This window comes from Falco rusticolus, chromosome 11, assembly GCF_015220075.1.
Source record: "Falco rusticolus isolate bFalRus1 chromosome 11, bFalRus1.pri, whole genome shotgun sequence".
In the NCBI taxonomy this organism is placed as follows: domain Eukaryota; kingdom Metazoa; phylum Chordata; class Aves; order Falconiformes; family Falconidae; genus Falco; species Falco rusticolus.
The window spans coordinates 18019896-18162510 of NC_051197.1; the positions used below are offsets into that span (position 1 = coordinate 18019896).

General features: G+C 43.9%; 2 protein-coding genes and 2 long non-coding RNA genes across 10 annotated transcripts; all 4 read left to right on the forward strand.

Moving 5' to 3' along the window:
* Positions 1-12043: 12043 nt before the first annotated feature.
* On the forward strand, positions 12044-26553 carry LOC119155807. The gene is made up of 5 exons (XR_005106843.1): positions 12044-12325; positions 19505-19613; positions 19991-21126; positions 22189-22216; positions 25460-26553. It is a non-coding gene; the product is annotated as an uncharacterized LOC119155807 (long non-coding RNA).
* A 2380-nt stretch (positions 26554-28933) lies between these two features.
* LOC119155579 lies at positions 28934-30789 on the forward strand. Its single transcript, XR_005106764.1, has 3 exons — positions 28934-29249; positions 30076-30245; positions 30700-30789. It is a non-coding gene; the product is annotated as an uncharacterized LOC119155579 (long non-coding RNA).
* Positions 30790-36025: 5236 nt separating this feature from the next.
* LRRC8D (leucine rich repeat containing 8 VRAC subunit D) lies at positions 36026-89853 on the forward strand. Of its 6 annotated transcripts, none has more exons than XM_037403764.1 (3): positions 36026-36267; positions 47934-48073; positions 84645-89853. In XM_037403764.1, exon 3 carries the CDS (start codon positions 84647-84649, stop codon positions 87215-87217), a length of 2571 nt encoding a protein of 856 aa, XP_037259661.1. In that variant the 5' UTR covers positions 36026-36267; positions 47934-48073; positions 84645-84646; the 3' UTR covers positions 87218-89853. The 6 variants fall into 6 exon arrangements, with proteins under 6 accessions (XP_037259661.1, XP_037259664.1, XP_037259663.1 ...); XM_037403767.1 differs by lacking the exon at positions 36026-36267 and adding an exon at positions 37005-37088; XM_037403766.1 differs by lacking the exon at positions 36026-36267 and adding an exon at positions 38214-38238.
* Positions 89854-110270: 20417 nt separating this feature from the next.
* On the forward strand, positions 110271-137725 carry ZNF326 (zinc finger protein 326). Of its 2 annotated transcripts, XM_037403575.1 has the most exons (13): positions 110271-110388; positions 110892-110966; positions 117214-117340; positions 119419-119824; positions 122517-122715; positions 124482-124516; positions 125414-125501; positions 127699-127813; positions 128810-128957; positions 129290-129389; positions 130313-130443; positions 131330-131425; positions 136998-137725. In XM_037403575.1, the coding sequence occupies exons 1-13, from the start codon at positions 110373-110375 to the stop codon at positions 137160-137162; spliced, it is 1701 nt and encodes a 566-aa protein (XP_037259472.1). In that variant the 5' UTR covers positions 110271-110372; the 3' UTR covers positions 137163-137725. The 2 variants fall into 2 exon arrangements, with proteins under 2 accessions (XP_037259472.1, XP_037259474.1); XM_037403577.1 differs by lacking the exon at positions 110892-110966.
* Positions 137726-142615: the final 4890 nt, after the last annotated feature.

Genomic DNA, 142615 nt, shown 5'->3' on the forward strand with positions numbered 1-142615 from the left:
GGGGTTTGATTTAGTTCTATTAAAGACTTGTGACTGATGTAGCTATTGCGAGAGCTACGCTTACTCATGTACAGAATGCACTTATTGGAAGAGCTTGGCAGTGTATATCTTCTAAATGTATTTCACTTTGATGTAACGTGAGGGAGAGAAAAGTTTCATTGCTCATATTAGCCTAATTATGTAAACCAAAGTGCTGTTGTCCCTGATGAATGTAAACTGTTTAAAATGTCCAAGTAATCGGTGGAGCTGTATAGTTCTCTTATTTAGATTTGAAATATGGGATTACATTTAAAGTTTTTTAAAAAGATCTTTATATTCCTAGATGTAGCATTTTAAATCCCTAATTTATTTTGTGTCTGATGTTGTTAAATGTATAGTATGTCGTCTATTTTCTGAATGGAAGTTATGCACACCTCATAACTGAAGGTTGGAGACTTGTTCTACACCATTTTTGTAAATACGTCACTTAGGGGATGTGGGGGGATTGTTTGTTACCAATTATACTTACACCAGTGCAACCCCTCATGTGGACACAGTTACATGAGTATAAAGTGCCTTGTGCTGGCATATCTTTATTCACTTTGATAGGAATAAACTATACCGGTCTAAGCACTTTCACACTAACAACTGTATCTTTTCCAAGGATTTGATCTGCTGAGACAGCTTCCTCAATCTGACAGCTCACTGCCACCAGAAAGGGACAGTTCCCTCCTCCTCCCGTGCTCCCTATCCCTGCCAACACGTGCCAGCTGCTTCTCTTGTACCTTTACTGGTCTGATCCCTCCACAGGACAAATCAACTTTTTAAGCCAGCAGAAAACTAAGCCAGTTTAAAAAAAGGACAAATTTTCTGCTGGATCAGTTCTCCAAAGGATCGGATGCACAGTAGGGTGGAAGTAGCGAGGGGACAGGACTCCGCAGCCCGATCCCCGCAAGGAAAAGGAGGGACAAGTCACTCTGGAGGTGCTGAGCTGCTAGGTCAGTTCAGCATCTTGCCGAGCCACGTGCTTGGAGAGCTGTGCTGTTTTATCTGTAGCGGGGTTGGGTGGCATGGATTTTGTGGGTACACAACCCTCAGGCTCGCAGTGAATGGTAAATTATCACATTACTGTTAATTGCTTAAATTTAATGAAACAAACTCAGGTAGCTGCACTGTTGACTTTTGTAAACTTCTTACTGTCTAGTCTGTGGGATGTATTTTCCAAAACCATATTACAGTATTTTAGAAATGCGTCAGCTCAAAGAAGATTGTTTCCTAATTCTGTATGACATCCAGGAAAAAATGTAAAAGTGCCATATTTACTCAGTGATTCATGTACTGCTCATATGTATATTCACATGCAATGCGTACTAGACTTTTCTGTGACCTATAGTATTTGACTTAGAATGGATGGACATTTTGTGGATAATACTTCAGGCATGGTTTATATATATACACACACACACACACAAAGAGTTTATATAACTACTTACATTAATCAGGTGCCTAACAAGTATGACAATTCCAGAACATAAGCAAGGCATTTTACATTATTGCTCAAAAATAATACAAATCTTCCTTGGTAACAGAAGCAGAGATGACAAGGAGTGCACCAAAAATAAGATGACAACCTTAGTAGTACATTAAACCTGACAAGCAAATCTACTTTGTGATCAAAATCTGGAGATGTGCATCTCCCTCTTTGTCAAGATGAGGATGGATATATGTGCTGACCTCTTGCATTTAGCCAGCCCAACAACTTTTGTAAATTCTGATTGCAAAGCGCCTGCCTAAAGTCTCCTATCATGTTTCTGGCACTTCTAATAATACATGTGCTTAAGTGGTGACAAGTCCTGTAAGAATGCCAAGGAAAAACTCTGAAATTTGACCAAATGGACAAACTTCTTAATTCTGTAGCAAGAATCTTAATATGGTAATAGACCTGTGTAGTGTTACATTGCAATATAGTACACCCAGAAAAAATGGAAATAAAATGCTCTTTTGTAATAATGAACATTGTCAGACTGGAATGTGATTTTTTGTTTGGGAAATATTTTGTTTCTGGGTTACCTAAAGATCAAACATAACCATCTTTTGGGTTTGATCCCTTGGGAGGGAAGTCAGGAAAATATGCTTGAAAAAACATCGTTAGGCTTGACGGGATTTATAGCCGCATGGTCTCGCTTCCTGTGCACCTCCTTCCATCTCCTCCTTCTGGCAGCCTGCTCAGTGGCCAGCAAAGAAGCCATCCCTGCGGGAGCAGCTCCCCCGCTCCGGTCCCTGTGCTCTGCCAGGGCCGGGGGGATGCCGGGGCCCTGCCAGCCTGGGCTACCACACGGCCCCGTGCAGCCGGTGGCCAGGGGCACGGAGGCTCCTGCCTCCCCCATCATGTGCCTGTGCCACTAAGGGAAACGATGCTCTTGGTGCTTGCATCTGACGTAACCCCCTATAAATCTGACCAAAGGCGATGGGTTTGTGCTGCCTGCATTTGGCGTGGGATGTTTTCTTCGTTTCTCCATACCTTTTAAGTTGGAAGCAATAATGTGTTTCAGTTTTGGTTTTTGATACTGAGGCAACGCTGTCCTGCTGAGATGGAGCAAGAAATGCTCCTCTCTGGTTCTCATGGTCCCAGGGAGAGGAGGGGAGCGGTAAGCACGGGCAGTCAGCCTGAGTCGGCTTTGCCCCTGGATAAACCCTGGCAGGGAGCTGGCAGCAGGGACATGCTGCCCCTGGGGCACGGCGAGCCTCGCGGAGGAGTAGAGGATGGAGATGCCTTGCTGACAGCACCTGCTCCTAACCTCCGGGCTGTTCCCTGCGAAGATGTGGAGGGCTGGTGGAGGGCTGGAAAAGCTGGTATGCTCCTTGCAGCCCTGCTCCTTCCCACCGGCCCCGCCGCAGATACCATCTCTGGGCCGCACCCGGCGGGATGGGAACGCTCAGGCGAAACCACGGCGGGGATCCCTGGGGCGATGAGATCGCGCTGCTGGAGCAGATGTCGCCCCGTTTGTTGAGTGTGCTGGTGGCAGGAGGCGTTCACGGCCCAAGTTAGCTGAGCCCCAACAAACCTCTTCTTTTGGTTTCCTGAATATGCGTGCTGGGGAGCAGGAGTTAACCGGGGCAGATACCATGCCATGAGAAACCCCCAAGCAGCAGCCCGGGGGGCTCCCAGGGCACAGCCCCCTGCAGCTATGTCATCTGCTTGCCAGCAAGCAGCAGCGCTCGGGCCAGTTTGTCCTTCACCTCACACCAAATAGGTACTGGGAATTCCCAACGGTTGTGAGAGTTTGCTTGTATGTCCTCATATTGCATTTGATAGTGTGGGCAATGGTAAGAAAATTGCATGTCTGCCGTCTTTTCTCTGTAGGAGCATTCATGAAGCCCTGAAGACTGAGGTGAAGAAGCCGTTTCTGTTTCTGCTTTTTTTTATCCGTGATTGCCTCAGAAATACCCCTCGTGCCAAGGGTGCAGGTCTTCCCCGCTGCCGCCTCTGTCCCCACGTGCAGCGAGCACACAGGAGCGATGGCCCACGGGGGCTGGGGCCAGGAGGCAGGAGCGGGTCTGCCAGGAGGGCGAGGACGAGCCCCTCAGCCTCCCCCCGCTGGGGGGGCACCCGGGCAGGGCCGGGCAGGCGGTGCACCGCCGGTGGGGCGGCTCAGTGAGGCAGGTCTCTGCAGGTCCACCTCCACCCATGGGTGCTCGTGCCACCCAGGCTCAGCTCCCAGTTTCCCATCACGCATCCTGCCCTTCATCATGCTCTTGTCTGTATTGCTGGGTGCAGAAGACCCGACAGACAAAACCAGGCTGGACCTGCCCCATCCCCACGGGGATCAGAGATGGCTGGCGTGCCACGGGGCAATGTGAGGTTTGGCAGATGCGCAGTGGATGGCAATGGCCCCAGAGCTTCCATGCAGGGAAGCCCAGACCAGCGTGAGGATCTTGCTTCAGTCCTCTGGCTCCAGACACACATTTGAAGCAGCTTGTGCTGGCAGAGGAGTGTTTTGATTGCTGTCTCGATATGGAATAGGCTGTGTTGCGACTGGGCTGCAGCTGACAGCTTTGGCTCAGGCAAGTAAACCATGAGGTTGCTCATGGTCCTGGCTTCCAGAGCAGGGCCCAGGCCAGGGAGGGACTGGATGTGCCTAGAGGTGTGCTTCCAATGAGAAAGCAAATACAATAACCTCAAGGAGTGCAACCACCATGGCCAGTGGGGTTTGGTGGCTTTTGACCCGGGCCAGATTCCCAGGAACTACCATGGGCAGCACTGGCAAGGTGTGCAATCCCAGGGCGTGGAGTAAAACACCTACATTGCAGGCAAGCTTGAACCGTTCTGCTATCAAACATGATTTTATCAGCCCATACTCTCCTCTGCTGCCAAGGCTTATGATGTTACACCTAAACTGGGTAGCACATCCAGCAGCATCCTTGATGTGGCAAGGTGGCAGTGGCATGGTCATTGGGAACAGTAATGACAAGATGGTGCTTCCTTCAAAACCAGCATCAATGGGCCAAATGGGACATAGGTGCCTATGTCCCTTTACAGTGCTGCTATGTATAGATTATACTAAAGGTGGACCCTTAGCTACTTCAGACAACTGGAAGGTCCCTTGGGAACAAGACAGAGGTGGCAAGGGATTTTAGGACTGCCAGATGCACTGAGCCCCGAAGACCACGCAGAGATTTCAGCAAGGAGTCACTTGCTAGGGCATGAGTTGCTGCCAGCCTGATGTGATGCTGCAGTACGCGGGCTGACTTCATTTGCTGTGCTTTTACATTGCTGGAGTAAGAGGGCTACTAAGCTGGTTGTTGGAGGTATTTTGACACATGAATTTTATGGACTGTGGTAAATAAGTGTTGATATTTTGCTGAATATGATTTAAATGTAACCCTTGTTTCTTGCCAGTTGGGGTCATGTGACACTGTTAGCCTGGCTTGTGGAGACTGCCTGCAGTTCTATTTATTCAGTAAAATATTTTGGCAAAGCTGTGGCATCCTGTTTCCTTGCTGTGAGCAGAGAGAAGAAAGTAGTTAAAGAAGCACAGAACTTCAGTAAAGCCACAAGGTTACCCTCAGGAGCAAGTTGCCGGCTACAGCTAGAAGCTAAATGAGATTTTTACAAGTCTAGAACAAGCTGCAGACAAAACCACAGAGCAAAGTAATCCCCTCTGCAAAGAGTAACTTTAGGAAGCTGAAGTGCCAGGAGTGAATGCAAGCAGGATCAGTGCTGGTGAGACCCGCAGCCTGAGGCACACAATGCTCTGCAGTGCAGGGGTGGAGGGTGGGGGGGACAGGCTCGTCGTGGTGGGGTGCAAGATGGCTGGAAGGAGCAGAGCTGCACCTCCCTCCTGTGTTTTGAAGGTGATGCTACCCATGAGGCAGTTTCTTTGCCCACGTGACTGCAGCATCTCCGAGTGTGGGTGTGCTGAGTAGCAGACTGCCTGGCTCAAAGGGACAGAATTTAGTATTTTCTTTAAATTTAAGAAATCTATTGCTACATCTCACTGCAAGGTCTCAGGGTGCAATCTGTGGCATTTTAGGAACACTGTCCCTTATCGCTGTCACCACCAGTGTGTCAGAACCCCTATGTGGCCTCTTGAGCAGGGTGAGACATAGTAAATAAATACCATTACAGCTGTGCTCCCAGCTGGTGGCTACAATGCTCCTTGAAGACACAGCCTAACCTTTGGGGGATTTTACCGGCCTCGCTTCAATGAGCAGAAAAGCTTCTACAAAGCCAAGGACCCAGGCACTTGTTTCAAACCTGACAGCTTATCAGGGGCACAAATTGGTTGAATAGAAGGGAAAAGTAACTTTCTGAGCTGGTGGAAATGGCTTTGCAAAGCCTAGCGCTTGCCCAGTGGAAGGGCAATCAAGTGGTCCTGCTGGTTCAGGGCAGGATCAGCCGAGCAGGTGGTACCGGCTCCTCCTGCCCCAGCAGCCCTTCCTGGGAGCTCAGCATGGACAACCCGATAAGGTGCCGGAGGAACTGCCGCACACGCTTTGCCTTCACCAGCAATTATTTCTGCAGAAGCTGTGAAAGCGGAGAGGAACCGCCTCCAAACTTCTGACTGAGCCCAGTGTCAGAAGCCAGTTGCACCAGGGGCTCGCCCCAGGCCGTGCTGGCATCCAGGCACCTCAGGCATCAGTGGTCCAGCTCTGCTGCAGGAACCATGCAGTTCACCACGCCGCCAGAGCTGTGGGACCCCTTTCTTAACACCATAACCCACGCTGTCCTGTGAGTGCCCAAGTAGGTGTTTTCTTCAAGGAGGTGAGGCTGGGACTTCAAGGAGGTGAGTGAGCAACTGTGCTTCACCAGGAGCTTGAGCTTGCTCCTACTCATCAGTGGAGGTTTGCCTTGAATCTCCCAGAGCAGAAGATCTTTAACAGGAAGCCTGTGAAAAGGACCTGAAAGGAAAACTCTGCACTCATCAGGCCTCTGAGGGAAGCAAATGCAAGTCTGCAAGCCTGGAAAAAAGTGAGGTGATGAGGCAGGGGGCTGCTGCATCCCGTGGGCTGTGGCAATACCCACGGCAGGAAGGGTGCTGCTGGCCCCAAGGCTGCAAGGGCAGCTGAGTGCTCAGGGCTCGTGTGGCTTTTTCATGAACAGGGCAGCAGCAGCAAGGCAAACTCTTTACAAGAGAGTAAAGGTTTTTGCAGTCGTTCAAGAGAGAGCTGTGGCCTGGGGAGTGAGGGACCAGTGAAAAGGTGTTTTGTTGGGACTTCTCCTGGGCTTGTGTTGACGCCGGCAGGGCTGGAGCTCTCCCTTGGCAGGGAGAGGGGAAATGGAGGAAGCAGATGTGTTTCCATGGCAATGCAGGGAGCAGCCCTCATCGGCACAAGTCTCCTTTTTCAACCCATGTTAGGAGCCAGCGTCAGCCATGGTCTGCCTCAGCTGCCCTGAAGGGCCTACAGCCACCCATGGCCAGGTGGGCACCACTCACCCTGGGTGAAGTAGTGGGACACATACCAACGCCAGCACCCATACCAATGGCCAGACTGTGGCATGGGGCTCCCACTGCCACTCTCCAGCATCAGGTTTGCCACTAGGACACTTGAGGCTTTCAATTAAAAAAAGAAAACCAACCAAAAACTAAAAAGCCTGTGTTTACTTAAGCTTCATTTTTTCCCAGCTTTGCAGCTCTGATTCCCATTAGATAGGTTTCAAGAGTCCTCATTCATTAGGGCGCAGAAAGCTAAGTCACACTCTCTGAGGGAAGTTACACGTAAATATGAAAAATGTGGCTGCCTAAAACTTGCAGATTTCAGACCTGATTGTTTCTGTGTCCCAGTTCTTGTGAAATATTTATTGATAATTTTTTGGTTTCGCCCAGAAAAAAATCAGTTTCCTGTAGTGGGCCAGCGGACAAAGTATTGAGCTTCCCAAAGCTGGTCTCCCCTTTGTGCTCCCAGCACCCCAAGGCCGGAGCACAGGGCACCAAGGGTTCCCATGCATCATCTCACCAAAGAGGGCAGCAAGCCTTGGGGTGCCGGGAATGAGGGCTGTGTGGCAAGGGGCAGGTGAGGGCAGCCTGAGATGTTCCCAGTGTCACTGATAGCTCTCCTCTCCACTGCTTCAGGTGTGCTCAGTCCTGCCAGGAACCAGTCCTGTCTTAGTCTTTGGCCCTGGATATTTTAAACAGGGGTTAGAGGATGAGGAATAATTGCTGGCTGAACTAATCATGTAGGCTCCAGGGGTAGGATGTTCAGTAGCAGCCTCTGCCTCAGACCCCTTGCGTGGCGCAGGATGCTTCCTCCTCCTTTGGCTCCTTCCTGTGTCCTTTGGCTGGAGGTGGAAGGTGAACAGTAACAATGATGTGATGCTCAACCCCAAGCAGCCAAAAGGAGGTGAGAAGATCCCTACCCAAATGACGTACAGTCGGATAGTGCCGTGCCCGGGTGTTCAAGGGTGCTTGATCCCAGCGTTTGGGTGTAACCCTCTATGCAGCACAGGCCAGCTGAAAGATTGTAGCCAGGATTTTGGTATGGGCTGAGACACTATCCAAACAAAAGTGAGCAATGTCCCCCCCAGGTCAATCATTAATAATGTGTGTGTGGATGTTCTCCCTTGACAACAGCACAGTTGAGCCTTAGCCTTATTTAAATCTCACTTAACCAGCTTTCCAAGAAAGTTTTTAAAAGTGACTGGGAACTACACTGAAATCCTTCCATTTGAGCTGTAATTTCATCCAGTACTTGTTTAGAAGTTACGCCCGAGAGATCTGCCTAATGTATGAGTGTGTTTTCCTTACACATTGCCTGCCTTGATATTTTTCCATGGGAGATCACTCAGCTGTTGGGGATCTGTGATAATGATGATTTAGAAACAGGGCCAGCAAAGAATTCAGACAGAGTACAAACAAATGGCCCAAAGCTGCCTCCACCCCAAGCATATTTCCATTTTTCACACCCTTTTTCTCTACAGTGTAGAAAGCTCCTAACACTCCGTGAAGTACATGTGTGTAGTTGCTGCAGACCTCTGAGGGCATCCCGCATTAAACTGTCTCTCATTATGTAAGAAATGTTTCCAGTTCTAGGAGCCTTTAAAGTGAATTCCATTAATGTCACACTTCTACTAGTCCTGCAGCTCTCTCACTGGATTTTGATCCCATCTTTACATATGCCTTGGATGCTTTGGTTGCCTTCCAGGACAGCAAGACCGATTCCCTGGTTTTTAATAATGTGGTATCCCCGAGCACTTTATTTTCAGGTCTTTAATGTATTATTTGCCATGGATGCACAGACAATACACAAGATGCCACATTTATTACGCCTCATGGAGGTTCTGTGAATTTTTTCCCTATTGCAGTCCACACGAAGAAGTTTGTTTATTCTGCAAAACTTCAAAGCAGTCAAATTTAAACATTTTGCTTTCCCTTTTATGGCTGTGGAAAAGAGAGGTGAGACCTCAGGGTGTAGACCTCTTCCATAGTGTCACTGACAGGCAGCAGATATTACAGAGGCTGGGGGAAACCAGGGACACACCAAGTGACATCTTATGAGGGTAAAGTGCAGGGGCTGCGGTGAGAAGCAGCTAAGCAGTGCTTCTGTTGTAGCAGGAGCCAAGGGGCCTCAGTCCTCACACGGCGCTGCCATGTGTGGCTGGGGAGGGGTGATGGTCCCTCTCCAGATTATGACCCTTTCTGGGGTGAAAACAGCAGAATTCACCAAAGGTGCTGCCAGGGGAAGTGTTGGAGAAGCCTCCCTCCTTCCCTTGCTAATTAACTCACCAGGCACACGTTGAGCGTGATGCTGGCCATTGCCCCAGGAGGGGGTTGTGTCTGGGCCCATGTGTGGGACACCCGTGCCAGCAGGGCTCCCCAGGACAGCCCCTGCCATGGCTCCAGCTGCACGTGGGAGTCAGAGCCCGGTACCAGCAGCTCACTCGCTGCCCTGAGAACAGCCACCCTGTGACTCTCTGCCACGTCCATCCCTGCCTTTGGCGTGGGGGAACATTTAAAGGAGTTTGTCAAGCTGACAAGAGGTGATATAAAGTACTCCGAGGCCCTCAGGTGAAATCCACTGATAAAATAGCCCGTTATAGCTCTGCGCCTCAGCAGACTTCCCTGAAAATCTCTCTCACAACTCCATGCGCAGTAGCGCAGGACGCTCGCAGCCAGCGGTGGTGGTAAGGGGGCCTTGCCGCTCTCGGCGTGTAACAGACCCGCATCGGATCCAGGTGACAGCTGCATATACACCAGATGGTAATGAATCAGACGTGCCACGGTAGGAAATGTAGTTCCATCCCTGGTGTAAAGATAATCTCTGCTCTTTCCCTACTGCTTTGTCCATGAGCACCAGCACACATCCCCAGGTGTGCCCACACTGCGGTGGCCCATCTCAGTGATGTGAGACAGGCTCCCCCAGGCTGGAAGGCTGGGCCGGGGCTGGGTTCACCTGCCAAGTCCCCCCAGGGGGTCTGCAGCTGAGCGAAGCTCCTGGGCAGCCGGGCTGCAGAAGGGGCTGGCAGAGGCCGAGCGAAGCCACGAGGTGACACAGCACCGCAGCATGTAGATGCACGCTCTGTCTGCAACACCGGTTCGGTTTGCTCGCTTTTGGGATTGCCTCCTCTTCCCTCGGCTTCTGCTGCTGAAATCCCAGCTGTGCCCGTGCCCCCGAGTCGCTGTGCCTGGCTTTGGCAGCGCCCCACGGGGCTGGGGGGCCGTGGCCAGGTCCCGCGAGGTGGGAGGGCAGCAGCCAGCAGGGTCGTGGAAAGCAGAGCAGGGCACTGAACGGGTTCCAAGGCAGCAGAGCTGTGTGGTGTTCTGGGGACAGGGAGCCTGGGCTCCCAACCCTTAGGGTGTCCCTGGCTGGCTGCAGGGAGCCCAGCACCCCCAGCCCCAGGGTGGGCGCCGGGGAGGGCTGCAGGGGGCCAGCTGCAAATGGCACTGCTGAAAGCCTCGGGAAGGGGAAGGAGGGTTTCCTGCTGTTCTTGGTTTCTGTTCTTGATAATTAAAATCCGATGGGTATATCTAGGGGAAGCTCTTATCCTCAGTATCATTCCTCTTAAATCCTTCTCTTTTTCCCTTCTGTTTGCTTTGAAAGGTTTTTTTTTAATTTCCTTGCCTGTTTCCCAAAGCTTCTCCCTTTCCTTGTTCCCCTGTCATTGAGGAGAAAAAAAAAGGTCCCTAAAGCAAAAACAACAACAGCAAATTAAATAAATAACACAGGCTTACAGGAAAAGCTCTGCTATTTTTGAACTTCCTCTCCCTAACTTTATTTCTGGCTCCTTCTTTGCCCAGTGTCTTCTGCCACCCACCTCCGCGCTCAGAGGCGAGGCCAGAGGGGTGGGGGACGGGGGTGGCCGGGACCCTCCTGGGGCACGCTAACCTCGCTGCCTCCTCGAGGGGTCACGGTACTTCCTCCAGGGAGGGGGGAAAGGGAGATTTTTGCTGCTGTTAAAAAGCAAAGGAAGCACCTTAGCTAGCCAGGAAATTCTCACACAAGCAGGGTACGGCAGCAGCAGCTCAAATGCTCACCAGATCAGAGCACCCCAAAAACTATGCCATAAAAACAGCCCTATAGCACATCACCTCATGGGCATGCTGAATGCACAGGCTGATAGCATAAAAATGAGCAACTATTGGGTCAGATGAGGAAATACTGTACTTCTCTGAGCGCTTCTCGGTACTTGCCTACATGGTTCTTTTCCTGGCTTTTGGCTTCTTTTTCCTGCAAAACCAGTTTTTTAGGCAGGATTATCATGGCTTATTCAGTGAATGCCTCACTCTGATTTGCTTTCTGCAGCTCTTATGCATTTAGATCCTCTGTTAATAAACAGTCGCTTCCTTTTACCTCCCTGTGGGACTATGAGAGAGCCTGCGGGCAAAGGGGATTGAAAGCATCATCTTTCCAGCCTCATCTTTCCTCTACCGCTGAACTGGAAAGAAAAGCCTCCTGCAAAGCCTGTGGGACACAATGCTTGTTGGAAACTTGGCTCAGATGAGGCTGGGGATAGCACAGGGATTAAATGATGCACAGAGGGACCAGGGACACAGGTGGCTGCCAGAAGAGATGGGTTGGGCGGGGGGGGGACACCTTCTCCTCCAAAAGATGCTGGAGACTTCTCATGCAACTCTCCCCCTTTGTGCACAAAGAGGAAAAAATCTTGTATCAGCTGCCAGAAGTGACCTGTGTAGAAGGAAAAAGGTGGATCTAAAAAGCAAACTACAAATCAGGACTAAAGGGTTGTCCCTTCCTCCCCCTTTACTGTGTAGGAAGAACATCAGAGTTTAAAGGCAGCTTATTTTTCATGAAACAAATTGCAAATAACTGGAGGGCCTCAAGTGCCTGATCTATTTATAATAAAACCAGTAGGAGGTTTAATTTGCTTATTTTCCTAGCACTTAATAAAATATCTGGCAAACAGAACTGATAAAACCACTTACGTTAAAAAAACTTGTATTTTCGCTTCTTCAACAAGCCTTTAACTGTAGGCTCTGCTCACCCCGGGAGACCATCAAGGGAAACTGGAAATTTGGAGAGTTGAAAAATAAGCACACAAACAAAACCTCTGTGAACAAATCTTTCATGCCTTATTTCTTGTCATTAAAAGGCCATACCCCCAGTTCTTCCAAGATAATTTCACATCACTTTAACAAAAATTCAACGAACTGATGAAAGGAAGAGGTCTTTAAAAAGTGCCAATCTGCTTCCACTTCAGTCAGCTGAGCTGCTGCCAGCAGAGCCATTCATGGGGGAGTTTCTGTGAGGAAGCCCTGAAATAAGCTGGAACTCTGCTTGGGGAAGGAGACATTTTTGATGAACATCCACGTTCACAGAAGCCTGCGAACCCTTTCACAGGGTCTTTGAACAAGGCTGGGAAGAGGAGGATGCAGAGAACGGGTTGGTGGTATGTTCCTCCTGACATTTTTTCTCTGAGGGCTTCTGTAATAATTTCAAATGGCAGTTTGGACTATCTGAGAGGTTCAGCCAGGCTGGTGGCCTGGCAGTGCCAGACCCAAAGGGCAGGGGCTTGGTTCGCAGGCAGCAGGCGGGCAGCGGGACGGCTGCCACCACTTGGCTGTCCTTCAGCAGCGCCAGGTCCCCCTCTGGGCAGCATAAGGGCAACACTAAGGGAGCTGTGCCCACCTGAGCACTTGCTGCAGCACATGGCTCAGGGAAAGCAGCACCTGGGAGAAAAAGACATGCATTTATTTATTTGCTTATTGACATACATTTCAAAAGTATGCAGGACGTTGAGCTTTAGAAGCAAGAAAGAGGATGAGAAGGGTTTGAATAGCCGTGTTTCTACCACACACATGAGTTGTGCGCACATTTTCCTTCCCAGATACTCTACGATACAGCTTATAAAGAACAAGTAACTTCACACCAAGGGTGCTGAGGGCCATAGCGTTGCTTTACTCTGCATGGGAGGGAGCTGTAGGACCAGCTGGCGCAGGTTAAATCAGAAAGCCAAAGTGGCAGGTGTAGGGCATTGGCCTAGGATCGGTGCTGTGCTCAAATGGCTTCGCTGCAGCTGGGTACCAAGTTTTCTGTCCTGCTCTGCCCCGTGTGGTGTAGTCCGTGCAAATGGAACTCTCTGTGCCCGGTAAGTGTTTTTGTGGAGGAGGTAGCTGAGCCCTGGGTCTCCATCCTGCTCTGGAGTAGGGTGTCCTGTGTTCCTGTTGCTGGACGTTCTCTTCCCCTCTCTGTGGATTCCCATCTCCCACTCGCATGTTCCTTCCCACAGCCTTGCATTGCTCCCTGCAGGTCTTGAGTCTCTGCCACTGGTTGCCTTGAATTTAAGGGCTTTGTCCTTTGTTTGATTTCCTATAGGAAGCTAGAGCAGAACGTGGAGGATACAGTTATAAGCTTGTGGTAATGTTGGTAGGGAAAGTTAACATCTCCTGAGTAGCGAATGCTTTGTGTGTGTATGTGTGGCAGTGCTGACAGGCATTAATTAATGAAGGTGCATATCACTGAAAATGAGCAGTCTCAAGGATGGGCAGAGTATCCTACTGAGGAGGTGAAGGGAGACTTTTTGTGGGGGTTATTTGGCTGGTTTTGTTGTTGTTGTTCATATACTGTGCTCCCCTAGGATGGTCTTTTTTGCTGGTCTTCTTTCAACCGTTGGTTCTCACACTGTTCAACGTCTTTCTAATGCAAATGAGCTCCTTTTCAATGTCTTCCTTCAACTGCACAATACTTGGGAAGCTCAGAGAAATGTTGATGCCCTGAGGGCAGGAAATTTTCAAAGCCCCTATGTAAGCAGCTGATGATCAAATCCTGGCAAGTTGTTTGTCTATGTCCTGGTTTTTCTTGCTCACCTGACGTTTACCCGCGCTCTCTGTTGGTGTTGCAGTAGCTGAAAGAGGCATCTGGTCTGTGTCAGCTTTTATCTGCCTCTTTTTCTTTCTACTATGCTTTCTTATGTATGCTTGCTAATTCAATTCAGATTTGGAGGAAATATATGATAAATTAACTGGCAAGGCATCGGCAGCTGCAGGAACTCCATGGTAGAAGAAATCCGTGAACTAATGCAGTTAGTGGCAATGCAAAACCTAGACATGACTGCAAATTACTTCAGCACATATGAGTCTGAAAGCAGAGAGAGAATCCAAGAAACTGGAAAGGAGTCAGGAGAAAAAGATCTTGACCATCAAGTGGCATTTTCCTTGCTCTTCTCGAGTTTGTAGGTGGACTCTGAGCAGAAGAGGGCATCTTGCAGAGCAGACGCCAGCAGGAAGACACGGTGGTTGCAATACTCGGTAATGCAATGGCAAAGCATGTCAGACTCATTCATGGTAACACTGAAGCTGCTACCAGGACCCAGGGCATGGTGCCACCAGTGTCCCTGATCCCTGGGAGTGCCAGGAGCTGTGTCCCAGGTGCCTGCATTCCCCCGGACCATCTGCCTGTGCCAAGGAGTCGGGATATAGTTATGAGGCATTTGCTATGGCCATCTTGTGCTTGGCTCCTGCAGGATTGTCGTGTCTGAGTAATTACACACTTTGAGCAGCCTTACTACAGATATAGAGACAGCTCCCAAAGAGCGCTCTGCCTAATTGCACATTTGCGTTGTTGATGTCAGAATTAAAACCATAGCTGCTTCCCCTGGAAGATCTGTGATGTGGCTGTGATGCCTCCCACAGTTTGTAAGACCCCGGCACAGGGCTGCTGGGGGCACTGCACACACTGTGTTGTAGCTGAGGGTTCCCACTGCCTTTCTTCTTCTGTTCTGGTTTTGTTTGGGTTTTTGTTTGTTTGTTTTTTGGTTTTGAGACAAGTGACATAAATATTCCCTAGCACTGGGGAGCTACATTTATTTTATTTTATTTTTTAATGACTAAACATCTCTTACCTAAATGTTTAGGACAGTTTCCTAAGAGACCTATGCTTACACAGAGCTCTTGCTGGTAGCCAGTGCCACCAGGTGGGACTCCCAGGCTGCTCTCAAGCCAGGGAACAGGCTGGGGACATCCCACAAAGGGGTGCCAGGGAGGGGGATGCCAGGCACAGCCCAGGTGACAACAGCCAGCACACAGAAAGCCTGTGCCTTTATTCAGCTGCTCGAGGTTACAGCTCCTGTGCAGCAGCTCCGCACAAAACGGGGAGAGTGCTTCAGCTGCTCTCTTCAGCTGAGGCTTGTGTTTGGCCAGAATGGAGAAACCTGGTACCTGCAGGCTACTGGGATATGGTTATGCCACGCAGAAACAGCGTAAGAAATGCTGGTAAAGAAATGAGGTAAAGAGACTTTTTAAATAATTTGGCTGAAAATTAGCTGTAGATTCTTGGTGTGTTGTGTTAGTATTTTTCTTAGAAATAAAAAAGACCGGTGCTCTGCAGGCACTGTGGAGATAAATGGATGTCCTTGACCATAAAATGAAAATTTCTTCTGTTTCCTTTCTGGTCCCTTTTCCCAGGGCGCTTGCCCAGCTCAGCCAGTAACGCTCAGTGCGATAAGCTCTGGTGCTACATGTCAGACTTGCTGGGAGGCAAGGCGGTGAGGGCTGAGCATAGGGAAACCTCTTTCATCCTGACTGATGGACTGAAACAGGGGTGCTGACGTGGAAGCTATCGTGGTGTGAGGATTACAGTTCCTGGAAACCCCCTGGCCTCCACAGCTGGGGTGTAAAGCCACCAGCTCTACAGCCCACAGGGCATACTCCGGTGTAAGTGTGGTCACTGACGGCCCTGCAGATTTGTGGTGAAGCCAGGAGACAGCCAGGGCTCAGGCAGGGGCTGTTCTGTTGACCCAAGTGTCCTGGGCAATCCCAGATGGTACTAGCTGCTGTCTCACACTGGGAAGTTACAGAGTTGGGGGTTTTTAGACCCACATTGCCATCCTCACCCTTCCCTTCATCCCATGCACTGGATTTGCTCATGGCACAGCGAAGGGTGCCCAGGAACCCCCTCACCAGAGCCCTGCAGTGGCTGGGTGCTGTAGCATCAGGGTTGGCTTGGGGACGTGCAACTCCCAGAGCCAGGGGCCAGCCTGTTGCTCTGAAAGGAACCTTTGGAATGAGAAAGTCATGGGACATCATGGGCTTTGGGCAACCATTGGGGAAGCAAAGGTTATCAGGAATGACCTGGCTCAAGGGGCTGGACTCCTGCAGGAGCAAAATAGGTTTGGTGACAGGAGCCAGATCAAGTTATTTCAGTCAGTTGCCCCATTTACAGGATCATTTAGCTTTATGAATGTCAGTTGTGGGTTTGGGTTTTTTCCTTTGCCCTGTTGCTGTTGGATATTGCCTCTGGGAATTACTTTGTTCAGACTTGTTGAGATACCCAGCTGTAAGAAGAGCAAGCACAGAAAAGTTTTCCAGGATACTGAAAGATTAAATTATTTTTGCTTGCATAAAATGACCAAGCAGAAGCATGCTCTCACATAAGAGGAAAAAAGAGGCTAATAGGAATTGTCCATAAATGCCAGGGAACAAGGCCTAGTGGAGAGTGTTCTTTTTCAGGTGCACTGCTGCAAATCTTTAGTAGACAAAGCAAAGGAAAAAGGGGTTACTATGATTGTCAGCACTGTGCAGTTATCTACATCTATATAAAAAGGTCAAATACCTTCAATGTGATTGAAGAACAGAGGTCAGACCTGTTTTGTAGTGACTTTGGACTACCCAGAGAGAGAGAGAGATGGACTCCAGGCAACAATAAGGCGATACAGATAACACAGAAGGAGCAAAAGAGAGATGTCCAAGAGTCTTTTAAAAAATAAAAAAATAAATTTAAAATAGACTCCTTGGAATGTAACTTGAAAAACAGGCAAGTAGGAAAAGAAGGAAACAGAAATGCAAATACTTCCATATTTCCAGGTCTTCAAAAGTGATGGTTTAGGTATGTAATAAGTAGCTACTTTCTCTGAAAAGCAGGCAAAATATTAAATCAAAGAAAAAAGAAAATGTATGTACATATGTATGCACTTTGAAAGCCTCCTGCTGAATTATAAATACCTTTGAATCATAAAATATAAAGCCTGACGGTGATTTCTATCAAAGTTTGAACATGCAGTTTCACTTGTTCACAGCACAGCCTGTGTGTGCTATCATGTTAAAACCAGAGAGAAGACAGACACAGAAACATCCTGTAGGTAAAAAAATAAAAAACAACAAACAACCACCAAACACAAACCTGACTGACAGATTGAGCAATTATTAATGGAAATCTCAACATGGATAGGCACACAGAGCAGACTCCTCTAGGAACTGGCTTTTTTCACACCAGTCAATAAATGAATCATAAGAGGTGAGGTTCTTCCTTCCCCTGGAGATGGGGGGAGGTTAAAAATGCGAAGGCACCTCTGTAACAGCCAGCAGCTGTGCTGGTGCAGTACAGATGCTGCGATGGGACACTGCTGCTGCGCTGGCAGAAGCGGTGGCTTGCAAGACTCCCGTGGGCACCACCCAAAAAACTACTAGAAAAATACTTGAAGTTGTTGTGGAGTGGAGGGCACGTAACCCTGAGGAACAGCATGTTGGGGACTGGCAAAGCACCCGAAAGCTGCAGTTCTGGAAGCAGGCAGCCTCTCTAGTGCTCCCTCCATGCCACGCACCCAGGTTATTGCCTGTAGCTGGACAAAGGATGCGCCAGGATGGGCTGTCACAGCTGTGGAGTCAGGGAGGTCTATGGGGCTGAAAGACGTGAGCCTTGTGAGAAGCGGGGGAGCCACAGCAGGAGCGGGAGTGGGGCTGTGAGTGTCATGACGCTGGCAAGGTAGGGCCAGGCTGGCTTGTGGCAGCGGCAAGCTCTGCCCACCCTGGGCAGTCAGTCCTTGCTCCAAGCCAGCAACTGGTCTACAAAGCCTCCGCTTATGGTCACAGTGATATTTCACCCCTGGGTTGATGTCCTGGCCCAGCCCCAGCCCCAGGAAGGAGCCTGATGCCCAGGGGCTGCCCCTTGTGCCTCCTGGCCTGCCCTGCTCCCTGGCTGGGGTGGTAGGATGGGTCCTGCTGGCTGCGTCCTGCCCTGCTGAACCTCCCAGGCAGCCCCTGGCCACAGTGACCTGGAGGGCTGGGTAACCATGGGCAAGGCAGTCCCATGAACTGCAAGCAGCAAAGAAAAATTTCTGGCGGGAATTGTACGACTGAACCTCAGGTCATCATTGTTATCTGTAATTCAGGGAGGAAAACTGTGACGGGAGCTGGAGACAGAGCGTACAGAGCAGGAGGGAGGTACCGCATCTGCAGGCGCAGTCCAAGGAGCGTGGAGGTCTGCCCAGGAAGGAAGAGCTGCGAGCAGCTCAGCAGAGATGGAGGAGGAAGCAGCTCTGACGGAAACGATGACCTGGATTCTCAGATCACTGAATTGCAGGAAGACTTAGTGTCTAATTGAGCAGCCAGCAAAAAAAACAGTAGAAAAGCAAATTAGAGCCTGATGAGAAACTGTAAGTCCTTCACCCAGCAGCAAAGCTTTCTGGAAGGAGAAAAAGGATGGCACTGTCTGAGAAAACAGTTTTGAGGTCAAGCTGGACAACAGCAGAGTCTTTCCAAAGCACTGGGAAAGGAATCTAGTTGAGCCAGCAGAAAGTTCCTCAGCTGAACAATGTATAGGAGCAGGTCCAGGAGGCAAATCTCAACATGTGGTGAAGGCAGTCACATTGCCCTGGAAATGCAAAGGACAAAGCAATTGTCCCCTAACTCTGTGGACATTCCTCCTACGTTACCAAGGCTACGCAGCTTCAGTAAGTAGGAATTGGGTCATTCAGTAATTGTATATCATTATGACAGGTAATCATATCATATGGGCATCTTTTATTGATTTTCATTGCAGCTAAAAAGGATTTAGTGTGACATGAAGCCATTAATACAGGGAGATGCATGGATTTCCAGCAGCAACATGCAGAAATCTGAATAGAGCTCTACAAAGGAAAAAAACCCTTCCTGCTCTGGAGGGTGTGTATGTTTGTGATGCCCAGAAAGGCCTTGCAACAGGGTGTCCAAATGACTGCAAGGTCCACAGGAGAGGCTCACGTGGCAGCACACCTTCGGATCACTACAGTTTACTGGTGCAAGCCCTCACATGGATGCACTTGCATTGACTAGAGATACTTCCAACAGTTTAGCTTGTCTTCGTGGGTGTCAAGAGCAAGTTAAACCCAGTTAATATTATCTGGATTTGATACACATCAGGTACAGGGTCAGCTGCTTTAAAGCTGTAACTTGAGGCCAGATCTCTTGCCTCTCCTGCTAGCAGGATGTGCTGCTCAGAGCACAGGCCTTCGACATAGCTGTGCTGCCACCGGCCCCTTGGTGGGTTAACCTGCAAGCTGCCACCTTTGTACACCCACATTTCTCACAGGGGGGTAATTCCTGGTGCCCCATCCTGTGCCCAGGGCAGGCTGCGCTTTCAAACCACTGCAGCCTGCCTGGCACTCGCTGTGTGTGGTGGGCACCTTCTGCCCCATCCCTGATCAGCATGGTACCTTCTGCACCTGCCTGTGCGCAGGTGACAGGAATTTAGGGAGATCTGGGGTTGGTTTTCCCAGGCTGGGCACCAGAGCAGCAGGCGGCAGTGCTGGGGGAAGGTGAAGGGGCTCCTGGTTATGCATGTCCAGTGAAGGCTGTTTATGTTGTTCCCTTTACAGAAAGCATCTGGAGATACTAAAGCTGGAGCCCTGTGCAACCCCAAGGAAGATGTCCAGAAGTACTGAGTGATCCACTAGCTGTCATCAAGAGACAGACAGACATAGCGAGGTGGGTAACCAGCACAGGCAGAGTAATGTGCCTGGGGACACCTGGCCAGCAGCAGAGCGTGCTATCAATAAAAAAACAGGTAGGTAGCACTTCATCATGGAGTGCTCTTGCTAAGCATGTGAACGCTGCCTCTCAGATCCCTCACGCAGCACCAGAGGGGGTAATGCTGCTCTGTTCACTCACAGCAAACCTGCCTTTGATAGCATGAAGTAACACCCAGTTTTCACCTGCCACTTTTAAAGACAGAAAACAAGATCTAGGAGCTGTAGCTCACTAGGAGAGCATCACAGCACTTGGTCATGCTTTTTCATTCTCCTCCCTGGTGGCTCTCCAAATTAACCATGTCTTTTTCTCCACTCCCATCTCCATGACTGCAGGTCTCCAGTGCATCCTTGGGTACCCTCTCTGCTCTTCAGCTGCTGCTCCTGCATGGCCCAGTCTCCTGAGGTCCTACACTGTGTCTGGCAGCTCTGTGCAGTTTCAGAAACCTTGGGGTGTCTAAAGTGGAGGGTAGGCAAACTGGGCCCTGCTTACCTGCAGCCATACTGCCAGCCTGTCCTCCACTTTCTATGAGCCCTTCCTTGTCTTCTTCTTTGGCTTCCATCCGGGCCTTGGTAGCATACCAAGAAGTTGCAAATGATCTCCAAAACCTCAAGCATTTCAGTAGAGTTGTAGCTGTCGGCAAGAGTCCATGCTAAAGCTGCAGCTACCGCAGCAGTGAAGCAAGTGGAGAGGGCTGATGGTGCTGGGTCTGAGTGCTGCACAGCTTGCTGTGACACTGGGAGAGCATCTCCTCCCTCTGCTCCAGAGGAAAGAGCTGGAAGGAAAATGATCATGTGTGATCATTGTGTTCATCTGAGAGAGAATTTAATTTGTTTGTGGATTCAGCTGCCCAGTGCAAGCAATATTTGTAAGCACTGGCAGGTAAGGGCAGGACACGGTGTCTCTTTGCTTCTACTGGTTATCCAGCGTCCCCAGGTGAGTGAGGGCAGGGGTCTAAATGGGATAGTCCAGTGGAGCGTGGCCCATGAGGGAAGGCCTTTCATGAGCCGAGAAGTCCTTGTAACTTCCTTCATCCCTAATTTTAGGATAAATCCATTAGCAGGTTTGGCTTTTTCCCTGTGCCTTTCCTTCTCCCCTCTCTCCCTGCTAGTCTCTTTACACAGTCAGGTGGGTAACGCTTTCCTGACTACAGAAGTCAACCAGAAAGAAAACAGACATTGGAAACCCACTGTCACTTGGAAGGTTGTTCATGGTGCGGGTATAAACCAGACGCAGCTTTAACAACAAAGCACATTTTTTTTTCTCCTGTGGCTGCTTCTCCTATCAGTAATGGAAACAAGAAAGTGGTGCCCTCTCCGAGCACGTTATCCTGACTCCCCGGAGTGGCAGCGACGGTCCTGGAGCGCAGCGCGTGGGTGACCCTTAGCGGGTCTAACGCCTTGCCTGCCGGCCATGGAACCGGCACGCAGCTGTGACCGGTGCCTGTGGCAGCAGCCGGGGCTGACCCCAGGTAGCCCCTGCGATGGGGCGGGGGGCGGAGGGGCACGGGGAGGGGTCCGCGGGGGCCGGGCCGTGAGCAGGGCACGCTGCGCAAATACCGCGGCGGCGCGATCGTGCCGAGCGCCAGCCCCTTCCCCCGGGCTGCTCGCCTCGCTCACCGCCCGGCTGCTGCCCACCGCCGCACCGCTCCGGCCCCCTTCACCGAACGCTTCCGCGGGTCCCTCCCCACGCGTGAGCCGGCGGCCCCCGGCTGCCCGCCCGTCCCCAGGCCGCGCTCGGCTCCGCGGGCCGGCAACGACCGGCGCCTGTGCCCCCGGGGGTGCGCAGGCGGGGGGCGCGCCGCCAGGGGGCGCCGGGGAGCGGCCGGGACGCGGCCCGCAGTGGCACCTGCTGTCGGGGCCGGGCAGCGCCGCAGCCCCGGCGCTTCAGGAGCGGCCGCGGGTTTTTAACTCCGTTTGCCAGCCACCAGTTTATTTCACTCGACCCAGGAAACGCTGGTAGGATTTAGGCGGGATTGCGAACCAGACCCCTTCGTTCCAGCGGGAGTCGTGCCCGGTAAGGATCTGCCCGTTAACTGAAGGGACAGATCACCGCAGGGATCCCTTCCCACACCGGCCGTGCAAGGGCTCATCGGGATGGCTTGCGTGGAGCCCTCGCCCAGATCAGAGATCAGCTGTAGCTTGAGAAGAGTTTGCTTCCAAAGCCTGATCGTCTTTGAAGCGTCTTCACAGTAACAGATCAATGTTTCTCCTTTGCAACTTTTCCTTATTCCAATTGTGCTGCAGAACTGGGCTCGTGAACAAAGAACCCTTTCTTAGGGCTGAGATAAACTCCTTTTATAACAATTATTGGAATATCCCAGTCAAAGGCTGCAGCCATCTCTGATCCATTTCAGAGCCCAACAGCAAGGCTGTTACTGGTTCCCTTTATTTGTCCACATACGTTTTTTTTTAACCAGGGTGCCCACTGTGGCCACGCTGCTCCCTGTGACAGTGGCCAGCCCTAGCTGTCGTGTTACCATGTGGCCGTGACTGGGTGGTGTAATAATTTTTGCTTTTGTCTTCCTTTGCAGGGCTGTTAAAACCAGCAGCCGGCATCAGGTGAGCAGAACGAGGCTGGGAACGCTAGGCGTGGAGCACGCGAAACCAAATGAGCAAAGCCCTGCCCCTGGGAGCAGCCTGCTGACAGGGGTGGCGGGTGGAGAGGAGGGGGTGCCGGGCCTGGAGCTCGGTAGGGGGGAGCCTGGGAAGGGCCGAGGGTCCCTGGCTAGATGAGCTTGCTGCATCTGAAGTGCCGCAGGGGGTGGCCTGCGTGGGAAGGTGGGATGCTGGTTAGGGATGTAAGAGGGAGGAAAGAACATGTTAGTGGGCGTCATCCAAAGACAGATTTCATTTGCTTTGAAGATCTGTTCTGTCTTTTCTGTTAGGGCATATGGAGTTGGCTGCATTGTGTCCTGAAGCCATGTGGATGTTGGTTTGCCTGATGTAACGAAGGATTCAATGGTGCATAGCTTCCTGTAATGTGGTCTGATAGGACATCTTCAATTTGCCACTGTAGACAAGTTTCTTTGATTGCTTTGTGACTAGTGCAATTGGAAACATATTCCAAACACAATGATGGGAAGAAAGGGAGGCCTACATTTCCCTTCAGTGCTCCCCATGTGATCTATCTGGATCGTGTGCCCATGCAGTTTTCTGTGGTTCTTGTGCATACAGCTACCCACTGAGTGAAGTAGGAGTCTCCCTGCTTTCTTGACATTAAAGGAGCTATTCTTTCAAAGCATGGGGTTTTCCAGGTTAGTAATAAAAGTATCATTGTGCTTCTTAAAGGTAGAGTTCTGCAAGTGCAGTTCATAAACAAGTGTCATGGGATGTCTTCAGAGCAACTCGGGGTCTGCTCCACTTCCACAGAGATCATGAAAGTCTTGCTGTTGACTTAGATCTTGCTATTGACAATATTGTGCTTCACCTCCAGTTGTTATTCCAGCAGAAGAGAGGTCTCGCAAGGACCTACATCACATCTGCAGGCCCTTCTGGCTGTCAGCCCATGTCCCTTGTGAAGCTGTGCCAGGCACTGATTTACCAGAGGCACAGTAAAATGCTGCACCTTACCTTAAAATTCCTGAAGACAGAAACAAATTCACAAGCTTTGGTCTGCAGGTGTCAACACACAAACCTGCCTGTCCAGGTGGGAGAGCTCAGTCCTCTCCATCAGCTACATTCAGGGTTTTCAAAGTCCTGCATCAGCATTTTTCAAGCCTGTACACGTTTGAACAGGAAAAAAACATCTGTAAAACTCAAGTGAATGGACTGGAGGGAAAATCTCGAAAAAGCAAGTGGAGATCCAGCAAATGTGTGAGTCTGATCCATTCTGGCTTTTTCTGCCATCTTGGAGGAGTTCTAGAAATGCTTGCACCACATCAAGCAAGGACACAGCTGTAGTGTCCAAAGCAGGTGAGATCTTGCAGGTTGGCATCCCAGAGGTCCATGTACCACTCCACTGTGACACACGCTGCACTTCATTTGCAAGTTTTGGATTAGCTTTGAGACAAACTACAAACTATCATCCAGCCACAGATTTACTCCTAAGAGCAAAACGAGCTTGTCCATGGGTATGGTGACTTGCAGCTCTTATCCAAACGATCCAGCTCTGGGAAAGGAAAACGTAAGGGTCTCACACTGATGTGAGCTCAGTGATTTGAGGATTTTGCTGTACTTAATGGCTCTGATAACTGAGTTGGGTGGAAAGACCATCTCCTCTCTGTTTCTGCTCCTCCTGTTCTCTGCAGGCCCAAAAGGAGGACGTGAGGGCACAGCCCACCTCCTATGTGAAGGCAAGTGAAAAGGGGAGGAAAGCACTCTCTCTTGCTTGTCTCCTACAGCCCTGGCACCAGCAGTGTGGAGCTCACCTTGTCCTTCTCCCTCCCCAAACTTAGCAAGCCAGGCAATATTTTTAGGACAGATTCTGCTCACCTAGATTTTAGAACTTCACACAAGAATAGATAACTCATAGTGCAACAGGGCTGAACTTCAGGGATCTTCACCTTCCCCCACCCTCAGTTTCTCTGGTTGGGACTTCATCCCAGACCATTATATGCTTAGCCAGGCACAGCAGAGATCAGCTCTTCCTTCCTGTTCATGCAGTCCTGAGCAAACTGGTTGTACTTTGTTAGAAGAGTAAACGGCAACCAGCATCGCAGTCAGCTCTACCATCATCACTGATCTTGAGCTGTCAACTGCTTTTGCTGTTTCTTATTTGCTGGCAAAGACACTCAAGCCAAAGGTCCTTTGGGAGATGCAAAGACAATAGAAGGAAACATTTGCCTGATGTCTGATGTTACCGCAAAAGGCTGGCCAATGCACATAAAAATATTGGACTTATGGAAAACTCCATGGGAAAATTACGGGATTAAGACCTCTGCTTCTAAGGACCTACCTGCTCCCTGACGCATGCTCCAGTTCTGGCTGGAATATCAGGCTTTCTCAGCAGACTCCCACCCCTAAAGCTGAAGGGCTTTTGGGCTTAGGTAGGGCACGGTACACAGCAGTCACAGCAGCTCCCTAAGTAATTCCCTGTTTTCTATTCCAAATCCCATCATGTTATCCACATTTTCTAAAAGGGACAGCTGCTCCCGTCTGACTAGTCCTGATGTAGAGCACAATTTAAACTCAAGACACTGACTGCCCAATCCTTCCTGGAGTTCTTCCTTTGGTGCATTTTGACTCTTCCCTTTTGCACCAGAAACACCCTAGTTCAGACACAAGTTGTGACTGTTCTGTGCAGCTGCTGCTTGTTATCATGTCAGATTCTTTTGTATCAAAAGAGATCCTGTCTGTGTATGAAGTGAATCCAAGTTATAAAAGAAGAGAAAAATGTGGATGCCCTGGGGTTAGGGATGAGCTGTGGGACTGTCTTAAACCCGGGGAGATTAATTTCTGATTCTGCGAACAAGCTCTGAGTGGGAAATGTTGCCTGCTACAACTAATGTGTTGAGACTAAGTGTATGTGAGGGTTGCATCTCTGGAAAGTGTTGTGAAGGACCACTGTCAGCACAGGAAACCTAGAACATGTTGCATGGTCAGCAGGCATAAATTGGACAAGGTAGACGCTTTTCAGTGGATTTACTGTAGATTTAGTAACATTTCATTATTATTTCGTGTATATTCAGATTTACATCCAAGCAAAGTGGTTTGCAATGGAAGCAGCTGCAGATCAGGAGGACAATGTATGTGAGTACCAGCAGAACTCGCATCACAGCAGCACCAAGTATAGGGTTATGTAATTTGGAAGCGTGGGTACCTGTCTCTTACCTTTTGTTGCACTAACTTGAATTTGTTTTGCAGAGGAACACATACAGGAAAGGTCTGTGTGGCTATTTTTGAAGAGGAAAGACAGAAGAACTTGTTGATAGCAAGGAGAGTTTGAAGATGAGTTCAACAACAGATATTCAGATGTGAAGAAGAAATTCTGTAGTAGGCACCAGTAAGACAAGCTGTTCTATATAGGAAACATCTAAATAAAAATGGGAGTTGATAGTAACAGCAAAGAGAGAGACAGTTGTGTTTTGGTTTTTTTTTTCCAGAGGTTTGGAACGAAAGCAGAGAAAATTGATATAGAGAAAACCAGGAATATAGACCTGCCAGTATCCTCCAGGCCAGCAATGCCACAAAATGGCATTTGGAAACTAGACATGTACCAGAAGCTTTCTCAAACACTGGGAATCAAGAAAGAGGTGGTCACAAATCTAACTTCAAAATATATTCAGGATACTGTTTCAGTGGACAGTGAGGATAAAGAGCTGGAAATCTGGAGTCCAAATACATGGATAACAGGACAATACCACGTGCAAAAAGCTCCTAAAAAACCCACTGCAAACAGGCTTAAAAAATACTTGGTAATGTACTGATCTCGGGGTCCAGAGGTGTCACTTGAAAATAATGAAGTGCTGTCTCACTTTTGCTGACTCGAGAACACACTTGCAAATTATTCCAGGCTGTATTAACAAGCATGTGTGGACCTGAGATTACAGCAATGCCAATTACAACGCATGCCAAACTAGCAGCCAAACGTGGGCTCAGGAGTCACAGGGGGTAGGGGAAGAGTATAGGGCACGTTAAGCTATGAGACCGCTTTGTTGTAAAAATATGAGCAAAATTTGGAAGCACATGAGAACTGCTAGCATTTTGCTGAGTCCTCAGATCTGAGCCTGCTAAATTAATGTTTAAAGTAAAATAACAAGATTTTATAATATGTTTCTAGCTAGTCATTTGACAGCTTTCCACAGATGGTCTGAAGTATGTATGAAAATATAATACAAGTAGAAAATTTCTTGTCTAACTTTACAGAATTCTTATGTGCTCTCTCTCGTGCACACCTTCTACATGTCCTGCAGCAACAGTCTAAATGTAATGATTTCATGACCACTGGTGGTTTTGGGGTGGTGATACAAGGCTGGAAAAGTGGAAGCAGAAGAAACCTAGCAAGAAAGAGTGATGTTCCTGGTAAGAAAAAAAGGAGTGTGGAAATGCAAGGGACTTGCGAAGCAAAGCAAGAGAATCAGTGAAGGTGGCGTTAGCAGCACTCAGTTAATCTAGGAAAGTGTAGAGGTTGGCTGAGGTGCAAGATGGAGAGACGCTCATCAGGAGCAGGGACCAGCACAGGTGTAGATGCTAGCTGAAGCCCTCTAAGCAGATGAGGTGGTCTCCAGAAGGTGCCCCAGGAGGCATCTGTGTCCTTCACATGGGAGAAAGGAGAGGGCATGTGTGCTGGAGACTCCCAGGGGGAGGGCAGGGCACAGATGGTAGCAAGGAAGAATGGCTAGTGTGCTGGGGTGGGGATGGAGGGAAGACACTGGGGTTCTGGTCCAAGGGGCTGTGTGGAAATGGAGAAGGTGGCAGAGAAGAAAAGCAATTCCAAGAAACAGGAGGGAATATGGCTTCAAAAGGAATTTGCATTCAATGGCATCAAAAGCAACAGTACAGCCAGCGGAATGGGAATGGAGGAGTGAGAGGCTGTGAAACATGGTGGTGCAACCACTGGAATAAAGGTTTAGACCAGGGTTGTTAGGCTGGAGTTGGCTGTGGTGCTGGCTGGAATCTCCCATTCAAAGGACAAGGAAGAAGAAAGGTGGGTCAGGATGGGATCTGGGGACAGTGAGAGATTAGAACATGATTACATTGGAGGGCTTGATGAAGGAGCCTGGAGGAAAATGAATTCAGAGAGGTGAAGAATGGAGTAAGGGTCCATTGGTACAGGCTATTGGGAGGTGGGAGGAGATGCAGTTTCTGGGGTATTTGGATAGACAAGAGCAGAGAATGAGAAATGCTGTTGACTGTGTAAGAGCCATGGAGAGTGCAGGAGAGGACCAAGCCTGGCTCAGACCCAGGAGAAGCTGGCAGTGCCCTGCACAGGGATATAAGAAAGAGAAGGACTGTGTGAAGGAGTAGCCTGAGGTGGTGGGCAGGTGGGCTAAGGGGAAGGAAACTAGAGGAGAAAGACTGGGAGAGAGGGTGGAACAAGAGGCGCTAGGGAAGAGCATGGATGTGAGTAATGGGGAAGTAAAGAGGAAGGAAAGCGTACAGCAATGCAGCCAGGCTTTGTGTGGCTGAGGAGTGCAAGAGAAAAGGCGATGGGAGTCAGAGAGCAGAGCTAGCGTGAAGGTGGAAAGGATGGAGAGATGAAAGTGTTCTGGGGTGGGAGGGAGGGGGAGAGACAAATGAATAGGCAAATTATAACTAATGCAATAATTAGGTGCTACAGGAGTAATCTGATTGTCACCCAAAAAAGGAGGGTGTTTGTGAGTGAGGGGGAGGCATGATCAGGCTGGCAGAGCAGGCAGGCAGAGGAACAGAGGTGGGCTGAGCCCTCCTGGGCACAGAGGCAGCGCAGCGGGAGCAGCAGGCAGCAGATGCTGGGGCTGCAGTTCCTATGGCAACATATGCAGGCGAATGCAACAAGTGTGCAAACGTGGCAGCATTAGCAGGGGACAGCTTGGCACGTTTCCATGTCACGCTGCTCGGGGTGGTAGCAGAGCCATGTACTGTCCCTGGGTACCAGGGCTGCAGGGTGCTGCCCCTGTGGAAACCGGCACAAGCTACTGGCACGTTTTGAGGCCAGGCCCCCTCACTGCTGGGAGATGCATTTCTTGTGCTTTTGCTCTTCCATCCTGGGCATCCCAAAGCCCAGCAGAACGAGGGCCTGCTGAGCATCTTGTCAGCAGTGAGCTGTGTGTTGTGTGCCACATGGCGAGGAGGTAGCTCTACAGCACAGACCTCTGGAGCAGGCAATGGGAGAGCGAGCATCCCTCCCTCTGGTCCCTCACACCCATGTACCATAAGGCTGGGGTCTTAAATCTCCGGTGCCCTGCCTCGGAGTGGCCTGCTGCAGCTGGCACATGCCTCCAGGCACCTACAGCGTGCAGCTGCCTTCCAACCAGGCTATCACAGCCCAGGGCCAGCCTGCTTAGGGCAGGCAGAAATAGCACACGCTTTTCACAGGCTGGGCCCTTATTCTCCATTCCTCAGTAATTTTTGGCAGAATTTTCCCTTCCTCTCCTATTTTGTCTCCTGTAATTAACCAGCACTTTGAGCATGCAGCTATTCCACAGCATTATGCTAATGTCCTATGCTAGACAGCTGGAGACAGAGCACAAAGGCCGATTTTTCTGCCCAAAGAAGCAGCGTTCCCTAAAGCACTGCCATCAGACAGACAGACCCCATCCCTGCGGGGTGCTGAGCAAGGGTACTGCTCCTTTCGCCTTCAGGAGGCGCCCTGGCAGAGGAGGCAGCCGGCAGGGGGCCCATGGGGGCCAGGCTGCCCCCCCAGCGCAGCCTTGCTCCCGGTGAGGTGCATCAGCCCCCCAGAGCAGCGCGGGGGGTGCCGGCGGTCTGCAGCCGCGGCTGGGCGTGCAGCTGCGCCGAACGGCAGGGGGAGCTCTGGGCGAGGAAGAGCAGCAGGACGGCGGCAGCAGCCCTGGGCAGGGGGCAGGCGGGTGCGCGGGCGGCGGCTGCCGGCACGCTGCGCCGGGTGCGGGGCTCAAACTGCAGAAAGGGGATGAGGAAGAAAGGGGCCTGAGAGAGGGAGAAGTGGTTGAAAAGCAGCCACCATGGAAACGCAACGCCGGGAGAACTTTAGGTATGAAAAGACATGAAAGAGGCGAGCAGGAGAAGTGTCTGGGTGCTCTTTCCCTTGTAAGATTTAAGGCTTGGGCTAACCAGGGTGCCTGGTGCTAAACGGCTCTGAGGGGGAGGCGGGTATCTTAGCTACTCGGGAGTCTCTTCTGTGTATTTAAACGTTTAAAAGGGCTGGCTACATTATTTTTTTTTTCTCCTGTGGAGAATGCTCTGTGTTGAGAACTATTCTCAAGTCAAATTCATTTCACAAAGTTTCAGTGACATTTTGAGAGATTCTAGTGGCATGAATTCTCACCAGGATCAAAGCGAAGCGGTGAATATGCTTTTGTGGCTGTGTAAACGCATCCACTGGAAGATGATGGCCATTTCTGCCACACGTGGGATGACAGCAGTAACAACAGCCACATCACAGCACCTACAAAGCCAAAGCATGGATGTGACTCTCCAGCCACAGACATCTGAGCAGGAAAATAAATATCCTGGTCTTTTCACCCCTCATTCCCGTGGTGCCCGGTGCAGCGCAAGAGTGGGCATGATTCATTCTACAGTCTCTGGGCAACCCAAGGGAAAACCATCTGCTAATTTCAGTTCCTGATGTCAGAATGTATAATTACCCTGACAGAGCAAAACGTTATTTTGGGTTAAGGCATGATCAGACCTTCCTTCTCCCACTACCTGTTTCCGTATGGTGATAACCTAAGTTGGAGGGCTGGGGGAAGGTATATGTTTAGTTGTTTTGTGGTGGCTATACAGTGTAGGCAGGGAATTAATTGCTGCGTAATACATAAAATATTGCCAGTGCTTTCTCCAATTAATTTACATTCAAGATAAACACAGAGAAGATAATGATTTGGAGATTACAGTAACCTGCTTCCCTGCCGCTGCACACATGTGCAATACTCCTCCGCAGAAGATGAAGCATGTTTCAAATGAGCGTGCTGATGGCCACCATGGATGGCTGTGGCTAGGAATCGCAGGAATACCTGGGATCTTTAAGGTGTGTTGTGTTAGAGTGGATAGCCTGCTGCTAAACTGACAGTGGATATCTAATTATAGAAGCTCTAGGAACTGGAATACTTTGGTTTATTGTCATTGCATTTGAAAAAGTATTGGTAAGAAGACCTCAGAGGTGGAGTTATATCATGTTGTTGCTATGTTTTCCCTTGGGTAGAGTGTCTAGAATGGAATGACTAATTTTGTTTGATCTAGTATATGTACATGTTAAGTAGCAGAAGGTGCTGCAGTTAAAGTGAAAAGATTAATCTAGCCTTTTCAAGCAAAATCAACTTCTCTTAGTGCTGTGTTGGCAAGCCTGGGTTCTGTAGGCTCCCAGGCACAAACATAGCAGCCCTGCTGCAGTTGTAGAGGTGGGAAAAGATCTCCAAGTGCCTCTAGGTCCCTGATTAAGAATCACCATTGTTAAATAATCTTTCTCTGTTCTCCTTCTACAGAATGACTGGTGGTTTCTTTGCTCCATGGGAAAATAGGAAGACAGAGAGAAGATTCAGCATGTAAGAAATAAATGATATATTATTCTCTTACCCCTTTTTTCTGCTGTTTTTGCCTGGTCTTCCCCAACTTTATTTTTTTAATGGTCCAGCTGGCAAAGTCCTTAATCTTCAGCCATGTGAATGACTGGCGAGCAGTCATTTGCAGGCTCTGAGCATTTTGGTCCTGCATATGTTCTTTCTTTTTCCTCCTGCTGCTCAGAAAGCTTTGCCCAGCTGTGCACCTCATTATGCCCTTGTGGCTAGGCTATTTTAAGAAAACTTCTTCTAAAGGAATAACAAAATCAGCAAGCTTTAACTGTTGTAACTGTGGTATTGGGGAAGTAAAGGTTAAGTGCTAGCACAGGTATAGCTAAGCACTCCGCAGATAACTGGCTTGTGATTTCTTTAAAGACCACCATTTTCCTAGATCCAGGTGGGGCACTTAGGTTTTGTGTCAGCCATTTGCACACAGAGCTACAGCCATTTCACTGAGAAAGCCAATCAAGATCTGAAGAGGGAAGAGGGTTTTTAGGCATGACTTGAAGAAAGAAGTCTAAAATGTCCCAGGAGGAGGTAGGGAAATCATTCCAGCAAGCTGGGCTGGACAAGCTGTGACAGCTGAAAGTTTCTTTTGGTCTTACCTTGCTAATTCTGGTTATGACAGGGCTTTAATTTTTATTTCCTATTCAGCTTCCATGTTTAGCGTTTAGTATTTGTGGAAACCAGGGTGAGCAGAAAAGCTAGCAATCACACAAGTAATAAAGCGCAAAATCAAGAAAATAGGAAGAGCTAAGTAGATGAAACGGACTACTTCAGTCACAGACTAAGGCCCCCACCCCAGCCCTCTGGCTCTGAAGATCTGAAGGTACCCGATACCTCCATGGTGGCACCTGGCATGCTGCTGAGCTGGCATCTGAGTATGAAGCTGCCCTGTTACCAGGCATTACATGTGACTGGCACAGGCTCTACCTTGGGCTGACCAAGCAATGCACAACCTTCTTCCTGCTTCTGCCAAAAGCAAGCCCTGGTCGGGTGAACAGTCAGGGTGAGGGGTGGGTGATGATGGTGTTTGCCCACAGCACAGGTTACTGCCTTCCTGCCGCGCCTCCCTTCCGTCTTAGATGATGCTGTGTGTTTCGTGAATACATAGTCCTTTATTGATAAGTACAGAATGCAGCAGATGGGCCATTAGTTCATATAACCACCGGATGAAAAGTGAAAACTAGATCTGCTATGTTAATCAAGCGCTGCTTAACATGCGCACCGACACGGCTGCTCGTCTTGTTTCAAAATACAAAGGTACTTGCTGAGAATGAGGCCTCGTCCCCCAAATCTCTATTCCATTTTTAGATGGCCGCATTGCACATTGAGTGAGTGGCTTTTTACTGTCACAAATGAAATAGAGACAGTAGAGCACGTTGTGGGGTTCTGGATGCAATTACAAGGGGGAAGAAACTGCTTTTAATCTAAACAGTCGTTCTCATGTTGTAAGATAGAGGGAGTCCTCCTTTTTTCAGCACAAAGCAAAGGTAAGGAGAGAGTGACTTTTTTCAACCAGGAAGGGAAAGAGATGCAGCTCAGTGTCAGACTAGGCTGGCTTGCAAGGCCTCCAAAGGTCACCATGCTTTTAACATGGAGACCGCTGTTGGTGGCATTTGAAGACAAGCATAATAAAGTGTCTTCAGAAAAAGTGGTAACATGGGTCTGGATAATTATTTAAGATGGTCTTATAAAGTAGCAAAGAAAGTTGGTTGGCAGGTTAAAAAAACAATTACAAATTCATGGAATTATAAATGAACCTAGCATGGTAGGGACAAAGTTTTGCGATGCTTTTTATAGTGGAAAAACATGCTGCTCTGGTTTTCTTACATATCTTTGGGATTGTCAATAAAACTGTAGTAAAGATTTTCTGACTTAATTTAGTTAAGACTTTCTGAAAGCTTTGACATTGTGTCCTGGTCACGGTGTACCATGAGCTGCAGCAGCCTTGCAGTGCAGAAGCACAGCCCTGGGGTGACAGGTTTCTCTCTCTTCTCTGGAGGAGTGGAGCCCGCCCCACCCCCTGGGCTGGCTCTCCATGCAAGAGCCTCTCCGCAGCCAGCTGCAGGCACAAGGAAAGCAGGCCCTTGCCAACATCATCTGACTGCAGGGCAACAAACCAGCTGCCAACACATTGCCTAATTTTGCCTGGAAAGTCAGCCTGCCACTGCGGGAGGCTGTGAGGCACAGAGATGGCACTAAGGGGTGAGTGGGTTGCAAGTGGCAGGATTGGGACTGATAAGCGTGAGTGCATCCCCAACCCCATCTTCCTGCCCATGTGTCCTGGATGAGGACCATGGGATGAACTGTTCAGCACTTAGAAACACTTTTTCTTGGGACAAGGTGGCCAGTATCCAAGTGACTCATATGCATCCTCCTCCTTATTTAAACTGGAGTCTTCTCCTTCAAGCTTTGCCCATTCCATGAAGCCTAACCACCGTGTTTCTGGAGAGGGGAAAGCCATTTCCCTGCCCATATCTCTCTTCTATGTTGCCATCTGCACTCCTTCCCAAGTAACTACCTCATCTACCTTGGAATATTCCCCCTCATCTTAAATTTGCTTGGGAGAAAAATTTGTCAGACCACTCAAAGCCAGGACTGAAGCATTTTGCAGTATGGATTTTCCTTGCAGTTTCTGAGGAACCGCTGGCACTCGCTATTTTTGGCACCATCTCTTCCTTATGTTCACCTTCTGCTGCTGTCCCTCCTGCACCTGGCTCCCTTGGACTGAGCTTGGACACCTGCTGGACAATGTCAAGCAGGCATATCTGAGATGCACAGGATGGTTCGTTGAGAGCAAGAAAGAACTGGAAACTATCTCAGAGTAAATTGTCAGCTTTTCAACCTGGGCAAAACCATAACTCTATTGAAACTGATATTTTCTGAAGTGTTTTAATGATACGAGAATGGGAATAATGCTAAGGTGGAAAAATCTGACACCTTTTGGCTAGTCAGGGTTAGGGAATTTGAAAAATTTAAACTAAAGCACAGCTGTAAAAACAAACAGCACCAATTTATCCTGTGAGGCATATGGCTGCATTGCAATTGCTTGTTAATGTAATCACTAATTCAGTCCTCTGAGCCATAGATCAAAATAACAATATTAGTTTATTTTAATTGTAAAGGGCCAACGTCAAAACTGTGCAAGTGGAAAGAAGCCATTTTTCCTCTGTTGACTCTGTTTTTCTGGCATCTCTTTTATCACATGGAGCTGGCTGACTTGTACTTCTGCTAAAATAACCCTATAGACTATAGGAGGATAGCAGAACATCTGGGACATATGTTTGCCTGAAACTGAGCTCTTTCAGGTTTTTAACCCTCCTCCTCTCTCTTCTATCCCACCTCAGCATGTCCTAGGCAGCCAGAGCCAGAAACAGCAATCTAGAAAGAGCTGCCCAAAAGCACTTAGGCTTGAGCCCAGAGAAGACCAAACCTGAGACAGTGGGAGAGGTCTCTGCTAGGGAAGCTTGAAAGAAAGGAATGTAAAGAGTTTAAAATAAATAAATAAAGAGTTACGTTTAAATACATATCACGACAAGGGGAAACAAAAACAACAAAGCAAGCAGCCCAGCATACGTTCTGTAGGAGGTAAGTCCTTCACACTTGTGTTTGCCCTGTCAGAAAGCGACTCTAATTGGATCTGGATCTACCCAGTTCCAGGTGTCTTCTGCCTCGGGTCCCCTGAACTATTCATTTGTTTTGCTGGTGTGCCTCGGCTTGGCAAGGTGTCTTGATTGCCAAGTGAATGTGGATTCAGCTAGCTCTGACCAGCTCTGGCATTTGAAAAAATCCTTTTTCTTCCGCTTGAATTTCTCTGCCAGCTGCCTGCGAGTCAGGGTTTCCCAGCCAGCAGCTCTTGTTATTATCTGTTTTCACTCGCCTTGATGTTAACCAGATTGGACTGCTTTTATCTCTATTAACCCTACATCACTGTGGAGCCCCAGTGTTATACACCCTGCGTGACTTGGCCACCGGGTCAGAGCAGAAATACATAAATAGAGAATAAATTCACCTTATTGAGGAAACAGTGAGGTCTAAAAAGCTGGCCAAAAATAACACGAGTGCTGATGATCTCAGGGAAGAAAATAGCTAAAAGGCCAGATGAAGGTACTAAAAATCAAAGCTTAAAATAATTGACAGCTCATCAGACTAAATCTGAACTCTGCTAAAATTCTCCACCAGATGAAAACTCTTGTTATGAAAATAGTGCTGAACAGCTGAGAGCAGGACAAGCTGGCCTGATTTTCTCTGGTCTCAGAAGCTAAATTGCTGCTAAGAAGTGCTTTTGTTTGTAACCTTAGATACATCTTACAGTCATTTAGACCAGAGAGTCTGATTAAAAATGCATCTGCAAATACAGAGGGGAGATTCTCAGTCTTTAAAGAGCCATAAAGCTGTTTTGAACAAGCACCTAAGGATCATTTCCCATCTCCTCCAGTTCCTAGAAACCATGGGAATGAAGCAAACTGGGAAGAAGACGAGCCAGTATTTTTTTTTTTAATTCCATTCTTGATGAAGTTCAATATAGTTTCAGAAGTAACAGGTTACTCAGTGCTAGTTAACCCCGCACACACAACCCAGATCTGGTCACTCGTCTGGTCAGCGTTCAACCAAGGCTTCAGGATATTGGTGCCCTTTCAGTTACAGGAGAAAAAACAAGTTTCCCGTGGATTTTGGAGTGAGGACGGGGTTCAGTTCGGCCCCTTCCCCCGCCTGCGGGGCGGCGGCGGCGGGATGGCCCCGTGCGCTCCCCCCCGGCCGCCGCTGCAGCCGCCTGGAGCTGCCCGCTCCCCCCAGCGGCTCGGGCACACGCAACAGAACTGACTTTTCCTCCCAACACTTTATATCGTTAGAACGCATCACTGGAACGTGTCGCTGTTTTGTTTACCTCACGCACCACACTTCGTTCACCTGCACCAGGAGAAGCGGCCATCGATGGCTTTGCTAGCCTGAGCGCGCCCTGCAGCCTCGGCTGCGCCCTGCAGACACGGCCCGATGCCCCAGGCAACCCCCGCGCGGGGCTTCGCTCGGGCCGCGCAGGCCGCCGTGCCCCGCAGTACCGGGCCGAGCCCCGGTCCAGGCAGCGGCCAGCGGGGCGCGGCGGCCCGCAGGCACCTGAGCGCGGCGGCTGCGCGGGGGGCGAGCGGGCGGGGCCGGCCCGGCCCGGCCCTCACATGCGCGGCGCCGCGGGAGCCATTGGCCGCCGCCGGGCCGCGGGGCCGGCCCTCGCCGGCAGCCGGTGCTGTCCGTGCGCCGAGCCATGCGGATGCGCGCCGCATACGGAGAGCGCGCTGCAGGGCGCTGCTAGGAGCCGAGCCCGCCCGGCCCGGCCTCCCCCTCCCCTCCGAGCCCGCCGCCGCCCGCATGGCAGCGCCGCGGGAGTGACCGCCCCGGAGAAGGTCTGCGTCCCCGCGGCACGGCACGGCCCGGCCCGGCGTGGCGCGGCCGGGCGGCTTTCGGGGTCCCTCAGCCCGCGGGGCCGTCCCTGAGGTGAGCCGCGCGCGGGGCCGGCGGGGAGGGGGCGGCATCGACACCGGCCCCGGCCCCCCCGCCTCTCCCCGCGCTCTCCCCGCGCCCTCCGTGGCCCTCGCCTACTGGTTTTTTTTTTCCGCCTTCAAACCGGCCTGGGTCGGTTCGCTCGCTGGCTGCCGGCGCCGGTGTGCCCGGGGCGCCTCCGAGCCTGGGCGCCGCCGCCGGGACCCCCCGCCGTGCTTTCGCCTCGGGGCGCGCACCCCGCGGGCCGTGCCGCCGTGCCCCGTGCCGGGCCGTGCCGGGCGGCGGGGCTGGGAGCACGGCGTGCCGGTGGGAACGCGGCGGAGAAAAGCGAGCCCCGTCCCGGGGCCGGCGGTGCGAGCTCCGGGCGGGTGGCGCCAGCCGGGTGCCCTTTGTGTGGGGCCAACCGTGCCGGGGGCTGCAACGCGCGGGTTCAAGGGGCCTAAACCTGTCAATAGAACCCATCCCGGGGGCAACGCCAGCCCCTGCCGGAGGATCGCCCCTGGCTTCCCGAGGCACGTATCCTCCCAGCTCCCCAGTACGTGGCCATATCGACTCCTGCTCCTTGAGGATCCCCGAGCCTGGCACGGCAGCTCCTCTGCCTTTCAACCTCCGTTCCCCCCCGCCCCGTCCCCGTTACAAGTGCCGCCACTGCTGTTAAACAAACACCAATTCAGGCACAGAAAGCTTGTGACTTGCCCAGCATCCTTCAGGGAAGCTGGTCTGCGGTCGGGGGGATGCAGGCTGTGGGTTTCCAGCACGCCAGCAGCCCGTGGCAGTTTCTTCTCTGGATGCTCCCAGTGTGTAAGAGCCATGAGGTAGGTTACTCAGACTTGAAAATGGAGGACGGTAGTGGTAACCACCCTGTTGTTTGGTGGAATAAGTCTCAGCAGTACTTCCTGTAATGGTGGTGCTGAAAGTGATGTTTTACTTGGTTTAGCTGCTGGTGCAGAGAGCAAAACATCTCCGGTACTAGCTTTGGGGTACCTGCTACTCATAAGCATTGTCAGTTACAGCTTTTTTTCTAATAGCCTAGAGAAGTATTTTGATTTTTTTCAGCATTATGTCTGTCAGCCATGGTAGGGAAGGATCATCTTTTCTCCTCTAAAACTGAAGGTGGAGAATGGCTATGCCCTCTTGTTTGGAAGAGCGGGCTTTAGGATGTGAGAAATTTGCAGGAACAGCACTGAGATTTTGATCCCGCAGCTCTGAGCTATTAAAAAAGCACTCTCATCCCAGATGGGGTGGCTAAATTCCTTTCTCTGTGCCTTTTTTTTAAATTTTTTTCCCCCTTTCTTCCTCCTCAGTCTTCCTGGTGGCAGAGGAAACCCTTTTTCTTCAAACTTAGGGTAAGGATTGGTGGTATAGAAGGTTAGTGTTACGTTATTTGCTCTTGATTGCCATCTTAAATTAATTCACCAAGGCTTGCTCAGAGGTCAGGATCCTACTCATTCTTTGTGATTTACAAATCCCCTATAAACCTTTTATTGTTAGCTGAAACTGATTTATAAGGTCCTGACCTAGGAATATGCTACTCTGGCTATGTTTTTTTGTGCTGTACACCATTTTCTTCCGTGTTTCTGAGCAAGCATTGCCTTTATAATAAACTCATTTGTTGCTTTGCCTGTGTCTTGCTCGACGTGGAAAACACTAGTCTGTTATGTCTGCTGTATCTGTTTTGCACATAATAAGCAGGGAATATTTAAATATAGATACTGTTATTTGCAGTCAAGATGACTTTGATAAAGATCCAAAGTTTACAAAGGCTATGTGAGGTGACAGGGGGAAGGGAGCAGCATTAAGCAGTAATTTATTTTGTAAGATCCAGGTGTGCGCAATAGACATCTGCTCCAGTCCTGACACCTTTGAGGGGACAGTAGTCTGTCCAGTGTGTTCAGACCTGGAGGAGGCATTGTAAAGCAGCAGCACCAACAACGGGGAAAGTCTGCGTGCAGCCGTCACGGGAAGGTAATTATTAATAGGAACAAACCAGTACAATAATGATGCGAAGAGAGCGAAAGCATTTAGGTGCTTGCTGTGGAAAGATTAACTAGTGTATGTTGTGCTAACACATAACTGCACATGTAAAATACAGTTCTTGTATTCTGGTTCTATAGCCCAGTATTCCTGTTGCCTCAGACGAGCCCCTTTCTCTTCTGTAGCCGTAGGTAGGTGGTGGTATGGAGATGTCACAACTGTATGTTGTGTGTGGACAGCTTTCTTGATTGCGTGTGCCTGGAGAGTGAGAAAAAAGCGAATGTTGTGGGTGATATGGCTGCAATAGGTCCTGCCAGTGACAGGAGGGTTATAAAATAAAGGCTAGTGAAGAAAAGGTTATGTATGTCCCTGTGGTCAAAAGCACTTGTGACCATGTGTGTTGTGGCTTGGTGCAGTTTTATAAGAAGTAACTGTACTGAAATTTCCTGCCTTGAAGTTAGTTCTTCTAATTTCTCCAAGTCTTCCTGTTCCTTTTGTGTATTGAGGTCCCATTCAAAATCTGTTGAAGCCAGTCAGTGGGAGTAAGTGGGTTTTGAACTGGGGGTCCTGTACCACTGGCTGAGTTTCTTTTCCTCCTTGTGTTCTCGATGCCACTGGCCACTGTGTCGGTTCCTCCTTTTGCTGCATACCAGTGGGTTGGCTTGGGACATCTGGCGGGCAGAGCACTGACTCAGTCCTCAGCCCAAGGTCTCCTTTGCTTTCTTCTCCACCTCTAAGAGCCAGAGGGGAGTTTTGATGCCGTGACATGGACGCTGTGATCACTGAGGATGAATTAGTCGTGAGGCTTAAAGCATTTAATCGGTGTGGGGCAGCTTTACTGAGAAGTAGCTTGAGTCACAAATGGTGTCATGGGGGAATGCAGTGAACTAGCTTGTCAACTAGATGTAAACAAAAGGGAGTTCCGGTGTTAGTATTTTACCAAATAATGAACTCTGAAGGTTTTTCATTTCTTTTCAAAAAAACAATCCGTATCTTCCAGTTAATTCATAATTGTTGTAGATCCCTAAATATTTATAAAACACAACTAGCAGTATTTATGTTATACCCAAATGTTAACATATAAAGTGGAACGAACCAAACGTGCTATTTCAGTTTCTGCTGTTTAAATGTCCCCATTTCTTGCTTAGCACTGAAACAAGACTACACAATTCTCCTTTTGTTTTTTTTCTCTCTTTTCTTTCTGTTTTATTTATTCATTTATTGTCTCTTGTGGTGGGAAGATTATATCGTAGAAAAAAAAGCTATTGATGTATTAAGGAAAATGGCAATAATTTTCCCCAGAAACCTTACATTTAGATAAAGGCTTGTCTGTGCTTTTGCATAACTGACATTTTAAACATCTTTTTATAACAAGCAGTGAAAAGTCTGTGGACTTCACCATGCAAAGACTTGTGCACATGACTAATTTTCCACACATGTATAGGCTCATGAGGACAACGCATGCATGCATGAGGCTCTCTGGGGTCATGGTAAAAGTGCTTGAACTTGAAAGTTTATTCTTGGCTGTGATACTGAGGTTCTGTGGGCCTACGCTTGTAAGTATTTGCCAGACAAGGGCTGAAATACAGAGAAGGATGTTTGTCAAATGCAGTTTTCTAGCAGGTACCAGCGTTATATTTGTAAAACTGATTGTAATTAGTGTTTCAAAGCTACTCTGTACCTCTTGCCTTGAGAACACTTTGAGCTATGTGTTTTCAAAGTCTGACTTGCTTGTGTTGGGGATGGGTTTGGCTCAAGATCTTTTGGTCTAAGCAAATTGAGTGCAATTTTCTTTTAACCATATAACAAAGAATAGGTATTGATTGCTTGCCAAACAATTTTTCCCCTCAGAGATTCCAAAAAAAATTTAGGGAAGAACAAAGCCAGTATTTCTAGTGTTTAACTTCTTGAGAATCATCTTGAGTTTTGGCATGTTAAAAGGGAAAGTGCGTCACAAGTCAAGTTGGCATTTTCTAATACCATCAGTAATACTCATTTCCACATCATTAATTTTAACTGACACTGCTTCAGCCTTTCTCTTGCCACAAATTTCTTTTTAATTAAAAGAATTGAAGCTCTTTTCACTTATTTCTATATCCTGCTCAGCTTTATTCTTCCAGTCTTGCCAGAACTGGTTCCTGTCTCCCTTCAGGAAATGAGATAGGAAGAGAAGCTCAAAGAAATACCTTCCCTTTTCTTCTTCCTCTTCTGCAAGTATAAATCAGGATATGAAAACACAGTTGTTTGTGTAGTCTCAAAACTGTTGCTACCTGTAATTTTCCTTCTTTCCACTTGAGCTTTTTCCTCAGAAGTGATTTATTCTAAGACTGAAGTAGTTGTGATATTCCAGACTTCAGAAACAATCATGATGTAACATACAGCTACTCTTAGGGGAGGAGGAAAGTTATTTGTTCCTTAATTTTTTTTTTTCTTTCAGAGACCCTTTTCTTGGTGAAGGTAACTGATGAAGCAGCAGTAAAACCAACCAGGTTGAAAGCATGTGGCAGCCAGCAGTGGGTGAGGGTAGCCATTACCTTATTCACAGTGGTCCTGCATTTTGTATTATGTATGCAAAATATATATATATCTAAATAGAAAAAGAAATGCTCTGATTTTTGTGATCTGCCTTGCTCCTTGTTAGTGTTAAAAAAAGAATCTTCTCTGTATGTGGTCTTTTAATTAAAAGTTAGGCATCTCAGGTGTTCTGTCTTATGAAGCTCTCCTTTGAAGACTAGGAAAATGCCATCAATGGAAGATTTCTCAGACCCAAGGGGTAGGCATGACTGCTGCTGTTGCTACCTTTTCCTATCAAACATCTCTTCAAACTGTTTGCTGTGCATTTAAATGTGAAAAAATGGCACTATTCCAAAAACTGGAGTTTTAAAATCCCTTTCTATTCACTTGCTCAGGATTTTTCTGTCTTGAGTCACATCTCCTGATGTTTTCCCCTGTATATTGAGACCATAGGTGGGGCCACCTAAATACAGGTGTCTATTGCAGGATGTCTTATCTGCAGTACTTGCATGGAGCTGGTAAATGGAATCATAGAATCATATTGGTTGGAAAAGGCCTTTAAGATCATCAAGTCCAACCATAAATGGAGACCTACAACAAATGTCCTGAAGCATCTGCTGGAGACCCGCGATGCTCCAGATGGACCCCTTCCCTAGATCCATTATGTAAAGATATACACACAGAAAGGAAAAAATCAGACACAAAGGCTCTTTATAGCCCTCGCAGTGAAGCAGCGAGGCAGGCTGCTACCCGCCCCCGTGCAACCTAATGGCTGCAGAGCCACAGCCAAGATACAGGGTGGTGGTTTCCCGCTACCCCCCCACTCCCTCCTTGGACTTCATTCTTTACAAGTCAGCACTGGGATAAGTTTCTCTAAAAAAGGTGTTCTTGATCGCCCTTGGGTTCTACAGAAGCCAAGGCTGCTGCACCTCTAGTGTTTTTAAGTGTGGCCAATGCCACAGATACCAACATGCCCGCTAAAAGCAGCATTGTTTTTTTTTTTTTTTTTGGGTGGACTTTGTTTGAAGCACTTTTCTTGCTGCAGTGATCTTCCAACTTGGGATTATAGTTTTAAGGAGAAAACAAGTGCATAGGATGTGTGTATGAATATGATGTCTGAATAGCTATCTGTTCTTCAGCCATTGTTAGGTACTTTCAGCTGGTGTGAGAACTTGTACAAAGAACACCCATGCCTGGAATAACCCTAGTGCAGGCGTGCTGAAGCTGTGTGTGCTAGAGATGGAGGCAGTTCTGTAATTTTGCAGTACCTTAAGGTCAAAAGAAAAGCTGGTAAACGCAGGGAGATCTTTCATCTAGCTTGATATGTGCACACGCAAAGTTGATTTTGTTTTATTTTGTGAGCAAAAACTATAGTTTATCAGTCTTAAATGCAGTGATTAAAAAACCCCAAGCTTATACAACGCTAATTTGCTAATCATTGAAAATAGCCTTTCGGTTGAAAAGCTGCTTCTGCGAATATTAATATTTTAGACAGAAGTATTATGTAATAGACATTTTGTCGCCTTTGCAGTCCTGCACAGAGGAACACATTGTTAAGCTGATGTCATTTGGATTGTTCAATATAAATTTGTCCACTAAACCAATGCAAATGTCAGTGAATGATTAAAAAAAAAAGTCCATCTTGCATATTTGCACATAGTGGTTTGTGTACAGATTGTGGAAAGGGAGGATAGGAATTATTTTGGTCTGATAGTCTCTGTATTAAAATTTGAGTGAGAAGTGTGCAAGGTAGTGAACTAGCTTGCTTTGTTTTCAAGTACTGCTATGGTCACAAATGCTTTCCACATGCATTAGCAATTGCCTTCATCAAAAATGCACGGAGGAACCAGACTTCACGCTTAATCTGACTGGTGTTTAAAAATACAAACTGAGAAGCCTATATGCAGGGTTCCTCTCAATGGCTGCCATCCAGAAACTTTAATGTACTTGCTTTCTGTCTAATTAAATTAAGAAATAAAGCCTAAACTACCTAGCTTAGAGGAGGAACTGACAAAAGAGGAATGAAACTTTTTATGCACTTGAGTTTTTTTAAAGTAACATTTGCTGGTTTATAACCCATACTAAATTTCTTCACTGTTTTACCTCCTTAGCATTGCTAGCAGGCAGAAGGGGAAGACTGTGCTTGATAGTTTGGGTCCTCTCCTTTTCTGTCCTTCTGACAAAAAATCTGTTGACTCTTGAAATGAGGAAGTGGAGGAATGCAGATACACAAATGCTTGTTGGTGCAGCAGGAATTGTGACCTTGGTCAGTGCTAGTGCCCCCATGGAACGCGGGTAGGAAAGTGTCTAACAGGAGAACGATGGGAGAAGAGTGGTTCTTGGAAAAAAAGAGTGGACCAAGAATGAGACAGAATTGTACTAATAATAAATCGGGAAAATGAAAAATGCAGTGGTTTGGACAAGACTCTTATTTCCAGTGGTTAAAATTTGTGGTTACGCTTTGTTTATTTTTACTGTAATTTGATTTAGGATGTACCTAGATTGAAAGGTGAATTTAAGAGTGTCCTTGTTAGCATCAATCAGTCTAATCAAAACAGATTTTAAAGAAAGAAACTGCTGGGGCCAGAGTTACAGGAGAACAAAAGTAGTAAAGCAGGTAGGAAAGCCAGAAAATAAAAACGAGAGGCATGCGAAAATACAAAAGAAAATAGTAACACTGTGGCAAAGAAAAGGAGTTAACAAAACCATTGAGATAAGTGTGAATGTGTATAAAATAAAATCTTAAAACTCGAAGTTGTATGTGCTCTGCATGTGGAAAGTGTATGAAACTTGTTAGTTTGATGGAGGGAGTCTCATCTCCAGAAACAAGATTTTCATGCTCACAGCGGAATGGCAAGGTTCTCCCAGTTTGCAATCAGCTTGAAAGCATGTTGCAGAGGAATACGCATGTCCACGCAGGGATCTGTATTAATTACAGTAAATTTAATGAGCACCTATAAACTTACTTGTTGCATTGGTGCAGGCCTGGTTTTGGTCGAATAGTTTTGCACCTGTCTGATTTGTGTTGTAAAATCGTGGTCTGTCCACGTGCACAGTGGCCCAGAGCACCCGGTCACAACCAGTGTGCAGCTGGTCAGTGTGAGGGGCACGCGGTGCTCCTCCTCTGCTGTTCCTTTTGTGAATGAAGAGAGGATGGCAGCCCTCCGTGCTCTGATTGCTGCTGATTTGTCACCTCATCTTCAGTGTCTGGTCATTTACCCGCTTGCTGCCTGAACTGGTAAGATCTTGGACCTGGCTTGCTGTTTGCTAAAGAGCGTAATACCAGAGCTACCACCAGCAGCCCCCTCTCTTGTTGCCTGCAGATCAGACAGTGGATTACCTGTAGCGCTGGGGGATTTTGCCTGCTTGCCCAGCAAGGTTTGATTCGTTAATGTCTTGGTTATATTCCTGCCTTCTGCAACAGAAGACAGAAAGCAGGGAGAAGACTGCATGCAGCCCCTGGCTCATGGAGAGGGCAAGAGGAGGTGGCCACGAAGAGAAAGAAAGAATCACAGGGGGCCCCTGAAATAAAAGGGGTGTTGAGTGACATGTGGAAAGCTGCAGCAAGGCCCCAGTATGGACAATGAACTCTGCAGGGAGCAGCAGTGGGATCCTGTAGGCGCCCATAGTGTAGGAGCAATGCCTAAGGTGCTTTCCAAAGGGAGTGTGGTTTCAAGACCAGCTGGAGCAAATCTGAGCTTGCACTACTGTTGAAAGTGGAGGTCCTGCCCACCTGCCTCTACCTTGGTCAGGCAGGATGCTTCCCCCAGGCACACACCAGGGGAGAGAGTTGGAGTGTTTAGCAGCAGGGTGGCTATAAAGCAGCTTAAGCAGGTTGCAAAACCTCACTCGGAGATAGCAACAAAATCTGGTATTTATCTGGTTAGGTTACATGCTGCTTTGGACAATACTTTTACAGTAGGTTTCTGTGCTGGTTTTGGTGTTTCTTTTTTCTTTTGATGGCATGACTTTTTTGCTGTGTGGTGGTTTGTTGTTTTTCTTATGCAGCAGCAAGGGAGGAAGATGGCACTTCAAAGTGATTGTCAAATGTCTGCTGTTGGCTGGGTACTTGGAGATACGTTTAGAACCCAAATTACTCAGTTGTGCTGAAATTAAACCTCTAATGTCTGGAACTGCTTCACTTATTTTATTAGCTGAAGGTTTTTCCCCCAGGTTCTCTACTTCCCCAAAATACTGTCATTTCCCTCCTCTTTCTTTACAGAATTCATAATAATTTGCTCTATAAGTGCATCATCTGATTTTTTCACTCTGTTAGGAACATTTGTTTCTGTTAAATGCAACCTCTGTTAAGTGCAACAGAAGTGGTGTTTTCCGTAGTGGAAAAGATGTTTGATCAAGTGACTGTACAAATGAAGGCTGCCACATGTAGGTCTACAGTATATAGGACGTGGCATTTGGAGGTTGCACGTGTTATGCCTGAAGTGCCAAGTGCCTGGCTGTGATTCAGGTAAAATTGGCAGTGGGTGATGCCAATACCCTGGTGTAAATGGGGTGTAAGTCTTTCCCTATGCTGAAAGGACCTGGAAGAAAAAAAGAGAGGATTAAAGGGAATGAGTGCCAGAGGGGAACTAGGTTATAAGAGAAGTGGTACATGTCTAACCTTCATACTCACTGTTCCACATACTGACTCTGTAACAATGGGTGCGTATTCTTGTATCAGAGCAGATGTTTCTGTAAGTAAGACATTGCTTTGTTTTAATAAATTGATGTTGTCACTTCAAAATGGGAGAGGGAGTTGAAGGAGGAAGCATAAAGTGAGAATTTTTCAAATGAGATTTGGAATAACATCCAGGAGGATTTCTGTGGCAATAACTGTGGGGAAGATTCCTTCACTGGTCTTGGCTCTGCCCAAGCATGTACTTATGCGCTGATATGATTTATATGAGAATTTCTGCCTTAGGTAGTTGTTAGGTTTGTTGGGTTTTGTATTTTGTTTTGGTTGTTTTTTTAACCAAAGTCTTATGAGTGTGCTTTGTCATTTGTTCCTTCCACCTCTCCTCCAGGTATGATCCAACTCATGCTCAGTCTGTTCTGGTAAGGGGAGGGTGGTGGTGATGGATGTCAGCAGTCTTTCAGATTGTGATACAACTCGTTGAAGACAAGCTGTCCTGTTCTTCCATGCCTTCCCAAGTGTGGTGGTGGTGCTTTTCCTTAAGCACTGATGCATTTTCAAAAAATGCAGCCCTCCTACTTTGGAGATGGATGCTGCCTTTGCCTTCTGTTTTCAAAAACTGTTCGTTGCCTTTGGCGTGGCTGCTGAGAAGGGGTTGGAGGGCATGGCAAGCTTTGCTTAGGCCGTTCTTATGTGGGTCTCTGACCTTGTGAAAAAAGGTTACAGAAACAGCCAAGGTGAATGGCCCTGTGGCTGTGAGAGCACATTCAGTCAGAGCTCAAAGTATGATCCAAAGGTCTGTTCTGAAACCTGCTTGCAATAGACCTTTGTAAAGTATCTAGTCAGAGATTTTTTTTTTTTTTCCCTCTGCGTGTTTAAAAACCAACAGTCTCTGAAAACTCCAGTTCTGGTGATGTATGCTGCAAAAAGGGATTTAGTTCTCCCAAGACCACTTGACCACCCTGACCCCTTTGAAGGAGGAAATTATTTAAGATGCATATTTTATCTGTGTATTTGGCAGTGCCTTCCCCATCTCCTTTATCCTGGATCTTTACTGCTAAGAAGAAACCTGGAACAGCAGGTTCCTGCTGACCTTTAAAATGCTCTCAGTGGAAAGCATGACACAGGGCTTGTTCCTGTGGGTTTCTGAGTGCCAGTGGGTGCCAACCCTGAAAAGGCTTTGGAAAATAAGTTAAGAGGGACGTATGTGCTGGTGGTGGGGTGCTGGTGCTTGATTGATATTTTTTTTATTATTATTATTTTTATTTTTTATTTTGCTGTGGTGGTTTGGGAGCAGCTCAGGTGAGTGAGTGCACTGTGCTTGGTGCTGTGCACAGACCTTTTGGCAGAGCAGCTCAGTGCTGCAGCCACTGCTGGTGTGGAGGCAAGGGGCTGGGGGCTGATGGCTGAAGCAGGGGATGCAGCTCGTTGTCCCTGCCTTTGAGCCCTGGCTGTGGAGTGTCCCCCACACTGAAGGGCAGCCCTGGTTCCTGGTGAGGTGCTGCTGCCAGCCAGGCTGGGGCTTGCCAGCCTTATAGCGAGTGCCCTGCTGTGCTGGCGTTTGCAGCCTGGCAGCAGTGTGCGGTGGCTGGCGGTGCTAGGAAGGGCTTGGGCACACAGCAGCGGTGCTTGGGGCGCAGCCAGGGCAGGAGAGGCATGAAAAGGGCAGCAAGGCAATGGTGGCCAGCCTGCTGCACACGGAGAGTCGTGCAGAGTTGTGCCTGTTGCTAGGGGACTTGTTTCAGTTAGGAAACAGCATCAGTCTACGTAGCAACTTTCTTGGTGTTTGTTGATTGGAGGCAATTACTGTAAAATGCTTGATTTATAACGAGGCATACTTAATAAGCAGCAAACTAAAATAAATACTCATGAACTACCTGCTGGAGTCTGGCTGTTCATTTTGCTGAGTTGTTGCTTTCCATCTGCAGGCTCTGCTCTGCCCTGGAGCCTCTGCGTCACTTAAGTTGAAGGTAGCGGTGCTGGGATCTTGGCTGGTGGAACTGTTGAGCTGAAGGAGGAGGGAGGAGAGTCCTGGTTCTTCTCCATTTTGTTCATGCCAGCAATAGAGGTGTTTTTTTCCGGGCAGCTCATTGATTCAGAGTGGGCTGCTTGCCTGGCATACTGCTGTAATGCAGCAGTTCGAGTGTGATCAAAGCGGTTGCATGGAGCATACACAGTGTGCAGCTACCACATCATTGGGGTCTTGTCTGGCTTTTGTGGTGGTGTAGAGAAGTGGCAGTGTAGAAATAGCAGTGCTATTGGTTAAGTTTGGATGAGCCGATGTATTTAAGAATATATGTGGGAAATAGCAAATGGCTAGTTTGAGGGATCTCCACCCTTCAAGAATAGGACAACTCAGAGTATTTCTGAAATTACAAATCTAAGGGTACACTCGGCCTTCCCCAGAGATAAGGTGCTGGTGGCAAAAGAATGACTAACGTTCTGCTTCCGTGTTGCAGACTGCCGTTTCTCTTGACGCCCCACTAGCATCAACGCTATTTTTGGCCACTTTGATTCACAGAAGTTTGTTTTTATGCAGGAAGAGTCCGTGGTGCTTGTCAAAATGAGAAAGTGACTGTCAGCGCCTGGCTTGGTATTCCTGTCACTGGAGCCTCCTGGAACCAGCGCTCAGCCCAGGTGAAGCCAGAGGAGGAAGGAGGAAAAGCACAGCCTGATCAGGTACTGAGCCAGGAATGGGAAAAGCTGTCTGATGCTGAGTTGAAGTTGTGAATGATCCTTAGTTATAAAAATAGAGTTCCGTTCCTTAAAAAATTTTGTTAAACATGCGTGATACGGTGGTGGCCCAGTAATGACAACCATGTAACCTGTGGACCTGGCATTGGGTGTGTGTTATATCACAGAGTGGCTGGGGTTGGAAAGGACCTCTGGAGATAATATAGTCCACCCCCCCTGCTAAAGCTGGTTCACCTGGAGCAGGTTGCACAAGCTTGAGTTCTGTAACAGATCTGAGGTAAACATAAACAAATACAACTTTATGTTTTCAGAGGTATTTTGATTTACACATCTAACGTGCAGTACAGCTCAGTATGTGTTTGCCAATACCTGTAGCCAGGCTCCATGTGAGTTGGAAAGAAGGGACTAGGAATACTCTTAACACATTTGAATGCTGAAGAGCAGTTTGGTGTCTGGAGGTTAAACTCTTCCGTCAGCCTCATTCTTTGTTCTAACAGGCAGATATAAGCACCCGCTTTCGAGGAGCCCAATGTTCTGTGGCAACCATAGAGCACAGAAAGGTAGCAGTCTGATGGGTTTTAAGACATAACCAACTATCAGCTTGCTAGTTGTGTTTTTATTTCCTTGGATTCCCATAACTGTTCCCGGAAACTGGTATTTGTTCTTGCGTTCAAGTCTTTCAGGTTGTCATACTTAAGAAGACTTACTTAGGTTCATCTTGTTGTATGAAGACAGTCAGAGTAGTTCAAGGCTTTGGTTTATTGTATTCAATTTATTTTTTTCTTACCTAACTGTACTTCGCAGTTTATGTGGAGCTTCTGCTCTGAGGACCATGTTTTGAAACAACTTTACTTTTTTTTTATGCACCTTCAGAGATTCCTTAAGAACAGGGCTGCTACATATGTATGCTCATATAATGCTGGGATGGTAGTGGCCTGCAATTCACTTCTAGAGGGAAGAGTTTTTTGAAGAGGCATGATGTTTTTCACCTTGAGTGATGCTTTTTCTCCAGAAATAGCAGCATCTGTCCCTTAGACTGTCTGAATTCATTTGTCACATTTGTATGTTATTTATTCACCCAGGTGGGAACAGTGGGGGTTTGTTTAGATGAACTGTTAAGAAAATTATTCTTAATGTTCTAGGGGTAATTTCCAGCTCTGTCTGATTTTATCTTCTCTTGTGTGGTGGAAAAATGGAAGTATTTTTCTAGCATGCATTGGGAATCCTTCACTTCTTTGTCTTGGGAAATAAGGATCAGCATTTATTTGATTCAACAACCAGCTTCCTGCTTCCCAAGGAAGAGATAGTGGCTCATTTGCCTGCAAACATCCCTCCTGTGGAGAGTCTTTGTTGGGGAGTTAGAGGAAAGCTAACAGCTACTAGTGAGATAGCTGCATAGCAGGATGAAGAGGGATTATTGAAGCATTACTAGGAAATTCATGGCTGTGTGCAAGACCTTACATACTCCCCAGACAAGCTGACCTAAATTCTGCAGCCAGGCCTTACTGGTTTCTGCATTGATGTGATGTGGCAGGCTAGATAACCTGCAGCAGATCTGATTTAAAAAAAGAAAAACAAAGAAAAAAAAGGAAAAGAAGAGGTCAGAGAAGATTTATATTTGAGTAGAAACACGAACAGGGCAGTCTGTATTAACTGTACTGAATCTATCTTAAACTTTTTTGTTTTCTAAGTCACACTTCTCTATTCTTGAGTACTTTCCATGTAGTCAGGATGAGTCTGCATTATAAGGATGCTCATTAGGAAGAGTAGAGAGGTTGTTTACTCCTAGATGGGGAAATACCTGGATGGTTTTGTTCATTAAGAGGCTTTTACAGATGGTTTGGGGTTGAGATAGGTTTTAGCAAATGGTGATACGTATCTTATCAATAGTGAAGCAGTTAACCCAACTGACACTTAGTCACCTCTTGAGGGGAAATAGGATTAGCATCTACTTGACATAAATGGAACGGCTTGCACTTATGCTTTCAGGCAGTCTGTTTCTCAAGATTGTGCATGACACACAAAACATGACACAAAAATCCAAACAGAAAATGAAATGCAACGTCTATCAAAATAAATTGGTCGGTCTGACCTGTGTGCAGGATTTTACTGCTGTTACTTCTTGTAGCAGGATTGTGACTTTGCAGTTTAGTTTCTGCTGGCACAGACCTGGTGTGATGGCAGTTACTGCTTCCTCCCTTTTTCTGTAGACGTAAGCTAGACTGATGCAACCTCTCCTTTGCCTTCACCCCTCCCGCGTGCATGCTGTCGTTACCCGGTCTCACCACTTCCTCCTGAGGTGCCCCTACAGCTACGAGAGGAATTTTTCTGCTGGTGCTGCTTAAACTGGGTCCTATGAAAGGAGCGGTTTGTGCAGGCAGAAGAATTTTGCAGCCACTGGAAGGGCTTCTGCAGTAAGGTTTTTGCTGGCATGAGAGTAATCTTGGCTGATACAGCTAAATCAGCAAAATGTTAAAGTGTGGCTAGGGGCTTTTCTGTGCAAGTGTTCTGGTCTGGTTACTGTGATGGAGTGCATATGTGTGTGTATATATATAAAATATATTTGTGTCTGGAAACCTCTTTTGTGGGAGCATAAGCTTTCAGGTCTTTTGAATTTTCTTAGAGGAATTTCTGCAGCTGCAGAATCCTGTAGCACCAGGGGAAATAGCGATATCCTCAAACATAGCTGGTTTGTTTTGGATCACATTTCACTGATGTGCTTTAGATTTGTTTTAAGAACAACTTGTCTATATAAGCTGTTTGTTTACTCTATGCACATAATAAGCAGCAATACCGACCTTCTTCTAGAAGTAATGAAGGGACCCAAGGAAGGTGGATTTGCTTGATTATTTTCTTTAAATTTCTTGTGCCCTGCTTTATCGGCATTTCAGCATGTAGTTCCTCTGTGTGGTATAAGGCAGCGTTCATTCTCCAGAGGCAGGTGAGTCTGACAGATTCACTTGCTATGCATCAGCTCCCTCTGTGAGTTAATTACAAAAATGTATCAATACCAGACTTAATGTTGGGAGGTAACCTGTCGGCTTGTTCTGATCTGTTAATGGAGTGAGTGCCACGTGTAGCTTGTGCCAATGGTCCTTTGTATTTTATGTGTTTGAGCTGTGTGAGCTTGTGGCAGAGGTGGAGGATGAGGCCAGGAGTAGCTCACTTAAGAAAATAAAATCGTCTTTTAACAAAATCAATTTTTGACCAATGGCTACCAAAGGGCAGACAAAAGATGGATGTCCTGAAGTGCTGTGTGTTTCCAAGCATCCTTCAGCCTCTGGGGGAGGGGGTGCCCTTCCCAGATGTGTTGCAAACGGCAGGCTTTCCTGGACATTCGCCTACAGGTTGACTTCTAACCCAACACTGAGGTACGCCCCCCGCAGGTCTGGGTGTGCACGTAGTGAGTTGTGTTGGTGTTGGTGCGGCCGTGGTTGGCACAGTGTTGGCAGCAAGGGCTGGCAGGGAGGGCAGCACTGCCCTGCGCTGGTCCAGCTCCCCAGCCCACCTGAGGGACCTGCCGTGTGCCATAGGGAGCAGTGGGACCCTGCAGGGACTGGGACCAGTGGGGGAAGCACCACAGGCCAGCCCCGTTGCTGCCCCGCTGGGACTGGGTACAGCGAGGGGATTGGAGAGCAAGGGCTGTTTCCCCTGTGGGTGTGTTTCTGTGCCAGAAACAGCAGTTAGAAGTTTATTAATTGGCAAGTTAACTTTATTTAAATTCCCCACGAAACTGATAAACTGTTTTTTGCTTGCAACAATGTTATTGCCAAAGCTGCCTCAAGGAAAAAGTAAATTTTTCCTTAGGTTTTAGGTAAATACATAAATAATATATACATATATAAAGTAGGTAGATACAGATGTCATTTTGATGACTTCTGTGCAATGAAAAGGATGTCTACGTACCTCACCCCAACATTACAGCTTCCACGTCAGGTTGTCTTTTCTTTCTGTCCTCCCAGCAGAATTTTCACTGTTAATGTTAGACGCAGAAACTGGAAAACAGCCCTACTTCAGTGGTTTTTCCACTGTTTTTGCTCCCGCCCTTCTTTGCCTAGTGGGAGGCTTGCCCGTTACCGATAGCAGAGGGCAGTGCCCCTGGGCAGACGTCTGCAAGCAGAGCTGTGGGCAGCCAGCATCTCCTGCCAGCCTGAGCCTGGCCACGGGCACCGATACCGGCTGCTGCGGGCGGGAGGGGGGAGCTGGCATTCATCAGTGATCGGCAGGGAATTTACCATAGCAGAGAAAAATCTAAGCAGGGTCAAAATGCAGCAGTGCTCTCTTGGAACCTTTAGCGGAGTAATGTCATGTTGTGGATTTTCATATGTATTTCATTCTGTTTCCTACTGGATGTGTACCAGATTCAGTAGGCTGCAGTAATGTTAGCTGTGTGTTTTGACACAGCGTGATGCTGTTTTGAAATGTTTACCTGCTTTCAGTTCTCGTGTTTTGGATAGATGGGAAGAGATTCTCAACATATGGTTGCTCCCCCAAGCTTCATCCTTTGTCTTTGGGAGGTGATGCTCTCTCGAATAAGGGAACACCATTGCAGTGTGCTTGTTCTCTTGTTCTCTTAAGAGGCTGGCTGTGAATACTGGAGCACCAAATCAGCATAGTGAGGTTCAGCATCAAAGGGTAAGGTATGCCCATCCTTGTCTGCACCTGATTTCATTTCACAGGGAGGTGAAACACTTCCAACAATGGAGAAACCACGGAAGGGCTTGGGTTGGGATGGGGGAAAGTTGGCCTTGCCAAAACCTGGTGGTTCTTGCGTAGATGGGCCTAACATGTTGTCTAGTAACCTTGATATTGAAAAGGACACACCATAAGAAGTCTGTGACATTGTTGCCTGGCACCTCAGACAGTGAAGATGGGAGGAGAAAGGAAGATTTGTGAGGGGAAAAATGAGCAAACAGCTCTTTACCTAATTATTTTAGTGCTGTTGTGGTTTAGCTTTAGTGCTGTTACTCTGTCCACAGCTTTTTATGGGCCTCTTTTAGAAAAATTTTAAATTTAAATAAATAATACATTTCTCTAGTTTTATTTATTATTTCAAGTGCTATTGCTTGCTTGCAATTATAACATTCTACTGCCTCCGGTGACTGGATATATGAAATCCTGGCCTTTGTTGGGGAGCAATAAACTCCCAAACTTTGCACTCATCTGACTTGGCATTTCATGAAATAGCTCTTGCTCACTTCATTATTGGAAACTATGGAAAAGTTTTCTATGCATAATTGGAATTGATTTGATCAATAAGGCATTAGCCTCTTTCCTATTCCTTCAACTCTTACGTTCTGCATGAGCTGGGCAAAAAAATGTGGTTTTTCTGCTCATAAACTGCATCTGCTGCCTTTTGAAGTAAAATGTTTTTTTCCAGGCAGTCTGCAAAACAAGTTCAAGTAATTACGTAAGGAACTTAGTGATAACATTACCGACGTTTGAAACATTGGGGGTGGGGTGGGGAATCCGTGAAAATAAATTCTGTACAAAAGGAAAACCCCAGACAGCCCCTGTCCCCCTCCCATGTGTTGTTTTGAAGTCCTGCAGTAGTTAAGAACGCTGCACAGGGTTTTGTTTTAAATCTCCTCTGCAGAGGAACTATGGTGGTTTTGGGCTTTTGAGGCAAAGCTCAACCATCCCACCCCACCCAAAAACCCAACAACTGCACCAGAGCTGCGGTCTGGGGTCTGGCCGTAGCTTGCAACTGGATCTGGCGGTCCCGCACGCCTTGCCTTTTTGTCACATCCTGCCACCTGGTGACTTGCTGCCTCCCATGACGCCGGGCTGGGATCTTGGTAATGCTGCTGGAGGCTGGGGGCAGTGCACATTCCTGTGGCTTGGGGGAAATGAGGAGGGCTGTGGAAATAGTGGTGTTGAATGGGATTTTCTTTAGATGCAAGAAGCAATGGGCTGTGATAGAGCTAGACAGTCCCATGTCAACTTACCACCTTTTGTTTGATGAGTAATGGCTGTTTTTTCCCCAAGTCTGTGTACTTCCTAGTTCTGGACAACACCTGACTGGTGGTAACTTGCAGTCGAGATCCACAGCAATGCCAGTATTTCCTTTCCAGGTGAGGGAACAGGATGGGGAGCAGCAGAGAAGCTCTGCAGGCTGTGGATGAGTGTTTGGGAAGGCAGAGGTGGGTGGTGGTGGAGCAGGGAGGTATCAAAAGACACAGCATGGAGCAAAAAAGCATGGGTAATGTTATGGGAGTGTATCGGTTCGTTTCTCCTTTGGATTGTGCCGTCCTGGTATGTGTATTTAGACTGGGACAATCTGGGATAACAGGCTTGGTAAAATAATCAGGTTGCCAAGAACTCCATCACCTTGTTAAGCATCATTTCAGATTTTTGATGTGTTTGTCCATCTTCAATGCAGCTAATTTAAGATATGTGTTTAAGATAAGGGGGTTTTAGCACTTTGTCTGTAGCTTCTCTCCTTACAGCTCACGTAAATTCTTCTGTTTGTTTTGGTTTTGCACCCCTGCTCTGTCTTAATTGGGGTTCAGTCTGAGGGCAACAACTGAGAAACTCCTTCTTTCACTAGAAGGGTATGTCTAGGTTGTAGGGGATGGGAAAATGAGAATTGGAGCTCTCATCTATAAACATTTATCAAAGCTTATTTCAACAGCCATTTTTGTCTTTGTTATAGTAGCTGGAGCTATGCCAACCAAAAAAGCCCCAAACCTGCTTTGCTTTGACATTTAGCTAGATCCTTATATATAATATCCTAATGAGGGGTAGAGTTACTTTCTGTTTTCTTTGTGTGTTGGATAGCACTTACATACATCGTCGGTAGAACTTGGGTGGTTTTTTTGCAGCGTCATTGAGTTACTTTTGCTTGCGTGGGTTACTCACATAGCTGTGCTAGTGGGAAGACAGATGCTTGAAATAGAAAAATATGATGAGGCAAGGGCTGTCAAGTATTATGCATATATTCTGTACCTTACATACTGAAGCCCTGACCTACTTGAGGCCTCTAGGTGCTTCTGCAATGTTTAGCAATGATAAACTGCAACGTCTGGCAGAGGGATTCAGTGTGCAAGAATGACACCTAAAGAAACAACCTTTAATCCTATCCCTGAAATGAGCCAGTTTCAAGGTTTCTTATTTTGGGAGGGGTTGGATGGGGTGCTTTCATTCATGTGTATGCTGGCATGATGTTCAGTGGCCAGCACCTTGTGTTAATAATTGTTGGAAAAGTAATATTGTTAGAGCTGACTTATTTGACCTATTTTTCCTTGCATGTGTGCTGCAGTAATTCTTTGTGTGTGCATATATATATATATATATATAAATATCCCCCCCCGAGATATTCAACATACCAGGAAAAGCCCCAGTCACCAATAATATCTGAAAACAGCAAAGTAAGTCAGAAGACCAGAAAGCCCCCAGATTGTCCCTTAAGAGCAACAAAATGAGCTATAATGTGGTCAAGGAGAGAGCTGTTTGCAGCCAAGGGCACTTGCTAAGGGGGAGATGGGATATGAAAACCCAAAAGCTATCTTTTTTTTTGAATGAGGACAAATGTAGTTGTGTTCTCCAAATAAATACTCGAAGTAGCTATGTTCCTTAGTGTTCCTTATAATATTAAATGGCTGTGTTTCACAGCTTGTCACAAAAGGCCTTGGGGCTTATTCTTGGCTTTCTGGATAGTCTGATCACAGATGATAGAACTAGGCAGGCTAAAGGGTCATGGCATTTTAGAAAGATTTTCTTAAAAATAACTCGCTGACCTTTTAGAGTTGGAGGTATCCCCAAGATAAGCTGTTTCTGATTGATCTGAGGCCAGAGATATGTTTCTTGCTTATTAAATACACCAAGCATGGATAGATTTGTATAGTCTTGACAGGCTGTGTGGATCAGCAGTGGTTGAAAATGTTTTCTGAAGTTTGAATGGGTTAAACAGTGTTACTGGTGTTTCCTCACACCTTTCTTGTAATGTCATCTACCATGTTAAAGGTATATGTAGAGGATGGACTTGTTTTCGTTCTGTATGTCTGTAGGGCGCATAAGGAATGCGCACCTTGTTTTCAGAGCAGCCACAGACTAGTCCTCAGGAGCTGAGTCACTGCTATTTTGTAAGCCGGGTTTGCCTTCCTTTCGCGCTGTTCTGCGTTTTTCTGTTCCCTAGTCCATGATAATGTAGATTTTTTTTAAGTAAGTGTGCTGGTGTCAGGAAGCCTGCTTCCTAGAGTAGTTAGTGTCTTATCCCCATGTGCGTGGTGTGTACTTGGCCTGATTTGATACTAGCAAATGTAATTTTTGAGTGTTCGTTTCTTTCTAGTTGGGTCTTCATCAAATTATGATACAAAGGCACTTTCCTTGCAGCTGTCTTAACATGATCATTAATAAACAATTATTATTAAATGTGGGGACTATTGTATTTAGTCTGTTGTTATACCGTCTTACTTGTATGATCTTGTTTTCAATTTTCCCTACACAATGTTTGAGACTTCCCTGAGCCTCAGATTAATTGACATGTTCTACTTGCATTTTAACCGAGCTTCACTATAGGGATGCCGTGGTAGGGTGGGACTGGGAGAAATGGGCTGCTGGAAGGAATCGGAGGGAGAGTCATGGCTCTATAACTTGAGCATCCAAGTTACAATGTGTAGTATGTGTAACACCTTGAATTATGACGCTGGATTCCACTATTTACTTTGAAAATCACTTAAACTTACTCTTATACCTTAGTAATACTTTATTTATGGGAGGTAAGGTATTTTCCTATGATTGATAGTAACTTCTTATTACTTCCTTTTAGTTGGATCATTTTTTTTTCCATTGGGAGCTTATAGGAGGAGGTAAGGTGCCAGAAATTTTCAGCAGTGTCATCTTTTTTATTTTTTAACAAAAAGCTTTTCTGAAAATAACTGCGTATCAATGTGTCTATCAAACTCTTCCAAGGGGCCTGCTACCTGTAATTTTTTTACAGCTTTGCTAGGTTAAAGTTTGAAGGTCTGATTGTTTTAATTGATGCTTTTGCAAAACTTCCGTAGCTGGAAAACAGACAAGTCACGTGTGTTTCATGTTACTTCTGCATGGTTAAAATCAAGGGCAGCAGTGTGGGCTACCACTAGAAGTATTCCCAGGAAAACCATATGGGAGAGACTAGGGGAGAGAGAACCCAGCAGAGGCTTTTTTTCCTGTTTCTACTGTAGCTCCAAGGCTGAACATAATAAAAGGGAAAAATGGAAACCATCCTCATGGAAAAAGGGTGGTGTGGTATCACTGTTCCTGATAGTGGCCAGGAGTGCTGTGGAGAGGGGAGAAACAATAGGAAGCTTTTGGTTTCCTGGGTGGAGTTTCACATGTGACATTGACAATTGGGAGCCTGATACGAAGGCAAAGGGATACGAAGGCAAAGGCGTCGGGGCTGGTAGAAGCAGCACCTTCCCTGAGAACTGCTGGACTTCAGTCTGGGTGTTCCTACAGGAAACTCCACCCTCTCCTTCTATCTCTGTCTGGTACGTTTTCTAAGCTTTGATGTCCTCGTCTCGTTAACTGCTGGCAAAAAGTTACATGTGTGGGAGATATGCAAATGTGTTGTAATGTTCTGATACAATTTTAGCGCAGGAAAAGAGCAAGCTCTGTACATGCATATCACCAACTGAGCTCCGGTCTTGCAGCTTAGTTTATTTAATAGAGCTGTTACCTCTGAAAAGGGGTTTACATGGGTGTGAGGTATAGGAGCAAGTTCTTAATTTTGTAAGCTTAAAAAGCAACTCCTATCAAGCCATGCTTCCATAAAACTAAATTCCTTTATAGGCGGTAGAAACTGTCTGTATGAGTGTAGGGAATTGGATTGTTTAATGGCATGTTTATTGAGGATTTCTGATGATGTGAATTCTCTCATTGCTTGCAGTGCATACCGTCATTGGAAGAATACTGGCTTTGCTATGAATAACTGAGGTGGACTTCATCTTAATGTAAAAATTACAAATACTGTTTTGCTTTATGGGTTGGGGGTTTTTTTGTGATTTTTCAGGTTCAATGAGAACATGATCTTTTTGTGGGAGACAGGAATGAACGTACTAAAATCCTTTCTCATATGTAGGGTTAAGTATTGCACTCAGGAGGGTAATGTTCCAGTGGAATTGTAGTCTTTTCATAACAATTTAGACTTTGGTAAAGAAAGTGGATGAGTCATTGCAGGGGTTTGATAGCTGGAAAGATTGATTAATAATTAATTTAAAGCCAAGAATCCCCTTTCCTCTGTGTCCCTGCTTTCAGCCATTCAAAAGATCATCAGATTCCCATATGTAGTTTAGCATTTGAGTACTATGGACATGTTTGTTTTGATGTCTTTCCCTGAACTGCAAATGTTGGGTTTTCTTTTCTTACTTACACGTTATTTATAGAGAGATAAATGTCATACTTGGTTTGAGTGTTTTGATGAGGTTACAGCACTTGGAAAGAGCCAAATGTTCCCATTATTTTGGTGTGAGTGTTAGGGTTAATTATACTTGCTTCATAACAGTTTTGAGTTCCACTGGTATACTAGGTGCCTCATGGGCAAAGGTATTTTTTCAGTGTTTGTATGCTCTTGCGTACAGGTTCGTTTGCTTTACCTCAATAGGTTTGTCTCAGTCAAGGCATTACATTTCTACAGATTTGTGTTTGAGCTGGGTGTCTTAACGGGAAGCCCTAGATCCATGGTGCCTTTTTGCCTTTATGCTGGGATAATAGTAAAAGTGGAGAATGCTCCAGAATGAATGCAATGTGACCCTGAAGGGATGACTCTAAATTGGCCTTTTGAATTCAGTTAAATTAGCATAAATAATCTCTGTTTGAGGAGTTTTCCAAGTGCAGTAGGCCAAAGTCAAGGGGTCAATCAAAACCCATTCGTGAAGGGCATGGAAACTTCAGCAAGTTTTTGAAATCCTGGAAGATGTAAATTGATACCCTCTGAGTGCTCCTGTCTGGGGCAGATCTTTGATACAAGGTACATCTTTTGGCTCTGATCCTAGAAGAGGCAATAAATTGGGTTTTGTAATTTTATTAATTAAAACCATGCTATGTGCAGTCCTGAGCATTTTTGGTACTGAATCTTGAGTGTTTAGTGCATGGTGCATGTACATTGAGGTCTTTGTTGCTGGCAGTGTGCAAAAAGCCACTCTCCAACCTTTTGTTAATTTTTATTCATTTTTAAGCATGAAAGGTGAATGAAAATGTGTAGTAATTTTACCTGGAGCTGTTGCTGTCATTCATAATTTAAAGCTGAAATGCTTCACATTTCAGTTCATTGGGCTCCTTGATCAGTAAATCCTGAGCTGTGGCTCAGCGATAGTCTTCTGATCAGGCTCCTCTGAAAGGGCAATGGCTGTCAGACACTTGGCACTGAGATGTAGCTGCAACCTTCTGTTGTTGGTGTTTGTGACATTGTATTTTGTTAGATATGTGGGGTGCAGCAGCTGAACCTTGTACTTTTCAAGGCCTGAGTCTGTGAAGAGTTGTCTGTGTTTTCCAGCTTGCAGATAGCGATACACTTTGGCCTACTTTAACCGTGAACTTTAATTTGCCTTAGTCAGAATTTAAGATTCAGTTGCACTGCTGTATAAATTCTTTGTAACATTTATCCTGTGGCGCAGAGGTACCTTGAGTAGTGTTTTTTGAGTGGAAAAAGAGTGTGCAGGACTGCTTTGCAAGGATAACATTGGAGTTAGACTCCAGTTAGTTTTGTAAAAAGAGGTGGTTTGACCTGTGTAATAAAACAACCATTTGCCTTGGTACAAAATATGGAAGGGGAAGGCTGTTTGGTTTTTTTTCTTTCTCTCTCTTAATTTGTGTTAAAAGGATTGAAAGTGAGAAATGTGGGGATGATGAAGAAACTGTAGGTACACGGAAGGATATGTGATTTTATTTATAAAACTAGACCTCCTTGAATGCTTGTTTTACGCCAGTAAAACCTCCTTGGGTAAATGTTGTGCAGGATTGAGTGAGTGTTCACCTGCTGGGTCATAGAGAGTAAGATGGGAAAGCAGTTTGCTCTGGAGTGGTGCTGCGAAGAAGTGGATAATTTCATGGCTTCAAGTAGATAAAACTTGCTTGGTGGCAGTATGGGTAAGTTGAATTTGACAAGAAGTGGGAAGGGAGAAGGATATGTGTGACTAGGGCAATACTTTACATCGTGGAAGGAAGAAGCAGGATCTGGAATTCATAGTCTGACATTTCTGGATGTGTGAAGTAAGCCAAAGGAAGCTAGTGGGTGTTGGGACATGACTTATTTGCTCCAGTTTGTAGAGTAGGTGTGGACAGAAGGACAGTGAGAAATCATTGGGCTTTTTTAACCTAAGAGGCAAAAATTTGTGCATCAGGCACTGGTCAGAAGGGTATGTGGCAAGGTACTCTGACCTGCCCTACGTCCTAGGGTTTGAGCCTGGCGGTGCAGCTGTGTGCAGTTCACTGCTCCAGAGCCGCTTCGCTCTGGATTCCTGCCATTGGAGATGTCTTAACACGGAGAAAGCCCTAAACAGAAGTACTTGCAGTTACATTTGCTTTTCCTGTGGGATCACTGCAGCACCCCTGGACGGATGAGATAGGGGTCAGAGATGACCTGTGTTTCCTCCTCAGAGACTTGCCTGCAGAGATGTGTGGGCAGAGCGGTGGTGCTGTAAGGGGGTTCCAGGGCAGGGCGGGTGGGTCTGGCTGTTGAAACTTGCCCCCAGGAGCAGGGTTCACCAGGGCAGCTTGCCTCCTATGCTTGGTCCAGAGCCTGTAAAGCAAGAGTTAACCTACACAAAATAAGTGGCTAGGCAATGCTTCTGCATTAAACATTGTTACCTTTTGTAACGGTGTATCTCCTGCTAATTACCTCACTTCTGAATAGTTGAGATGTGAGATTGATTATTTTATTTTTTTTTTTTTTTAAGCTGAACTTGAAATAGTCCCTGTAGGGTTTTCAGGCTTGGCCACAAGAACATTACTTGTCATGTGGTGTCACATCAGCTGAGAAATCCTCAGACAGTAAGCCTGCATGGATTTTCTGATACTTGCCTTTGTCCTAGCCTTGCTAGCAATTCTTCTATCATTCAGGCTGGCTTCTCTTGTATGTTTGGGTTATGGGGGGTGGTGGTAACAAAGCCTGTGAAACATGACTATTTCATGAAAAATATTACTCTGCAATATTCTTTCAGCTTTCCTAATGGGATCATTTTTTGTTGGCTTCTAGTTAATAAATACAGTGCCCTGTGAAAATAATGGGTTATTGGGATTGTATGGATTCCTATGGTGCTCTTAGTGCTGTAGCTTTCACTAGCTAGCTGTGACTTTGCTTGTGTGCACAGCAGAGTTGTTTACATGTTGGGAATATGCTAGAGGCAAGGAGAAAGGAACAGCTTTAATGTGATGCAGCTTAGATGCTCAGTGGGGGAGGCCTTGGAATTGTTCATAACAGGATCAAATGTCGATCAATGTTTCAGGAAGAATAAAGTTACTGTTTATAAGAAAACTGAAGAATAGTATATTACATGCTTTCCAGCCATCTTAAAGCCGTCTCTTTTTGATCCTGCCTAGGAAAATGCCCCTCTCCTGTGGTTCGTTTGAGCCCTGTAGGGTATCAGTGGTGCCTGGTAGAAGCATCTATCCAGACCACTCCTGTTTGGCTCTAGCTGCTTCTCTGGGCAGCCTTCGGTAAGGAAACAAGCTGCCAGCAGCTTTCTGCTCTTCCATGAAATGCCTGGCGTTCGTGATGTTGAAGGTGCTGCCGGAACGTTGTGGCTACTATTAGATTTGTTTTAAAGGCAGATCTGGTATTTACTGACTCCACAGAGTAAGAAAGGAGTTATTCTGCGTCAAGTCATGAACATGAGAAAATGGCTTCTCCCTTATTGCAAGGTATAAAAGCTGGAAGGAGAGGACAAAGACAGAGGAAACAGCTAGAGGACTGGAAGAAGAAAACAGCTGAAAACCTCCTCCTCTCCTCCAGAGCTATTTTTTGTCAGTGACAGAGAACTGTGGGATGAGCAAAGCTGATCTGTATCTGCAGCAGGCAGTGGCTCTGATCTGAAAGTGTATCCCCAGGAAAAAACAATGAGAGCCTAGCTGCGGGGGAGGGAGCATCTGAAGTCGAGGCACCTCTGCTGGATCTGAACCTGCAATTCCTGTTCCAGGCTGCTTTGCGGTGTATTCAGGTGATGCTTGAAATCGTAGAACAAGGGATTGTCACTTTTTGTGTTAGGTTGTGCCCGGTGTGTTTGCTGTCGGGGTGGCAGGCTGGGGTTTGGGAAAGAACAGCTGGGGGATGCAGCTTGCAGAGAAGGGGTAGGGATGGGGGGGAGGGAGGGAGGGAATGGAGCGGAGTCTTGGAAAACTGTGTCATAAGAGGCTTTTCAAACTAAGGCTAGGTGCTTGTTGGAAATGCTTTTCTAAAACAAACCTGGAAAATACCTAGTCATGAATTTATTTACAAGAATTCCAGCTTTTCTGATTGTGTGGTTTCTTGCATTCTTCTTAGAATGGTTTGGTGTTGAACCAGCATCCTGATGTGTTGTGTTGTCTGGGCCTGTCTCCCAAGGGAGATATTTTGGACAGTTACTCCCAAGTAAATCCTGTGTGTGGTTCTGGAGTTAAGGGCTTGTCTTCACATGCCATTGAGAAATAAATAATACTTGAGTCAGCTGAAGGTGTGAATTTAAAGTTAATGGCTTCAACTGCCCTACGTCTCTGAGACTTAATAATTGAAAGTCACTCAGATTCTGGAAAAGAGCATCTGTAGAGAGTCTCAAACAGTTTAATCAATTTTTTAATTTGTATGGTTTTTATCTCGAAGTAATCCAAAGTGCCTTCTGCAGAGAAAGCCTCAAAGTGGATTATGTTATATAGGAAGGCTGTTCTTAAGGATTTGGAGGGTTTACGTGGATGCAGATGTATTACTAGTCGGAATAGCACTTGTATTTTAAAGGCATTCTGTACTTTCATCTGCATTTAATAATCAAGCAACTTCTTCAGACTCTGCTAACCTTAACCAGAAATTATGAGAGGAATGTGAATTGACTTCGGTCTCTGCAATAGACCTTTGAAACACTGTTACAGCATCTCAAATTTGTCATTAACTGTGTCATGACTGAGATTTTCAGGAGAAATTTGTAGTTCATGTATTTAATCTTTCATAGGGAATGGAATGCACTTCTTAGGTGGGTAAAGCTGCTGATGTCTTGTGAGATTTTTTTTTAAGCTGATGGGGAAGAGGAGGAAGTAAGTTAGAGGAGTGAGTCCTCCTAGTAAATCTTGGACTTCCAAGCCAAACCGAGATTCTTCCCATCCCATACAAAGCTTTTTAAAATATGTGTATGAAGCAGAGCACTTTGGCAAAATCTGAGTAGTAGAAAAAGGCTGAATGTTTCAGTATCTGAGGCTTTTTGCAACCTGGATAGCTGTGTTTACCTCAAGTGTGAGAGGAGAGGACAGAGGAATCCAGCACAGGGAGCGTACACTTCAGACTGAACTGTCTGCAGACTGGTCGTTTTGAATATCTGCTGCCTAATTTAGGGGGAATTTGTTGCAGAAGGTGTGGGTAGGGCTCTGTGTTTTGCTTTTTAATGTACTGCTACAGACTCTTCCCCCCTCCTTCATTTTCCCTCCCATTTTGCTGTTTTAATAAGAGGAATGACTGAGCCACTGTATGTGTTTTTCCTTAGTCGTTTTTGGTTGTACCAATACCCTGCAAGAACCCAACCCAGGTTATTTCCTTTTCAGCTACTGAATTTAGATTCTTGTTAAACATCATACGGAATTTTTACTCTAACTAAATGCATGCAAGTATGTGCTTCAGGAACTGTGTAGGACTCCTGATATGTAAAGTCCATCGTGTGTGTTGAACTGCAGAATTACATCTGCATACTGCTACTGCCACCTTCTAGGATACCTAACAGATCCCTGTGTATGAACAGTTAGCATATTTATTTAAAGTTGTGAAACTGGAAGGTTCTGAATGTTTTTCCTGCTATCGTGGCAATTACAAAACCAAATGTTGTGGGTTTTTGCTGAATACGTTTAAGTTTTATTGCCCTGTGAAACGCTTGGTCCTAGAGGCTATGGACTGATTCCATACTGAAGTTTAATCAACTGCATGTGCAAATCCAGGTACAGCATAGATGCTTTTACCTTAGGTAGACAAGGAATGTTGTCTCTGCACTCAGAGTGTGTGTGCTTTGCGCTGCCTTTCTTCTCTGCTGAGGCTGCAGAGGAGCACTGCAGTTTCTGTGGTAGTGACATACTGGGATAGGACTGAAGTCAGTTCATTTTTGCCTTGTTCATCAAACAAGCAGCAGATGGCTGGTCATATGCAGAAGCTATTAACCTGGGTGAGAGTCAGGCTGATGAGGAGGAGCCTGAATATGTTTGTTATCCAGTCTGATTGACTCACCAGGTTGGTGGCTTGGTAAATGCCTTACCTTTACAGTCAAGGAATACAAGGAATTAATATAGATCTTTTTAAAAAATATTCTTTGGAGATGTCCAGAATAGCTAATCGGCAAACATACAGGTTTGTTTGCCTTTATTGCTTCGAAGGTGCTTAATGTCCTGTTGGCATCATGAGAAGGTGTTAAGTGCCTTGGAAATTCAGCCCCTTGCAAGTCAGCTCATGTTTCAGCTCTTCAGCCCAGATAGCTACTGTGGACTTCTGTATCACACAACTGGCCGTTGGTGTTTGCCATGGGACCATGAGTGTGACCCGGTTGCAAACAGGATGTGCAAATAGAGAGCAGCCCCAAAGAAATTATATTTAATGCTTCAGAAGAGCGTATTTGTCATCATGGGGAACTTGACGTTATGTAGGAAGAAAAATATGAGTGGAAAGCAGAGATCTCTAGAAGAAGATACTAAATAGCTGAAAAGCTAAAATTTTGGTTTTAAAAAAAAAGTGAACCGCTACACTAACAGCCCTCTGACTTCAGGACACATTTAGAAATTTCAAAGTGAAATACAGTAATTAAGGGGATAATGACTACATGAGAATTAGCGCACATTAGGAACTAGGAAGTAAGTTAGAGAATTAACTTTGCATATTTTCTACAGCTGAATTATGTTAGGAAACGAATAATTCCAGTTACTAGATGGAGATAATAAATTAACTCATGCAAGAAAAGTAGAAATATTTGTTAATACTGTTCTGTATTGGGGAAGGTGCAGAATGTGATACCATCAATACCATTCCAACACAGAATTACATCCATCTTAATGAATAAAGATTTATTACCTTCTAGGGACAGACATATGTAAATCAGCAGTGCTGTGACTACGTTGTTCAAAAGAGCTTGCTGAAAAGTCTGCAGGCCTGCGGACAGTTTTTAATAAATGTTGGTATTGAGGGTCTTAACTGTGCCAAAGTAAAAAACAGAACGGTGGGTGACTGACTTAACCATATTCCAGCTAGATTGACATTAATCCTCATAAAAATATTGGAAAAGTTAATGGAATACTCAATTAATAAAACATCAGGCAGACTAATACTAGTCTGCATCACTTCAAGGGAAATGTCTGATCATATGTGGTGGCATGCTAGAAAATTAAGATTTACTTGAGAGAGAGACCTGTATGAGGTGTAGTAAAGCCGTATCTTCAAAAAGCATCTGATACAGGGGCAGGGAGACAGTCCAACCCTTGTGGTCCCCTACTACTTCCTAACTCCTTCCATGTGCTACCTATAGTTCCCTTGCTTGGCAGCAGCAAAGGCAGTCAGTTAGGACTTTGACATACCCCTTTGGGACTCCTGTCCTGACACGTTTAGGGCTATGTGGTATTGCAAAAGTAAACGAATTAAGAACTGACTAACTGATGTTTAAAAGTTAGTCATTGGTGGTGAATCATTATCAAATGGGAATGCTTCTAGAAATCTGTTTTAATGATTGAGGTGAGGCCAGATTCCATTGAACCTTTTCATCAAGTACTTGGAGACAAGGACAGGATCTGGACGGATGCAGTTTGCAGGCTGGATCATGCTAGGCAATGTGGTAAACGGGGACAAGGCAGCTTGTAGGGAGTAATCTGGGGATCCTGGTGAGTTGTATCAATCAAAAATGCATTTTAGTGTAGCCTGATGCAAGATCATGGGGCATGCAGATGTTGTACTTCAAAGTAGTGACAGAATAGGAGCTTGGGGGGAAGACTACTTGAGGGTACAGTGAGCAAACAACTGGACATTACTGCCTTCTTGCAGGGCAGCAAAGCTGTGGAAGTTTGGGTGTACAAATAGGGCTGGTGGGCAAAAGGAGGTGAATTGTGTGTGGTTCTGGGGTACTGAGCAGCATGTTGAAAACGCGAGTTCAGAGAACAGTCAGAGGAGATATTTGGAGGCTGGGTGGTGTTCAGGTACCACAAGGAGAGCCCGAAAAGCTCATTCTGTTGCTGAACATGTTGCTTCTTGGTAGATAAATGGGGTGACTTGATAATTGGTGGGAAGCACCTTGTGATGGAGGGCGTACTGCAGGCTAAAAGACAGCAAAACCAGGTGTAACACAGAACTAATGACTGGGAGCTGAAATCGGGCAATGGGAAATTAGACAAGCATTTGTAATGGTGAGAGAGCACAAGCACTGGAACAAATACATGACAAAGGAAAGTAGTGGATTCCACCCAAAATGTTCCCAGGGCTGAAAGCATTTCTGGAAGTGTTATGTTAGGCAAGCAAAGATTTGGCTTAATTACATGTAGTCCACTGGGCTAAAAACAAGAATAATTGAGTCTGGTGGTCTGTGGTGTCCCTCTGGCTGCAGTACTTCATACATGGGACTATACAAACCTGCAAAATGAAATGTTCCTCATATGCTGAATAATTGAGCACCAGCTGGTGCCTCTGATGGGAAGTACATATATATATATAGTGTGTATATGTATATATATACATACATGTGAGTCATATACATGGATGGTGCTTCTTGGCCTGAGATATGTAGTTCCTCTGTTAATATATTTCAAGAGCAACAGAAGAAGTTGGAATCCGCACATGATTGCTGAGAGCTTCCTAACCATGCATACAGTTCCTCACAGACAACTTGGGTGCATTTCCACTCAGCTTATACTAGGAAGAAATTCCTCACTGCAGGGTGGATTAGCTTGGGGATAGCGCTGTCTGACTCTGCTCTCCTCTCTCTGAAACTGATCTTTCTTGCATGTAACCAGTTTTGGAATCTTGGTGCTGCTCTTCTCTTGCAAAGTAGTAGCTCAGATCTTACTGTTCCCCTTCTTGGAAGGTGTAGCTGAGGAAGTGACAAGAAAAAGCAGAGTAGAATGGAGTAAGTGCAAGTGGGAGGCTCACAAGCAATGAGTTTATAAGCAACATTTTTGAGGGAGTTTTGGTGGTGGTATTTTTTTTCCTTTTTATAATGGACACCTAACCTCTGGAACTTGCTGCTGCATGACACCATTGTGGGTAAGAATATGATTGTAGGAAGGATTAGGCACCCAGGAATAAAATTTAGTTTCATGTAAATCTATAAACCCTCTTGTTCTAGGGTTTTAAAACATTTTGTAATGATGGGGTCTAACGTAGTGGGCAGATTATTCTATAATTGTTTACTAGGAAACTTCTTTTGCTGTAACATCTGCTTCTAGCTACTTTCAACAACAGGAACTGGTGATTCAGAGGTCTGTTTCTAAATTTAATATAAGAAGGAGCATAGTGCCGGCTGAAGGAACACAGAGGGTGTGTGTACGAAGGGGTGGTGGTGATAAAGAGAGAAAACACCCTGCATGCTAAAATGTGTTATTGAGCCTCTGATTGCAGGGCCTACATGCTGATCTACAAACAGAATGCGCGTGGATCAAAGTAACAAACTGCTTTTGAGCATTCAGCTTTTCAGTGATCATGCTTGCACAGTGTCCCTCCATTGTATTTAAAGTAAGTGATCTGCAGAGAAAATGCACGGTCTTTATTTGAGGATTGAGCTCTTCAGAAGCTGAGAGGGGAATGGAATGGAGCAAGGAGATCTAAGATGTGGAGAGAAAAAAAGCCATAATTGTGGGGTTTTTTGTCAAGCAAAAGTCTCCAATTTCCTTTATTAACTACCTCCTGACACTTGTTTTGGAGAAAGCTTTTTTCTATTCTTAAATTGAGAGTTAAAAATGTTTGTCTTTTTTTTTTTTTTCTTCCTTTTTCCCCTCCCAGTGTTATGGGGAGGTGCACACAGGCACACTCATAACTCTGTGTGTGACAATTGCATCTAGTAGATACTAATGGACATAAATTGTTGACGGGGACATATGGGTACAGGCATAATGACTGTGAAGGCTGTTGTTCTACTTCCCTTTCATGGTCTCCAAGCACTGGGATAGCTGCTCAGCGTTGTTGGTAGTGTCTACCTCGGTGTGCTCCTGAGATGTCACCTGAAGAGCAGAGGGCTCTTCTGTGTTTGTCACTGTATCCACACAGAAACACATGTACATGCTCAGAGAAAACCAGTCAGCTCCTGGATGTGTCTTGTGACCCACAGCTTTGCACTATCCAAAAGTCTTGGGTAGTCTTGGTGGAAAGTGCAGCAGGGAGGGAAGTCTTAAAACAAGAACACGAGAAAAATGGTATTGCAGTAAAAGTTTTATAACTTGAGAAAATGTAAAAGATGAGCATTTTAGCATCTCTGTCCTTGTAGGTGGGAATGGTTATTTTGTGGTCATGCCATTCGTGGTCCAAAGATGGGACCAGTGAGTGGACTTCAAGTTAAGTGCAAGGATAAAAGTAACAGCTCAGTCCTGCCTTCCTGGGCTGTCTAACTTGATATAGCACTAATCTGGAAAAGCATCAAGTAGGGATACTGGACCTTTGAACAGAGAAAAATACAATGTTAAAGTCATAGATGCTATGAATTAGCTCTTAGAGAGCTGCATCAAGAAGCACAATTTATAAGTGTGATATTTTGTGGTTCTTGTATGAATGCTATGTATTTCCCTGCATGCAATCATTCCAACACAAGTTAAATTCTTTGTTGTAGAAAAAGCTAAATATTTTGGTATGCTGAGTCTGAAACACAGATGATATACTGTGGCAAAAGACTCTCATGGGATTTTTTTACGAGAAGGATTTTATTTGTTAAATGAGTTTTCAGTAGTTCTTCAGTACATGCTATTGTGTTGCTTGTGTGATGTCTTACAGTGTCACTGGTCTGATCTGGACTGTGATGACTGAATAAATTGCATCATTTGCTAACTGTGGAAAGACTGCTTGATCTGTAAGACACATTTGTGTATATGTGTGTTTTGTAATATAATTGTAAATCATAAATTAAACACATTTGGTTAATGCCAAATATGAGCTGTATTCATAGTTCTTGGTGTTCTTTTCTGCCCACAGGAGTTTCAAGAGTCACAGGGGATCATAGAGGAAACTGAAGCTGCTTTTGTACTTTGTTTGCGGGGGGGAAAGTAATGAAATAAGTTATGTAGTCTAAGACATCTTGAAAATGTAGACTTTAAGTGGTCTTTGGGCTTCTACCAAGGAACATGCTGCTGGCATGGACACATGCTTTTGCTCATTGCTAATAAACTTTCATTCTGAGTCTGTATTACAGTGAGGAGGTGGAAGGATCTTTATTCAGATCTCTGTTCAAATTGCAGCTATTCACAAACAGCAACTCAGAAGCAAAAAATCACTTTATGTAACTGGATAATTTCAAGTGTGCCATCATCACACAAGTTTGGGGTTTTTTGTTAACTAAAAGCAGTAGATTCCATAATAAATGAGTCACAATAGCATTATTGCTCTTATTTGTGGAACTTAAGATCTTTTGGTCTAAGCCTTTTGGCCTTTACTTCTATGAGTGTTTTAATTTTTGACGGGGGCTTTGTTTTTGTTTCAAAGCTACTTCATGATTACTCATTTTGTTTTTCTTGTATATATACAGCCAGTTGTATCTTCTGCCTTTGAGGTGGAAGTAAAGCTTTATTACAACTTGCTTTTCTTAATTTGACAAAGCAAGTATCAGTGAAGTATGTCTATACAGAGCAGTAAGAAGCATTATCCCCAGATTAACTCTATGTGGAAACCTCAGCTACGCTCCCTGAGGAAGAGTTCCAGAGAGAAATAGTTTGTGAACTGTACATCCACATGGAAATAGCAAAATTGCCTGCTTAGGTCCTTCAATGATATCTTTGTTAAATCACTTTTTAGAATGAAGTCATGTATTAAGGAATAATTCCAACACACTGATAATACTTGCGAACTTTTTTAGGATATTTTTACTTTGTGACTTTTCCTGTGGTCTAAGCGTTGCTAATGTAGCAGACTAAAGGTGTTTTATTCCCATTTCTAGCCCACAGCACGGACTTAAAGGTTCTTCCTTTTATAACTGGTCAAGCTTGAAACTTTGCCTTCCTCAAACACTCTGTCATGTTATACAGCGTGAAGTCCTGTGCAATTCAGCTGAATTCTCGGGCTGTAATCTTTTTGAGGCAGGTTTACACAATGCATAATGCAGTAAGGCTTTAATAGAGAGTGGGAAATTGAGCCTTTTAAGCCATGCAAATATCAAGTGCTAGAAGAGTCTAGCTCTTTGTCCAGGAATCACTTTTTTTTTGTTAGTTTGAATACAAAGGAACTCTGAAAGACCCTAGGAGCTGAGCACTGCAGAAGGAGCATACAGCATATGATGCAAGTATTGTGAAAGGTAGTGGCAACTGATGCATGGCATGATGAGGCAGAGAGAGGATGCCCCTAATGAGTCAGGAGCAGGACTGCTATAATGGTCTGTCTTCTAAAGCATGTTTTAACCTGGCAGTAGCTTTGCCAGTCGTACAGAGCGAGCAGCACAAGCCATTAGCCCCATTTTGGGACAAGGCTGCAACTTTCAATCAAGCCTAAAGACCACTGTCTGATTGCCAGCCAGCTGTTGTGCTGGCTCTTCCCTTTCTTGGCTTCAAACCCGAAATAACAGTCATCTCATGCCTGCTTACGTGTGGTGAGCAGCGATCCAACTTTGATGTATCTGCAAAGGCCTTGTGATCTGGGGCCACTTCACAGTGAACATGGATGTGGCTGTGTCCACGTGCAAGAACTTGGAGCTTGCAGCAGTAGCATGTCACCTGCCTGCTCAAAGTCACCGTTTTGAGTCTGTTACGATGTCAATGGGTGCTGTGCGTGGGTGTCCCAAGCTCTGCGATGAGGGTAGAGAACAGACCTTCGTCTTTGGTTTCCTAAAGCAAGTCTGTTCTTGGGAAACTGAAACCAGTGAAGGCTTAAAGGAATCATTTAATTAGTTGTTAATCCAAAGTTGCTCGGTGGTTTTATATCTTAAGAGAAGGGGGTTTATTGTTAGTCTTTAAGGAACTTGAAACTGAGATTAGAATTGCCGTTTAGCCTAAAAGGGAACAAAAACTATCATGGAGTTCTGGGCCTTGATGACATTTTTCTTAATTTTAGAAAAGATACTTGAGGCATAATTTGGCAGGCAGAGTTCTTGGTCAAAGACAGGCTGTTACAAAACTTTATAATAAATGAATAAATGAAATGGATGGTTTTGTTCATGTTTTGGTCTGGACATGACAAATCCTAAACTCTTAACTGACGGTTTATGGGAATGTAGTCATATGTATATTATTGTTGTACACCCACATGCACAGGCAGTAGTCCAAGTGTGCAGATGAGATAACAGGAACATATAAATAAAGCAGTTGGCTAGTTGTCCTAATGTTCTTGACTAGATCCTTGTTAAAATAGTGCCAGTCAAACTTATGAATAAATCTGGTATATGGGAGATTACTTGCATTCAGCTATGACGGGATGCAGGTCACTGTGTGGGCAATTTGTGGCCATTTTGTGGTTTTGTTTTGTGTTGAATCAACAATTTGAAATGCAAACCAAGAGCTCAAGTAATCCCTGCTGTCCCCTGATAGTTGCAGGTTGCCTCCAGGCTACCCTGTTCCAAGAAGGGGTGTTTGTCAGGCCCATAGGGCCATATCACCTGATTGCTCAGGAGTATGAGGAGGTCTGCATGGCTGAGGGAGAGGAACACTGTAGTTGTCCTATCTCCCACCACCACTGCACCAGGGCTGGTGTTTTCTGGTGTTGTTACAAGATGGAAGCAAATGTTGCTTATATCTTGTAACTTGTTCCTGCTTCATCTATGTGAGTAGGTGATGCCCTGTCCATCACACGTGCCTATAGAAATACAGCTGGAGATGATGTTAAAGAGCAATTTGCCTTAGGACAAGTCCTGATTCTCCACCTTGTTCTGTACAGGACACCAAGGCAGCAAGGAGGGCTGGATTGCACCTCTTTCTGAAAGCCTTGCGTTATGCTCAGTGGAAGGCACATGAGAGCCAGGACTCTGAAATCACAAGCTCAAACTTCCCATTTCCCCTGGTTTTGAAATCTTGGCATGCTGGTGGAAGGGCTATAAGATTAGTTAGAAGGAAAGGACCCTTCTTCAGGGTCAGTATGATGCTAGTGGTGGGTTCTGAACTCGCTTTGCTGGTTACCTGCACTTGCACAGAACCTCGTGGGGACCTGATTGGGGTCTGCCTGAGGGTGTGAAAATTACTTGGTTTGGCTGTGTATGGAAGCAGTGGCAAACAACAAAACCTGACTGTTTTGTTTTCCTCCAGTTAGAGGGCAACTCTCCTTTTATTTCTGTAGCAGCTGGGGAGTGGTTGTTGTGCTGCGTTTAGTGATGAGTAACTTGCCAAAACAAGTTCAAATCACAAGCATCTGGGGTAAGGGAAGCTGCCTGCAGAATAAGAAAAGTTGCCTCTGGACAAATTTCCCCATTTGGCCATCCAAGCAGATAGCACATCGGCTGTAAAAGTCAGACAGACAGTGACATGGTACATGACTGCATGTCTGTGAGGGTGGCTGCCAAAAACATTATTGCAAGTGCGTGGGGAAGGCTGTAGTAGTTGTGGCAAGGTGATAAGTGCCGGAGCAGGAGTGGCATCTGTCCGTAGATGAGACTGAATAAAATGTCTCCTTTCTATATTTTTATTTTGTTTATTTGAGTTGAAGTGAAGTATGTACCCAGAAAGCTTCCTTGTCTGTTCTAAACCAGATTTGACTGGAAAAGAAAGCTTTGTTTTCTGTTTTACTGGAAAGGTGGATTTCAAGATCTGTTTGTTATGTTTAGTGCCTTATTTTTGGGATAAGAGTCATCCTTGAACCAGGTGGAAGGCATATGGCTAAGTATATAGGAATGCGGTAACTGGATTTATCTGGACATAATGTTAAGCCTTTTGAAAGGTAGCAGTGTAAGTTTGAGTATACTTTTAATCGTGCTGCTGTCCCATTTTTTTTTCTTTTTCTGGGAGCCTGATGGGGTTTGGTTTTTTGCTTTGAATTTTACAGCCACAAACATGCTTGTCATTGCCTAACAAATAATCACTTCTAGATTGTAAGCCTTCAAGGGCAAGGGTTGTTTGCCCGCTCACTGCTGGAGAGCTCTCAGTGCAGAGGTTACAATTCCAGCTGGGTCAAATCATAATATAAATTTAGCAATAGTAAATATTTAAATTGGAGGATGTATGGATGAGTTGGTGCTGGTGAATGGCAGCAAGCAACACAGGTAACTGAGCCTTACTGAACCTTTTTGCAGAGCTGGAAGCTTGCTTGTTAGAGCAGGAATGCTGCAGTCTCGGGGAAGACAGCAAGTCTTTTGGAACATTCTTTCTTAAGGCAACTTTGAATGGGGTTTTTAGAAATTAAAGCATAAAAAGGAAGGAGGTGATCTGAACTCATCAGCAAAATTTCAGAACAACAGCTTCCAAAATATGTGTTGTAGCGTAATGCCTTTTTTGTTCTTAAGTACACACACTGAACCAAACAATTATGGGACTAGATGGGCTAAGTAAATAGCTTACCTCTTACAGAAAGCAGCTTAAGTTTAGAAGAGGAAAAAGAAATAAACCTAAATAAAGCCCTTTGAGGATAAATGCTTCAGCTGCAGGCATTTTTCCTGGCATGAACCCACTGGAGATTCAGCTATTGGAAGCTTGGCAGGAATGCGGTAGCATTAATAAGTCATCCTTCATCTGTTGATCAGAGTTTTACATGAGAAGTCATCGTTATTACCCATCTGGCAGGATGTCCGAAGCATAGAAGATCTCTCTGCTTGATAGCAGTGGTTTAATCTTTGCAGGTAGAGCCGGGAGCAGGTTATCTGTGGTGCGGTGTCTGCCCAGAGTGGGGGGAGACGGGATGGTGGGAGGGGTGTCGGAGGCTGCTTAGCAGTTGTCTCGAGCAGTTTGTGACATGGCTTTACAGCTATTCCTCAGCTTGAGTGAGGAAGTCTCCCCTTCTCCCTGGGGAGAAAAGAAGCTGTGTGACATTTAAGTAGGAACGTACTTTGACTATTGTCCCATAAAGAGTCAGAGACTCTTATTTGAAAACTGAGGGTGCAGTCTATTTATTGAGCTGTAAACTTGCTTTTCTCTCTCTCTTTTTTTTTTTTTTTTTTTAATCAAGGCAGCTCTATGTTGGCATAATGGGTAAAAAGGAAGGTGGAATTAAAGTGTGCTTTTTTCATGTCCTGATTTTCAGTTGCACTTGATGCATCTTCCTACTGCTCTTGCCATGGAAAAGATCTTGGCAGAAATAGAGGTAGTCTGATGTGCAAGTAGGAGGCTGGTTACATGTGGCCTCTTGTGTCCCTGGGTGTTTTTTGGTTTTGTTTTGCACGCATGCATGTAATTTGCTTTTGTTGTTTTAATTTCTTACTTTAAGTGTGACCTTTCCTAGGTCATTTTTAACTAATGAATGTAATGGAAGCGTCACTGCAGGTACTTGAAAATACAGTAGCTCATAGGTGTGCAAATCTTATATATGAAACTTAGATTTAACATGTCTGTGTGTGTGTGCTGTTCTGTGTGAAGAGATGAACCAGCTCAGGTAGGCAGCAATGGAGCCTGTTCTTTAGTTAAAGGAACTTTCTGTCTGCTCTTGGCTCAGTATCTCCATGAGGATGTCGCAAATGTTCCAGTGCAAGGTTGTTGGCATGTCCATTAAAAATAAAAAGAAGGAAAGTATTCATTGAAAATAACTTCAGTTACTCAGTAAACCTGCTTCCATTCTGTTGAGAATACAGTTTAGAAATTAAGTAAAGCTAGACTTTAGTACCATGAGTTAGGGTGGAGAGGTCATTTTGCCCTTAAGAGGGGCTGTAAAAACCTACAGCAACATGAACTTCAGGGACGTGTTTTTCTTTGGTAGATGCTCCTTCCTGTTCTTTATGTACGTTTAGGGTGTGTAGCTAAAAGTACTAATATGTCCTGTAATAAGATTTGTATCTTTACATTCTGTGGCTTAAAATCATCAAGCCAGCAACTCTATGCCAGGTTCAATTTCTTGCCATTTTTGAAGTTGCCCCAGTTCCAAGTGAATCCAGAACAAGATGAGTCAGACCAGCAGTGTGTGTGGCTGTGGATCAGAAAGGAGTATTTCTCAGAGGAATTGCATGCATTGCTGAGTGCCACCTCTACCTGAGATCAAGCTACTTTGTATAACAAACTCTGTAGCCATGTGGATTTATTTATGTAAAAGCAAATTTAAGTAACATCTTAGGGTCAACCATTTTTAACCATTCTGTGTTCAGATTTCTAAACTGAAAAGGAAATATAATTTTGTTACATTTTCTTCCTTTTTCTCTTTCAATTCTTTTATTACCTTTTTTTAAAAAATTGTATCACTGGGGGGTTTTTTTTAGTGATGAAAAGCAGCCTCTAGAGACTAGAGTTACCAGATGTGCTTTTATTTTGGTGCAGCTTGCTTTTGCATCTTGATAAATTCCCAAAGTGCTTTGGTCAGTAGAAGCACCAGATGTTTACTGTGTATTCCTGTACTTCTGATAGTGGTCATGAAAACACTGCAGAAACATCGCTGGCTAAAAGATAGGGCAACAGCAAATTTTGAAACGGCAAAGGAATTCAATGTGTAACACTTGAGCACAAGCAGCTGATAGAGTTTATTGGATGGTGTAACTTTTAATCGCACTGTACATGCATGTCAGCGAAGGTTGAATCAACTACAGTAACTTTCAGTTGTGTCTGTGTTTGAGTAAAAGTGCTTACTGTTGAACTGGGGGTCTTGCACATACAAATTAGGCTGTCTTTTCAATATTACTGGTTTGGGTATGTTTTGGGAATTTGGTGGAATGAGATACAAAGTGTCCACTCACTGTTTTTCGCTCTAGTCTGGCTAGGTAAAACAAAATGTTTTCAGAAATCTGATCACTCAGCCTTAGCATTGTTACTGCTATCGCTGGTACTGTCAATAAAAGAAGGGTGAATCCGTATTGCATTAATGCTGGCGGTTGTAACAGCAATGTAACGTACAACACTGTAACAGCAATGCATGTGCCAGGGTACGCCGAGGCATGTTCTTTGCCTTCTTCTGCAAGGTCCCTCTTACTCTGCTGTAGGATTTCTGTTCAGTTGTGCAATGCAAGATTTGTGTTCTTCCCAAAAGAAATTGCCTGTCAAATGCCCGTGTGTTTGCGGACTGTTAATTACAGATATGAAAAGCGTAAATTCAGTATTTGCCTCTGCTGGGGTCTAGCCTCATTAGTCACCCCTCTTGGTTTCTTGCATATTGCCTTGCTAGGTGGTTTGGTTTATAACTGTAAAATCACGTGGATAACTGACTTGAACTGTAACACATACGGTTATAATACTGAGCTCTGTACCCGCTACAGAAGGATGCTCAAGGACCACTCTCCTCTCCACCCTTGTTTCCTTCTCCCATCTCTCACGCCCTGTATGGTCTGCCATGCTACTAACTTGTGCAAAGTGAGGATGGGGCAGTGTTGCAGAACGTTCAGCTTAGGATCTCTGAACTTTTCAAGGTCAAAAAACTGACAAGCTGTATTCTGAAAGATACTAGGCACCTACCCTGCGCTCTGTGGTCTGGGGATAAGTATGAATAAAACCCGAAGCTTGTACTTCTTGTCAAAGCAGCCCTCTTGTAAGAGCATTCTCAGGTGTACTGCAGTCCTGGCGGGAAGTTGCTCACTTTGTGCTCTGTGGACACAGAACTCTCGTGTAGCAAACACAGAGTTAATTGTGTTAATAATCTTTGGTTGCTTTGGGGAGCTAGTCAGAAGTACAACGCTGGGCTCCTGTTTTGGAGAAGTCATCCTTAAACAGACCTCTCCCGTCATTTACGGCAAGGCAAGAATGAGGTATGATTTGAGAGTTTATTGTTATGGAAATTATAGCCACTAACAGTGCTTTTTAAATATCACATTGATTACAAAACCATCTGTGTAGGAGTGGTGTATAGCACTAGACCTTCAAAGAGCTGATAAACAAGGAAGATTCAGTGTAAACACTTAAATAGCAGCATCTAAAAGTAGGTTAGAGTGTTACACAACCTGAAAAAGCCCAGCTTAGAAGGGCAGAATTTTTGAAGGTTTAAAAAAAGAAAAAAGTTTTATATAGATTTAATTTTTTTAAATGGGTACTGATTTGACATTGGTTACAAAGCAAGAATCTTATTTTTGTCTCCAGTTTACTGAAGCCTAATATTTCTGTGTGCAGTCTGAGAGAAATCAGATTTTGATAATTCTTCATTTACTGAGTTACTGTCAGGTTGATGTTGTTCATAAAGATGATGATTCCTTGGTGGGGGATTTATTTACAGTCTATATCAGAGATTATATATTCCCTTTAAGGGAAAGTTCAAAATTAGCTGTGCAATTTGGGCAGTGGGATGGGGGAATTGGGGAGATGGGTTAGTTGTGGGGATTTTGGTGAGGGTTTTTTTGTTTGTCTGTTTCTCAAATAATGTGTCTGTGAGTGGTCCTAATTAATCCTCCTTAATCATGTTAAGTATGTTATTTAATAACAGCATCACCATTTTCCACATATATTTATATGGTGAGACTTGGTTATAATTAAAAGCTTTTGTGGAACTCCTGTTCCTTAGTTGGGATGTTTTTCTCTATAGAAATCTCCTTCAGCTTTGTTTTCTTTGTTTTCTCCTTATGTAGTTATCATCCATTACACCCACAGAGCATCTTGTGGTATGCTGTCTCTGAAATACTACCTTCAGGGTGACAGGCAATTAATTTTAAGAAAGTCTTATCATACAGATAAATGTCCCATCTCATAGAAGTTTGCTTAGACTGGAATATCAGAGAGGCCAAACAAAATAACAATTTGTTCAGTCAAGGGGTAGCCAAACAAAAATAAACCAACCCAGATCTTACGGATTGATCTAAAACTGGTAGATTTGGTTGATGTCAGATGTTTAGGGAAGAAATAGTGAGTGTGAATTCTTGTCATTCTAATTTGGTGGAAGAAAATAAGGGAGATCTTTTTCTGTGCAGGTTCTTATCTTAAATCTCTTTCTGATCTTCCTGAGACAAAAGCACTGATCAGAAAGTGTCTAATGCTGTAAGCTGCAGCGTAGTCCTTGTGTGCTGGTGTTAATGTTCTGCAATTCCTTCTGTCGCTGAAGAAGCAGCAAAGCGTTTCATACAGTAGAGAAACACTATAGAAATACAGTGTTGTATTTGATCATTAAATGATTCCTGGGCTTTTCAGACAATAGGGGCACTCAACACACAAATCCATGCTTAGCTGAATTTGGGGGTTTGATTTGCAGGATGCTTGAGAAGAGAAGCTCTAATCGCAGCTGTACCTAAAACTGGTTTTGTAACTTGAGTTGGGTCAGGTAGAGCAAAGCACACTAATCCCCTGTGGAATAAAGCAGCAGAGTTAATTCCTCTTTTTCAAATGGGCTGCAGCTTCTCTACAGCTATCCAGAGGCAGTGCCTCAGCCAGCTGTTCCTAGCCAGGACCTGCAAACCGGGCTAGGAATAGCTGTAATATTCCCAGCTACAGTAGCGGGGACAATTTCCCTCCATTACTAGATTCCAACCTTCTTCAGTTTGTTGTAGATTTCTCTTAATATCAGAAACTGAATAACCAGTGCAGGTGATGAATGTGTCTGTGTGCTCGGCATGCATAAATCCATTCATAGGCTCTTTTCTGAATGTCTTTATGCATTATTTTACAAGGGCTTTGGGGCTTCTTACACTTGGTTCTGTGGGGAAGGATTAAAAAAAGGCTGGTGCCATCTTTTTGGTCTTTGCAGACTGTGGAACAATTGATATTCGCAGCATCCTTGGCTAAAAGGAATCTCATAATCCATTCTTATCACATTAAGTTCTAATTGCTTTAATAGGATACTGCAGAAGTAGAAAAACAAAGGAAGTAGAAATGGGTGGTGGAAAGAGTAAAATATACAGCGGAAATAAATTTAAACCTATGGTCATTTGATCAAAAGCAAGCTAGCAAAGCCTTTTAGTTATGGGAAAACTTTTCTTCTCCCTAATTTCCTGTGGGAAGGAAGAAAACAATTTTGTTCATGGTAGCACTTTTTCTTTTCAACTAGAAATATTTTGTTGGTTTTTGTTCTGGTTTTTTTTTGTTGTTGTTGTTGTTTTGTTGTTTGTTTTTTTTTTTAAAAAAAGAAATTCTTGACCAGTTGCGGTGACAAGGCTAATTCAAGAATCTTTTTGTTTCCTGTAACAAAATGGGCTTGTTTGGAGTCTTGGGAACCTGAAAGTAAAATGAGAGGTTCATGTGCTACAGTTCTGGTTTTATTTGTTTGTTCTAACTTTGGATTTGCTTTAAGTTTAAATACGCTTTTAAAACAGGAGGGCCAGTGAATTACAGGGGCAGACAGATGAAGTTTTTATTAGTAAGTACAGGAAGAAGTAGGATGTAAATGAACATTAGTGACATACCAATCTGCTGCTTCCTTTTCCTCTAACTTCTGTATTTAAGCTAGAACAGTTTCTTATGAAATAACCCAAATATGTCCACTTTGTATTTCAGCATTTTTAGTCTGAAATATGTCAGAAAAATTCACCAGGTTGATCACATTCTGAGTTCTTTCTATTACAACTTTTCTTTAAGACTAATGAAAGGATCATAATTGGGGAAGAAATATGATTTATGAAATTAGTTGTTATCCTTGCTGATTTAACATAGGCCTGTAACTTAGAGCAACTATATTGTCGTTGTCAATTTTTTATTTTTGTATTCCGCTTTCACTGTAACTTATGGAACTGCAAAATAAATAAACTGGTTTTAGTTCTAGAGCTCCATATCACATAAGCAATGAAAAGAAAGGTAGTACTATGCTGCTTTCAGAAGTTTTTCCACCTAAAATCTTAGAAGGTAGCAAGAAACAGTTGTGCTTGGAACAGTTGTGTTTCTTTAGTTTAAAGATTCTATCCCCACCCCCCAGGAGAGATAATGCACCCAGTAGGTAGCTGGAGATAATGGATGGAGCTGGGAGAGGTTAATGTTATCCTAGAGCATCATCCAGGTTACAGAACTGGAGTCAAAGGGTTTGGGAGGAAAAAAGATTATTTGCTGGAATTAAAAATCTTCCTCATATTGTGTAGCTGTGCAGCCCTAAAGATTGTGTGGCAATAGGCTTGAATTATAACCTGTGCTTATTAAAACTAAACTAAAATATGCTATTTTAAAAAGGAGACTGTGTCCTGGAATTCCATATTTGGAATTGAAAATTATTTCCCTTCAAGAACGAGTTTTTTAGTTTGGGTCTAGATCTTGGTGTACCAAAATCCCATGTTCTGCTGAGCCTCAAGGTCCACTTGGTGTCTTGTGAGCCTTGAAGAGGGCTGGGGAAAAAAGATGCGTGTTTTCACCATGAGAAATTAAGATGATTTGGCTTTCCAGATGCATATACTTTATTCTTCAGTTTGAGCTCCCTGCTTACAGATATTTTTTTTTGCATTGGAGTTGTGCGTAGAGCATGTACTGGTCTTGAGGGGAGACCACCTATGGCAGCGAGTCACAGACTGCCATTTACATTTTTTTCTTTCTTTCTGTTTTTTCTCTTTTTTTTTTCTTTTTCTTCTTTTTTTTCCTTTTCCTTACTACTGTGTCATCACTGCAGCTTATCATGAAACCCCAACCCCAGTCTGGCACCCTTAAAGGGAGGTTAAAATTAGTGATGAAAATACTATCTACCTACTCCAAGGAATATTCTGGACAGTAGGCTTTAAAAGTAGGTTTTAAAAGCCTTAAATAGTTTCAGTTTAACTGTGGAATAAAGAAAACCCAAAAACATTACAATACTGTAGAGACTGGATTTCTAAGCATCTGCAAAAATAAAATAGAAGTTAACTTCTGTGGTTATTAGTTTAGTGAAATCAAATGCCAATGCATGTAATTATGGATTTAAGAGAGGAAATAACAGATTTATTTGCAGCCTATCAGTCAGAATGTGCCTTATACTGTGTGTAGTTTTATAGTTTTTCATTTTGTTGATTAAGACTCAGAGCATTTAAATATTTCAGACGTGTGAGGACAGAAACCTGTATTCAGCTCCTGGAATTGATTTTTACTAGCTAGAAAAAAGACTGCCTCTCATTTTTATGAGACACGGTGTTAGACAGTAACACCACAGAGGATTTTTTTGTGTTTTATAACGGCTGATCTCTGCCAAAACAGTAGCTTTTCTGTGAGTATCAGTAACTTGAAAGAAAAGGCATGTTCAGAGCATTGAATGTGGTACTTCTCAGTGTAAAGCTCCTGTTACACCATGCTGCCTACAGCCCCACAAAGAGGATTATGTGGGCTCTGTTGTGTCTCCTAACCTTTTTTGAAATCATTTTGTGTGTGTGCAAGACAGAGGTCTGGTAGGGGTGATTTTTAGCTTTAGCATTTTTTTTACTGTTCTTTCTAAATCTAGATGGAACCACTTTGTGTTCTCTCATTTCTTTTCCATTATTTCAGTTGCTTAGAGCAGCCACATCTGCAGCGCTGGAGTTTCAGTGCTTTATCCACGTGTTCTCATGGCAGAAGCAAAAAAAACCACCTTCATTCTGTGAAAGGAATTCTGCAGGTTGTGCCCCAAACCGCAATGAAGTAACTTCCCACATAATTAGGTAGTGCAAAGTTGAGGGAAAGGCTACCCCCAGAGGAACAAGCAGTAGCAGCTACCTATGTTCGTTACAGCAGTCATCTCATTCCTCTTTCCCATCCCGCTTGCCACCTTCTCTCTGCACGTTGCATGGCTCTGTGTGCAGAGGCATGGCTGTAGTAAGCGTGTATGACTTGTCCTTGCTAAGCATTTGGCTCTGTGCTCTCCTGTTGAGCTATTGCATTAGTAGCCTAGTGGGTGAGAAGTTCTTGTGGCTGCCAAGGTGGGCGAGACCACAGTGAAAACAGCCTGGAGATCCATAAGAGCATCTCTTCCAAACAGCTTCTGAGAAGGAAAAGAAAAAAAAAAAAATCCATGCAGGAGAAAAACACCCACCCACCCCACTGCTGCTGTTGTGCTGTTGTTCTGTCCTGGGCAGGTGGCGGTTGTGCCTTTGGACTGAGGAAGGTCCTGTTGTATCTGTCTTTTCACATTAGTACAAATGACTAAAGCTATTCTTTTGGACAGGTGGTTATTAAAATGTCAAAGGTAGCAGTTCTAGGGCAAGGAGTAGTGCTGTGACTCAGTCTAGGTAAGCATCGGGAGACATTAAAGAAAGTGGGAGTTCGTAGCTAACTTGAAGAAAAGCGCTGTGAGGCTTTGATATCTGTGGGGTGTTACTGGTCTGCGTCCTTCAGCACTTGCTGTAGCAACTACAGCCCCGTGAAGGTGCGTGGGGCAGGGCTCAGGAGCCATGCTGCTGCGAGGAGGCTCTGCTGGGGCTGGGAGAACTGTTAAGAGCCTGACAACCTGTGTTACTGACAAGGGAGGAGTTTTTGACATTCATTTGCTCCCTGGAAAATAAAGAGAGAACTGGAAGTTCCTTCTGCCTATTCCCTGAGGAACTGAGCCTTAACTTTTACATTTTGGCAACTGTGCCAACAGCACCAACTGAGATGAGGAGAGTTTATCTAACTGCAGAGTGAGATAAACACCTGTCCTCTGGCTGTCTTCACCAAATGCAAGGCTAGGTATGCAGTACTGGTAAGAGCTCCTGGGAGGAGAGCATGGGAAGCCAGGGGCTGGATCCCTCCCTGTGGTGGAGACGCTTTTATCATGAGCTCTGTGCCGGGCTCTGCAATGGCAATGACCTCTGGCCTTTCCTGCAGGCCAAGATCATGGGAGCTGCGTGCTGCTGCGGGGAAGGAGAGGGGCTAGTGTGTGCCTTGGACCACACAGGCAGTAGCTGATGTTTGAGTTCTGCATATAGAAATGTCTGTTATCCTCTTCAGAGAAATGTAGGCTAGAAATAATCAAACGTGTTGTATATTCATTGCCTGTGACGCTGTCCTTTAGGGTCTGTGGTGCAGGTCTGTAGGAGCTGGTATGCTACAAGTTAAAAATAATAAACCTGATGCATCTTTATACTGCCTACTTTGATCTCCTTGTGCTCTGCTAAGCTGTTCTTCTCCCAACCAAAGGGAGCCAGACTCTGTGTGTTAATGTACATCCTGTCTCCTTCCACACTCCATGTGTGCACACAAGCTGCATATTTTACTTTAGAAACGGCAAATTTGGGTCACAAGTTCAGCAGTTAAAATGATGATGTTACCACATCCTGCTTGCACAGGAAGCTTATTTTTTAAAAAGCTGATAAGTTGAGTCCTCTAGATTTTGTCAAAACAAAAAGCAAAGCAAGCTATTTAAAGCTGCAAAGAGGTTTGGATTCTTACTCCATCAGTTTGCCACTTTGTCTCACGGTGTAGATGTTTAAATTAAAGTGAAAGCCTTGCAGCCTGCTCCTGTGCTGCCTGGACTAACCAGCTTCCTATAATCACCAGGCTGTGATGATAATTGAAAAATATTTTTCTCTCATTATATGTCAAAAAAGTTGTCAGTGTTTTCTGTTGGTTAGTTGGGTTGTATTTTTCTGAGGAAGGATTATTTCTTCATTAATTGGGGGAAAAAATTTATACGCTACCATTTGGTCCAATGAATAGGTGAAAACTGTTTCTCCCTGTAAAACATCCAAACACATTTAAAAAATTGTGCTGGATATTCACATAGCAACTGCAAGACTTTCACTTGTGCAGTGATGCATCAGGGAAAGGAGCTAATCAATCTGGATGCTTGATAGCAAGGAGTGGGAGACATTGACCGTTACTGTATTAGATGAAAAGAAATGAGAGACCTTGCTTATAGTGTAACAGGGGGCCTAAAATGTGCTGTGCAAGTCATGAGCAAGGTGGAAAGCATTGAACAAATGCTATTTTATTTAAATGCAAGGTACTACAAAGTAATGTTACTCCTGGGTTTCATGTGTTCAGACTCAAGCTGTCATTTTTACAGAATCAGATTTTGTGCAGTGTAATCAATTGCTGCTATTTATGTTAATAATACATATCAGCTACAGCACTTTACCTTTCAGATGCTGCAGCTGCACAAAGCAGGCCTTGGTGCTTGTACTGTGAGGTGGCAAAGGTACATAAATACCATCTGGCCTGAAGTGAGGAGAATTCTGTTCTGATGCTAAAGTAATGCATCGTTTCAGTACATATCCTTTGAAAAAAGAGCATTGAGTGGAATGACGGACAATGTGTGACAGGCAACAAAACATAATGAGAACTGGAAACTTCTGAGGATCTGTAAGTTATGGTGTGATTGTTATTAAATGGTAAAATAACCTGCTCACCAGTCGTCAACACTGATTTTGTCTTTGTTCTCTTGTAGGAATGTTTACCCTTGCAGAAGTTGCATCACTCAATGACATCCAGCCAACTTACCGTATCTTGAAACCATGGTGGGATGTATTTATGGATTATCTAGCTGTTGTTATGTTAATGGTTGCCATTTTTGCTGGAACCATGCAGCTGACCAAAGACCAGGTGGTCTGCTTGCCAGTTTTGCAGTCTACTGTAAATTCAAAAGCACAAACCGGCACATCAGGGAAGGCTGACTTTACCACTGTTGAAACATCTACTGGTCCAGGAGAAGCAGCGTCAGTGAGAACGGTTTCCTTTGGAAGTGCCCCTACTGTAACACCTGACATACCTCTGAGCAGAGCTACCTCTTCTCAGTATCAACCCACTGAATCAGGCCAGGAGCTGAAGAAGGAGCAGAAAGATTCTTCAGGTCGTAAAACAAATTTGGATTTTCAGCAATACGTATTTATTAACCAGATGTGCTACCATTTGGCTCTTCCTTGGTATTCCAAGTATTTTCCCTATCTTGTTCTCATCCATACCATCATTTTAATAGTCAGTAGCAATTTTTGGTTCAAGTATCCCAAGACTTGCTCAAAAATTGAGCATTTTGTGTCTATATTAGGGAAGTGCTTTGAGTCCCCTTGGACTACGAAAGCATTGTCTGAAACGGCATGTGAGGACTCTGAGGAGAACAAACAGAGGTTAACTGGTGCCCAGTCCCTGCCCAAGTATGTTTCCACTAGCAGTGATGAAGGAAGCCCAAGTGCCAGCACTCCCATGATAACAAAGTCTGGCTTCAAATTTTCAGCTGACAAGCCGATGATCGAGGTTCCCAGCGTCACTATTTTAGATAAGAAAGACGGAGAACAAGCCAAAGCGCTGTTCGAGAAAGTCCGTAAGTTCCGGGCTCACGTGGAGGACAGTGATCTGATTTACAAGCTTTATGTTGGCCAGACCGTCATCAAGACTGTCAAGTTCATATTTATTCTCTGCTATACTGCAAACTTTGTCAACACCATTAGTTTTGAACACATCTGCAACCCGAAAGTGGAACATCTGATTGGCTACACGCAGTTTGAATGTACACACAACATGGCTTACATGTTGAAGAAGTTGCTTATCAGCTACATTTCCCTCATTTGTGTCTATGGTTTTATCTGCCTGTATACGCTTTTCTGGCTGTTCCGAATACCTTTAAAAGAATATTCCTTTGAAAAGGTCAGAGAAGAGAGTAGTTTCAGTGATATCCCTGATGTCAAAAATGATTTTGCATTTCTCTTGCATATGGTAGATCAGTACGACCAGCTGTACTCTAAGCGATTTGGTGTCTTTTTGTCAGAGGTAAGTGAGAACAAACTACGGGAAATTAGTTTAAACCATGAATGGACTTTTGAAAAGCTGCGTCAACATGTTTCCCGCAATGCCCAGGACAAGCAAGAGTTGCATCTCTTCATGTTGTCGGGGGTCCCCGATGCAGTGTTTGATCTGACTGATCTGGATGTGTTGAAACTGGAGCTGATTCCTGAAGCGAAAATCCCAGCGAAAATTTCCCAGATGACAAATCTTCAGGAACTTCATCTGTGCCACTGCCCTGCGAAGGTCGAGCAGACTGCCTTCAGCTTCCTCCGGGACCACTTGAGATGCCTTCATGTGAAATTCACAGATGTTGCAGAAATTCCTGCGTGGGTGTATTTGCTCAAAAACCTCCGTGAATTGTACTTGATAGGCAACTTGAACTCTGAAAACAATAAAATGATAGGGCTTGAATCTCTCAGAGAGTTGAGACACCTTAAAATTCTCCATGTGAAGAGCAATTTGACCAAAATTCCCCCTAACATCACAGATGTGGCACCACATCTGACAAAACTAGTCATTCATAATGATGGCACTAAGCTTGTGGTACTCAATAGCCTTAAGAAAATGACTAATGTTGCGGAATTGGAACTGCAGAACTGTGAACTGGAGAGAATTCCCCACGCCATCTTCAGCCTCTCTAACTTACAGGAACTGGATTTAAAGTCAAATAGCATACGCACAATTGAAGAAATCATCAGTTTCCAGCACTTAAAAAGATTGACTTGTTTAAAGCTGTGGCACAATAAAATAGTCAACATTCCTCCCTCCATTACCTACATAAAGAATTTGGAGTCTCTTTATCTTTCCAATAACAAACTCGAATCCTTACCAGCCGCAGTGTTCAGTTTACAGAAACTTAGGTGTTTAGATGTAAGCTATAACTCAATCGCATTGATTCCAGTGGAAATAGGTTTGCTTCAAAATCTGCAGCATTTTCACATCACAGGAAACAAAGTCGACGTTTTGCCAAAACAGTTGTTTAAATGTGTTAAATTGAGGACTTTGAGTCTGGGACAAAACTGTATTACCTCAATCCCAGATAAAGTTAGTCAACTGTTGCAGCTGACTCACCTGGAACTGAAGGGAAACTGCTTGGACCGTCTGCCAGCCACGCTGGGGCAGTGTCAGCTTCTCAGGAAAAGCGGGCTCGTGGTGGAAGATCACCTCTTTGACGCTTTGCCCTCGGAAGTTAAAGAGGTGTTGAACCAAGACACAAGCATTCCCTTTGCTAACGGGATTTAGGCTGAGGTGAAATGCACCGGTAGCTGATTTCCAAACGGCAAACGCTAAAAATTATGGCAGTTGTGAGACCATGCATTTTAGAAAGGAGGATTCCTTGGAAGGCAGGACTACTAGCAGGATTAGAAGAGATGTAACAGAGTGTTCAATGTTTGCAGTGTTTTAAAATATTATTTCCAAAATTTTTGAGATGATAAAGAACCTTAATAATCTCAATTCTTTTTTTCTTAAATTGTTTGTAACTTGGATGCTGCCGCTTTTGAATGTTTACAAATTTGCTTGCCTGCTTAAAGTAAATGATTAAATTGATGACCTTTTCTTACTATGCAAGTTATTCCTTAAGGTCTGGATTTACTTTAGTGCATTATGGGGGGTGAAAAACAAGGATAAATGTATACGGTATGGTTCTAACAGCACTTGAAACACATGTTGATGTGCGTGGTTAGTGTTAGCCATCCCTGGCAAATGAAACCAGTTTGGCTGTGCTTTGAACTGCACCAGAACCACCATTTTCCTGCATTAAGGTATGTGGTCTGCATCGGGCCAGGCGTGTTTGCCTTCATTCTTCATCCTCAAGGCCTCATGTTACTGGGTGAGATCTCTTCTGTGGTCCAGTGTGCTGCTCCTTCATGCTGGCAAAGACTGGTCGTGTTCCTGCAGCTGGTCTCCCCCGCAGCTTCCATAAGGCTCCTCTGTCCCACAGCAGTGGGTGGTAAAAGGGAGAATACTGCCACTTGGCTTTCAAGTTGGGGATAGTTTTGATATTTGAACTGTTTCGCAAGGTGACTTCAAAGGCCATTAAACACCAAGTGACTTTACTGCTCGTATTTTGCTCCTCTTCTGAGTTTTCAGCTGGAAAAATCAAGGCTTTTTATGAGTTGGTGATTGTTTTGTTTCTCGGCCCTTGCTTAGAAACTGAGGTGTCTGTTCTGTTTATTAGATCAAAGACAGAGACATAAGAGTTAACAATTTACCCAAATGTGATTTAGCTTTATCACTTACTGTGGTGTGTCTTCCACACCTGGACTTTAACCACAGGACTACCTTTCTCCCCAGCCCCAGCCCAAGTAATTTGGTGTTTTTGAACACTGTTAGAAAACCCTGTGTGCCACATAAGTCATCAAATAAAGAAGAAAGCAGACAGCAGTGAGCGTGGGATTCTTTTGAGGGGTGTTTTTTTGGTGTTTTTGTTTTGTTTTTTTAACTGAGTTTGCATTGCCAGAACCATTAAAGACATATAATCCATTAAATCTGCATAATCATCAGTTGTAAATCTTGGCCATTTACATTCCATGTGTGCAGAAAAGAAGTACTATGCTGGGAGATGATTACATGGTTACTCATGGATTAAACACAATTCCCTATTGTAGTGCGGTCAGGACTGAACTAGTCTGTAGTTCAAGGGACTGTTCTTCTCACACAGAAATCCTCATGCACAGCAATTTCTACTGTAACTTCACCAGAGCTGCCCTGACTTCCACCACTATTAATGAGGGGATAGTTTAGGCCTAGGGGCATTGAGCAGTCAGGAACATTTCAAATACTGCTCTTACAAATCTTGCACATTTTATTGTTAATCATTTACTGTTGGTCATGCTGGGAGGACTGTTCTCCGCTGCGGGTAGCGGTCTCTGAGTACGTACCTGCACGATATGCTTATGTATGTCAGAAGACCAGTTTATGAATAGTCATTTTCCCACTTCTTTTTTGGGGATAGTCTGTTTTTCCACTTGCCAGCAGGCAGTAAACTTGCGATGTTGACAGTTCTGCAACACCAAGTCACAGGTTTGGCGGAATACTTGCAGTTACTGATCTGTCCTCCGCTGGGAAATTTAATGCTAATCCTCTGATTTTTTTTTTGAAGTAGAAGTTAAGGCTGCAGTAGGTGATTTTTTTTTAAGAAACTCATGTGTTTATTTTTGCACATAGATCACTTTAAAATTGCTGGACTATTGACTCTTTAGAAAAACTGTGGAATATACTATTGGTGTATGCTTTTTATTTGCTGTTGAGTGTCATTTCAGCTTCCAAGAAACTGTGCGTAGGAGGGACGAAGAGTCGGAGGATGACGAAGTAATTAAAATATTTAGAAAAATAGTGCTATTTTTCATCTTTTTTTTTTTTTCGTATTTTAATAGAGGAGTCGCACAGAATGCGGCTGTGGATTGATCCAGCTTTTAAAAGTTGGTTTGTTTGGGGTTTTTTTGGTGTTGCCAATGCTCCTACTGTCCCTACTGATGTTCAAAAAAATAAACCCATGTCCACTTCATATGAGTATGGTGTACATAATTTAGACCACTGTTTCGACTAGTTATTAGCCAATTGTACTTCTTTAGACAACTTCCTCCAAAATAAGTATATGTTAAAGTTAATTTCAGGCTTGTGATGCTTGCTCAGCATAAACTCCATTCCATTCTTGGGTTTTAGGAGACTTTCTCGGAGTGGAGAGGAACTGCCCACCATCCCCATGTCGCCTCACCCCAGTCCTTCCTCTCTTTGTGACTGTAATGTTCCTATTTCCTGCGTGTCAACTGACACAGTCTTGCTTTAAAGTCTTGGAAGTTCATCTCTTTTCCATGTAAGGCATGTGAAATATATTTTGCATTTCTATTTGATTTAATAAATATGTTTATATCTTCCTCAAATCTATTTTTTTAATGGGGGAAAAATGTTTGCATAGTAAAATCTCTGATTTCAAGTATCTTATGCTGAACTTGTTCTGTGGTGCCTTTAACCTAAGAAGGAAGAGGTATGAGTTGCTGCTCCTGATAATCCTGTGGGTATGGTTTCTGACTGGAATATACTACTTCAGGATAGGTTTTTTTTTTCTTTCTTTCATACACATAATCTAAATGACCTACCACTGTTTTTATTTTGTTAATGGTGTTTTGCAGAATATATGCGTGGCTCTGAAAGAAAAATTACTGTGTTGATTCAAATGAGAGGAAGTAGGAAATTGCCCATTCTGTTTGCCCCTGCCGCTCTAATGCATTTCTGTGAAGATCCTTTAGTTTTCCAGTAAATTGTCCTTTTTGGAAGATGCTCCTGTGATGCAGGCAGAGCTCTGGCTGTCCTGAGCAGGCATCGGGCCTTTTGGTGTAAGGAAGGATGCTGACACTCGTAAAAGGCTCTCTGCTGCTAAATAAATGGTTTTGCTGTCCTGAGCTGCCCTCTGTGGTAGCAAAAGGTGAAGCCCAGACACTGTAAGTCATGTCTAATTATGGGGGTTCCACTTTGTGGACTCCTCTATTTTTAATAAAAATCTTACAGAAATAGCTGTTCTGTATATTGTGTTTCCATGGATGCATACAGAAATTAGTGGTGTACTGTTATGTGAAGGCAGTGGGCTAGACTGTGATTCCTTAAAGTCAAGTTAAACAAATGAGGTGCTCCTACAGCTGCTGTTAACAGTCATTCTGATTCCTTGCAGGAGCAGATTTTGGCTTTCAGACTTACTGGTTCTCAAGACAGGGAGCCATGCAGGGAACCTGACAGTCCTGAGTGTAATACTTCTCCAGCTTGTTGTGAACATGAAATAAGGCTTCTATCGGGTCTGTGGGATGTAAACCCACGAGGGTGCTAAAGATGAGAACAAAAGCCTTGAATTTGCTGAGGCATCCCAGCATCGATGGCAGAGCCATAGGGCACAGGTGGCAGTGGGCTGAGGATAGCTTTCTGGGCTGCTGTTGCCCATCTGATGCGATTATTGCCTGTGCAACAACTGACCTTGAAGATAACACGGAGTACAGCACCGCTCTTCAGTCCAAAGCAAGGAGGGAGGCTAAACCCATGGCTTGAGACCTGCTTTTGGTTTTGGTGCAGCCTTCTCTTCACCTGGGGAAAAGGTTATTAAAAAGATTTACATTTCCTGTATATATAAACTGGAGACTCTTTAGTGGAGGTGAAATGCATGAATAACTGTGAAAAACACAGGTCTGGTAGAAATGAGGTCATATAGAAAGAATCAAGAGGCACAGACAGTCTTGTCATTAGCTGCATGGCAGAGCCCTGTCAACACGTTTATAATGTGTGATCCCAGAACAATTTGATTTACACAACAAACTATCATAGGAATGGCTAGAAGTTATCTCAATATGTGTTTACACGTGCCACCCTGCCTCGTGCAGAAATAAGGCTCCCTAACGCATTCCTGGCAGGTATTTGGCAAGATGTAGGAACAGGTTTGACACCGATGGAGATTCCAGCCTCTCTAGGCAAGTTGTTTCATTAATCATCTTTCCCATTGAAGAAACACAGCTAGTACCTTAGCCAGACAGCAACTGCTGATGTTCCATTTAGGCCAAACCAAATTATTAGAAATGTATTAATCTATTTGCTTGTAGACGTACAGACTGAGAGACTTCCTCGTGGATGTATTGTGTCCCTAGCAGCTTGGGAGGACTGAAGTTTGGGGTTCCTTTGAGAAGAACTCTGAGGGACAGCTAGCATCAGTTTGGCTTCAGATACAGTGCAGAAAGTTGCGTTCGCCAGTGATGGCAAGGCCATCCGCAACCACGGTGCAGTGCATTTATGGCTGGTCTGCCTCGTCTTGGGCTGCTGGTTGGCATCCTTGCCCTTAGAAAACCCAGCAAAGCCTGGGTGGTCTGTTTGGAAAGACATTTTGTGAAGGCATTTAAGTAAAAGGTTTCTCAGGCAAGTTTGTTGTGGGCACATGTAAGGTGATCCTTAAGATTACCATAATTGACAGATCTGAGACAAATTCTGTAGTGTTTCTAACCTTGGCATTAACCCCTTGCCTCCCACTGTGAATTGATAAAATTGCTGCACAAACTACTGATTAGTTTACAGTGTTCCCTGAATGACTGGCAATTTTAGCACAACAGAAGGCTGTCCACTTGTGCTTGTACAGTGTGTTCAGCACTTAAACCAAAGGCATCAAACATTGACATTGCAAAACCCTGTGGGCTTACGCCGTGACCAGTTTCCCAGGACAGCAAATCATTCCCCATGCTGCCAAAAGGAGGGAAAGCTGTGTTACTGAGTACAGTTGTTTCTGTAGCAAAGATGAAGCTTTAGAACTAAGCTCAGAAACAGATTTTCCAAGCTGATTACAAACACATACCCATTCCACGATAAAAGTCATGAGAGATGTCATTTCTGGCAGATGCTGAAAATAGTTGCTGTAACTCAGCCAGGCATGGGTGAAGAAGTGGCAGTTCTTCAATGCTGCACATCAACACAATACAACTCAAGTGAGAATCTTTAAAACCACATGCACTGGATTTTGGCCAGGCTGCATCTCTCTCCCTTCCCTGAAAAGAACAGCCCCTAAGCCCTTTTGCAATTATTACCACCAGGACCTTTGTTCTGTCTTGCCTCAACAGCACATTGCCCCTTGATGCTGGAGGTAACGTAGGGTTATTGGTTTAATAATGACTGTTTGGGAAGAATGCCATCATCTAAATTAACACCACAGTCGCTTTGCAGGAAGTCTTTCAGCACAGAGCAGGTCTGTTCCCATAAAATGAACATGTTGTGCCCATAAACAACAAAATCTTGATTTGGGACTGGGTTGCATAGACCATTAGGAATAAACGCACGAGCACATTGCTGTTCTGCTAACCGGTTCTGGGTTGTTTTGCTGCTTCAGGTGGTTTGTAAAAGTAGATTTTAAGACCTTTCCCCTAGCACTGTCCTGCAATGTCTCTGGAGCCAATGTTTGCTGGTTTGCCCCAGAGGGTATTGCTGGAGCTGCCCTGGCAGAGCTGGGGTGGGAGAGAGCATGGGTGCCACCACTGCTGCCGGCACCCTGTGGAGGCTCCCCTCTGCTGGGGCAGCGGGATTTCTCTCACCCCTCCTGGGTGATGATGCCGCATGAGATTGTGTCCTTAGCTACAAAACAGAAGGAATGCTGTTGAATGCAACCTATTGCCAAGTGTCATGTCTGAAAGATGGGGGTCGTGATAACAGCAGGAAATGCAGAATAAGGAGGGGAAAAAAAAGGGGGGGGGGGTATAAATAGCCCTGAGAGGAGGTAGAGCGCCCACCCCCATCTTGTAATTTCAGCAGTTTTTGAAAGACTGTGTAAAATCTGGAGCACAAGTTACAGAGGCTTGTCCCTAGAGCCAAGCTGAAACCCTCAGAGCACCCTATGGCTCTCTGCCTTTTCTTTCTTTCTTTACCTCTTTCTTTCTTTACTTCTGTCCCCCCCTGTCAGACAGGACCTTAGGACACCTGTGTGGCTGCTGCTTGTGTGCTGTCCTTCCCCTTCTGCTGCCGTTCAAGTATCTGTGATAAGCTTGTCCCTGCAGAACTGTCAATGCTTGTCCTGGCGCGGCTGTAGCAGGCTGCTCCCCTGCCCTGGCTGCCAGCTGGGCAGTGCTCTGCAGGGGGGTCTGCAGGGAGACCCCTGGCACTATCAGGGGCCAGAGCCTAATCTTGGAGCTGCAGCTTCTCCTCCCGAAGGGGTGCTCCCTCCTCCAGCTGGCCGGTGACTCCCGAGTGGGGCAGAGCCCTGCTGAAGCTCCCTCCCAGCTGCCAGGCTCCCGCTCCAGGGCTGCTGCACGGAAGCGCTACAGAGTGGGTGATGCTGGGCCTGGTGGGGTCCCGTCCTCCTCCAGGTCTCACACAGCCTGGGGGAACCTCACTTTTCCTGCACTCCTCTGAGGAAAGGGTTTCCATAACGCCCTTAAGTTGCCATTTCTATAGGCATCCCCATGGCTTCTGCTGTTTTGTGTGTCCTAACAGCCTCCCCTATCTTTGTTGGAAACGTGGTTGTGTGTTTCTTACCCTGTTTGTAAAGGACGCAGAGAGCACCTGACAGCCCCTCTGCAGTGAGTCACCCCTTGGAGGTTTTTTCTCTGCCCTAGGTTAAACCCCTTGCTTCAGCCTTTCTTCAGGGGTTGTTTGCATGTGTGTTTTGTAACTCCCGCTGCTCTCTCCTGAGTCCTCTCAGTTTATTGGGTTTGGTAAAATTAGCGGTGTCTGTAACGGGACGCGGGCTGAGGCCTCCCCCAGCATAGGGCTGCTGACCCTGGGGACACGCAGCCAGAACAGGACCCCCCAGGAGCAGCAGTGTCACGCCGCCTGTCCGGGTTGTCCAACCCTCCAGCTTGCCCCTCCTTGAGTAGGCAGCACTCCACAGGAAGGGAATTCAGAGGCAGTTTTACAAGGTGACTTTGGTCTTACGGCTGAGCAGGGAAGAGTGTCGGGGTGTCACACAGCCTCAGGGTGACCCTGCCCAGGGGCAGGTGACTGCTGCTGTCCTCTGCTGTTTGGCTTCTCCAGGCCCAGGGGATGTATCTGAAGGTGGTGGCTGGTCTCAAGCCCTCTGGGCTCTTCCTTATCATGAGTTTTGTCGTGGGCTTCCCACACTGTGGCTGTAGTGCAGCTGCGAGGGTGTCCGATGGATGTGAAAAGCTGGGCAAGCGGAGACTCTGGGTATATGCCCTGGTCTGTAGCGCTGTAATGCACAACAGAGCTGGAAACCAGACAGGTGCCTATCAGGACCTCGAGTTTTAACCTATGAAAACTGGGACACGTGCTTAACAAAAGGCAAAGGCCAGCTGGGTTGTAAACTGATTGCTGCCAGTATCGATGTTTATGCGTATTTGAGACCTAAGAAAATGCTAGCATGATCTGACCCCAGAGAATGAGATTTGTTTCTAGCTGCCTTTGTACTAAAATCTTAGTATTATGTATAATTTGCTTAACTAGTAAATTAGCTTTTAAATTGAGCATGTGGAGCCTGTGTGAGGTGGCGCTGTCCCTGTGAGCCAGCACTAGTGTGGATGAACAAATCACACACGGTACTTGGGAAAGCTCCTCAGTCCTTCACAGCTATTTATGGCTGAGCACATGTCCCTCTCACCGCAAATTTCAGCCTTTGCACAGAGCATGGGTGATTTCCCCAGGTGCTGGTGGCCTGAAACCACAGTGACCCGGTGCCCTCTCTGCTGGACAGGGGTCAGCTCCAGGAGTCCACGCAGGCATCATCTAAGGAGCCTTGGCATGTCCTCTCTCAGGGACTGTTCTTTTTTCAGTTTAGGACTAGCAAAGCTGGCAGGCTGCAATTTTGAACTAGAACTGTACAGAAGAGGCCTTAATTAAATAATTTCTCTGAAGTAATTAAAAGACTGCAAAATGATCATGTAGACAGCACCATGGTTTGAAACCTGCCTTTCTCCCTGCCGCCAGGCAGTCAAGCTGAGCTTGGTCACCTCTTCCCCAGCAGAGCAGGTATGCTCCCAGCCAGGGTGTCTCTGCAGGAGCTACCCCACAGAAGAATTACACCCACAGTGACAGGTAAGTGCATTTTCAGAGGAAGGCATTCCAGGTTACCATCCCATATAGACAAGGTCCTAGTGCCTGTGGGGCTTTGTTCATCTTTGTGCTTGCATTGATCAGCCTTGGCAACGTGTTTAACTCTGAATGTATTTGTTTAATTAAATGCTTTTAACATTCGTTACAGGACTGCTAATTGCTGACTCCTCCAGAAGAGCTCCACAGCAGACGGGATGTGAACCACCGGTGAACAGCCTGGGTGGGAGTCAGAGGGTCCCAAAATAAGTGTCATAGCTTTACAATCTGCTGCTCTTTCCTCACCAGACTGAGAAAGGGCTGGCTTGGAGGAGGCGTCAGGGATCCAGCATCTCTGGAGTTTTGTTAGGCTGCAGTCAGTGCTCCTGAAAGCCTGAAGGGCTGCTGCTATTATTAGCAAAACGTTGGCAGTGTGATTAGCTCTGTGCAAGACTTAAGTTCAAAGAAGCTTAAGGGATGAACAGGCAGATGCAGACTGGACTTAGGCACTACATATTATGGCAGTCCTATGGGATGTGGAAATAGGTGTGTAGACGCTGCTTCTCCACGTGTTGTCCTGCTGGCCATGGCACTTCCAGTGCTTAACAGCTAACGCGCCTTGGTGTGAGCTACTGTTCTTGCGTGTATTGAGAGCAGAGCGGAGCAGGTGTGGCAGGGAGGGATTCCCCATGCTGCGATGTGCTGCGGAGCTGGGCAGGTTTGCAGGACTTGGGGTACAAATGCCCTGAGCCCCAAGGCTCCGCAGCCCCACTGCTTGCAGGGCTGGCTCTGTTCCTATCAACAGCTGTGAACTGCACATCTTGGGAAAGAAAAACAAACCTAAACACTTGGTTTAGTAGAAAAGTATTTTGGTGTGGTGCTGTTTTGGAGGTTTGCAGCTGTGAAACTTCTCGCTACGGAATATTGGAGGAATATTGAAATTTTGTAGTCTCAAAAGGAAGCAGAGGAAGTTCATGGGAGTACCCTGGGGAGAATTAGGGAATACGTGGATTAGGGAATACCACCTCTGCCATGGCGTGGCCCTGGCTTTTGCCCTGATTTTTCTGTGTTATCTGCAGCACCTCCTCTGGCTGCTCTCAGAACCGGAGGCTCTCTGATGAAATGCCCCGGTGGAGAGCAAATGGCCGCTGTGCACTGTGCGAGCCTCCTTCCTCCCCTCGGGGTGCACCACAACTACAGCATCTGCTCCAACCCCAGAGCACAGCAGCGTGGCTGCCAGCCACGGGCATGGCTTCGATTCCTCCATCATGACAGCTTTATTACAGGCTGCTTGGGATAACTTTCTGTGATAGAAAATACCTAATTTCTCTGCCTGGCTTTTGTCCATCCTCCACAGCACATCCCCCTTCTGCTTTTTCCAGACTGGCCTGCAGTGTTGTCTGGGCACAGAGGCACCATCTGCTTGAAGGGAAGAGGCATTACTACTCCATGCAAGCTACAGCCTTTGATAAATACTTCTTGGGTTGTGTCACACAAGCAGGCCCAGAGCGCGCTGTGTGCCCCAGCTGCTCGCCGTGCCCTGCTCTGGGGGCTCCTTGCTGGCAGTGGCCCCTCTCCTTCCTGCCCTGGGCAAGGTGCCCTGTCGCTTGCTAGCTCCTGTGTGGTCTGAGCTCGTACAGCCCTCAGAGGCTGGCTGCAGCATGGACTGCCATACAGGAGACAAAGAAGGAGCTTCAGACATTGCTGGCAGAGGGTACTTGAGTCCCACAGCTGCCTGAACAGGGCGACGAGGGACTGTCAGGCACCCACGCCGTCCTCCCTGGTTTGTGTCAAAGACGAGCATATGCCCCTGGCCTGACACCCGGGGAGGAAGCAATGAGCAGGTGGTGCTTGGGTTTTGCTCATGTTGGGGCTCCATCACCTCACCAACATGCTGAGGGTTGCTGGGGGTGTGCTGACAGAGCAAGCCAGGCATTTTGGAGCTGGCTTTTAAATGCAAAGATGTTTCCAGCCTGAGCAGAGCAGGGTGGCTCTTGTTCTGTCCTGGAGCAGTCACCACATTTGGAGACGCAGCTCTTGTTGCTCTCTGTGAGTTCTCACACAAAGGCAGTGGCTAAATGGCTGTCAAAGGCTGGGCTGGTGGAAATCTCTGGTTTCTAACGTTGCAGACTTGGAAGTCAGGCACAGCTTGTGAGATTAATGTGATGATTACAAGGAGTTTGGAACTGGTCCTAACACATCACAAAAAGCAAAGAAATCCTGCAGTTCAATGTGCTGTTGTGTCTCTCCACCGCTCAGCATTCAAAGCTCTGTCATGCAAAGGGTAGGGTTAAATGAGCTTCAGTGAAACTATCCTCCAAAAAACCCAGGATGCTTCTCAGAGCTTGATCACTAGCTGGGGTGGAGGTGAACTGTTTCTGCCTGACCCCTTTTAATGGACTTTTTTCTGTTCCCAAAATGTTTATTCTTAATTCCTTTGGCTTCACATCCAAAACAATTCAAAGCTTGTTTTTTTCCAGATGCCTCTTTTGAAAACTGCACACTTGAGCCATTGTGCACGGCAGCTCCGATTTCAACCTGCTAAAAGTTTGACAACAATCTCTGCAGTCTTTATTTTCTCTTCCCTGTGGCTTGGATTTTGTTTGGGTTTTGAGTTTGGTATTTTTTCTGGCAGAAATTTCTTTGTTACAGTCAGGCTGACAGTGGCCTACAACATCGTTCTTGGATTAAAAGACATATGGCATTTGTAGGGGTCTTTTATATGTTTCTGAATCCCAGTTATTTCCCTGTAAGAAACTACAGGCTGTCCTGGAGCTGCTGAAATGAATCAATTGGGTGAACGCTTTTTCTTCTCTTTTGCTGCCAATTTGAAACAGTGAAAAATCTGGCTAAATCCTTCCTCCCTAATAAAATCTGGTGCAAAACTTCCACTCGTTTGCAGGAATTGTTCTACCACAGCACCCTATCAGTATTTGGAGACCACTTTCTTCCTGAAAGGATTTTACTGTACATTCATGCTAACATCATCAGAAAAAAAGCCCCCTCTAAATTCAGGGCTGAGCTGTTCTGGAGATGCTGCCATCCTTCATTAACTAATTTGCTGGTTTATTAAAACCAAAGACCTGTGGGGTACATTTCTGTGCCAGACCTTCTCAATGGGCTAGTTGTGCAAGTCAGGGCTCAGTGCTGTAAGGGTTGCACAATCCAGCCCTTCAGCTTCTGTAAGAATACCCTTTTACAAACTTTAAGATCAGGAGAAGGACCTGCGATATTTTTACTTTGGTGCAGCTCTCTAGCAATGAAGAACTGTGTGTGGGGGGTGTTTGTTTACTGGGCAAACACAGCTTCAGAATCCTGCAAGTGAAACCGCCTTTGTTGATTTTCACTGTCCAAGGCATGCCAAGAGCAAATGCAAATACAGTATAGAATGTGGATCTTCAAATGCTATTGGGGGGTAAATGTTTACAAGGACATGAGTAACAGGCAAAAAAACATGCTTGTGGCTGAAAAAATTCCAAGCTTTATGTTTTCCCTGTCTTTGCCGATCTGGTTCAGCCAGGGGAACAGCAGCAAGCGCCTGGTGGCCAGCCCTGCCCTGGTGCCTGGATCCAGAACTAGGCAGGGAGCAGCTGTAAGACTGAGCAGGCAGGTCACTCCTCGTATCTGCTTTGTGTGTTTCGCTGAAGGCTCAAGAGGCGAGCCAGCTGGTGATATTCATTCTGGTGGCATTGAGAAGCAGACACTAGCCTGCTGGGAAAAGGTCCAAGACCATCAATTCATTTTCGTTTCCTATGCATCAGTTAGATGGTGAGAGTATCGATTTAATCCAAGAGCTAGAATCAACAAATCCATACCCACGGCTGCTGAAATATAGCTTTGCTTTTCTTGTTACTTAGAGCATCTGGGAAGTGGCTTTAAATGGACAGCTTCCTCTTTGAGGAGGGACATGGTGATGGTCCATGGAGAAACAATTGCTCTGGCACAGCCCTCGCTAGGCTGGATGGATCCTGGCCAGGTGGGACATTACCTTTGCTGTTGTGGTCAGTTTACAAATTTCTTTAATTTGCTGAAGGAATTGGGCCTGACAGGGCTATAGGACTTCACAAACAACTTTAATTTTCTTTTTCTCTATTCTTACTCGGATCCTCAGGTGAACGTAATGTGAGACGACATGAAGTTCTGACTCAAAACTCCCCATCCTACAGCTGACATCCTAGGTGACCCTATTCCACGTTTAACAGGCTCGTTTCTGTGTTTTAAATGAATACATGGGGATCCCTGACCTTTTCACTTGAGGTAAACGTGTATGCCAAGGGAGGGTATAATCACAGCACATGGTGATGTTCCAGTGCTGCCTTTAATTTGGCTGGGCTGACTAGCAGTGGCACAGATGTCAACAAGGAGTGTTGAGACTCTCTACTTTAAGTGTCTGTAAAAATACGCTTCCTAATGTTGTTGGCACGGCCCTGCCTGTGCACACAGGAACCCCACCTTCACTTGCTAGTAGGTGGCTCTGATTGCCTGTGCTTCTGGTGCCAAGGAATTTTGCAATTTTTTGGTGTAACTTGGATGGAAGGTGGTATTTCAGTGTTTTTTCTGTGTTTGCTGCTTTTGCTCTCCTTCCCTTGGTATGTATCTTGGAAAGTTTATACATCTTAATGAAATTATGCAAAGGGGACGCATTGCCCAAAGGAAAGGAGAAAGTGGAAAAATTATATAAGCTTCCAAAAATAATATGGAAACAGGGTGGGGTTTTTTCTGAAGTACTGAAAGCCTGGTTTAGATGAGCGAATTAAAATTGCGGTCATATACTGAAAAGACAGTATGAGTGTCTGCTAGGAAGGCCCACCTGACTGGGACCCCCACCAGCACAAGTGTTACCACAGAGTTTTGCTGCTGTAGCCAGGGGTTTTCCAGGGGACAGGCACTGGGATGGCCCCTTGCAAATGCCATCTGATGAATCATGCTTTTCTGAGGTGCTTATGGAGCAATCTTTGGCTCTGCATCCTAATTCCACTGAACAAGCACCATGCAGGAAAAATTCCTTATACATAGCACGAGGAGGAGGCTAGAGCCAGTCTAGCTCACATCAGTTCCAGGGGCAGCTGTCTAACATGCGGTCTCTGAGCCACACGGAGCTGGAGCTACCCTTTGCACGGGGGCAAGAGCTGGGCAACCAGAGTGCTTGGGGCCAGTGTCAGGCTTTACCCATGGTGTATCCATTTCCAAATCCCAGTATTTTGCACGCAGGAATGTGGCAGGAGCCAAGGCAGACCCATTGCTTCGTGGAGCTAATCCTGGAGCTCTGGAGCTGTCCTGGGGTATCTGGGCCTAACATTATGCTAGATGTTTGCATTTGATTTTTGCTTCTCGTGGAAAAATACATAAGCACATATCCCTCACACTAGCTCTCTGCTAGCTCGCCTGTAGCTGCTGGAGCCATAACTGGGAAAGGAGAGAGAAAAAGGAAGACAGATGTGTCTCAGCCACAGGGAAGATCTGGGTCAGAGCCCATAACAAAGCCAGTTCACCAGTGCCTATGGCTGGAGGTGAATGGACTGGGTGGTAAATGTCCACAGGAAGGGGGAATGTATGCATTTCTTTTTTGTTTGAATCCTGATTTGGCCTTCCTGTCCCAGAATGCTTAACATAGGCGACTTAGAAAAGAAAGATACAAATCTACACAGCTCCCTCCCATAGCTACCTAAGATACTTCTGGGCTGTGTGCGGGGGAGTCTTAGCAGTGAAGGGGGTGAATCCATTAACTTGGTTGGAGATGAGGTTACATCTCCCTTGGTAGCAAAAACAGGTGAGAAAAGCTGCCTTTGAAGCCCCCATCACCCTCCGATGTTCACTTCTGTGCTTCCTCAGAAGGTCCTTTCAGGACAGCTCATTCAGCTGTTTGTGTGGCTGCACATGAACTAACTGGAAGGATCAGATTTTTAAAAGCCCTCAAAAGGGAGGGGTTGTGCACCTGTGCAGAAAACCCATGTTGTGCATCTGTATCAAGATCTATAATTGTGGTTAGATGAGGTTATCTGCATTAAAGTGCTCCTGGGTTGGGACCACAGACTATGAGGCTAGCTGGAACTGCATGCCCAGAAGGTATATGAGGATGGAGCATGGAGCTGAGTGAAATCGACGTTTCACTGGGATTTTTGAGAGGCAGCCAGCACTGGTTTCAAAGTGCTCTCGAGTATCATGGAGGAAATGTTGACAGACACTGCAATCCTCACGCTGATGAATGCGCTCAGGCTGCGGAGAGCATCTCAACATTCACGCCAGGACTTGAGACCCAAAGTAACAAGTGCAATGGAAGAGGAGGAGGAAGCAAAAGCTGATACTGAGCAGATACTTTCTGTTGCTTTCTAGACGAGCTGCTTTGGGCTCAGCAGAAGCAGCTGTCTCCTGGAGAGGCAGAGCTGCGCTGTGGAGCAGAGCAGGCAGAGTTACCAGTGCAGAGGTCTTTTTTCAGACCTTGGAGTAATGCTTGCCAGGGCAAAGCTGAGGAGATGTAAGACCTTCATCAGTGCCAAGCCCCTCATCTCCCTGACACCCTGGGAACTGCTGCCCTGGCTGCTGACACGCATGGGAAGGTGGCGGGGGGGTGGGTGGCACAGCACCCACCTTTTGCAGTGAATAAACCTACCCCCTGTCTCTGGACCAAGGCTCCAAAGTGGGTTCAACAGCACTATTATTGAGCTAACAGTGTGTAACCATCAGACGTTTCACAGAAACCAGAGTGTTTGAATGTGAGGCTCCTTAGTGCAGGTTAATTCAAAGCACAACAAATGGAAAGCACAGAGGAGCATTATTTTAAGCATTAAATTTTCAGATTGTACTAAACGCACACTACATGCCCAAACTCGATTCAGAAACATGTGCAGCACATGCAGGTTTTTTGAGCCTTCGTTGGTAAAGTGTTTGCTGAAATTTCTGTCATCCTTGAAGTGCATGGGAAGCAGCATGCATGCAGTCTGACAAAGAGGCTGTAGCTATTTTCTTCTCTTACACATTTTAAAGGATTCTGTGTACAGTCCGTGTTTTCATGAAACTATGTAGTGATTCCCCTATAAAATGTCGAAAACTTGAAAGTAAACCGTTATGTGAAAGTTTGACTCTGTACCATGGTGTACACACTATATCATAAATCCAGCAAAATCAGATGGCAATTTTCCCTTCCTGCACTATGGGGAAATACCTTCTGCAGACCAGCTCCTTTGGTAGTACGCACCAACATAACACAATTTAAGGAAAAAAGTGCTGAGCACATTCATGGCAGGATGTATTGGGCCACGTGGAAATTGTTCCTGGCATGAGCTAATTTGGAAACACAGGAAAAAATGTCTGAAATGCACATCAAACCATATACTGACATTCTGGTGATTCTATCACAAATCTTGTAACAGTTAGTGTTTGCTGTACATGTCTGACGTCTGACTTGAAAGCATGGAAACCTGAGCTTCAAGTAACAATAAAAATTATAAATTAAAAATGAGAAAAACTGTTGTTCAGAGTCATGATGAAAAGTTCAAGAACAAAGCCCAAGAGCAAAGGCTTGGAAAGTGGCCTGCAAGTTCAAATAAAGATACCCTCAACCTCCCCTCCTTCCTTTTTTTTTAAACTTATTTTTAAATTCTTGAATGAACTCACAGCAGTTTTGAGGGTGCACGGGCAGCCTCCTACCTCTGTGAAAAGTTCCTGCAGGAAGCCCACATCGTAAACTCTTCTAAGCTTACTGCAGCACGGAAGAAAGCGAGACATGCCGCCTTCTACCCGCTTCCCTACAAAAGCTGTAACAAATATGTTACCACGTCCCACTAACTGTGCAGAGAAAGAAGCTCAGACGTCAGAGCGGACACAGCAGCCTGCCACGCGTTTTCTTCGGCTCCTACGGCAGGGGTGAGTTTCCGGTTTCTGAAGAGCTCCCTTTACGGGGAACTGCTTGGAGTAGTGCCTTCTCATCTGGGGCTCTCCTCTTCAGGCCTCTCTTCGTCTTTCTGTAGCAAGCCCATGGATTTGTCTATACAAGCCACAGTCACAAGGAGGACTAGAAGCCAAGAACTTTGGCCTCAGAAGTCCTCAGCCACTTGAACTGTATGAAAAAAATCACCCTACAAGATTTCATGCTTTTTCACATCTCTCTTGTTTAGCATTCTTGTCTTCACAGTAACACTATCCTAGTTAATGGTGACTTATTTTAAAGGGAATTGAACACACCTTTATACTCGAGATAAGTTGTCTGACTGCTGCTGTGTGCTGCAAGTATTATTTATCGTCACATTTTTTATCTTGGAACCTCACAGCTTCTCATACATGCTACTTCTATCTAAAAACTGTTTTGAATGTAAATGTACTAGCCAAACTTTCTAGAAAAACGGTGTGAATAGACCCTTGCTGTGAAGGGTACACTGTTATTTCAGCTACTGTGTGTATGAGAGAGATGGCATATGCATTTTAAATCTACTTAAATGCGAAGTTTCTTGTAAGGAAGCTGGGTTTGTGCCCTTTCTAATACATAAGTACCTACACAGAAAAGTTGAAAAGTATTGCCAATTAATATGTATGTTTGTGTTAATTATCTGGGGGGTTTTGTGGGTTTGTTTGGTTTGGTTTTTTTTTTTTTGAAGGACAGGGAAGGTTAGGCAGGGAGTATGGCACAGACATCTCTAACATTGGGGCAAATAGACACGTAATAGGCAACTGAAAGAAGTGCTCCAGGACATCCGTGGCATGACTGACAGTGAAAGGGCAATGAGCAATGACAAATCCTGTTCCTTCTTTGTTTAGGGCACCCACGCAGCTCTGACTCTTCCAGTGCGGAGGCTACAGGGCAAACAGCCCAGCCAGAGTCCTACACACCTCCAGCAGCACTTTCCTGCAAGATTAGATAACTAGAGCTGGCCTCCAAGGAGTGTAAAGTAAAAGTTATACATCTAAAAAGCAATAAGCATAATGGCTCATAAGTATTTGCATGCAAGAGAAGTAAGGCACTTCACTGATAGTTTGCCAATTACTAATAAGCTGCTCTGCAAAAAGATCCTTTTTCCTCTAAGGCTGTGTGATAATGAAGCTGATATCCTTTCTCTATTCCCAACGAACCAGCAGTTCAAAATCATGCCAAAAAACAACCAAAGCCTGAAATGGGTTCTACTGCCCTCACTTCCGATGTTCCACTGTGACCCAAAAGTTATAGCAAATACTTGTTCCAGCAAGTGCGCACTGCTGCTTGTGGGATGCTGATGGGGCTCCAGTGGGGCTGTAGCAGCATGCAAGCTCCAGCAGGTCTGTGCTATGGCACATTTGAAACCTTCTAGTCTTTCCCATAAAGGAGCTATATGAAGAGGTTTGTTAAGTTTGGTTGACTTTTAATCTATATTCTAAGTGAGGTTTTTTTTTTCCTGTAGGAAAGGATAACATGATTAGTATGTTTCTGCATCACAATGTTTCCACTCTGTCCTCCACTCCCTCCTGCTGAATTTTAGGGTGTTTTTTACGCTTGTGTTGTACAATATATACATATAGACATTGTAATACTTCAGCTTTGGAAACCCCGTATTATGGCTCTGATTTATGGTATGATGACAGACATAAGAGCCCACTGAAATCAGCGTGGCTCTGGATGGTTACCATGGTTCTTCTGCGAGGCTCAGATGGAAGGATCTGCTTCTATGCTAATATCTAAGAAGAAACAAAGAAAATTAGATTTCATGTTCTAGAAAGAATCGATGCAATTTTCATGTTCCTGCCCCACTCCACATTGCCCTAAAATGCAAAGAAAGCCATGTCCTGAAAATATCAAGTGTCGGTGGAAATGTATGTTAAAAATTAAAAAAAATATTAAAAAAATACATTCCACTGCTGTGAATGCTGTTTTAACAACATTGGAGAGATGTGCTGTTGGAGTGATGTGCTCCTGGAGACTTAAATATTGTGTCAATCACACTTGCTCTAAACAGAGTTAAGAGACAGAGAGCTTTCATCAAAGCCAGAAGAACACCACCCCCCCCCCTTACTGTTGATGAGATTTAGATTAACCCCACAGCAATGAAATACAGAGGATTTGTTAGCATTAGGCCTCCACAATTGCTAGTACCTGGTTGCTAACCCAGTGTCAGCAGCAACTGAGGGTCATTTCACAGAATTTCTTCAGGTTTTAGACAATGCTTTAAATGAAAGGGTAGAAGAAAGAGGAGGAGAGGGTGTGGTAGTTACAGCATTGAACTACAGAAGAGCTGTATTTCACAGTAACTGTGCTGCTGTGTGTGCTTGGAGAAATCACCGATTGTTCTCTTATCGCTGTACTGCTCTGAAGAATTTAAAAAACCTCCATGAAAACAAACCCAGGGAAGCAGCAGAACATGAATTCAACAGCAGAATGGGATTGCACAGGGAGATTCTACACTGAACTGAAACATTCATGTTTTGGATCATTGAGAACGAATGAAGTACAATACTGGTCTGTTCCCTTTCTCTTCTTATGTCTCCATTTTGTTTTGCTTTGCTTAGCTTAGATTTTTTCCTTTTTGGAGTCCTGCAGGGAGGAAAGAAGGAGCCTTTGTTTCAAAAAGCCTGAAACCAACAGTGGCCCATTGATCATAATTAAGTCTAAAATAATACGCTTTTGCTGACCTGTTTGTATTGAATCCAAAAAATTGTGTGTTATACCTGCTGTAGCCTTGGTGTGCCCCCAGATCCAGTTTCTTCTCCCTGAGCTTCTGGTTCTGGGACAATAACTTTAAAAGCCCAAATACACCTGTGTGTTTGCAGGGCTGCATGTGAAAGCATCTCCTCTTCTGTCTGGTGCCTGAAGTGCTTGTTGGTATGAGAACAAATTTTTCACAATCAGATGTTCTCTTTGTCGTGTACCTTCACTTCTTTGACAGGCTGCAGTCCCCATAACAACATCTCTGTTGTCAATAGCTTTCTCTGATTGTGAAGTGACACACAGGAGAGCAGTAAGTCTTGTAATAACACTGGGAGGTTGCACGTAAGTTATAAGTAACCTCACCATGATGTTCATGGGCCCAGTTCAGAGCTTCCTGAAGTCTATATGAATAGTTGCCTGATTTCAACGATCACTGGTTTCTTCAGGGGCTGCTTCTAATCTTTTTAAGTCAGATTTTTAATATGACAAAATACAGAGGCTTAACCCTGTGCCTCTTGGTAGCCTAGGATGCTCTAATGAGTAAACATGCTAATGGATTAGTCACAGAACAGAGCTGCTTTAGGAGAATAGTGGAGAGATTCACAGAAAAAGGTGCCTTTTTGGCATCATGTCCTTTATCCTACAAATGGGGAGTGTTAGGTGCCTCGATCCTGCTTCTGCCCATTCTCAGTTGGGGTCTTTACAGAGGCCTGCACCACACACACAGGCAACGTGCACAGCCCAACCCTGGTTCTAGGGATGTGTGCTCATGGAAACCCCCCTTCAAGGGTCTTCAGTACCTGTCTCCGAGACCGCTCATTCAACTCACCAACTAGTCTGGCTTGGAGTTCATGAGCAGATCACATGCACAGACACAGAATAGAGAACATGATCACATGGAAAATAATTAAAACCAGAATTTACAAGGAAGATAGGACAGACAGTGGCAATCAGTCACAAGGCTCAGCCACACATACTGACCAGCAGCCTGCTTATATGCAAGCAGTCCTTTTTATTCCCCTTCTCCAATCCACATCAATCTTTTTTGTTCTTCCCCAATCTACTTTGTTCCTCCCTTCTTTGTCTTTGGCCTTTTCCCCAAATATCTCATAATAATCCTGTATCATTTTAACAGTCTCCTGTTCAATCCCAGCGTTTCCCTCTTAGGCACCTCATTATAAATCCTGTTCTCCTTTATGCAGTAGTCCCCTTAGGTTGCATAGCGTACCAGAGAGTTTCATTTGTTGAATCCCTCAGCAGGTTTCACACCAGGGAAAGAGCTAAAACATTCACCTTTGGATAGTCTTAGGGGCAGCTGATTCAGATGAATCAGGTTTCCTGGATCTTTGTGTTTATTTTGAATAACCATTAGCCAGATATTCTTACAATGATCACAGATCTATCTATTCTGCATGATTTCCTCTCTTCAGAGCTGCTGATTCACTAGCTTTTCATTAGCCATCTCATTTGGCCCAGCCAGATACATTGGAGAGGGGTGAGAATCCCCTTAGTGCATTCCTCAGCAACTCATCCCGCAACACGCACTGAGTCCGCAAGCAGAAATGATATTTTACAGTTTTCACTGCTGTGTGTTTCAGGCCGCCTGGGAAAATGAGGTTATTCACACCACCTTTGGATTTTGTGCACGTATATGCTATTTTTTAATTCATCACCTTTTTTTTATTTGGCATACAGCAAAAGGCATAGAGCTGTGCCCATGCATTTTATTGCATGGGGAAAAAAAAATCTTCAGTATGTTTTTTTCTTGAGACATCTGTGCCAGGCTATGGTGAAGCGGCAGACAGGCCCTGGGCAGGCTGGCCTGGCTTGCTGGGGCGGATCAGTGGCGTTCCTGGTGGAAGCCTTTCAGCAGGAGCCCCTGTGCCTGTACACCCCACATGCTGGCCTGCTCCCTTCTGCAGGGCAGTGGGCTGCTGCCCCTCGCCCCTGTTTGCAAGCACAAGGCTACAGCACAGGCTGGGCAGCGCTGCGCTGAGCTGTGCAAAGAGGGCCGCGGAAAAGAGGCTGCTGTGTTGCAAACATGGGGCATACAGCCCTGAACGTATAGCAAAATGCCTGTTGTGTAAGTCTCGTGTTCAGTGCAAGGAAGCTGTTCGGCCTGCATGAAGGGTGCACGGGGCGCGCAAACAAGTCTGCGTGAGGGCTGTTTGGACCTTGGTATCACTGCTCTGCCCAAGCATAACATACCTTTGGCTGAGAAGTCAGCGGTAAAGCCGCAGGAAAGATTCCCTTCGGCGGGGGATAACCATTTCCTCCGCACGGCTTCCCCCGCGGCGCTGGGCAGAGCCGGGAGCGGCGAGCGGGGAGCGGGGGGAGCGGGAGGCGCCGGCTCCGGCTGCTCCCCGCCGCAGCCCGAGTACGTTCGCATCTGCTGCCATCCAGAGCTCGGGGAGGGGAACGTCTGCTCTGCCAGGCTTGCGGTTTAGTTCAATCCAAAACTTAAAGACTCTGGACAGGTGTGAGTCACATCTTCCTTTCCCGCAATAGGGCTTTTGTTACTTTTCGGATAGGGAGAAACGGGAAGGTTTTGATGCCATCCTGTCAGGCACCCGAGACCGAAAGCAGCCCTGTTTCCCCGACAAAATCAAACCCCAGGAGACGGTGGCCTTGCCAGCCCATAACAACATGGGAGTTCACCCGCAGCTTGTCCTCAGCGGCAGTCACAGGTTTTCAGTACCAGATCTGCTTATCACCATCTCACTCGCATGCTTTCCGCCCCTCTTTTGGTTTGTTTGTTTGGTTGTTTCTCTCAGGGTTGCATAAAACATTACAAAAACTGTAAGGAATGGAGTACTTCTCCACACGTGATCTTCATACAGGACTTCGGGGTTTTTTTGCACAACAATGTGTCCGGGGAGAAGTCTGTTTCTTCCTCAATCTTTGACTGCACAGAGGAGCACAGTGTTTTCCTACGACTACCTTAAAATGGAAGCCTGTGTTTCACAACTAACGTAAAATGGAAGTCTGTGTTTACTGTCAGCCTGTTCCAGCATTTCAATGCAGCCCGTTATAGACGCTGAAATACTTTTGTCTTGGAATTAACAGATAGAACCGATGTTAATACACATTAGGTTCATCGAAGGGGGGCATTACAGGGGTGGCGTTACTTAAATAAGCATTTTATTTTGCACAACTCAGCAGCAGCCCCCGTTGGGAGCTTGGCAGGGCTGTGGGACAGGCCATGGAGCTGCCGGGGAGCCCCCCAGGGCTCGCTCCCACCAGGCACTGCCTGAAAGGGTTGAGGCCCAAGACCAAGGAAGATGCCTAAGCATCGTAGATACTTACTTAAAGAAGAGGGTCCAGGATGGTTGTGGAATGGTATGAGATAAGGAGGCCTGAAGAACAAGGGAACTGTCTGTAAGTACTAGATACTGAACAAAAGAGGCATCCTGTGGTTGTGGGATGGTTGTGAGATAAGGAGGTGCCTGGATCACCTCGCCTGACAGAGATGTGCTGGACCACGAAGATAAGAAAGTTACAAAAGGATGGCAACAACAGAAGACCCCGATGACCACTCAAAGACCGCCAGGAGAGGCAATTGCACTTGTGGACCAGACACTTGCATATGAGTTCCAGGTATACGTGTAACTTTATGGTATATAGCCTCTGAAGGTTTGCCAGATTGCAGGAGCGCTTCTGCTGGAGCTATCCCCAGTGCTGCAGTAGAGAATTGCTTAGTAACAGCCTGCTGTTACTGAGTTTTATTACATCGCACTCCTTAACGCAGCAGCACCTAGCATCCCACCGCTGCGAAGTTATAAAGCGAGGGGGTTTGGGTGCTACCGATCTTTGTATTGCTTCCAGCTCTGCACAGGGGCACATTTTGGTACTTGGGCACCGAGGGGGCTGTTTTCTGCAGCGGCCGCTTCGCCAGGGGCTACGGGTGTGTGTGGGAGGGTAACAGCGTAGGTGCTTCGCCACTGCCGACCCCGCAGCGGCTTCAAGCACGCCGGGGCCCTCCGCCAGGACGCAAAATGGCGGCTGCCAGGGCCCAACATGGCCGCCGCAGGGCCTCCTTCGTGACCCGGCCGAGCCGGGCTCCCTGCGCCAGCGCTTCACGCGGCGTCGCCGCCGGTCCCGGGCCCCGTCCCCCTGCAGGGGGGGCTGCTCACGTGACGCGGCGCCCGGGCCAATCGCCGCGCGCCGTGGCCGCCCCGTCGCGCGCAGGTCCCGCCTTGCCTCGTTGTGGTGGAAGGCGCCATTGAGAGAAGCCGGAGCCGCTGCGGCCGCCAGCCGTCCGGGGGAGCAGGGCCCGCCGCCGCCGCCGCCATGGACTACGGGGAAGGTGAGGGCGCACCCCCAGAGCGAGGGTAGGGCCCGGCCGCCGCCACCGTTGCCGCCGCGAGGCCCGGCCGCGTCTCAAAATGGCAGCGGCCGCTTTGTTCCGCGCAGGACGGAGTCCCCTTCATCCACTTCCTCGTCCTCCTCCCCGCCGCCCCTCCCGGGTCGGGGGAGCTGCGGCGGCGGCGGCCGGCGGCGGGAGGGCTGCTGCGCGGGAGGAGGGCCCTCCCGGGGGGCGGCGCGGGCGGGCGGGCGGCGCGGGCGGGGGCGGCCCTCCGCGGGGCGAGGCGCCCTGGGGCGCGGGGCGAGCGGGGGGCGAGGGGGAGGCGGCGGGCGGGGGCGGCGCGGGCAGGAACGGGGGGAGCTCGGGGCAAGCTCCGTGAGGGGGTCGTGTCAGGAGACTGGAGATCCGACAGGAGAGAGAGCCGCCTCTTGTTGCGGCTCCCTGTCTCTCCCCTCCAGCTCTTGCTAAGCACTAAGTCATTCTCACTGACCCATCCTCTCCAGCTGAAGACAGAGATTGGAGATTCCCAGATACCCCCATGCATTGTGGTGTGAACATGCCCAGTGGGTCAGTCTCAGGTATGAGCTATAAATACGTCTAACCTGTAAAAAAAGAGTTGGGGCTGAACAGTCACTGTTGACAAAAACAAAAAACAATCGGGTTATTAAAAGTACGTAACATGGTTTGACTGCACATGTTGTTTTCTGGAGGAGTTGTAACTGGCTGGGAGTGAGACTTGATTTTCATCTTGGGCATGTCAACATGAACTCATGCACGTTCCAAATCAAAATTGTGAGATCGAGGAATGGGGATGGGTGGGGGTGGGGAATACAGACTTTTCTTATGATGATGCTTTTTGCATAAATCAATATTTTGTTTTCTTATGGACTACTGTATTTGATTCTTGCTACTATTGAAAAGAAGGAGGATGTTTCCTCCTTTTATACAGACATGGAAAGAAACAACCTGTAACTGCTTGATTTTTTTTAAGTTTACTTTAACAGTTTGGGAAGGAATATAGGAAGCATATAAAGTAAATGTGATACAGCAAAAGGTAGCTCTTGTTTTTACGCTATCAAAAATACCACATACAACAAAATACATACAACAAAAAGGAATGCACATAATTTTGTAAGATGATTAAGGTTATGAGTTTAGTAAGACTCAAGAAATGACTCGACCTATCTTGCCAGCATGCCAGTACTAAAAGGATGTTAATGTAAAAACTTTACCATAAACTGTGCCCAGGCTTCATTTACAGATGTCATCAAGTAAGTGTCTGCTGTTGGGTCTCTTGATACTCTTGCTGGCTGTTACAGGGAAATAACACATTGGATTACAGAGAGATCTTTGATTGCAGTATGATCATTTTTATGATACATTCCTTGAGTCTTAGCTTTTTTTGCTGATTATATTATTTTGCATTTCTCTTTCTTCATAGTAAGATAAGTAAAGCTGTGACCCTGTTTTTTAGCCTTCTGTGTTGATTCCTAATTAAATGTCCTTTAGAATATTAGTAGAAAAGGTTCTTAATTGGCGGTTTTAAGCATTACTGGAATATTCGCTGTAGCCGTTAACCAGAACCTGCTTTTCTGCTATCAGATGACAGTAGTATTAAAGTGAATCCAGGCTCATCCTATGGGAAGTAACCAATGAAATGTATGTTGTACAATTAGATTGTTCCTTTCATGTACCTCTGTAATAATAGTTTTCACTGTGATAATTAAGGTTTCTATTATTCATTATTACTTAACAAGTTTAATTATGATGTCTGCAGCTTGAAACATTTAATGTTAAAGTTTATGCATTGTATATACCTTAGTAAGGCATGCATAAAGCTTTGTCTTACCCCATGATGTACAGTGGGCTAAAGACTGTTTTGTAGGGGTCCAGTAGATGGCAACAGAGGATGGATGTTGGGAGTTTTCATCTTTTCCCAGTTTTGAGTTCTTGGCAAGGCTCTTCTGGTTGGCAGCTTAACCAGTGTGAAGTACTTCTCATTGGATGATTGATGACCACTGTAATTCTGCCACTGTTTCTTGCTCATAACTTGGTTTGAGACAGAAGTGATATGGCCTGTAGAATAAATTCTGTTAATACTATTAACAAATGTGTTACTAACTGTTCTTGTTAATATTTTGTTTACTGTAACTTGCCCGTTTAATCTGGAAGGGGAAGCGTCTTCTGCTGCTGTTCCTAAAATTCAACTGCATTGTTAGATTGGTTCCTTGTTTTGCATGGGACTCAATGGTGTGTTAAAATTTCTGTATCTAATAGCAAGGTTGTGATCTTAAAGCAGGCATAGTGTTATGAAAAATCTAATGTACCTGGAAAAAGTGTTGCTTACTCCATTACACAATGGATTCTTAAGCTGCTTGTAGTCGCTGTGGATTATGAATTTCAAACATAGGGAAATTTAGCTTCTTTCAAGCTGGTACTTGTGTTTTTCTTATTGTTTAAAGGTTATTTTTATTTTACTGAAGTTTATTTTATTTTCCTGTATTTATTACTGTAAGATCTTTCTCATTTTTCTAGCCTTTTCATATGCTCCACATGGATAACATTGTTGAAAGTGATTTCATTTCTTTGTGCTGTGAATAATGATTTCAATGTTCTCTGATCTTAAGCTTTTTCTTTTAAATGGAGCCCTTTATACCAAGGGATTCTGAGTCCTATCTGCTACGTATTTAACTTCCTAGTTCTTTTCCTAAGGAAAACTTGATTTTTCTTTGCTGGCTATTGAGCTATATTTTGCAGCCATTTTAAATGATCTTTCCACCAGATCTGTTGTGGGTGTTTTTTTTAATCTGAAGGAATACATATACATTAACATTTTAATTTGTAAATTGAACTTGTCTTTTAGTGTCCCGTTCTTTTTTTTTTTTTTTTTTTATTTAGAGGTAATACATTTTTCCCCCTCTGATGCAGCTATTCTCCTGTCTCCGCTACCCCAGTAGACTTGCGTATAATCTAGAAATACAGAGTGGGATTGTTCTTTGCAGTTCTGTTTCCATACTTAAATTCCACAGCTCGTTAATCCACACTGTATTTATGCAAGAGGTTGCAGATCCAAAACCTGATCTATTCCTTCAACAAACTCTTTGTTTCAGATGCTTTGTCAGTGCTTTCATCAGTGCAGAAATTTAGTCTTTAATTTTTAAACTTTAGGAGCAAATATGAGCTGCTGCTGCTTTTTTTTTTCCCTTTTTCACTCTGTAGTATTCATAGATAATGCAAATAAAATATTTTGTCAAAGGTTTCTTTGACAAACAGTTACTATTTAAACTTAAATGAAGTACTACACTTCTGAATTTGCAGTTTGAGATGCTTCAGTACAATTCCTGGTGGTGTTTCTCTGGTGCTTAAGCACATGTTCTCTTAGTATGTGGAACAATTTCACATTTAGTCTGAATAGTTTGCACAGACAGGCAACTTCTGTTTATCTCTGCCAGTGGTAACAGCCAGAGCTAATGTAACAGTGAATGGGGAGTAGGCTACAGGCAGAGGGAATGGTTCTGTGCAGGTACAGCTTTTTTAGTGCTCCATGTCCATCTGTCTTGCTTTAGTTAGAAGAAGAGCCAGTAGTGTGAAAGAGGCCAGTGTGAATGGATTTTGATGTCTGTAGTTGTGACATTTGTCAACTAATAAGCTATTTACCTTGAGATTGTGATAACTAAAGCTGTGTGAGCGATTATTATTCAGGTATTAGATTCAGAAGTTGAAATCCTTTTAGGTCACCAAAGTGAATATTTACTGTATTATATCTTGTATGTTTTTCCCCTTTTTAGGATAAAGCCTATCTGGAGCACAGACTTTCAGAGTAAAGAAAAGCTTAATGCCTGAAGAAATACTATACTTCCTAATTTGAATGCAGTATGTTTGTCAGGCTCTGAGGTGTAAATATCTGTAAAACTTTGGTAAAGTTTGCAGCTGACAAAATGAACCAGGAGGCCAGTGGTTGGAATGATAGGCTTGGCTGCTCAGCAGTCTGGAACAGTTAATGAAGTAGTTGGAAGGAGATCATAAATCACCTTCATTAGGTCAGGTCAAAGATGTGTCTGTCCCACCTCACCAGTATCTTGTATGTTGCTGTCCGTTTGGAGATGTGGAAGGAATAGTACAAGTACTTGTTCAGTATATTTATATGCTTTTTCTGGTTTGCAGCTTGGGAACTTTCTGAACCAGAGACATAGCCTTTGTGTTCCACATCCTTTGAATTTGTCAGTAGATTTCTCCAGTTTCTTTCTTAAATCCATGCACATTTTTTTCTTGACACAGAGCACTTCCAGGACTCAAGTATCTGTTTTGTGAAAAAGATCCAGTTAATTTTGTAGCTTGTTATTTTTGTTTCATTTGCTACCTCCAGTTTTTTGTAGTAGAAAATCATGCAAGTGATCATCCCTCTTTGCTTCTTTATATCTCTTGTATCCCCTATTAAACCTTTTCAAAAGTGAGTGTATTATGATGTAGGTAAATGCAGTGAAGTGAGTCTGGAAAGGACAAGTAAGTTGTTCACTGTTAGGGAGAAGGTGATGATGTCCTAAAGGCAGTGATTTGAGGGTTTGGGCACTGGCATAGCTCTTGCAGTAAGACTGCTGGTGTTTGGTAACACGAAGTGTGGATGAGTAAGGAGAGTGAGCAAAAGTGGATGTCAGAAGTTCTTGTGTGGTTGTAGAACATATTCTAGAAGTATTTGCTTTCCTGCTGAAAATTTTAGACTAAAAACTTATTTTGAAACTATGCTTCAAACCATTTTTTGGAAGAGTCCTTCTCTGTGAATGTTTTTGTATTTTTCCTACTAGCTAACTTCTGGCATTTGGACAACACTGATCACTACCTACTACACTATAACAGAATTGGATTGCAGTGGCAGGGAGCTTGATAGTATGTTGTGTTCTTCCTTGTTGAATGATGTGATTCATCTCTTCAACTCTTCACCAAATTACTTTTGTGCATCTCAGAGTCTGTAGATAATAGGGAGCAGGTGAAACTATGGTAGATTATTGGGTGCTTTTAGGTTAGATATTTTTTCTATATAGTTTTCTATATAGTTTCTATATAGTTTTCAGAATGTCAGTCTTTTGATTAGATATACTGTATTTAAAAAAACAAAACCTAACAACACCTTGGATTTGAGATTGACTGTGAGATCATCTAACCTTAATTTTTGTGCAACTGAATTTATTTTATTGGCTACTTTACGCTTTTTACTGGCCTGCACCACTGGATTTGGTGATAGATCATTCAGTCACACCAGAGACAAATACTGGATGTTTCTATTGGAAAGCTTAGCCATTTCTTTAAAGAGTAACTTTTTGCAGTTTAAGTTGATGCTGTGTGATGCTACGTGACTAGTATTTTGAAAAGCTTTTTTTTGTGCTTTGCTGTAGAATCTTTATTATATGTTCAGAACATGGAAAGAGGTGCAGTGTGACTTCTCTTGTTCGAAGTTTTTTTATTTCAGAAGTACCTACAATCATTAGAATAAAAAAAAACCAGCAGGAGATCTTCATTTCTTGGAGTATCTATTCAGGCATGCTAAGAACATCTGTGTAAAAGTGATACAGCCAGCTCAGTACCATTTGCAGAATTGTTGTTGTTGACAGATTAAGAAAGTGAATTGCAATGGCTGCCTGGTGCTAACAGGAAGCAGGTACAAACAGTATATATATATACTTTAGTATATATACTTATTTTCATCACTACAGTTATTTCCATGAAATGATATGCACAGAGAATTACTATGTTTCTTTAAACAGGAGAATTTCTTACAACTTCAAGTGAGCTTATTGTCCTGTTGTCTTCTGGAGAAGTCAGTGATTTACACTTGGAGATTTTGAAATGGATAAAATACTCTCTCTTGTCAGAGTGGACAAGTCTTTGTGTGGTTTTATTTTAATCCTTCATGTGTTCACTGTGTTTTCCTTCTCTGTTACCTTTTCTGTGAGGCTTGACTTGCCAGGCTTTCTTTGTATTGTCCAGAAGTTAGTGTTGGTTGGTACCGGGAAGCAGCTTTTGTCATTAGACTGCCAATAAAGTGCAAATTGTGTATGTTGCAAGAAGACAGCGAATCATATTCGTTATGCAGATCTATGACACTGTTTCAGTGCTTTGAATTTGAGTGGGTTATTTAACCAGAACTTTTACGTAGGACTTCCAGTGTTGAGGAAGAAATTAGTTCTTTTGCCAGACTTCAGTTCAAGATACAAAGATATCACAAAGTGTCATCAGTTCAGCTATGAAATACCAACATCTTACTGCAGTTAGCAGGCTGCAGCTCAGTGGTGATTTCAATAAATTTTTGGCTAGATGGGAGAAAATTATTTTGTTTAACTGTAGTCTATATACAGAATCTGCACTGCAGCATGACAGCTTGTAACCTTGACCCAGGGTGTCTGTCAGTGTGAGTGAATATTTTTGAGGGGCTGGATAGAGAAAGCAGATGCCTGTGAGCTGTGTGTATTATTAAAGGGTGGGAAGTGGCCTTAATTCTCCACTAACTTCTGACATATTCTACGTCAGTCTTCTCCATTTAATTCTCTTAATTTAACTTGCGTCTGAATTCCAGCTGATGGAACAATAATGCTGAGTTATCCAGTACTGGGGAAAAAAATATGAACTTGATTTCAGTTAAGAGGTGCTCAGATGATGGCAAAGACACTGCTTCCCTAAGCAGAATGTCAAAATTGGTTTGCAGCTGGCAGTTGCAAAATAGTTTAAGCACTGTGGCAAAGAGTAAACCTTTTACTTAAGATTTTTAACTAGATTACTTAATAAGACTTCTTGCTTGCTTTCTTTATAAACATTTTTCTGCTCTTTTTTTAGACATGGACCGTGATTATGGGCATGGAGGCTATGGTGGCCCACGATCCATGGACTCTTACCTTAACCAATCCTATGGGATGGAGAGTCATGGAGGTGGAGGCGGAGGAGGTGGTGGTGGTGGTAACAGGTAAAATAATCCTTCAGTTGTCCCAAGAATTGATCAAACCCAGTTTAAGTTTAAATAATTTTGTCTTCTAACTTAAGTGTTCCTGAGGCATGTTGTTACGATTTTGTATGAACACTTTTGTTCTGAGTCTTCATGTTTGATAAATACTGGCAAATACTAAACTGTAAGAGCTAGATTCTTATAATAATCAGCATTTTTATGGAAAAGTTTGATAGTGAAACAGTGCGCCTTCGAATGAAACTGGAAAAAGTGTTTATTTTTCAGTAATGGCTAGCAATTTGCAGCTGATTGGCCTGACATACCATTTCTGACATAGCAGACTAGACCTAACTGGTTTAGTGCCTTAGACCGAATCTATCAACATTCCGTTTTCAAGGAACATTTAGGGTCTGTGTTCTTTGGTTTGAATGTGCAGTGCTCAAATGATCTTGGTATTGAATCTGAAAGTCATGTCCAGATTATTTCATTGGCAGGTACTGATTACACTTAAAACTGTGTGCATGTTCTGGGCTGCTTTGTAAGATGGATTGGTCTAAAAATAAAAATTCTGATGCAGTGGTCTTAAAGTTGTGTATTTAATGCTAGGGTACTACTACTGTTGCTCTTTCAGATAAAAACAGTAGGGAGCAGCTGATTTGATTTAGGTTTTAATATTGTATTCAAAGAAGCATGCTTTTCAGAGTAGCGATTCTATCTTGGAGGAAACAAAATGTGAAGAAAATTTAGATAATTGATGGTTTTCTTGTGTGCGCCCTTGAATTCTTGTCTGGCTGTGGCCAGACTACTGTATGATTCTTGTCTGTAGTCACTGTGGTGCCACTGGGCAAGGACAATGCTAAGTAGGGAGGCTGGAGAAGTGTTGTGTTTTGCTGCACGGTTCTGTTAAACACTTTATAATTTGTTTAATGATGAACATTAAGATTGACTTAAAAGTCTGAGCAGAGATTCAGGAATGAGCTGTACCTACCATATAGTAATCTGCATATGATTGAGGTTGAATGACTACTTGAACACCGAAATGTCTCTTGCCATGTAACGTTAATATTGTGCATGGGCTCTTTCTGTAGATAGTGTCATTTTCTGTGTATCGTTGGGTCTTCTGAGACTAACATCCTTTAAAATGAAGGCATTCAGTTTACTGTAGATACAGCCAGTAGTTTGAGTCTGTTCTAGTTTATATTTTATCTGTCAAGGGGTTGCCTTTCCCAACTCCTGCTGAATCACCTTATTCTAACCCTGCAGGGACACTAATGTGTTTCCCTTCCAAGTGGTTACAAATACTGATGATTTCTAGCCTGAAACCCTTGCCCCACCCTGCCCCTGGCAAAGCAAACTCTTGGTAAATAACTAAAGATTTCAGAAAGATTTCAGCTCCTTGTTACTCTACTCTGAAATTGCGAGGACTGTTTTTGTGTCCACTGTGCATGCACTGGGTAGACTTTCAAAATCCTGAGTTGCTAGACTTAACAGTCTGCAAGTGAAAGATGGATATACTGAAGATCATGAACTCTTTGGGAGACAGAATTTAAAAGGGAGAAAATTTCCAAAAAGTACAAATGTGGATGGAAGAGCACCTGTGTTTTTCCTTTAAAATTAGAACCGTGGGGTGTTTAAGACTCACAACTGTACCACTAAAAAAAAGATCTTTCTTTTTTTCTCCTCAGTTCAGAACTAAGCCGCCTTTTAACTGCTGTTTAACTGTTAGAATATGAGGGCATGATTTTGAAGAAAGGAGAGTTTGACTAGCCTATGAATGTCTGCAGGTGATGATTTTTGTGAGACTAGGGCTGGGCTCTAATGATGTTTTAGTAAATAACTTGCTGAAAATTTTAAGTAAACAAAGTTCAGGCATACTGAACTTTAGAATTGTTTGTAGCAAAACTGGCTCAGATAGCTTTCTATCTGGTCATAGTGTGATTTGCCCAGCCCTAATCAAGATTAAACAATAACACAACTGTTCGGACCAGTACAGTAATAAATTGATTTTAGTTGATAAATGTCAACTGATAACTTGTCTTTTGAAATGTATAACATTAGTAAGCTTACTTTTTTTTCTCCTCACTGTGCAACTTTTCCAGGTTTGGACCTTATGAGTCTTACGACTCCGGGTCTTCTCTGGGTGGGCGAGATCTGTACAGATCTGGCTATGGTTATAATGAACCCGAACAAAGCCGCTTCGGAGGTAGTTATGGTGGTCGATTTGACAACTCCTACCGGAATAGCCTTGACTCTTTCGGAGGTAGAAACCAGGGCGGGTCTAGCTGGGAAGCACCTTACTCCCGTTCAAAATTGAGGCCTGGGTTTATGGAGGACAGAGGAAGAGAGAGTTACTCTTCCTACAGCAGTTTTTCTTCACCCCATATGAAGCCTGCACCTGTAGGCTCTCGGGGGAGAGGAACGCCTGCTTATCCTGAAAGTGGATTTGGAAGCAGAAACTATGATGCTTTTGGAGGACCATCAACAGGCAGAGGCCGAGGCCGAGGAGTAAGTACAGAATCTTTTCAGATTCTTTTCACTAGACACTCTTTTAAACCCTTTCAAGACCACTGCTTTAAAATGAATGCACTGTTCAGTACAGTGTGGGTTTTTTGTCCAAGCAAACTATCATGGTTTGACAATGTTGTTTACCCCCTTGAACCTGTCTTCAAGTAGTACCCAGTCCCTCTTTCTGTCGAAAGTAATGAGTAATAGAGGACTAGTTGATAAGGTTTGTTAAATCTCTCCTTTTGTTTGAAAGGTGAAGATAAAAGTAATAGGTTTGGTCTAAAAGGGGTTAAAAGGACTTGCATTTTTCCTTGTAAACACTAGCATCTTTGCTGCTGGTGGGGGAAGTCTTGAATATTGTAAAAGTTTAATTCAAAGTCTTTTGAAGTTTTGAGTAGGTTAAAGGTGCAATGTATAAGCAAAAAATAAAACACAGGCTGTGAATGCTAGAGTAGTTTTTGTTTCCTGTAAAGGTAAAAGTTTAGCTAATTCTTCAATATGTTGAACACGTGCTTTATCAAACATCAAGTCTTCTTTTAAACTTAATTCTTGCTCTGACTTGTGTGTTGGAAGGGTGATGGGGAGGAAATGGCAAAGATGGGTGGTTAGCAGTTACAGTGATTCTTTTTCAAAATTAAAGTATGGTTAAAGGGGCATCATCAACTTAAAATCGGGTCCTTTCACAGAATTGAGATTAATTTCCAGATAGTGTGCCTAGTCGTGTCACCCGCATTGATTTTGTTTTGAGGACTTACGTTCCCACTCCTTTCCAGGGGACTCCTTTCCAGTGTAGGATGTAAAAACTGTATGTCCAAGAAACAGCAGGATTAACTGTACATAAAATAGTGGATCACACTTCAGAGAAGTAATGCTTGATGTTAAATGAGCTAGGGAAAAGAAATGCAAAAGAGAATAAAAAAATCCTGACAGAAGTACTAACTTTAGGTTGATGGTGTCCCTTTATCTTGGTTTTATAATCCCAATTCTGATTATGTGTTTTTTTTTTAAGCATGAAGAGTTCATTGAACATTTTTCTGCCTGTGCCTCTAGGTGTAACTTATTTTAAAATTAAGTGTGCCATATTTCTTTGGGAAGCAATTGGTTAATATTAACCCATACAACTTGTTTGTAGCTTGAAGCGTAGAGGAAGATTATTTTTTACTGGGTCTTTTAAATGCCTAATTGTGTGGTGGTTTTGTTCCAGAAAGTCTACTTTGCAGCATTCTTGAGTACTATAGTTGCCGTATACAAATTTTAGCTCAGACTTGCACATGGCTGCTAGCTGGCATGTGGCATGGTATGAGAAATAGAATCTAATCTTTGTTTCTCTGCTTGTGAGCTGAAAGCGTTAGGTTCTTAACTTTGGATGCTGTCCTTTCAGAACTCCTTTAGATCTGAAAGTTTTGTGCAGTTACAACCAAGTAGCCTTATTTCTTTTTTGTTTTGCTTTGGTTTTGAAATTTCTCTTTTTGGTCTTTCATGTGATAAAGGAGAATGTAAAGGCTAAACTACTTACCATATGTAAAATGCATTGCACCTTTAATAGATAGACTGTTTAAAAAAAAAAAAAAAGTACTTGAAATTATCCCAGTGCATACTTCATGTCAAATTTATGTGCGTACAGTGTAAATGTACATGCTAGGTGGTTCTGTAACTGTCTCGACTAAATAAATTAACATGGAAATCTTGTGCATGGACTTCTGGTTAAGAAAAGTGCCTGTTTTGGTACATTCTGTGTGTCATTTGAAATTCACATAAGAAAAAGAAAGTCATACTTCTCACAAAGTACTTTAAAGTTATTTTTATGTTCTTTTAATTTTGGTAGTGTAATACTAATTCTCTTCTCATGGCAATACAAATATTTCTGCTTATCCAAGTCACCCATCCAGTCAGTGGGCTCTCCTTTGCCCTTTATTAATCAAGCAGTTGAGTTAATATTTAGTAGTATGTTAGTGCTTTTGAAAATACTGCAGCTACCTAAATTCTCCCTCTTTATATTACTCATTTATTCCATGCCTTCAGAGAGGTAACTTAGAAATCATAGCAAGGTTGCCTTTCAACTGAATTTTCATTCCTACTGCTGCCATGTTTTTGTAGCACTCCCTCCAGGCCCAACTTTTAAATTCTGGATTTGTTGAATTCTGTAGAAAGATAGGTAAAAGAAAGAATGAGCTTCCTTTAGTTAATCTTTATTCCACACTGGACAACCTTCTTTATTCATTTTTCGAGTCTCTGCTAATAATTTGGTATGAAGAAGCTTTTTTTTTTTTTTGCCTTTTTGTTGTTGTTGGGTTTTTTAATTTTTATAAATGACTGCTGCCTAAAGTGTCAAAAACCTGCTTTGGTTAGCTCTGTTTTTTCCCAGAGGGAGAAGTCATTCATCATCTAGAGAATCTGAAGAGAGGAGCCAAGATGTTAGGCTGAGATACGAACTCTGATAGACATGTTCATTGTCTGGACAATGGTTCTGAATAAGCAGAAACACCGTTTGTACATATGTATTCATTCTACTGGACAAACACCCACAAAGCCATTGCACAACACAACATCAAACTGGGAGCTTAAATTTCCCTTGCATTTTGCTCTAGGACACAGATTTTACTTAGTTCACAGTTTTATTGTACCAAGTAATTGTTTCATTTCTATTGATTTGATATACTAATACATTTCTCTTGATTTCACAAATTTTCAGCATATGGGAGACTTTGGAGGAATGCACAGACCTGGAATTGTTGTTGACTATCATAACAAACCCAGTCCTGCAGCAGTTGCTGCAAGAGGAATAAAAAGAAAAATGATACCACAGCCATATAACAAACCTGGCGGGACATTTATCAAGAAACCCAAAATGACAAAACCTATTTTGAAGCTGAGCCAGAAAAAATCACCTAGTAAGTAACAAGTGCCAAAATTCTTAAGTTAAAATTAATGTTGGTTTTTTATTCATTAGGAATTACTTGGGTTTAATATTCAGGAAGAGGGCTGTATGTGCTGTTTTGTAATTCTTCATTTTCTACCTTAGAAGTACTCCACAACAGGTTTTATGAATTTACTCTTCTAAATCTTGTACTGCAAAGATAATGTGCTGAAGGAAATTGACTATTTTGATGTGTTTAAATATCTACTGCTGAAGACAGTTTCATTCAGACTTTATAATGATACTTCCTGGAGGCAGATTTCTACCACTAAAAATCATTTCAGATCTCGGGTTGCCTTAAGTGACAATGCCTGACAAATATTAAGATAAGCCCTTGCATGAGCCTGGGTCCTGCTGTCCAATTACTTTGATGGATATAAATAGTAGTGTATCAACTGCAACAGCTAAAATAAAGGCATAAGGTGTGGGTGAAGTGGAGAGGGAAAGAAGGCAAACAGAAAACAGTGAAAATTGTTACAGAATAATTTATGAAAGGCAGAGAGAGATTGCTCCTTTGTGTAAATGAAATGCCATAATGAAGAGAAGAACTGGAAATAGGACAGATAAACCGGAAATATAAATTTCAAAGTATTAGTGGTGCTTGGTTTGTTCAGCTTCCCTAAAGATATCCTACAACTATAATAATTTTGATATTGCAGGCAAAGCTGGAGAACAAAAATCACTAATGAGGTGAATAAATTACTTCCTTGGAGGGAATGTAAACTTGAATATTAAATATTAAGAATGGCATTTACATCAGTCAAATTTTCTAGGCTTTGTGCTTGTAATTTCCTCGGTAATTCAGATCTACAGTGTTTTATATAGTTTGGTTTCACATTGCACCTGAAAAATGCTTAAAATTACTTTAGCTCAGTGCTTGTAAGGTAAATGCCCAGTCAGACTTGGCAGAAAATTCCACGTGAAAATTTTATTTTTGATTTTGTAATTCTAATTATATTGCTGTGTATTGCAAAACTATTCCTTTAACTTTGAGTACTATAAAAATTTCAGGCACTGGGTGTATAGGACATGTTCCTCTGGCTTTTGCATAGGGAGCGTTACTGCTGGACTCGCCAGCTTTGTTGTGATGAAATGGGTCTGTAAAATACACATCCAGGTATATCAGACTACTTATTCTTTCGGTACTTTTGTAGATTCTCCTTTTCTAAACTACCTTCAGACAGAGCACTTATAGTTTATTATCTCTTCCCCTTCACTGATTTCCACAATCCAAGGACCAATGTACTACATAATACTGAAGTTACTTTAAGAAGTGAAGTAGATAGCATCTGCTAGAATGCACTTTTTATCCAACCTGTCCTGTTGCTCAGACTGGGGGAAAGAAACTGCTGGGTGGCTTAACACAGTTTTCAGAAGCTTGAACTGAAAGATGCTTTAAGCAGTATCATGTAGTTTAAAACTAAAAAGCAGGTGACGACAGAAAATTGGATGCAATTGGTATACAATGTAAGCATGAAAATACATCTCAATTGTATTGCCCTTTCAGTCTTGGCTTTCTTGTTTTTGTGGAGTTTTCTTCTAGAAGACTGTTTAGTTTATATTCCGAAGGATAAGTGATTTTGCATCTAGTATTAGAAAAATATGTTAAATTGTAGATGTAGACTGCCCTGGCTGCATAACAAGCAGGCTTTTTTTTTTTTTTTTTTCCTAAATGCCTTACTGCCTTAAAATCAACAGCACTTCTGCGTTACTTATTTCTTCCTCGTTTTATTTTTATAGACATGAAATCATCTTTCCAGGATTCTACTATAGAGGTAAAGATTCCCAGCACTGAAAAATGTTTGTGATTCTCTCAGAAGTTTGCACAGTATGCCTTAAGACAAAAAATTATTAAGCTAAAGGGCTTAAGTTTTGGAATTTTTTCTAAATGTAATATAAAACTGTCTTATTTTGGTGACAGTCTGAAATCTTTACTGGCTTTGAGTGAAAGATTTATAGCTTGTGCAGATAGCCTAGAAAATTAATTTTAAAGTGTATTTGTAGGCTCTACCTGTTCTTGCATTGCACAGAGAGCTGTCATATGAGCACGTCTCATGTTGTCATAGGTAGTCTGCTTGAATCTATACACCTCTGACCTGCTTGGGTGGGTTGAGAAATTAAGTACAAAATGACAGGGAGATTATTAGACAACAGTGAGGAAGAGTGGGTAAGATACAAGACACATCAAGGAGAGGGTAAGTAAAAAAAGAACCAGTGTTAACAGGTGTTGTGTGATAGGGTACAAAGATTAGTTCCCACCTACAGAAAGATCAGTTGCAACAATATGTAAGAGTGTGATTAGTAAACTAAGCTAATCCTGGTTCCTGTGTTGAAAAACGGGAATGTTTTCCTTATTTTTGGGTGGATGTATTGATGTATTCTCAACTAAATATTTAAAAGTCTGAATTGAAAGTCAGAGTGTTTATGTAGAAGACAGGATTGTGATTGTGAAACTAATTCACAGAGACTTTAAAGGAGGAATGTATAGGTTGAAGTGTTTGTATGCTGAGTCTAACTATATACTCAATTGGCTTTCTTCCATTTTCATATTGGATAAAAATGGCAAATATCAGATTCTTGGAAAGAATTTGCACTGTCTTTTTCTGGTTTTAGAATGGCATTGTTTTGTTGGGGCTTTTTTCTTAGAAAATTTATGGCTTTGACTTTATTAGGAAATTGAAGTGGACACAAGTGGTGCAGTTGTTATATATGAAGACTTTACAAGAGATGCTTATGATCTTGGCTATCAGACTTTTGGAGGTAAGTTGCTTTGTCAGGTAAGGTGTTGTAGGTATTGTGTTTGTGTGACTTTGAATAGATTTAGTAAGTTGGTATGTGTGACCTCTAATTGAGTAGCATGACTTTTTCCTCCTCCTGCCCCAACAGTTCATAAATTAGGCCATGAAGAAGATTGTAACATCTATCCATCACTTGTTTTGTTCTTTACATGCTTATTTTCTCTCTGCTTTCTGATCATCTCTGTATGTTGTTGTTTGACTTGCTTTATTTTTGTGAAACTGATGTAAATAGTCTTCTGTACTTACAGCCATTCCATTGCTTAAATGTTGTTTATCCCATCGGTTCCTCACCCATATCCTACTATTTATCCCACTAGCTGATCAACCTCACCCTTAAATCCTAGGTGAGTCACTTCTATAAAAGTGGATTTGGTTAACTTGGAGAGCTCATCTCAAGAATATTAGGTATATTTCATGTGCAGTCTTAATGGAATAGGTTAATTATTAGCTTACATAAAATCAGTTAAAGTGCATATTAACTTTAGTGATTTCAAACATATACACAAAGAAATCCAGTGTTAAGGCTGAAATTATTTTTAGTCCCCTTCCCTTGTGGATGGCCTGATTGTGCATGTAGTTTAATCTGATGGTAAGGAGTGCTGGAAATTTACAGCCAACTGATTAGTTTCTTTTCTTGAAATAGTAGTAATTTAAAATTTTTTTTTACTAATTATGTGGGTTTTTTTCATTTTTAGAAGTTTGACTAAGTGCACTTAAAAGTGGGAGCCCCACTGGGGATTCCCAGTTCATATGTAGATTCAAGACTTCCATTGCCTGGCTTGTAACAGGATGGGCACTTGTGTTTGTGAGCTTGAGAGGCAAGAGCAGGCTGTTTCACTCTGTTACAGTGTCATACCAGATTATTTTTACAGCAGTAAAACACTAACAGAATTGCCTCTGTGGGTGGGTAGTTGTTTCTTGATTATTTTTTTTAATTCAATTTAAAAACTTTTGGATAGAGTTTTTTTTCCTCCCTGGATCAGAGTAATTTTTGAAACTATTACAAAATAAAAAACCTTGGGTTAATCAGGAATGAAGTGTAAGCTGCTAGTCAGTGGAAATGTTTTCAGTACTCAGTGATGCTTCTAGAGTCACAGAGCTTTTCGCAGGTCTTTCTATTTTTTTTTTCCTTCTTTTTTTTCCTGTACATTCCTTTCTGTTGCTGTTTAGATGGAGGCAGATTTCATGGAGGCTGGCCTCTCCTAAGGTTGAACTGCAACAGAAAACTAAGTGATCCTTTTTTTTTTTTTATGATCTATAACTACTCACTGAATAATACTCTAGTTGTTTCCCTTTGTCCATGCGCTTTTAAAGCAGGCATAGCAAAGGCGAACGTAAGTACAATTACACAAAAAGTCAAAATGTCCTTAGAAGTCACTAATGTTGCAAAACTCATTTCCTGACATTTGTTTGAAATCTTACATGCCAGGTGATAATTTAATGATATTTGTCTTTGAAGGTTTGGTTGGGTTTTTGTTGTGTGGTGGTTGTTTCCTACCCCATTCACCCAGCTGGCTCTTCTTTCAGTGGTTTTTCTTTAGCTGAGAATCTTTGGATCACTTTTCTGTGAAATCAAGCGAAGTCTAGTGAAAATTAATAAAGTTGTTGAAGATCAGGTTGGATACTGCACCTTAATGAAATTCTGCATAGTCTCCTTTGTGAAAACTTCTGGGCTTGGAAACTGCCTTCTCAGTGGAAGAGAATGACTTTAGATAATTTCTTTTTATGTAAGGGCATTGTAGGTATGGTGTTCTAAAACCATGGAGAGTTTTAAATTATGTGTTTCTCCCCAGTACCCTTTCCTGGTCAGTCACTTGAAGAGGCCTTTAATAACTAGGCACAGGAGGGTAGGGTTTGCTTTAACTCTGAATTTCCTTTCTTTTATGAATGTAATCTAGAGTGTAACCCCTTAACTACTAAGTTTGCGTTGTCGGAAGCAAATGTTTAAATTGGTTGTCTTTAGAGGAGGCAAACAAAGCAAAACTTTTGTGGCATTTAAATAAGTTGTTGAACCATTTTGATATAGAATCATTCTCTGCATTTTGAGGTATTTGTGAAGGAGACAGGGAAGACAGATACTTTTACTGGAGTGGAGTGGAGTTTTTTTGGTTTGTTTGTTTTTAATGTGATATTTTAATATCCTCCTATTGTATGTTAAGATGGCAAAGGAGAAGTTAAAAGTGAGGAAGAAGAAAAGCGGCGAATTGAGGCCAGAAGAGAGAAGCAAAGGCGTAGAAGGGAAAAAAACAGTGAAAAATACGGTGATGGATACAGGTTTGTTATAACTTCTGTCTTGTGTGCAGTGTTCTTTTTCCCCTTTATCCTTCTGTAAGAATGGGTCGTTATCAGTCCAAAAGGGTTTTCAGGAAATTTTAGGAAAATAAAATGCAGTGAAGAAATGAGCAAAAACCTGACCCAAACAAACAAAAAACCCTCAGACTAAAACAGAGCACCCAAATCTTGTGGCTTAGAAGACTGAATATTTCACTGGCCCTCTGCTGTGTCAGAAAATACAGTTTCCTAACCCCTTCTCTCCCACAAGTGCATTAGTGCACACTTGAGAAGCAGCTTAGAATGGCACTGCTTTTGAAGTATGTACTTCAGTTAAATATGTATTTCATGCCGATTTAATAAGCTGTTAGAAATTGACTTTATTCTGGTTTTATATGTATGGTAAGTGATTTTGTAGCAAAACCAGGTAGATAGTTCTGTAACTTTTCTGAGTCTTGTCACGGCCAAGCAGGCTAGTGGCCATCACCATACAAGACTGTTCTATGTCACTGCAGTATAAGGTCGTAGCATTACTGCCTTTTCCTTACTGTACTGAGGAGGCCATATTTCCTTATAAAGATTACATAGGTTTTGTATGGAAAATGAGCTTTAAATGAATTCTTTTGACTATTTGTAGTTAGGAAATCATGGAGTGACGTGCTTATGAGAGCTACTACAAAAAGTGACACAAACTAGAGAGCTGTGGTAGATATACTCACAGAATAATGTGGCTTTTAAATGGCTAGCTTCTGATATCAGCAATTTTCATGTTCTGCACAGATAATTCATTACTTGGACTGGCCTGATTTGTATTTGGTTCTTGTAGCAGTTACCCTTTTAATATACTGGATTATTTTTTTTTTCCACTTAGGCTGCTTTAAGGAATGCTTTTCCCGTTCCTTTTCCAAATAGGTTTGTCAAGTCCTCATCGTTTTGAGGAGAGAGAGAGAAGAATGTTTTCTTTAACAGTAATATTGTTTAATGTATTTCTCTTGATAGAATGGCATTTACTTGCTCATTTTGCAAATTTCGAACATTTGAAGAAAAAGAAATTGAGGCACATCTGGAGAGTGCAGCTCACCAGGAAACATTGGATCATATCCAGAAGCAAACCAAATTTGACAAAGTAGTGATGGAATTCCTTCATGTAAGGCAACTGGTTTTTGAGCTATATAATACTTTTACATTAGAGTGTAGTTAACAATTTACCATGTATCTTCAAAATATGCTTAATTTATCATTGTCACTCCTTTTGCAGATGACTTGGCACAGCACATATTGCTAAAAATTGAAGCAAATTCAGAGTCTGTAAAGCAGTGTTACTTTTACAATTAAAAGTAGTGCCTTAAGAAGTAACAGCAATTAATTGCTATGTATTACTGAGCTATCCTGAGTAATATTGTAAGTACAGGTTCCTATTGGGATATCAACAGCTGTACATCAAATGTTACAGGTTTTGGGTTTTTTGATTCTCTGTAGGAGTGTATGGTGAATAAATTCAAGAAGACAGCTATGCGTAAGCAACAGACAAGTAACCAAACAGAAAATGCTCAAGCTGCTGAAAAAGATATAATGGAAGGTGAGTAATGCTTTTTATATGAAAGTGCATACTGTGGAGCTCTGCTTGCCCTGTTCTCCTATCATTCCTCTTCAGATCTGATAAAATGTTTGAATTAAAATTATGAGTTTTCATACCTTTCCTGTACCTGGTTGGAATTTCTTGCTTCATTTCTGTTAAAATGTGGAACATGAGCACAGTGGGAGATAGCAAACCATGTTTATGTTCGTTGTCCTGATAGCCTTGTTGGAAAGTAAGATAGCATTGTGCTAAGTACTTGACAACTGCTAAAAGCTACTTAAAAATGGATATAGCTAACATCTTAACCATCTCCCAAATTCTTTTTGTGTACTTTCCATAAGTACTGGAGGACCCGTATGCCTTTATTATCAGAGTGTGCTGTTGGCAAGCTAATACTTAAAATTGCAAGAATTGGATTCATGCTCTTCCTGGTGGTGAGGGGAGGCAAGGAAAGAAATTAGTTGTTCTTATAAGGGGTAAAGTAAATCCAGCTGCTTTGGTGAAGCTTTGGTTCTTGTATCAAAATGTGTATTAAGGATATTGGTTATTGTTGTTTTTAAATAGATGACATTTGTGTACATTAACTAGTTCAGTTCAATAGTACAATCATTTTTATTTCCTTCTGTTTAGGCAGGTAGGTGTTCATATATCATAACCTCAGACAGCAAACATAATTGCCTGGGTCTCATACATAGTCTGTGGAGGGAAAGAGTTGGAATATCCAAGTGAAGAGCCTTCCTCCTTCAGCACTTTGCCTTCAGAAAGCCTAATTTTGGTGCCCAAATTTGGGTGAATATTCCCCTGTGGTTCAGTTTGACGTGTTTACAGTTCTAGTTTTTCTGGTATTAAACGACCAGTCCCCTTTCCTACTTCCCTAGAATAACATGCTTTGTCTTAGTGATTTGTTGCATCTTCTTTGGCAGGGGTTACTGCTGATGACCATATGATGAAAGTTGAGACTGTTCACTGCAGTGCTTGCAGTGTGTATGTTCCTGCATTACACAGTTCTGTTCAGCAGCACTTAAAATCTCCTGACCACACAAAAGGAAAACAAGTAAGATATGTCATATTATTTAAAAAAACCCAAACAAAACGGAAGCCCAAGCATAATTAATGGTAGATGAGAAGTCCTATGGTACTTGGTGCAAGTAATTTCTGAGTTCTTGTTGGTATTACTTGTTCTCTAGAAAGCTATAATGTCCTTATTAAAATTTGTAAACGTAATGTCTTGTGAAGTAGCTAGCACTTAAGCACCCCCAGTTAATGAAATGTTGGTGTGCTTAATAGCTGACAGTAGTAAGTCCTGAGGTGGTTACTGGGAATGACTTTTTATTTTATGGGATTTTTTTTAAACATCATTAAGTGCTGGAAAGGTTTTGTTACTCAGATTGCAAAACTTAATACTTACGTTTCTAGCAAGGTAACAATCCTGGTATCTTTTTTTGCTTGGCTGTTAACTTTTTAATTTGAAGAAAAGTGAGACCAGTTCAGAATTAGCAGTACACACTTGTTAAGTTTGGTAGAAGGGTTGAAAGAGTAGCATGGATGAAAAAAAAAATCACAGTTGTCATAGTAAGCAAGTAATGTTTTGTTTGTATGTGAGCTTCTGTGATTGTGGAATATCATGGAATAGTTAGGGTTGGAAGGGACCTTTTAAAGGTCACCTAGTCCAATCCTCCCTCAATGGGCAGGGGCATCTTCAACAGTATGTTAGGCTGTGGTGGAAAAGCATGGATGTTATCTGTAGATTAAAACAGGTAACTGTGGTTGTAGATAGGTGCATGGTTGTAGTTTGTTATGTGAGCAAGATGTGAATGTATCTTTTGGTCAAGGTAAAGCAACAAACTAAGTTTCTTTACAGAAACGGACCATTAATTCAAGTTTGTGTGATGATTGTAATAACTATGTGATGATTATTCACTGTAAAATCTCTTTCCCAGGCCTACAGAGAGCAAATAAAAAGGGAGAGTGTTCTTACTGCCACCAGTATCTTGAATAATCCTATAGTCAAGGCACGGTATGAGCTGTATGTGAAGGTAAGATGCAAATGGGAAAAAGGTAGTCTGTAATAGTTGCTATATATTTTCTCCATGCTCTTGGAGTGTAACCTCAGTGCTGTCTTCTGCTTCTGCCTTCTAGGCAGCTCACAGATTGAATATACTTTTAACATATTTTGCCATTCTCAGATAACTTTGCTGAAAAACTTGCCACCTTCAGATTTAGCAGCTTTTGGCTTTTGTTTACCATTTCTTTTTAGTAAATTTTTAATTAGATGCCCTTACGAAAAAAAATAATCAAGCTTTAGGAAAGCATCTGCAGTGTCTTTTAAATGAGCACAAAACACTTGAGTCGGTGTGTATGTTTAGGAGCGAAGGCTCCGGTGTGTGGTGCACACTACTCTGCTACTTTTTATTCCATAGAATTTCTAGAATTTATGGCAACATACAGAAAACGAAAGCTTATGACAGTAGTTGTGATCAGGCAATTTAAAAGCCTTGGCAGCCTGTGTTACAGATGCGTGGCCCGAGAAATGTTATGTGAAATCATTTTGGCAAAATGTGGATGTTTTTTCTGCCAGGCCAATGAAGTGACTTTTTCTGTAGTACCATTGTTAGCTATTCCTGGTAGTCACTTTTAATTGATTGATTTTTTTTTTTTCTCTTCTGTTACACTGCTTGATTTCTCTGCGCATATTGGGAAGCTTGGTTTTTTTATCTGTAGCCTAGAAGATGTGCATTTCCCTAATTCAACCTTATTTGGGATAGCTTTTCTTTCTGTTGAGGCCAGTACTGCCTTTTAGAACCACACCCTGCTGAGGGTAATGGTCCTCCATCTCTCTACCACAACTGGTATTTAGGACCCACCTGCCACCATTGTGGTTTTGAGTGAAAAGTTCTGCTTCAGTAAATTTGACTGCCCCGTGAAGCTACTGAGTAACTGCTTGGTAGATGACAATTTAATGTAATTTGGGTTGATTGGCTAGCTGACACTGCAGCAGGTGATCAGTTTTGAGAATATTAGCTGCGTGTTGCATTGTCTAAGACTTTTTTTCAAGGTTAAAGGCTCTAGTTAATGTTTGACTGAAAATGAGGGAGTAGATAGTCACTTCTGGTCTGGAGTGAACTAACTGATAAGCAGTAACAGCTCTTGTCTTACTTGGGACACCTTGACCATTTCTTTTGGGTAAAAATTCTCTGTGACTTACTCCTCTACCAAATGCTTAATGGAAAATGTCTTTTGCCCTTTGATTTTATTTTTTTTCAGCTAGAGACAGCTCCACAGGTTGTTCACTATATGTGTAAAAGGAGAGAAAGCAAATGGATGCATCCTTTTTAAACAAACTTACAGCTTCAAATATGTCATTCTACAATCAGTTTCTTTAACTACATGTTTTTAGTTTGCACTGTGAAAATGAAAGCAGAAAGAAAAAATTGGTTTTGGCTGTAAACACTTTCATGTTTAACCACTTAACTATGAGGTCAGTTGTAGGTTTTCAAATTTCACTGCAGAATCTTCAAGAAATGAATACAAACTTGGTAGTATTTACCTGTACCCGCTAAATAAGTATGTGTATTTTAACTTGAGTCTTTCAGCTAGTTTTGTGAGCTTGAACACATTGACTATAGAAAGGGTGTAAAGGTTAAATAACCCCTGGTAATTTTCACTGAGTTAAGTGATTTTTTTTAATTATATTTTTTTTAACATGGTAAAGGTGTCTGTGGTGTCCACTGAAAATGGAAGGATCTATATGGAGTTAGCCTAAGATAATCCCTCATGTGTTGTGTGTGTGTGTTTTTCATTTGTTTCAAGACATTTGCAATTAATGTCCCAGCTCCATGGAAGACAGCTTCGGTAAATTAGGTGATGCAGCTTTTAGAAGAGCTCCTGGTGTTTTTATAAAGGCTCTGATCTTTGTTACACTTCTGGTCAGTGACTATAGTTACAAACGGAAAGGAAAACACAAAGATCCAGATAGGTCTTGACAGTGGTTGCTAGTGCCATAGCAGATAATGAAAACAACAAGAATCATAATGGTGGAGAATAGCATTTCTTCAAGGTGGCCTTCTTAATTTACTAATGCGGCTTCCTTGGATCTTTTAGTATTGGAATTACTGTCACATGTACTGTTCCTCCAGTGTTCTACTGGACCCCAGCTGCTAGGACAATAATTTTTGCTATCATGTCTTCTGTCATGAAATGCTGCATCTGTTCACTGCTGCTTTGAAGCTGGTGTCTGCATTGTTGAAAACTTCATTCAGTTTCCAGAAAACTGCTGTATTAGAACCAAGGTTTCCAGTTGTCAAAACATGCATGTGATCTTATGATCCTAATGGTGCTGGTGACAGTCTTTTACACTGTCTTATTCCATGATTTTTTTTTTTTTCAATTCCTGTATTTGAAAACCAAGTACAGTGCTTAAATTAACAAGGTATGTTTGCATCCTACCCTTTGCATGCAAGGAACCTTTCCTCTACATATCTTGATATCTTCATTGTAGATATTTCAATCAAAGAACCTTGAAAGGATTGTTTCTTAGCTTGGCCATTTCTTTTAAAGAGCCCTCTGTTTCCCCAGTGTTGGTCTTGTGTCACATCCTTTTATGCTTCCAGTGTATTCTTTGTATGCTTTTTTAAAAAGTTCTTCATTCTTCCTTATTCCCCTACATCTGTATTATGGAGGGAAGCAGGGGGGAATCTACTACAAGCCACCTGCTGGCCGCTCTGAAACAATCATCTTGGAAATGTTATGAACCTGCAGCAAGTCCCTTTATACTGAGGAAAAAAGACCACCTTGTTTCTCAGGCAAAAAGTTACCACTTGATGAAGTCATGACTATCTCTTAATTTTGGACCATTTAGAACTTCCTAGATAGAATGATGTCTGTGATTAAAACATGCTGGGATGTTGCTCAAGAGAAGTGTCATAGAGGTTGACATTTTCTATCACTATATCCCAGGACTGTGTTCATGTGTATTAGTGAAGGCATTCTAAAGTTTACCAGTTAGATAGGCAGACTTCGGTATCTTTTTGAGTCAGGTTTGTGAGACCTGTTATAAACAGATAGGGAGCGTGGTTTCTGGGGACATTTGAATCCTGAAGCTTTGGTTGTAAACACCAGTTCACAGTCTTAAGGTTTCTCTGCAATTTAAATATTCTAGAGACAAGGAACCCAAGGAATGCATCTCTTGGGAATGAACTACTTACCTGCTTGTGTTTTTATGCTCTGTAGGCATCATAAAGTCTTTCTGCAGCAGTTCAATGGTGTGTCTGTGTTCTTGTTTTCTGGGTTTTTTTTGTTTTGTTTTTTAAAGCCATCTGGGAAGATGGGACCAGTGTGGCTGTCAAAATCAACTAGCATCAAAATTGGCTCTGCATGCTGTGCTGGATGCCTCTGATGCTACATCACTGGAAAAGAGCACAGTCGTTAGGATCTTCCCCTTGAGGGCAGTAACTTTTTCCTTGGCTTGAGAACTTGAAAAGTGCATTTTTCTCTGAAAAAAACAGTTGGAGAAAGCAACTTCAACTTTTTTTGTTATTATTGTATAGAAGTCTGTTCATCCAGAAGTAGTGTGCTGAATCCAGTTCTGCTAGGTTAGCCAGAAGCGACATACTGTCTCCATAGGAATGAAATGTAACAGTTTTCTGTAGCTTCTCCCCAAGAGTCGGGGACAGTCAGAAGCTGTCTGCAGGAGTGTAGAAGTAGTCCTTTCAGAAGTGCATTCTTTAGTTACGTTCCATAGTTATGCCTAGCCTAGACGTGAGAGGATTTTAGTCTTTCCTTTTATATCAGACCTATAAAAGGGCTGATATCCTTGTGAGTCATATACAGAGGAAGGCTACCTTTTGATTTCTTTTGCTAGGAAACAATGCTCTCTATCAGGACATATGAAACTCTTAATATAGCTGTCTTCCCTCTGTAATGTCTATTGATGGTATTTGAAGCTTACCAGGTGGAGTGTTCTTAACTCTGTAATTAGCTTATTTCTGTCTGTCTTTGGAAATCCTTGTTCCTGTACCCAGATGATGGAAAATATTTGGCTGAACCTAAGGAAAATGGCACTGGAGCATTTACAGTAAGGTGGTCTCTTGCACTTGTCCAAAAAGGAAAATAGATGGATACAGTTTTGGGGAGTGGCACTAATTCTTGATGTTGGAATTGAATTGATTGGGCACTCGCTTTTCCCTGTGGTTTGCTTTTTGATGAAACTTTTTACTGAGCTAATAAGTATTTTTGGTATTTCTGTGTTGGGACACTTATACTAAACAGTAATAGTATGTAGTAAGTAATGAGATGTGGGGTTTTGCTGTGTTCACGGGGCTCAGATAAGTTATGATACCAGCTTTCTATGTGCTTGACCCTTGCCTGTGAGAATCTTCTTATAAAAAAAGTCAAACTTAGTATCTCAAAGAAGTTTAAATAGCTTATTCATGGGGTTTATATGTGGCAGCTGTGTCTTTGATTAGACTATGAGTTGACGGGGCTCAGCAGACATTACCATCTAGGTGCTGTAGACTGGCCATTATAAAGTGTATGCATGAAATTCTCCTGGGACTTGGAATAGCATGGCCTCAAAAAATTCTGCTTTCTTTGTGTTACTCTTTAAATATGAAGTTATGATTTTTCTTGATTTTTGAATAACAAGGAAGCCAAGTTTTTGTTTAGTGGCATTTGTTAAATGTTTTTATAGCTTTCTAATTTTTCAGTGTTTCATAGGCCACCTGGAAGACTTTACCAGAAAAATGTAACGGAAGAAAAATATTTAAGCAAATAAGTACAGGAGGCCTAGAACTCTGTTTTTCTTTTGGATCATCTTTTAAATAATATTAAAATCATTATCTTAGTGTAGTTAGTGATCGGTGTCATATGCTCAGATCAGACTTGCTCTGTCAGATGCTTGAATGTGAAAGGAACTTCAGCAAAGAAACTGCTAATACTTCATGTTGTTATTCTTTATTGATTATACATAGTTCTTAAATTTCTGAAACAAGTGAAAGCTGAGGTATGTCTTGTACTGAACTACTATATGAAATAGAGAAAGTTTAAAACTAGAATGCTAATGTATTTAAAATACTGAGAAATCTAATAATTTCTCTAGATAAGCAATGGGGTGAATTTCAGACTAGTCAATATAATTCTAAATTGTTTTTTCATACGCTGAAGAGTGTCTTTTTGGTAGAATTATTTGGAGTAAGTAAAGACTAAGTAAGGAAAAGCAGAACGAAACTCTGTTCAGATTTGGTTTTAATTGAGGAGAAAAAGGAAGTGGCTGTAGTTCTTAAAAACATATTGAAACTTAACCATGTAATTTTAACTTACTGAAGGTTGAAGTTAAACTGAAGTTTGTGTGTAGCATACTTGGACTTCTTCTCAGTGCCATTTCTACTTTCATGAAAAAATTTTATTTGAATCCTCATTTCCAGTGTGCATAAACTTTTAAAATCAAACCTGTTTTGATTTTATTGACAAAAAAACGGCACCCTATTAAAAAGCTGTATAAAACACCATAGCATTTCTTAGCGGCTGCCTTTTTAATTCACTGAAATTATGAGTATAATTTTATTTCATGTCTGAAATATCAAAGTGTTTGTTTTCAATCTTCTGCTTCAGGGTGAAAATCCTTTTGAAATTAATGATCAGGCTCAGGAGCAGCAGGCAGAAGAGGAGGACAAAGCTGATGAACCAGCTGAGGGTGAGGAAGAAGAGGAGGAAGAAGAGGAAGAAGAAACTGAAGAACAGACTGATTTCACTTTAGACCACACTGAAGATAACTAAGTGCAAGAAAATGAAAATATATCAAGGGGGGGGAACAGCTTTTTATTTCTGCTCTAAAGTGGCTAAGACTTTTTAATAGTCTCAAATGAAATTGTTGAAGATTCCCCACCGTATGCATGCATTCCATTCCATGGAGAACTTGTTTATATAATTCCTCTGTGTTTCTGATTTTGTTTAAAATGAAATTAAGACTATTTTAGTTGAGCTTTTTATAGAAAACTGACTGTTAAAGCTGATTAAAACATTGTGTTGTATATTTTTTTAAGCATCCTATTTTTTTGGTGTGTGTATTGAAAGTTGGATATAATAATTTTTGGTCTAATCAATTGAAAAGAAAGGCGGGTCTGTGGGGTAAATATATTAAATGCTGTATGGCATAAGCTTATCATATTTACCTCTTAGTACAGAATGAGTAACTCCAAAAATTGTGCTGTTGAGTGTGGCTGTTTCGGGGACTGCATTGCACTCTGTATAATAGAGTATGTGTTATAATATGCCTTGTAGCTTTTTGTGATAAGATGTACCAGTTTGTAGCAATAAAACACTTAAGAAATGTTACTGTTTTTAAAGTGTCTATAGTTACGTATTTCAAGTATGTCCCTATGCTGACTACCAGATTGGTTTCAAATCAAATCTTGATTGATACTGTGATTTAATTTATTTAAAATTTGTAGTTGCATCTTAGTGATTAATGTTATTTATTGCTGATTTTTTGATGTATTCAGGCTCCACCTATCGGGACAGGTAAACGCTTTAGGATTCATAGTCTGCCTAGGGAAAGCATGCTTTCAGTATATTTATATGCTGTGCATTGTTGTCTCTTACACTTGGTTTTTCCACAATTACTTCTAGTGTAGCTTTTGACTACTGAGAACTGGAAATACCCAGTTTAACTATTTCTAAGTACAGCTAAGTAGTTTGCATAATTTTTCCCTAAATGTGGTAACTTAACAGAAGTAACTGTACCATTTATTGTGGTCATTATGGGGAATTTTTTTCAAAGTTTCATTATATGTAATTTGTGTACCTTTCTGTTGGAGAACCTTTGTGTAAAGTTGTAGCCATCACTACAATACAGGTGGTGGACAGAGAGTGGACAGAGGTTAGAATGTAAAGTGCTTCTGACCTCAAATGCGACCCGATTTGCTCTTCCAGTGATCTACTGCAGAACTGGGGAAAGTGAAAGTATTATGGAGGAATACTTGATTTAGATACTAGGCCACTAGAAAGTCTAGTAGCAGTCAACTCCAAAGAACACTGTGTATTGTAATCATTTAGCTGTTGCCTTTTAGCATAGCTTGGAGTGTATTGTGAGGAAAGAGAGGCAACTGAGTAGTGCTTTGACTTTTTGTCTTACATGGCTTAGATGTTTTCATTTTAAAAAATTGGCATGATGTAGACTTGATTGTTGTACCTGTAAGTGTTAGCTTGGAACTGAAAGTTAGCATGGGTTGGTTGAAAGATGTGTTAAGGCTGCAGCTGGTTGAACAGTATCTCTTTTTGATATGTAATCTTAAAATAACAAAGTTCTCCCTAGATCTGTAAACCCTCATTCTCCTGTTCTCTATCTTAGGGTTGGGATTAAGATTCAGATTTGCATTACTTTTAAGGTGTAATCTCCCCATCTGCTTTACAAGCTGGTCACTCAACTATCTATGTGTTCTATTTGTAGATCTTTTGCCCTGCAGGAGGAAGATGCTGATCTCTTCCCTAACAACTTAACAGGAACTATCAGTGTTCTAGAAACTGGCAAGAGCTTTAGGATGAGAACTTCTTTGCAGTAGTTAAGAGAACTGAGAATGCTGTCCAAATTTCTGCAAGTGGTGGGTTTTTTTGTCTTTGTCTATGGTTCCTTTACTAGTTGGAGAGAATTAAGTTGCTCCTAAAGCTAAAATAAACCCTTTCCCTAAGATCAGTACTTTATTTCCATTGTTGTCACTTTATCCACTGTGACTTCAGGATCTTTGAACCCTGAGCATTCTTGACTTCACTGATAATCTAAAATACATTATTGACGACTATTATATACTGACAGTTCTCACCTATAAAGTGTGTTAAGCGATAGTTTAAGCTTAGATGACAAATTGGGGGTGGAAACAACTGGTTATAATGGACGAAGTTACCCTTTTCTATAGGCTTAGAAGGAACTTTTAATGGAGTCCCTGGGTCCCTTTTGTAGCTAATGTTTCATCAAATTAAATTAATTTCCTACATCGGTGACAAAGTATGGAAATTTCAGAGGGAGTGGTAGCTACCCATCCCAGATGACACAGATTCTTGGTAAGCTGCCCCCCACTCCCGGTTAATCCAAACTGAGTGGAGATTTTGTTTGTTTCAGAATCTCAGAAATAAAGACTACAGTTTTAGGCAGTTCTGGGTGAAGGTGCCTGCTGGAATACACAGGTATATTATTTACACATCCCTGCTAAGTGACGTTTCCAGTTTCCTTTGCGTTCACTGAAGACCAGCGATGTGCTGCCAACTTCCTGACTGTTTTTAAGTGTTGGTTGCAGTAACACAGGCCTTTTCCTAGATCATAGAATGGTTTGGGTTGGAAGGGACCTTAAAGATCATCTAGCCAACCCCCCTGCCATGGGCAGGGACACCTACTTGGCAAGGTTGCTCAAAACCCCTCCAGCCTGGCCCTGAATGCCTCCAGGGATGGGGCATCCACATCTGCTCTGGGCAACCTGTTCCTGTGTCTCACCACGCTCGTAGTAAAGAATTTCTTCCTAATACCTCATCTAAATATATCCTTTTTCAGCTTAAAGCCATTCCCCCTTGTCCTACTGCTACCTGCCCTTGTAAAAAGTCCCTCTCCAGTTCTCTTGTAGGCCCCCTTTAGCTACTGGAAGGCTGCTGTAAGGTCTCCCCAGAGCCTTTCTTCTCCAGGATGAACAACCCCAACTCTCCCAGCCTGTCTTCATAGGAGAGGTGTTCCAGTTCTCTGGTGATTTGTGGCCCTGCTCTGGACCTGCTCCAGCAAGTCCCAGTCCTTATGCTGGGGGGCCCCAGAGCTGAACAGAGTACTCCAGGTAGACTCTCGAGACTAAACAAAAGATGAGTGGAAAACTGGACTTGAAATGTAGTTGTTTATGGTTCATGCTCCAGATAATGACTGGTTACTAATGGTAGCTCTTGGAGGGTCATTTAATTAAGGAAAAGCAATTGGATGGAATTTGGGCAGCTGGTGGGTATAGGTTCCATCCTGGAACCAGTATTGAGAGGTTTGATAAAGGAATTTTGTGGTTGGTAAAAGTGGTATCAGGTGATGCTAAGTATTTCAGGATGTTTAAAAACACCTGTTGGGAATAAAAAAGGCTGTCCTAGATGACAGGCAAGATCCTTCTCCAGTCCTGTTCCTCCAGTGCATGCGCTGTAGAACTCTTTTTAGTGTCTTAGGTGGAATCAGCAGAAAGAAGTGTGGTACTTCTGATCTGAGTAGCCAAAACTGCATGGAACGTTTCAGGTGAGGATTTACTTTGTGCAAGAATTGCAAGAATTTGACTTGCAGAGCAATAGTAACACTACTCTATTTCTGTTGGAAACACCTTGCTGCATTTTTAATCTTTTGCAGGACACTGCTTAATGGTGTGTTGATTCATAGTTGTGCTGAAGAAATACATGCAACTAGTCTCATGTTCCAACTACCCCTTTCTGGAGCTAGAAATTGAATCATTTTGATTTGAGAAATGTCGAAAAAATGTGCCGTAGGTTTTTGTGGGTTTGCTTGTTTAGGGTTGAACATGCAAGGTAGCAAGTACAGTAGAAATACAGGCATTAATCCTTGCAATTTACACATACTGAGTAACTACCGTGTGTGTGTTCCTACGTGTACTGCAGCCCAAATGCACTGGGCTTTTTATATACAGTTATTTTGCTTCACAGTATAACTGTAGAATGACTGGCATCACACTGATGTAATATTTGGCTTGTTTTCATGCAATGCAAAGGATTGAAATCTTGAAACGAGCTTGTCGATTCTCTTGCTTTTGCTTTTCCTGCATTGCTTACAGTTAAGAATAAATTAAATCGGTTTTCAGCTTGCTGAAATATTAACTACACCTGCACATTTTCTTTCAGTCTTCTGCCAACAGACTTTGACAATAAAAACCCAAGAACAAAACAATGAAGCTTTTCTTTGAATGCCAGTCTAATCTTCCAGTATTTTTCAGATGCTGGAATGCCTCCTGCTTCTCTTAAGCAGCATTAAAAGAGGATCCGGAGCTTTTTCTTCAATAAGTTATCCTTCCACTAAATGAAGTCCTCACCCATTCAGCTTTTAGGATTATAGGGAAAAACTTTATTGTAAGGAATGCCCATAACCATCAGAGTTGGGTGCCTCCTAGATACTTCCTCCCAAGTTAAAGCAAAGAGAGGCTTGGTAAGATCCACATGCAGGATCTAGATCCAAAAGTAATGAAGTTTGTCAAATCATGTGAGAGGATTGAAATTTTACATCAAGTTTGTTAAGTACAAAAATGAATAACACATCTGTGTAATTTGTTTTTAAGTTAATTTTTAAAATTGTCCTAATTTTTAGGCTTACAATATTGTATTTGTAAAATAACTATAACTGTATAACACTACTATGTCCTGCAGCTCCATTCAGCCGTCTTTAAAGACATTTGGCTGGTTTTAAGTACAGCTAGCCAATGAAAAAGCCTTTCTGTATAAATAAAAATGTGTATAAATTGAAGTCCAACATCTAAAACAAAAGAGCTTCTGATTCTACTCTACAAATCTAAGCTTTCCTCATCCCATCCTTTGGTACTTCAAAGGTGATGCCCACAGGAAAAGTAATAAATACCTAGAGGGTGAACTGGAGCATCAGAATCTGCTGATGCAAAAACATAAAAGAGAAGACTTCTTAACAAGACCCTAAGACCCCCTACTATCCTGTGATTCTGATTTAAAACAAAGTTCTGCCTGTATGCAGAAGTGTGGTTGTTTTTTTTTCTTTTTTTTTTCAGGGTTGAAGAATACAGAGTGTTACAGGAGAACAAGGAATAACTAACCTGCTTGCCTTGGTGGTCCCCTGCAGGTCAAACATTAGTCTTCACATCGAATGTGCCTGTTCTTTTTGTGGAGACTTGCCATCTTCCTCGTGGACACCAGAGCATGCGCATTCCAAACTGTTTCTGTGTTTATAGGGTTCTCAATATCCCCAAAGCTGTGAAGGAGGGTAAGTCAGGAATGTTGGGAGTTTTTGTGGGGTACCAAAACTGCTAAGAATGAATAATACAATGACAGGATGAATGTATAATTGTGAATAATCACAACTTACTGCATATTTAAGTGAATGTTTGTCAAAAGATTGAGCAGAACAGCTGTATGGACTTGGGAAAAGAGCTGCAAGTGTCGATTACAAAAGGGCATCTTGGTTAATGTACAGTTGTTTTCAGCCTTCTTGCTTCAGCTAATAACAACATTGTGGTCCAGATCCTTTTATT

Excerpts from the sequence above, each read along its gene's own strand:
- LRRC8D (XM_037403763.1), top strand. The coding sequence starts at position 53,865 with ATGACGCCGGGCTGGGATCTTG. Across the intron at positions 53,887-84,644 it reads GACGCCGGGCTGGGATCTTG|GAATGTTTACCCTTGCAGAA; the intron begins GTAATGCTGCTG and ends GTTCTCTTGTAG.
- ZNF326 (XM_037403575.1), top strand. Across the intron at positions 128,958-129,289 it reads TAGTGATGGAATTCCTTCAT|GAGTGTATGGTGAATAAATT; the intron begins GTAAGGCAACTG and ends GATTCTCTGTAG. Across the intron at positions 130,444-131,329 it reads ACCACACAAAAGGAAAACAA|GCCTACAGAGAGCAAATAAA; the intron begins GTAAGATATGTC and ends TCTCTTTCCCAG.